Below are 144,179 nucleotides of genomic sequence, written 5' to 3' on the forward strand. Positions count from 1 at the left end.
TGTGTTAAAAGCTCGAAAACATGATAATCCATCCTTAGAAAGTTGTTTCATGTCACATATGCACTCATTTCACACAGAATCAATGTTCCTTGTCAGACGTTTGCTTTATGCACTGAATAGGCGTTGGAAACAGGCTGAAGGCGCTCCTGCTGAAGGAAAGCTGGTTTGATGCACTCAGTGGCACACAGTGTGTTTTCCCACTCTGAACAAGTGCATAATCACAGTATTATTTTGAAAACTCGTTTCAGACGTGTTTTGACAGTTAAAATGAGCAATGTGATGAAAGTGTGTTAAAAGCTCGAAAACCTGATAATCCATCCTTAGAAAGTTGTTTCATGTCACATATGCTCGAATGCACTCATTTCACACAGAATCAATGTTCCTTGTCAGACGTTTGTTTTATGCACTTAAAAGGCGTTAGAAACAGGCTGATGGCGCTCCCGCTGAAGGAAAGCTGGTTTTCATGCACTCAGTGTGTTTTCCCACTCTGAACAAGTGCCTATCACAATACGATGTTGAATACTCGTTTCAGACGTGCTTTTACAGTTAAAATGACGAAAATGTGTTAAAAGCTCGAAAACATGATAATCCATCCTTAGAAAGTTGTTTCATGTCACATATGCACTCATTTCACACAGAATCAATGTTCCTTGTCAGACGTTTGCTTTATGCACTGAATAGGCGTTGGAAACAGGCTGAAGGCGCTCCTGCTGAAGGAAAGCTGGTTTGATGCACTCAGTGACACACAGTGTGTTTTCCCACTCTGAACAAGTGCATAATCACAGTATTATGTTGAAAACTCGTTTCAGACGTGCTTTGACAGTTAAAATGAGCAATGTGATGAAAGTGTGTTAAAAGCTCGAAAACCTGATAATCCATCCTTAGAAAGTTGTTTCATGTCACCATATGCTCGAATGCACTCATTTCACACAGAATCAATGTTCCTTGTCAGACTTTTGTTTTATGCACTTAAAAGGCGTTAGAAACAGGCTGATGGCGCTCCCGCTGAAGGAAAGCTGGTTTTCATGCACTCAGTGTGTTTTCCCACTCTGAACAAGTGCCTATCACAATACGATGTTGAATACTCGTTTCAGACGTGCTTTTACAGTTAAAATGACGAAAATGTGTTAAAAGCTCGAAAACATGATAATCCATCCTTAGAAAGTTGTTTCATGTCACATATGCACTCATTTCACACAGAATCAATGTTCCTTGTCAGACGTTTGCTTTATGCACTGAATAGGCGTTGGAAACAGGCTGAAGGCGCTCCTGCTGAAGGAAAGCTGGTTTGATGCACTCAGTGACACACAGTGTGTTTTCCCACTCTGAACAAGTGCATAATCACAGTATTATGTTGAAAACTCGTTTCAGACGTGCTTTTACAGTTAAAATGACCAATGTGATGAAAATGTTTTAAAAGCTAGAAAACATGAAAATCCAGGCTTAGAAAGTTGTTTCATGTCATATATGCTCGAATGCACTCATTTCCCACAGAGTCAATGCTCCTTAGACGTTTGCTTTAGGCACTGAAAAGGCGTTAGAAACAGGCTGAAGGCGCTCCTGCTGAAGGAAAGCTGGTTTCAGGCACTCAGTGACGCAAAGTGTTTTTCCACTCGAAACAAGGGCATAATCACAGTATTATGTTGAATACTCGTTTCAGACGTGCTTTGACAGTTAAAATGAGCAATGTGATGAAAGTGTGTTAAAAGCTCGAAAACCTGATAATCCATCCTTAGAAAGTTGTTTCATGTCACATATGCTCGAATGCACTCATTTCACACAGAATCAATGTTCCTTGTCAGACGTTTGTTTTATGCACTTAAAAGGCGTTAGAAACAGGCTGATGGCGCTCCCGCTGAAGGAAAGCTGGTTTTCATGCACTCAGTGTGTTTTCCCACTCTGAACAAGTGCCTATCACAATACGATGTTGAATACTCGTTTCAGACGTGCTTTTACAGTTAAAATGACGAAAATGTGTTAAAAGCTCGAAAACATGATAATCCATCCTTAGAAAGTTGTTTCATGTCACATATGCACTCATTTCACACAGAATCAATGTTCCTTGTCAGACGTTTGCTTTATGCACTGAATAGGCGTTGGAAACAGGCTGAAGGCGCTCCTGCTGAAGGAAAGCTGGTTTGATGCACTCAGTGACACAGTGTGTTTTCCCACTCTGAACAAGTGCATAATCACAGTATTATGTTGAAAACTCGTTTCAGACGTGCTTTGACAGTTAAAATGAGCAATGTGATGAAAGTGTGTTAAAAGCTCGAAAACCTGATAATCCATCCTTAGAAAGTTGTTTCATGTCACCATATGCTCGAATGCACTCATTTCACACAGAATCAATGTTCCTTGTCAGACTTTTGTTTTATGCACTTAAAAGGCGTTAGAAACAGGCTGATGGCGCTCCCGCTGAAGGAAAGCTGGTTTTCATGCACTCAGTGTGTTTTCCCACTCTGAACAAGTGCCTATCACAATACGATGTTGAATACTCGTTTCAGACGTGCTTTTACAGTTAAAATGACGAAAATGTGTTAAAAGCTCGAAAACATGATAATCCATCCTTAGAAAGTTGTTTCATGTCACATATGCACTCATTTCACACAGAATCAATGTTCCTTGTCAGACGTTTGCTTTATGCACTGAATAGGCGTTGGAAACAGGCTGAAGGCGCTCCTGCTGAAGGAAAGCTGGTTTGATGCACTCAGTGACACACAGTGTGTTTTCCCACTCTGAACAAGTGCATAATCACAGTATTATGTTGAAAACTCGTTTCAGACGTGCTTTTACAGTTAAAATGACCAATGTGATGAAAATGTTTTAAAAGCTAGAAAACATGAAAATCCAGGCTTAGAAAGTTGTTTCATGTCACATATGCTCGAATGCACTCATTTCCCACAGAGTCAATGCTCCTTAGACGTTTGCTTTAGGCACTGAAAAGGCGTTAGAAACAGGCTGAAGGCGCTCCTGCTGAAGGAAAGCTGGTTTCAGGCACTCAGTGACGCAAAGTGTTTTTCCACTCGAAACAAGGGCATAATCACAGTATTATGTTGAATACTCGTTTCAGACGTGCTTTGACAGTTAAAATGAGCAATGTGATGAAAGTGTGTTAAAAGCTCGAAAACCTGATAATCCATCCTTAGAAAGTTGTTTCATGTCACATATGCTCGAATGCACTCATTTCACACAGAATCAATGTTCCTTGTCAGACGTTTGTTTTATGCACTTAAAAGGCGTTAGAAACAGGCTGATGGCGCTCCCGCTGAAGGAAAGCTGGTTTTCATGCACTCAGTGTGTTTTCCCACTCTGAACAAGTGCCTATCACAATACGATGTTGAATACTCGTTTCAGACGTGCTTTTACAGTTAAAATGACGAAAATGTGTTAAAAGCTCGAAAACATGATAATCCATCCTTAGAAAGTTGTTTCATGTCACATATGCACTCATTTCACACAGAATCAATGTTCCTTGTCAGACGTTTGCTTTATGCACTGAATAGGCGTTGGAAACAGGCTGAAGGCGCTCCTGCTGAAGGAAAGCTGGTTTGATGCACTCAGTGACACACAGTGTGTTTTCCCACTCTGAACAAGTGCATAATCACAGTATTATGTTGAAAACTCGTTTCAGACGTGCTTTGACAGTTAAAATGAGCAATGTGATGAAAGTGTGTTAAAAGCTCGAAAACCTGATAATCCATCCTTAGAAAGTTGTTTCATGTCACCATATGCTCGAATGCACTCATTTCACACAGAATCAATGTTCCTTGTCAGACGTTTGTTTTATGCACTTAAAAGGCGTTAGAAACAGGCTGATGGCGCTCCCGCTGAAGGAAAGCTGGTTTTCATGCACTCAGTGTGTTTTCCCACTCTGAACAAGTGCCTATCACAATACGATGTTGAATACTCGTTTCAGACGTGCTTTTACAGTTAAAATGACGAAAATGTGTTAAAAGCTCGAAAACATGATAATCCATCCTTAGAAAGTTGTTTCATGTCACATATGCACTCATTTCACACAGAATCAATGTTCCTTGTCAGACGTTTGCTTTATGCACTGAATAGGCGTTGGAAACAGGCTGAAGGCGCTCCTGCTGAAGGAAAGCTGGTTTGATGCACTCAGTGACACAGTGTGTTTTCCCACTCTGAACAAGTGCATAATCACAGTATTATGTTGAAAACTCGTTTCAGACGTGCTTTGACAGTTAAAATGAGCAATGTGATGAAAGTGTGTTAAAAGCTCGAAAACCTGATAATCCATCCTTAGAAAGTTGTTTCATGTCACCATATGCTCGAATGCACTCATTTCACACAGAATCAATGTTCCTTGTCAGACGTTTGTTTTATGCACTTAAAAGGCGTTAGAAACAGGCTGATGGCGCTCCCGCTGAAGGAAAGCTGGTTTTCATGCACTCAGTGTGTTTTCCCACTCTGAACAAGTGCCTATCACAATACGATGTTGAATACTCGTTTCAGACGTGCTTTTACAGTTAAAATGACGAAAATGTGTTAAAAGCTCGAAAACATGATAATCCATCCTTAGAAAGTTGTTTCATGTCACATATGCACTCATTTCACACAGAATCAATGTTCCTTGTCAGACGTTTGCTTTATGCACTGAATAGGCGTTGGAAACAGGCTGAAGGCGCTCCTGCTGAAGGAAAGCTGGTTTGATGCACTCAGTGACACACAGTGTGTTTTCCCACTCTGAACAAGTGCATAATCACAGTATTATGTTGAAAACTCGTTTCAGACGTGCTTTGACAGTTAAAATGAGCAATGTGATGAAAGTGTGTTAAAAGCTCGAAAACCTGATAATCCATCCTTAGAAAGTTGTTTCATGTCACCATATGCTCGAATGCACTCATTTCACACAGAATCAATGTTCCTTGTCAGACTTTTGTTTTATGCACTTAAAAGGCGTTAGAAACAGGCTGATGGCGCTCCCGCTGAAGGAAAGCTGGTTTTCATGCACTCAGTGTGTTTTCCCACTCTGAACAAGTGCCTATCACAATACGATGTTGAATACTCGTTTCAGACGTGCTTTTACAGTTAAAATGACGAAAATGTGTTAAAAGCTCGAAAACATGATAATCCATCCTTAGAAAGTTGTTTCATGTCACATATGCACTCATTTCACACAGAATCAATGTTCCTTGTCAGACGTTTGCTTTATGCACTGAATAGGCGTTGGAAACAGGCTGAAGGCGCTCCTGCTGAAGGAAAGCTGGTTTGATGCACTCAGTGACACACAGTGTGTTTTCCCACTCTGAACAAGTGCATAATCACAGTATTATGTTGAAAACTCGTTTCAGACGTGCTTTTACAGTTAAAATGACCAATGTGATGAAAATGTTTTAAAAGCTAGAAAACATGAAAATCCAGGCTTAGAAAGTTGTTTCATGTCACATATGCTCGAATGCACTCATTTCCCACAGAGTCAATGCTCCTTAGACGTTTGCTTTAGGCACTGAAAAGGCGTTAGAAACAGGCTGAAGGCGCTCCTGCTGAAGGAAAGCTGGTTTCAGGCACTCAGTGACGCAAAGTGTTTTTCCACTCGAAACAAGGGCATAATCACAGTATTATGTTGAATACTCGTTTCAGACGTGCTTTGACAGTTAAAATGAGCAATGTGATGAAAGTGTGTTAAAAGCTCGAAAACCTGATAATCCATCCTTAGAAAGTTGTTTCATGTCACATATGCTCGAATGCACTCATTTCACACAGAATCAATGTTCCTTGTCAGACGTTTGTTTTATGCACTTAAAAGGCGTTAGAAACAGGCTGATGGCGCTCCCGCTGAAGGAAAGCTGGTTTTCATGCACTCAGTGTGTTTTCCCACTCTGAACAAGTGCCTATCACAATACGATGTTGAATACTCGTTTCAGACGTGCTTTTACAGTTAAAATGACGAAAATGTGTTAAAAGCTCGAAAACATGATAATCCATCCTTAGAAAGTTGTTTCATGTCACATATGCACTCATTTCACACAGAATCAATGTTCCTTGTCAGACGTTTGCTTTATGCACTGAATAGGCGTTGGAAACAGGCTGAAGGCGCTCCTGCTGAAGGAAAGCTGGTTTGATGCACTCAGTGACACAGTGTGTTTTCCCACTCTGAACAAGTGCATAATCACAGTATTATGTTGAAAACTCGTTTCAGACGTGCTTTGACAGTTAAAATGAGCAATGTGATGAAAGTGTGTTAAAAGCTCGAAAACCTGATAATCCATCCTTAGAAAGTTGTTTCATGTCACCATATGCTCGAATGCACTCATTTCACACAGAATCAATGTTCCTTGTCAGACGTTTGTTTTATGCACTTAAAAGGCGTTAGAAACAGGCTGATGGCGCTCCCGCTGAAGGAAAGCTGGTTTTCATGCACTCAGTGTGTTTTCCCACTCTGAACAAGTGCCTATCACAATACGATGTTGAATACTCGTTTCAGACGTGCTTTTACAGTTAAAATGACGAAAATGTGTTAAAAGCTCGAAAACATGATAATCCATCCTTAGAAAGTTGTTTCATGTCACATATGCACTCATTTCACACAGAATCAATGTTCCTTGTCAGACGTTTGCTTTATGCACTGAATAGGCGTTGGAAACAGGCTGAAGGCGCTCCTGCTGAAGGAAAGCTGGTTTGATGCACTCAGTGACACACAGTGTGTTTTCCCACTCTGAACAAGTGCATAATCACAGTATTATGTTGAAAACTCGTTTCAGACGTGCTTTTACAGTTAAAATGACCAATGTGATGAAAATGTTTTAAAAGCTAGAAAACATGAAAATCCAGGCTTAGAAAGTTGTTTCATGTCACATATGCTCGAATGCACTCATTTCCCACAGAGTCAATGTTCCTTAGACGTTTGCTTTAGGCACTGAAAAGGCGTTAGAAACAGGCTGAAGGCGCTCCTGCTGAAGGAAAGCTGGTTTCAGGCACTCAGTGACGCAAAGTGTTTTTCCACTCGAAACAAGGGCATATCACAGTATTATGTTGAATACTCGTTTCAGACGTGCTTTGACAGTTAAAATGAGCAATGTGATGAAAGTGTGTTAAAAGCTCGAAAACCTGATAATCCATCCTTAGAAAGTTGTTTCATGTCACCATATGCCCGAATGCACTCATTTCACACAGAATCAATGTTCCTTGTCAGACGTTTGTTTTATGCACTTAAAAGGCGTTAGAAACAGGCTGATGGCGCTCCCGCTGAAGGAAAGCTGGTTTTCATGCACTCAGTGTGTTTTCCCACTCTGAACAAGTGCCTATCACAATACGATGTTGAATACTCGTTTCAGACGTGCTTTTACAGTTAAAATGACGAAAATGTGTTAAAAGCTCGAAAACATGATAATCCATCCTTAGAAAGTTGTTTCATGTCACATATGCACTCATTTCACACAGAATCAATGTTCCTTGTCAGACGTTTGCTTTATGCACTGAATAGGCGTTGGAAACAGGCTGAAGGCGCTCCTGCTGAAGGAAAGCTGGTTTGATGCACTCAGTGGCACACAGTGTGTTTTCCCACTCTGAACAAGTGCATAATCACAGTATTATTTTGAAAACTCGTTTCAGACGTGTTTTGACAGTTAAAATGAGCAATGTGATGAAAGTGTGTTAAAAGCTCGAAAACCTGATAATCCATCCTTAGAAAGTTGTTTCATGTCACATATGCTCGAATGCACTCATTTCACACAGAATCAATGTTCCTTGTCAGACGTTTGTTTTATGCACTTAAAAGGCGTTAGAAACAGGCTGATGGCGCTCCCGCTGAAGGAAAGCTGGTTTTCATGCACTCAGTGTGTTTTCCCACTCTGAACAAGTGCCTATCACAATACGATGTTGAATACTCGTTTCAGACGTGCTTTTACAGTTAAAATGACGAAAATGTGTTAAAAGCTCGAAAACATGATAATCCATCCTTAGAAAGTTGTTTCATGTCACATATGCACTCATTTCACACAGAATCAATGTTCCTTGTCAGACGTTTGCTTTATGCACTGAATAGGCGTTGGAAACAGGCTGAAGGCGCTCCTGCTGAAGGAAAGCTGGTTTGATGCACTCAGTGACACACAGTGTGTTTTCCCACTCTGAACAAGTGCATAATCACAGTATTATGTTGAAAACTCGTTTCAGACGTGCTTTGACAGTTAAAATGAGCAATGTGATGAAAGTGTGTTAAAAGCTCGAAAACCTGATAATCCATCCTTAGAAAGTTGTTTCATGTCACCATATGCTCGAATGCACTCATTTCACACAGAATCAATGTTCCTTGTCAGACTTTTGTTTTATGCACTTAAAAGGCGTTAGAAACAGGCTGATGGCGCTCCCGCTGAAGGAAAGCTGGTTTTCATGCACTCAGTGTGTTTTCCCACTCTGAACAAGTGCCTATCACAATACGATGTTGAATACTCGTTTCAGACGTGCTTTTACAGTTAAAATGACGAAAATGTGTTAAAAGCTCGAAAACATGATAATCCATCCTTAGAAAGTTGTTTCATGTCACATATGCACTCATTTCACACAGAATCAATGTTCCTTGTCAGACGTTTGCTTTATGCACTGAATAGGCGTTGGAAACAGGCTGAAGGCGCTCCTGCTGAAGGAAAGCTGGTTTGATGCACTCAGTGACACACAGTGTGTTTTCCCACTCTGAACAAGTGCATAATCACAGTATTATGTTGAAAACTCGTTTCAGACGTGCTTTTACAGTTAAAATGACCAATGTGATGAAAATGTTTTAAAAGCTAGAAAACATGAAAATCCAGGCTTAGAAAGTTGTTTCATGTCACATATGCTCGAATGCACTCATTTCCCACAGAGTCAATGCTCCTTAGACGTTTGCTTTAGGCACTGAAAAGGCGTTAGAAACAGGCTGAAGGCGCTCCTGCTGAAGGAAAGCTGGTTTCAGGCACTCAGTGACGCAAAGTGTTTTTCCACTCGAAACAAGGGCATAATCACAGTATTATGTTGAATACTCGTTTCAGACGTGCTTTGACAGTTAAAATGAGCAATGTGATGAAAGTGTGTTAAAAGCTCGAAAACCTGATAATCCATCCTTAGAAAGTTGTTTCATGTCACATATGCTCGAATGCACTCATTTCACACAGAATCAATGTTCCTTGTCAGACGTTTGTTTTATGCACTTAAAAGGCGTTAGAAACAGGCTGATGGCGCTCCCGCTGAAGGAAAGCTGGTTTTCATGCACTCAGTGTGTTTTCCCACTCTGAACAAGTGCCTATCACAATACGATGTTGAATACTCGTTTCAGACGTGCTTTTACAGTTAAAATGACGAAAATGTGTTAAAAGCTCGAAAACATGATAATCCATCCTTAGAAAGTTGTTTCATGTCACATATGCACTCATTTCACACAGAATCAATGTTCCTTGTCAGACGTTTGCTTTATGCACTGAATAGGCGTTGGAAACAGGCTGAAGGCGCTCCTGCTGAAGGAAAGCTGGTTTGATGCACTCAGTGACACAGTGTGTTTTCCCACTCTGAACAAGTGCATAATCACAGTATTATGTTGAAAACTCGTTTCAGACGTGCTTTGACAGTTAAAATGAGCAATGTGATGAAAGTGTGTTAAAAGCTCGAAAACCTGATAATCCATCCTTAGAAAGTTGTTTCATGTCACCATATGCTCGAATGCACTCATTTCACACAGAATCAATGTTCCTTGTCAGACTTTTGTTTTATGCACTTAAAAGGCGTTAGAAACAGGCTGATGGCGCTCCCGCTGAAGGAAAGCTGGTTTTCATGCACTCAGTGTGTTTTCCCACTCTGAACAAGTGCCTATCACAATACGATGTTGAATACTCGTTTCAGACGTGCTTTTACAGTTAAAATGACGAAAATGTGTTAAAAGCTCGAAAACATGATAATCCATCCTTAGAAAGTTGTTTCATGTCACATATGCACTCATTTCACACAGAATCAATGTTCCTTGTCAGACGTTTGCTTTATGCACTGAATAGGCGTTGGAAACAGGCTGAAGGCGCTCCTGCTGAAGGAAAGCTGGTTTGATGCACTCAGTGACACACAGTGTGTTTTCCCACTCTGAACAAGTGCATAATCACAGTATTATGTTGAAAACTCGTTTCAGACGTGCTTTTACAGTTAAAATGACCAATGTGATGAAAATGTTTTAAAAGCTAGAAAACATGAAAATCCAGGCTTAGAAAGTTGTTTCATGTCACATATGCTCGAATGCACTCATTTCCCACAGAGTCAATGCTCCTTAGACGTTTGCTTTAGGCACTGAAAAGGCGTTAGAAACAGGCTGAAGGCGCTCCTGCTGAAGGAAAGCTGGTTTCAGGCACTCAGTGACGCAAAGTGTTTTTCCACTCGAAACAAGGGCATAATCACAGTATTATGTTGAATACTCGTTTCAGACGTGCTTTGACAGTTAAAATGAGCAATGTGATGAAAGTGTGTTAAAAGCTCGAAAACCTGATAATCCATCCTTAGAAAGTTGTTTCATGTCACATATGCTCGAATGCACTCATTTCACACAGAATCAATGTTCCTTGTCAGACGTTTGTTTTATGCACTTAAAAGGCGTTAGAAACAGGCTGATGGCGCTCCCGCTGAAGGAAAGCTGGTTTTCATGCACTCAGTGTGTTTTCCCACTCTGAACAAGTGCCTATCACAATACGATGTTGAATACTCGTTTCAGACGTGCTTTTACAGTTAAAATGACGAAAATGTGTTAAAAGCTCGAAAACATGATAATCCATCCTTAGAAAGTTGTTTCATGTCACATATGCACTCATTTCACACAGAATCAATGTTCCTTGTCAGACGTTTGCTTTATGCACTGAATAGGCGTTGGAAACAGGCTGAAGGCGCTCCTGCTGAAGGAAAGCTGGTTTGATGCACTCAGTGACACAGTGTGTTTTCCCACTCTGAACAAGTGCATAATCACAGTATTATGTTGAAAACTCGTTTCAGACGTGCTTTGACAGTTAAAATGAGCAATGTGATGAAAGTGTGTTAAAAGCTCGAAAACCTGATAATCCATCCTTAGAAAGTTGTTTCATGTCACCATATGCTCGAATGCACTCATTTCACACAGAATCAATGTTCCTTGTCAGACGTTTGTTTTATGCACTTAAAAGGCGTTAGAAACAGGCTGATGGCGCTCCCGCTGAAGGAAAGCTGGTTTTCATGCACTCAGTGTGTTTTCCCACTCTGAACAAGTGCCTATCACAATACGATGTTGAATACTCGTTTCAGACGTGCTTTTACAGTTAAAATGACGAAAATGTGTTAAAAGCTCGAAAACATGATAATCCATCCTTAGAAAGTTGTTTCATGTCACATATGCACTCATTTCACACAGAATCAATGTTCCTTGTCAGACGTTTGCTTTATGCACTGAATAGGCGTTGGAAACAGGCTGAAGGCGCTCCTGCTGAAGGAAAGCTGGTTTGATGCACTCAGTGACACACAGTGTGTTTTCCCACTCTGAACAAGTGCATAATCACAGTATTATGTTGAAAACTCGTTTCAGACGTGCTTTGACAGTTAAAATGAGCAATGTGATGAAAGTGTGTTAAAAGCTCGAAAACCTGATAATCCATCCTTAGAAAGTTGTTTCATGTCACCATATGCTCGAATGCACTCATTTCACACAGAATCAATGTTCCTTGTCAGACTTTTGTTTTATGCACTTAAAAGGCGTTAGAAACAGGCTGATGGCGCTCCCGCTGAAGGAAAGCTGGTTTTCATGCACTCAGTGTGTTTTCCCACTCTGAACAAGTGCCTATCACAATACGATGTTGAATACTCGTTTCAGACGTGCTTTTACAGTTAAAATGACGAAAATGTGTTAAAAGCTCGAAAACATGATAATCCATCCTTAGAAAGTTGTTTCATGTCACATATGCACTCATTTCACACAGAATCAATGTTCCTTGTCAGACGTTTGCTTTATGCACTGAATAGGCGTTGGAAACAGGCTGAAGGCGCTCCTGCTGAAGGAAAGCTGGTTTGATGCACTCAGTGACACACAGTGTGTTTTCCCACTCTGAACAAGTGCATAATCACAGTATTATGTTGAAAACTCGTTTCAGACGTGCTTTTACAGTTAAAATGACCAATGTGATGAAAATGTTTTAAAAGCTAGAAAACATGAAAATCCAGGCTTAGAAAGTTGTTTCATGTCACATATGCTCGAATGCACTCATTTCCCACAGAGTCAATGCTCCTTAGACGTTTGCTTTAGGCACTGAAAAGGCGTTAGAAACAGGCTGAAGGCGCTCCTGCTGAAGGAAAGCTGGTTTCAGGCACTCAGTGACGCAAAGTGTTTTTCCACTCGAAACAAGGGCATAATCACAGTATTATGTTGAATACTCGTTTCAGACGTGCTTTGACAGTTAAAATGAGCAATGTGATGAAAGTGTGTTAAAAGCTCGAAAACCTGATAATCCATCCTTAGAAAGTTGTTTCATGTCACATATGCTCGAATGCACTCATTTCACACAGAATCAATGTTCCTTGTCAGACGTTTGTTTTATGCACTTAAAAGGCGTTAGAAACAGGCTGATGGCGCTCCCGCTGAAGGAAAGCTGGTTTTCATGCACTCAGTGTGTTTTCCCACTCTGAACAAGTGCCTATCACAATACGATGTTGAATACTCGTTTCAGACGTGCTTTTACAGTTAAAATGACGAAAATGTGTTAAAAGCTCGAAAACATGATAATCCATCCTTAGAAAGTTGTTTCATGTCACATATGCACTCATTTCACACAGAATCAATGTTCCTTGTCAGACGTTTGCTTTATGCACTGAATAGGCGTTGGAAACAGGCTGAAGGCGCTCCTGCTGAAGGAAAGCTGGTTTGATGCACTCAGTGACACACAGTGTGTTTTCCCACTCTGAACAAGTGCATAATCACAGTATTATGTTGAAAACTCGTTTCAGACGTGCTTTTACAGTTAAAATGACCAATGTGATGAAAATGTTTTAAAAGCTAGAAAACATGAAAATCCAGGCTTAGAAAGTTGTTTCATGTCACATATGCTCGAATGCACTCATTTCCCACAGAGTCAATGCTCCTTAGACGTTTGCTTTAGGCACTGAAAAGGCGTTAGAAACAGGCTGAAGGCGCTCCTGCTGAAGGAAAGCTGGTTTCAGGCACTCAGTGACGCAAAGTGTTTTTCCACTCGAAACAAGGGCATAATCACAGTATTATGTTGAATACTCGTTTCAGACGTGCTTTGACAGTTAAAATGACGAAAATGTGTTAAAAGCTCGAAAACATGATAATCCATCCTTAGAAAGTTGTTTCATGTCACATATGCACTCATTTCACACAGAATCAATGTTCCTTGTCAGACGTTTGCTTTATGCACTGAATAGGCGTTGGAAACAGGCTGAAGGCGCTCCTGCTGAAGGAAAGCTGGTTTGATGCACTCAGTGACACAGTGTGTTTTCCCACTCTGAACAAGTGCATAATCACAGTATTATGTTGAAAACTCGTTTCAGACGTGCTTTGACAGTTAAAATGAGCAATGTGATGAAAGTGTGTTAAAAGCTCGAAAACCTGATAATCCATCCTTAGAAAGTTGTTTCATGTCACCATATGCTCGAATGCACTCATTTCACACAGAATCAATGTTCCTTGTCAGACGTTTGTTTTATGCACTTAAAAGGCGTTAGAAACAGGCTGATGGCGCTCCCGCTGAAGGAAAGCTGGTTTTCATGCACTCAGTGTGTTTTCCCACTCTGAACAAGTGCCTATCACAATACGATGTTGAATACTCGTTTCAGACGTGCTTTTACAGTTAAAATGACGAAAATGTGTTAAAAGCTCGAAAACATGATAATCCATCCTTAGAAAGTTGTTTCATGTCACATATGCACTCATTTCACACAGAATCAATGTTCCTTGTCAGACGTTTGCTTTATGCACTGAATAGGCGTTGGAAACAGGCTGAAGGCGCTCCTGCTGAAGGAAAGCTGGTTTGATGCACTCAGTGACACACAGTGTGTTTTCCCACTCTGAACAAGTGCATAATCACAGTATTATGTTGAAAACTCGTTTCAGACGTGCTTTTACAGTTAAAATGACCAATGTGATGAAAATGTTTTAAAAGCTAGAAAACATGAAAATCCAGGCTTAGAAAGTTGTTTCATGTCACATATGCTCGAATGCACTCATTTCCCACAGAGTCAATGTTCCTTAGACGTTTGCTTTAGGCACTGAAAAGGCGTTAGAAACAGGCTGAAGGCGCTCCTGCTGAAGGAAAGCTGGTTTCAGGCACTCAGTGACGCAAAGTGTTTTTCCACTCGAAACAAGGGCATATCACAGTATTATGTTGAATACTCGTTTCAGACGTGCTTTGACAGTTAAAATGAGCAATGTGATGAAAGTGTGTTAAAAGCTCGAAAACCTGATAATCCATCCTTAGAAAGTTGTTTCATGTCACCATATGCCCGAATGCACTCATTTCACACAGAATCAATGTTCCTTGTCAGACGTTTGTTTTATGCACTTAAAAGGCGTTAGAAACAGGCTGATGGCGCTCCCGCTGAAGGAAAGCTGGTTTTCATGCACTCAGTGTGTTTTCCCACTCTGAACAAGTGCCTATCACAATACGATGTTGAATACTCGTTTCAGACGTGCTTTTACAGTTAAAATGACGAAAATGTGTTAAAAGCTCGAAAACATGATAATCCATCCTTAGAAAGTTGTTTCATGTCACATATGCACTCATTTCACACAGAATCAATGTTCCTTGTCAGACGTTTGCTTTATGCACTGAATAGGCGTTGGAAACAGGCTGAAGGCGCTCCTGCTGAAGGAAAGCTGGTTTGATGCACTCAGTGGCACACAGTGTGTTTTCCCACTCTGAACAAGTGCATAATCACAGTATTATTTTGAAAACTCGTTTCAGACGTGTTTTGACAGTTAAAATGAGCAATGTGATGAAAGTGTGTTAAAAGCTCGAAAACCTGATAATCCATCCTTAGAAAGTTGTTTCATGTCACATATGCTCGAATGCACTCATTTCACACAGAATCAATGTTCCTTGTCAGACGTTTGTTTTATGCACTTAAAAGGCGTTAGAAACAGGCTGATGGCGCTCCCGCTGAAGGAAAGCTGGTTTTCATGCACTCAGTGTGTTTTCCCACTCTGAACAAGTGCCTATCACAATACGATGTTGAATACTCGTTTCAGACGTGCTTTTACAGTTAAAATGACGAAAATGTGTTAAAAGCTCGAAAACATGATAATCCATCCTTAGAAAGTTGTTTCATGTCACATATGCACTCATTTCACACAGAATCAATGTTCCTTGTCAGACGTTTGCTTTATGCACTGAATAGGCGTTGGAAACAGGCTGAAGGCGCTCCTGCTGAAGGAAAGCTGGTTTGATGCACTCAGTGACACACAGTGTGTTTTCCCACTCTGAACAAGTGCATAATCACAGTATTATGTTGAAAACTCGTTTCAGACGTGCTTTGACAGTTAAAATGAGCAATGTGATGAAAGTGTGTTAAAAGCTCGAAAACCTGATAATCCATCCTTAGAAAGTTGTTTCATGTCACCATATGCTCGAATGCACTCATTTCACACAGAATCAATGTTCCTTGTCAGACTTTTGTTTTATGCACTTAAAAGGCGTTAGAAACAGGCTGATGGCGCTCCCGCTGAAGGAAAGCTGGTTTTCATGCACTCAGTGTGTTTTCCCACTCTGAACAAGTGCCTATCACAATACGATGTTGAATACTCGTTTCAGACGTGCTTTTACAGTTAAAATGACGAAAATGTGTTAAAAGCTCGAAAACATGATAATCCATCCTTAGAAAGTTGTTTCATGTCACATATGCACTCATTTCACACAGAATCAATGTTCCTTGTCAGACGTTTGCTTTATGCACTGAATAGGCGTTGGAAACAGGCTGAAGGCGCTCCTGCTGAAGGAAAGCTGGTTTGATGCACTCAGTGACACACAGTGTGTTTTCCCACTCTGAACAAGTGCATAATCACAGTATTATGTTGAAAACTCGTTTCAGACGTGCTTTTACAGTTAAAATGACCAATGTGATGAAAATGTTTTAAAAGCTAGAAAACATGAAAATCCAGGCTTAGAAAGTTGTTTCATGTCACATATGCTCGAATGCACTCATTTCCCACAGAGTCAATGCTCCTTAGACGTTTGCTTTAGGCACTGAAAAGGCGTTAGAAACAGGCTGAAGGCGCTCCTGCTGAAGGAAAGCTGGTTTCAGGCACTCAGTGACGCAAAGTGTTTTTCCACTCGAAACAAGGGCATAATCACAGTATTATGTTGAATACTCGTTTCAGACGTGCTTTGACAGTTAAAATGAGCAATGTGATGAAAGTGTGTTAAAAGCTCGAAAACCTGATAATCCATCCTTAGAAAGTTGTTTCATGTCACATATGCTCGAATGCACTCATTTCACACAGAATCAATGTTCCTTGTCAGACGTTTGTTTTATGCACTTAAAAGGCGTTAGAAACAGGCTGATGGCGCTCCCGCTGAAGGAAAGCTGGTTTTCATGCACTCAGTGTGTTTTCCCACTCTGAACAAGTGCCTATCACAATACGATGTTGAATACTCGTTTCAGACGTGCTTTTACAGTTAAAATGACGAAAATGTGTTAAAAGCTCGAAAACATGATAATCCATCCTTAGAAAGTTGTTTCATGTCACATATGCACTCATTTCACACAGAATCAATGTTCCTTGTCAGACGTTTGCTTTATGCACTGAATAGGCGTTGGAAACAGGCTGAAGGCGCTCCTGCTGAAGGAAAGCTGGTTTGATGCACTCAGTGACACAGTGTGTTTTCCCACTCTGAACAAGTGCATAATCACAGTATTATGTTGAAAACTCGTTTCAGACGTGCTTTGACAGTTAAAATGAGCAATGTGATGAAAGTGTGTTAAAAGCTCGAAAACCTGATAATCCATCCTTAGAAAGTTGTTTCATGTCACCATATGCTCGAATGCACTCATTTCACACAGAATCAATGTTCCTTGTCAGACTTTTGTTTTATGCACTTAAAAGGCGTTAGAAACAGGCTGATGGCGCTCCCGCTGAAGGAAAGCTGGTTTTCATGCACTCAGTGTGTTTTCCCACTCTGAACAAGTGCCTATCACAATACGATGTTGAATACTCGTTTCAGACGTGCTTTTACAGTTAAAATGACGAAAATGTGTTAAAAGCTCGAAAACATGATAATCCATCCTTAGAAAGTTGTTTCATGTCACATATGCACTCATTTCACACAGAATCAATGTTCCTTGTCAGACGTTTGCTTTATGCACTGAATAGGCGTTGGAAACAGGCTGAAGGCGCTCCTGCTGAAGGAAAGCTGGTTTGATGCACTCAGTGACACACAGTGTGTTTTCCCACTCTGAACAAGTGCATAATCACAGTATTATGTTGAAAACTCGTTTCAGACGTGCTTTTACAGTTAAAATGACCAATGTGATGAAAATGTTTTAAAAGCTAGAAAACATGAAAATCCAGGCTTAGAAAGTTGTTTCATGTCACATATGCTCGAATGCACTCATTTCCCACAGAGTCAATGTTCCTTAGACGTTTGCTTTAGGCACTGAAAAGGCGTTAGAAACAGGCTGAAGGCGCTCCTGCTGAAGGAAAGCTGGTTTCAGGCACTCAGTGACGCAAAGTGTTTTTCCACTCGAAACAAGGGCATAATCACAGTATTATGTTGAATACTCGTTTCAGACGTGCTTTGTCAGTTAAAATGAGCAATGTGATGAAAGTGTGTTAAAAGCTCGAAAACCTGATAATCCATCCTTAGAAAGTTGTTTCATGTCACATATGCTCGAATGCACTCATTTCACACAGAATCAATGTTCCTTGTCAGACGTTTGTTTTATGCACTTAAAAGGCGTTAGAAACAGGCTGATGGCGCTCCCGCTGAAGGAAAGCTGGTTTTCATGCACTCAGTGTGTTTTCCCACTCTGAACAAGTGCCTATCACAATACGATGTTGAATACTCGTTTCAGACGTGCTTTTACAGTTAAAATGACGAAAATGTGTTAAAAGCTCGAAAACATGATAATCCATCCTTAGAAAGTTGTTTCATGTCACATATGCACTCATTTCACACAGAATCAATGTTCCTTGTCAGACGTTTGCTTTATGCACTGAATAGGCGTTGGAAACAGGCTGAAGGCGCTCCTGCTGAAGGAAAGCTGGTTTGATGCACTCAGTGACACAGTGTGTTTTCCCACTCTGAACAAGTGCATAATCACAGTATTATGTTGAAAACTCGTTTCAGACGTGCTTTGACAGTTAAAATGAGCAATGTGATGAAAGTGTGTTAAAAGCTCGAAAACCTGATAATCCATCCTTAGAAAGTTGTTTCATGTCACCATATGCTCGAATGCACTCATTTCACACAGAATCAATGTTCCTTGTCAGACGTTTGTTTTATGCACTTAAAAGGCGTTAGAAACAGGCTGATGGCGCTCCCGCTGAAGGAAAGCTGGTTTTCATGCACTCAGTGTGTTTTCCCACTCTGAACAAGTGCCTATCACAATACGATGTTGAATACTCGTTTCAGACGTGCTTTTACAGTTAAAATGACGAAAATGTGTTAAAAGCTCGAAAACATGATAATCCATCCTTAGAAAGTTGTTTCATGTCACATATGCACTCATTTCACACAGAATCAATGTTCCTTGTCAGACGTTTGCTTTATGCACTGAATAGGCGTTGGAAACAGGCTGAAGGCGCTCCTGCTGAAGGAAAGCTGGTTTGATGCACTCAGTGACACACAGTGTGTTTTCCCACTCTGAACAAGTGCATAATCACAGTATTATGTTGAAAACTCGTTTCAGACGTGCTTTTACAGTTAAAATGACCAATGTGATGAAAATGTTTTAAAAGCTAGAAAACATGAAAATCCAGGCTTAGAAAGTTGTTTCATGTCACATATGCTCGAATGCACTCATTTCCCACAGAGTCAATGTTCCTTAGACGTTTGCTTTAGGCACTGAAAAGGCGTTAGAAACAGGCTGAAGGCGCTCCTGCTGAAGGAAAGCTGGTTTCAGGCACTCAGTGACGCAAAGTGTTTTTCCACTCGAAACAAGGGCATATCACAGTATTATGTTGAATACTCGTTTCAGACGTGCTTTGACAGTTAAAATGAGCAATGTGATGAAAGTGTGTTAAAAGCTCGAAAACCTGATAATCCATCCTTAGAAAGTTGTTTCATGTCACCATATGCTCGAATGCACTCATTTCACACAGAATCAATGTTCCTTGTCAGACGTTTGCTTTAGGCACTGAAAAGGCGTTAGAAACAGGCTGAAGGCGCTCCTGCTGAAGGAAAGCTGGTTTCAGGCACTCAGTGACGCAAAGTGTTTTTCCACTCGAAACAAGGGCATATCACAGTATTATGTTGAATACTCGTTTCAGACGTGCTTTGACAGTTAAAATGAGCAATGTGATGAAAGTGTGTTAAAAGCTCGAAAACCTGATAATCCATCCTTAGAAAGTTGTTTCATGTCACCATATGCCCGAATGCACTCATTTCACACAGAATCAATGTTCCTTGTCAGACGTTTGTTTTATGCACTTAAAAGGCGTTAGAAACAGGCTGATGGCGCTCCCGCTGAAGGAAAGCTGGTTTTCATGCACTCAGTGTGTTTTCCCACTCTGAACAAGTGCCTATCACAATACGATGTTGAATACTCGTTTCAGACGTGCTTTTACAGTTAAAATGACGAAAATGTGTTAAAAGCTCGAAAACATGATAATCCATCCTTAGAAAGTTGTTTCATGTCACATATGCACTCATTTCACACAGAATCAATGTTCCTTGTCAGACGTTTGCTTTATGCACTGAATAGGCGTTGGAAACAGGCTGAAGGCGCTCCTGCTGAAGGAAAGCTGGTTTGATGCACTCAGTGGCACACAGTGTGTTTTCCCACTCTGAACAAGTGCATAATCACAGTATTATTTTGAAAACTCGTTTCAGACGTGTTTTGACAGTTAAAATGAGCAATGTGATGAAAGTGTGTTAAAAGCTCGAAAACCTGATAATCCATCCTTAGAAAGTTGTTTCATGTCACATATGCTCGAATGCACTCATTTCACACAGAATCAATGTTCCTTGTCAGACGTTTGTTTTATGCACTTAAAAGGCGTTAGAAACAGGCTGAAGGCGCTCCTGCTGAAGGAAAGCTGGTTTCAGGCACTCAGTGACGCAAAGTGTTTTTCCACTCGAAACAAGGGCATATCACAGTATTATGTTGAATACTCGTTTCAGACGTGCTTTGACAGTTAAAATGAGCAATGTGATGAAAGTGTGTTAAAAGCTCGAAAACCTGATAATCCATCCTTAGAAAGTTGTTTCATGTCACCATATGCCCGAATGCACTCATTTCACACAGAATCAATGTTCCTTGTCAGACGTTTGTTTTATGCACTTAAAAGGCGTTAGAAACAGGCTGATGGCGCTCCCGCTGAAGGAAAGCTGGTTTTCATGCACTCAGTGTGTTTTCCCACTCTGAACAAGTGCCTATCACAATACGATGTTGAATACTCGTTTCAGACGTGCTTTTACAGTTAAAATGACGAAAATGTGTTAAAAGCTCGAAAACATGATAATCCATCCTTAGAAAGTTGTTTCATGTCACATATGCACTCATTTCACACAGAATCAATGTTCCTTGTCAGACGTTTGCTTTATGCACTGAATAGGCGTTGGAAACAGGCTGAAGGCGCTCCTGCTGAAGGAAAGCTGGTTTGATGCACTCAGTGGCACACAGTGTGTTTTCCCACTCTGAACAAGTGCATAATCACAGTATTATTTTGAAAACTCGTTTCAGACGTGTTTTGACAGTTAAAATGAGCAATGTGATGAAAGTGTGTTAAAAGCTCGAAAACCTGATAATCCATCCTTAGAAAGTTGTTTCATGTCACATATGCTCGAATGCACTCATTTCACACAGAATCAATGTTCCTTGTCAGACGTTTGTTTTATGCACTTAAAAGGCGTTAGAAACAGGCTGATGGCGCTCCCGCTGAAGGAAAGCTGGTTTTCATGCACTCAGTGTGTTTTCCCACTCTGAACAAGTGCCTATCACAATACGATGTTGAATACTCGTTTCAGACGTGCTTTTACAGTTAAAATGACGAAAATGTGTTAAAAGCTCGAAAACATGATAATCCATCCTTAGAAAGTTGTTTCATGTCACATATGCACTCATTTCACACAGAATCAATGTTCCTTGTCAGACGTTTGCTTTATGCACTGAATAGGCGTTGGAAACAGGCTGAAGGCGCTCCTGCTGAAGGAAAGCTGGTTTGATGCACTCAGTGACACACAGTGTGTTTTCCCACTCTGAACAAGTGCATAATCACAGTATTATGTTGAAAACTCGTTTCAGACGTGCTTTGACAGTTAAAATGAGCAACGTGATGAAAGTGTGTTAAAAGCTCGAAAACCTGATAATCCATCCTTAGAAAGTTGTTTCATGTCACCATATGCTCGAATGCACTCATTTCACACAGAATCAATGTTCCTTGTCAGACTTTTGTTTTATGCACTTAAAAGGCGTTAGAAACAGGCTGATGGCGCTCCCGCTGAAGGAAAGCTGGTTTTCATGCACTCAGTGTGTTTTCCCACTCTGAACAAGTGCCTATCACAATACGATGTTGAATACTCGTTTCAGACGTGCTTTTACAGTTAAAATGACGAAAATGTGTTAAAAGCTCGAAAACATGATAATCCATCCTTAGAAAGTTGTTTCATGTCACATATGCACTCATTTCACACAGAATCAATGTTCCTTGTCAGACGTTTGCTTTATGCACTGAATAGGCGTTGGAAACAGGCTGAAGGCGCTCCTGCTGAAGGAAAGCTGGTTTGATGCACTCAGTGACACACAGTGTGTTTTCCCACTCTGAACAAGTGCATAATCACAGTATTATGTTGAAAACTCGTTTCAGACGTGCTTTTACAGTTAAAATGACCAATGTGATGAAAATGTTTTAAAAGCTAGAAAACATGAAAATCCAGGCTTAGAAAGTTGTTTCATGTCACATATGCTCGAATGCACTCATTTCCCACAGAGTCAATGTTCCTTAGACGTTTGCTTTAGGCACTGAAAAGGCGTTAGAAACAGGCTGAAGGCGCTCCTGCTGAAGGAAAGCTGGTTTCAGGCACTCAGTGACGCAAAGTGTTTTTCCACTCGAAACAAGGGCATATCACAGTATTATGTTGAATACTCGTTTCAGACGTGCTTTGACAGTTAAAATGAGCAATGTGATGAAAGTGTGTTAAAAGCTCGAAAACCTGATAATCCATCCTTAGAAAGTTGTTTCATGTCACCATATGCTCGAATGCACTCATTTCACACAGAATCAATGTTCCTTGTCAGACGTTTGCTTTAGGCACTGAAAAGGCGTTAGAAACAGGCTGAAGGCGCTCCTGCTGAAGGAAAGCTGGTTTCAGGCACTCAGTGACGCAAAGTGTTTTTCCACTCGAAACAAGGGCATATCACAGTATTATGTTGAATACTCGTTTCAGACGTGCTTTGACAGTTAAAATGAGCAATGTGATGAAAGTGTGTTAAAAGCTCGAAAACCTGATAATCCATCCTTAGAAAGTTGTTTCATGTCACCATATGCCCGAATGCACTCATTTCACACAGAATCAATGTTCCTTGTCAGACGTTTGTTTTATGCACTTAAAAGGCGTTAGAAACAGGCTGATGGCGCTCCCGCTGAAGGAAAGCTGGTTTTCATGCACTCAGTGTGTTTTCCCACTCTGAACAAGTGCCTATCACAATACGATGTTGAATACTCGTTTCAGACGTGCTTTTACAGTTAAAATGACGAAAATGTGTTAAAAGCTCGAAAACATGATAATCCATCCTTAGAAAGTTGTTTCATGTCACATATGCACTCATTTCACACAGAATCAATGTTCCTTGTCAGACGTTTGCTTTATGCACTGAATAGGCGTTGGAAACAGGCTGAAGGCGCTCCTGCTGAAGGAAAGCTGGTTTGATGCACTCAGTGGCACACAGTGTGTTTTCCCACTCTGAACAAGTGCATAATCACAGTATTATTTTGAAAACTCGTTTCAGACGTGTTTTGACAGTTAAAATGAGCAATGTGATGAAAGTGTGTTAAAAGCTCGAAAACCTGATAATCCATCCTTAGAAAGTTGTTTCATGTCACATATGCTCGAATGCACTCATTTCACACAGAATCAATGTTCCTTGTCAGACGTTTGTTTTATGCACTTAAAAGGCGTTAGAAACAGGCTGAAGGCGCTCCTGCTGAAGGAAAGCTGGTTTCAGGCACTCAGTGACGCAAAGTGTTTTTCCACTCGAAACAAGGGCATATCACAGTATTATGTTGAATACTCGTTTCAGACGTGCTTTGACAGTTAAAATGAGCAATGTGATGAAAGTGTGTTAAAAGCTCGAAAACCTGATAATCCATCCTTAGAAAGTTGTTTCATGTCACCATATGCCCGAATGCACTCATTTCACACAGAATCAATGTTCCTTGTCAGACGTTTGTTTTATGCACTTAAAAGGCGTTAGAAACAGGCTGATGGCGCTCCCGCTGAAGGAAAGCTGGTTTTCATGCACTCAGTGTGTTTTCCCACTCTGAACAAGTGCCTATCACAATACGATGTTGAATACTCGTTTCAGACGTGCTTTTACAGTTAAAATGACGAAAATGTGTTAAAAGCTCGAAAACATGATAATCCATCCTTAGAAAGTTGTTTCATGTCACATATGCACTCATTTCACACAGAATCAATGTTCCTTGTCAGACGTTTGCTTTATGCACTGAATAGGCGTTGGAAACAGGCTGAAGGCGCTCCTGCTGAAGGAAAGCTGGTTTGATGCACTCAGTGGCACACAGTGTGTTTTCCCACTCTGAACAAGTGCATAATCACAGTATTATTTTGAAAACTCGTTTCAGACGTGTTTTGACAGTTAAAATGAGCAATGTGATGAAAGTGTGTTAAAAGCTCGAAAACCTGATAATCCATCCTTAGAAAGTTGTTTCATGTCACATATGCTCGAATGCACTCATTTCACACAGAATCAATGTTCCTTGTCAGACGTTTGTTTTATGCACTTAAAAGGCGTTAGAAACAGGCTGATGGCGCTCCCGCTGAAGGAAAGCTGGTTTTCATGCACTCAGTGTGTTTTCCCACTCTGAACAAGTGCCTATCACAATACGATGTTGAATACTCGTTTCAGACGTGCTTTTACAGTTAAAATGACGAAAATGTGTTAAAAGCTCGAAAACATGATAATCCATCCTTAGAAAGTTGTTTCATGTCACATATGCACTCATTTCACACAGAATCAATGTTCCTTGTCAGACGTTTGCTTTATGCACTGAATAGGCGTTGGAAACAGGCTGAAGGCGCTCCTGCTGAAGGAAAGCTGGTTTGATGCACTCAGTGACACACAGTGTGTTTTCCCACTCTGAACAAGTGCATAATCACAGTATTATGTTGAAAACTCGTTTCAGACGTGCTTTGACAGTTAAAATGAGCAACGTGATGAAAGTGTGTTAAAAGCTCGAAAACCTGATAATCCATCCTTAGAAAGTTGTTTCATGTCACCATATGCTCGAATGCACTCATTTCACACAGAATCAATGTTCCTTGTCAGACTTTTGTTTTATGCACTTAAAAGGCGTTAGAAACAGGCTGATGGCGCTCCCGCTGAAGGAAAGCTGGTTTTCATGCACTCAGTGTGTTTTCCCACTCTGAACAAGTGCCTATCACAATACGATGTTGAATACTCGTTTCAGACGTGCTTTTACAGTTAAAATGACGAAAATGTGTTAAAAGCTCGAAAACATGATAATCCATCCTTAGAAAGTTGTTTCATGTCACATATGCACTCATTTCACACAGAATCAATGTTCCTTGTCAGACGTTTGCTTTATGCACTGAATAGGCGTTGGAAACAGGCTGAAGGCGCTCCTGCTGAAGGAAAGCTGGTTTGATGCACTCAGTGACACACAGTGTGTTTTCCCACTCTGAACAAGTGCATAATCACAGTATTATGTTGAAAACTCGTTTCAGACGTGCTTTGACAGTTAAAATGAGCAATGTGATGAAAGTGTGTTAAAAGCTCGAAAACCTGATAATCCATCCTTAGAAAGTTGTTTCATGTCACCATATGCTCGAATGCACTCATTTCACACAGAATCAATGTTCCTTGTCAGACTTTTGTTTTATGCACTTAAAAGGCGTTAGAAACAGGCTGATGGCGCTCCCGCTGAAGGAAAGCTGGTTTTCATGCACTCAGTGTGTTTTCCCACTCTGAACAAGTGCCTATCACAATACGATGTTGAATACTCGTTTCAGACGTGCTTTTACAGTTAAAATGACGAAAATGTGTTAAAAGCTCGAAAACATGATAATCCATCCTTAGAAAGTTGTTTCATGTCACATATGCACTCATTTCACACAGAATCAATGTTCCTTGTCAGACGTTTGCTTTATGCACTGAATAGGCGTTGGAAACAGGCTGAAGGCGCTCCTGCTGAAGGAAAGCTGGTTTGATGCACTCAGTGACACACAGTGTGTTTTCCCACTCTGAACAAGTGCATAATCACAGTATTATGTTGAAAACTCGTTTCAGACGTGCTTTTACAGTTAAAATGACCAATGTGATGAAAATGTTTTAAAAGCTAGAAAACATGAAAATCCAGGCTTAGAAAGTTGTTTCATGTCACATATGCTCGAATGCACTCATTTCCCACAGAGTCAATGCTCCTTAGACGTTTGCTTTAGGCACTGAAAAGGCGTTAGAAACAGGCTGAAGGCGCTCCTGCTGAAGGAAAGCTGGTTTCAGGCACTCAGTGACGCAAAGTGTTTTTCCACTCGAAACAAGGGCATAATCACAGTATTATGTTGAATACTCGTTTCAGACGTGCTTTGACAGTTAAAATGAGCAATGTGATGAAAGTGTGTTAAAAGCTCGAAAACCTGATAATCCATCCTTAGAAAGTTGTTTCATGTCACATATGCTCGAATGCACTCATTTCACACAGAATCAATGTTCCTTGTCAGACGTTTGTTTTATGCACTTAAAAGGCGTTAGAAACAGGCTGATGGCGCTCCCGCTGAAGGAAAGCTGGTTTTCATGCACTCAGTGTGTTTTCCCACTCTGAACAAGTGCCTATCACAATACGATGTTGAATACTCGTTTCAGACGTGCTTTTACAGTTAAAATGACGAAAATGTGTTAAAAGCTCGAAAACATGATAATCCATCCTTAGAAAGTTGTTTCATGTCACATATGCACTCATTTCACACAGAATCAATGTTCCTTGTCAGACGTTTGCTTTATGCACTGAATAGGCGTTGGAAACAGGCTGAAGGCGCTCCTGCTGAAGGAAAGCTGGTTTGATGCACTCAGTGACAGTGTGTTTTCCCACTCTGAACAAGTGCATAATCACAGTATTATGTTGAAAACTCGTTTCAGACGTGCTTTGACAGTTAAAATGAGCAATGTGATGAAAGTGTGTTAAAAGCTCGAAAACCTGATAATCCATCCTTAGAAAGTTGTTTCATGTCACCATATGCTCGAATGCACTCATTTCACACAGAATCAATGTTCCTTGTCAGACGTTTGTTTTATGCACTTAAAAGGCGTTAGAAACAGGCTGATGGCGCTCCCGCTGAAGGAAAGCTGGTTTTCATGCACTCAGTGTGTTTTCCCACTCTGAACAAGTGCCTATCACAATACGATGTTGAATACTCGTTTCAGACGTGCTTTTACAGTTAAAATGACGAAAATGTGTTAAAAGCTCGAAAACATGATAATCCATCCTTAGAAAGTTGTTTCATGTCACATATGCACTCATTTCACACAGAATCAATGTTCCTTGTCAGACGTTTGCTTTATGCACTGAATAGGCGTTGGAAACAGGCTGAAGGCGCTCCTGCTGAAGGAAAGCTGGTTTGATGCACTCAGTGACACACAGTGTGTTTTCCCACTCTGAACAAGTGCATAATCACAGTATTATGTTGAAAACTCGTTTCAGACGTGCTTTTACAGTTAAAATGACCAATGTGATGAAAATGTTTTAAAAGCTAGAAAACATGAAAATCCAGGCTTAGAAAGTTGTTTCATGTCACATATGCTCGAATGCACTCATTTCCCACAGAGTCAATGTTCCTTAGACGTTTGCTTTAGGCACTGAAAAGGCGTTAGAAACAGGCTGAAGGCGCTCCTGCTGAAGGAAAGCTGGTTTCAGGCACTCAGTGACGCAAAGTGTTTTTCCACTCGAAACAAGGGCATATCACAGTATTATGTTGAATACTCGTTTCAGACGTGCTTTGACAGTTAAAATGAGCAATGTGATGAAAGTGTGTTAAAAGCTCGAAAACCTGATAATCCATCCTTAGAAAGTTGTTTCATGTCACCATATGCTCGAATGCACTCATTTCACACAGAATCAATGTTCCTTGTCAGACGTTTGCTTTAGGCACTGAAAAGGCGTTAGAAACAGGCTGAAGGCGCTCCTGCTGAAGGAAAGCTGGTTTCAGGCACTCAGTGACGCAAAGTGTTTTTCCACTCGAAACAAGGGCATATCACAGTATTATGTTGAATACTCGTTTCAGACGTGCTTTGACAGTTAAAATGAGCAATGTGATGAAAGTGTGTTAAAAGCTCGAAAACCTGATAATCCATCCTTAGAAAGTTGTTTCATGTCACCATATGCCCGAATGCACTCATTTCACACAGAATCAATGTTCCTTGTCAGACGTTTGCTTTAGGCACTGAAAAGGCGTTAGAAACAGGCTGAAGGCGCTCCTGCTGAAGGAAAGCTGGTTTCAGGCACTCAGTGACGCAAAGTGTTTTTCCACTCGAAACAAGGGCATATCACAGTATTATGTTGAATACTCGTTTCAGACGTGCTTTGACAGTTAAAATGAGCAATGTGATGAAAGTGTGTTAAAAGCTCGAAAACCTGATAATCCATCCTTAGAAAGTTGTTTCATGTCACCATATGCCCGAATGCACTCATTTCACACAGAATCAATGTTCCTTGTCAGACGTTTGTTTTATGCACTTAAAAGGCGTTAGAAACAGGCTGATGGCGCTCCCGCTGAAGGAAAGCTGGTTTTCATGCACTCAGTGTGTTTTCCCACTCTGAACAAGTGCCTATCACAATACGATGTTGAATACTCGTTTCAGACGTGCTTTTACAGTTAAAATGACGAAAATGTGTTAAAAGCTCGAAAACATGATAATCCATCCTTAGAAAGTTGTTTCATGTCACATATGCACTCATTTCACACAAAATCAATGTTCCTTGTCAGACGTTTGCTTTATGCACTGAATAGGCGTTGGAAACAGGCTGAAGGCGCTCCTGCTGAAGGAAAGCTGGTTTGATGCACTCAGTGACACACAGTGTGTTTTCCCACTCTGAACAAGTGCATAATCACAGTATTATGTTGAAAACTCGTTTCAGACGTGCTTTGACAGTTAAAATGAGCAATGTGATGAAAGTGTGTTAAAAGCTCGAAAACCTGATAATCCATCCTTAGAAAGTTGTTTCATGTCACCATATGCTCGAATGCACTCATTTCACACAGAATCAATGTTCCTTGTCAGACGTTTGTTTTATGCACTTAAAAGGCGTTAGAAACAGGCTGATGGCGCTCCCGCTGAAGGAAAGCTGGTTTTCATGCACTCAGTGTGTTTTCCCACTCTGAACAAGTGCCTATCACAATACGATGTTGAATACTCGTTTCAGACGTGCTTTTACAGTTAAAATGACGAAAATGTGTTAAAAGCTCGAAAACATGATAATCCATCCTTAGAAAGTTGTTTCATGTCACATATGCACTCATTTCACACAGAATCAATGTTCCTTGTCAGACGTTTGCTTTATGCACTGAATAGGCGTTGGAAACAGGCTGAAGGCGCTCCTGCTGAAGGAAAGCTGGTTTGATGCACTCAGTGACACACAGTGTGTTTTCCCACTCTGAACAAGTGCATAATCACAGTATTATGTTGAAAACTCGTTTCAGACGTGCTTTGACAGTTAAAATGAGCAATGTGATGAAAGTGTGTTAAAAGCTCGAAAACCTGATAATCCATCCTTAGAAAGTTGTTTCATGTCACCATATGCTCGAATGCACTCATTTCACACAGAATCAATGTTCCTTGTCAGACTTTTGTTTTATGCACTTAAAAGGCGTTAGAAACAGGCTGATGGCGCTCCCGCTGAAGGAAAGCTGGTTTTCATGCACTCAGTGTGTTTTCCCACTCTGAACAAGTGCCTATCACAATACGATGTTGAATACTCGTTTCAGACGTGCTTTTACAGTTAAAATGACGAAAATGTGTTAAAAGCTCGAAAACATGATAATCCATCCTTAGAAAGTTGTTTCATGTCACATATGCACTCATTTCACACAGAATCAATGTTCCTTGTCAGACGTTTGCTTTATGCACTGAATAGGCGTTGGAAACAGGCTGAAGGCGCTCCTGCTGAAGGAAAGCTGGTTTGATGCACTCAGTGACACACAGTGTGTTTTCCCACTCTGAACAAGTGCATAATCACAGTATTATGTTGAAAACTCGTTTCAGACGTGCTTTTACAGTTAAAATGACCAATGTGATGAAAATGTTTTAAAAGCTAGAAAACATGAAAATCCAGGCTTAGAAAGTTGTTTCATGTCACATATGCTCGAATGCACTCATTTCCCACAGAGTCAATGCTCCTTAGACGTTTGCTTTAGGCACTGAAAAGGCGTTAGAAACAGGCTGAAGGCGCTCCTGCTGAAGGAAAGCTGGTTTCAGGCACTCAGTGACGCAAAGTGTTTTTCCACTCGAAACAAGGGCATAATCACAGTATTATGTTGAATACTCGTTTCAGACGTGCTTTGACAGTTAAAATGAGCAATGTGATGAAAGTGTGTTAAAAGCTCGAAAACCTGATAATCCATCCTTAGAAAGTTGTTTCATGTCACATATGCTCGAATGCACTCATTTCACACAGAATCAATGTTCCTTGTCAGACGTTTGTTTTATGCACTTAAAAGGCGTTAGAAACAGGCTGATGGCGCTCCCGCTGAAGGAAAGCTGGTTTTCATGCACTCAGTGTGTTTTCCCACTCTGAACAAGTGCCTATCACAATACGATGTTGAATACTCGTTTCAGACGTGCTTTTACAGTTAAAATGACGAAAATGTGTTAAAAGCTCGAAAACATGATAATCCATCCTTAGAAAGTTGTTTCATGTCACATATGCACTCATTTCACACAGAATCAATGTTCCTTGTCAGACGTTTGCTTTATGCACTGAATAGGCGTTGGAAACAGGCTGAAGGCGCTCCTGCTGAAGGAAAGCTGGTTTGATGCACTCAGTGACAGTGTGTTTTCCCACTCTGAACAAGTGCATAATCACAGTATTATGTTGAAAACTCGTTTCAGACGTGCTTTGACAGTTAAAATGAGCAATGTGATGAAAGTGTGTTAAAAGCTCGAAAACCTGATAATCCATCCTTAGAAAGTTGTTTCATGTCACCATATGCTCGAATGCACTCATTTCACACAGAATCAATGTTCCTTGTCAGACGTTTGTTTTATGCACTTAAAAGGCGTTAGAAACAGGCTGATGGCGCTCCCGCTGAAGGAAAGCTGGTTTTCATGCACTCAGTGTGTTTTCCCACTCTGAACAAGTGCCTATCACAATACGATGTTGAATACTCGTTTCAGACGTGCTTTTACAGTTAAAATGACGAAAATGTGTTAAAAGCTCGAAAACATGATAATCCATCCTTAGAAAGTTGTTTCATGTCACATATGCACTCATTTCACACAGAATCAATGTTCCTTGTCAGACGTTTGCTTTATGCACTGAATAGGCGTTGGAAACAGGCTGAAGGCGCTCCTGCTGAAGGAAAGCTGGTTTGATGCACTCAGTGACACACAGTGTGTTTTCCCACTCTGAACAAGTGCATAATCACAGTATTATGTTGAAAACTCGTTTCAGACGTGCTTTTACAGTTAAAATGACCAATGTGATGAAAATGTTTTAAAAGCTAGAAAACATGAAAATCCAGGCTTAGAAAGTTGTTTCATGTCACATATGCTCGAATGCACTCATTTCCCACAGAGTCAATGTTCCTTAGACGTTTGCTTTAGGCACTGAAAAGGCGTTAGAAACAGGCTGAAGGCGCTCCTGCTGAAGGAAAGCTGGTTTCAGGCACTCAGTGACGCAAAGTGTTTTTCCACTCGAAACAAGGGCATATCACAGTATTATGTTGAATACTCGTTTCAGACGTGCTTTGACAGTTAAAATGAGCAATGTGATGAAAGTGTGTTAAAAGCTCGAAAACCTGATAATCCATCCTTAGAAAGTTGTTTCATGTCACCATATGCTCGAATGCACTCATTTCACACAGAATCAATGTTCCTTGTCAGACGTTTGCTTTAGGCACTGAAAAGGCGTTAGAAACAGGCCGAAGGCGCTCCTGCTGAAGGAAAGCTGGTTTCAGGCACTCAGTGACGCAAAGTGTTTTTCCACTCGAAACAAGGGCATATCACAGTATTATGTTGAATACTCGTTTCAGACGTGCTTTGACAGTTAAAATGAGCAATGTGATGAAAGTGTGTTAAAAGCTCGAAAACCTGATAATCCATCCTTAGAAAGTTGTTTCATGTCACCATATGCCCGAATGCACTCATTTCACACAGAATCAATGTTCCTTGTCAGACGTTTGTTTTATGCACTTAAAAGGCGTTAGAAACAGGCTGATGGCGCTCCCGCTGAAGGAAAGCTGGTTTTCATGCACTCAGTGTGTTTTCCCACTCTGAACAAGTGCCTATCACAATACGATGTTGAATACTCGTTTCAGACGTGCTTTTACAGTTAAAATGACGAAAATGTGTTAAAAGCTCGAAAACATGATAATCCATCCTTAGAAAGTTGTTTCATGTCACATATGCACTCATTTCACACAGAATCAATGTTCCTTGTCAGACGTTTGCTTTATGCACTGAATAGGCGTTGGAAACAGGCTGAAGGCGCTCCTGCTGAAGGAAAGCTGGTTTGATGCACTCAGTGGCACACAGTGTGTTTTCCCACTCTGAACAAGTGCATAATCACAGTATTATTTTGAAAACTCGTTTCAGACGTGTTTTGACAGTTAAAATGAGCAATGTGATGAAAGTGTGTTAAAAGCTCGAAAACCTGATAATCCATCCTTAGAAAGTTGTTTCATGTCACATATGCTCGAATGCACTCATTTCACACAGAATCAATGTTCCTTGTCAGACGTTTGTTTTATGCACTTAAAAGGCGTTAGAAACAGGCTGATGGCGCTCCCGCTGAAGGAAAGCTGGTTTTCATGCACTCAGTGTGTTTTCCCACTCTGAACAAGTGCCTATCACAATACGATGTTGAATACTCGTTTCAGACGTGTTTTGACAGTTAAAATGAGCAATGTGATGAAAGTGTGTTAAAAGCTCGAAAACATGATAATCCATCCTTAGAAAGTTGTTTCATGTCACATATGCACTCATTTCACACAGAATCAATGTTCCTTGTCAGACGTTTGCTTTATGCACTGAATAGGCGTTGGAAACAGGCTGAAGGCGCTCCTGCTGAAGGAAAGCTGGTTTGATGCACTCAGTGACACACAGTGTGTTTTCCCACTCTGAACAAGTGCATAATCACAGTATTATGTTGAAAACTCGTTTCAGACGTGCTTTGACAGTTAAAATGAGCAATGTGATGAAAGTGTGTTAAAAGCTCGAAAACCTGATAATCCATCCTTAGAAAGTTGTTTCATGTCACCATATGCTCGAATGCACTCATTTCACACAGAATCAATGTTCCTTGTCAGACTTTTGTTTTATGCACTTAAAAGGCGTTAGAAACAGGCTGATGGCGCTCCCGCTGAAGGAAAGCTGGTTTTCATGCACTCAGTGTGTTTTCCCACTCTGAACAAGTGCCTATCACAATACGATGTTGAATACTCGTTTCAGACGTGCTTTTACAGTTAAAATGACGAAAATGTGTTAAAAGCTCGAAAACATGATAATCCATCCTTAGAAAGTTGTTTCATGTCACATATGCACTCATTTCACACAGAATCAATGTTCCTTGTCAGACGTTTGCTTTATGCACTGAATAGGCGTTGGAAACAGGCTGAAGGCGCTCCTGCTGAAGGAAAGCTGGTTTGATGCACTCAGTGACACACAGTGTGTTTTCCCACTCTGAACAAGTGCATAATCACAGTATTATGTTGAAAACTCGTTTCAGACGTGCTTTTACAGTTAAAATGACCAATGTGATGAAAATGTTTTAAAAGCTAGAAAACATGAAAATCCAGGCTTAGAAAGTTGTTTCATGTCACATATGCTCGAATGCACTCATTTCCCACAGAGTCAATGCTCCTTAGACGTTTGCTTTAGGCACTGAAAAGGCGTTAGAAACAGGCTGAAGGCGCTCCTGCTGAAGGAAAGCTGGTTTCAGGCACTCAGTGACGCAAAGTGTTTTTCCACTCGAAACAAGGGCATAATCACAGTATTATGTTGAATACTCGTTTCAGACGTGCTTTGACAGTTAAAATGAGCAATGTGATGAAAGTGTGTTAAAAGCTCGAAAACCTGATAATCCATCCTTAGAAAGTTGTTTCATGTCACATATGCTCGAATGCACTCATTTCACACAGAATCAATGTTCCTTGTCAGACGTTTGTTTTATGCACTTAAAAGGCGTTAGAAACAGGCTGATGGCGCTCCCGCTGAAGGAAAGCTGGTTTTCATGCACTCAGTGTGTTTTCCCACTCTGAACAAGTGCCTATCACAATACGATGTTGAATACTCGTTTCAGACGTGCTTTTACAGTTAAAATGACGAAAATGTGTTAAAAGCTCGAAAACATGATAATCCATCCTTAGAAAGTTGTTTCATGTCACATATGCACTCATTTCACACAGAATCAATGTTCCTTGTCAGACGTTTGCTTTATGCACTGAATAGGCGTTGGAAACAGGCTGAAGGCGCTCCTGCTGAAGGAAAGCTGGTTTGATGCACTCAGTGACACACAGTGTGTTTTCCCACTCTGAACAAGTGCATAATCACAGTATTATGTTGAAAACTCGTTTCAGACGTGCTTTGACAGTTAAAATGAGCAATGTGATGAAAGTGTGTTAAAAGCTCGAAAACCTGATAATCCATCCTTAGAAAGTTGTTTCATGTCACCATATGCTCGAATGCACTCATTTCACACAGAATCAATGTTCCTTGTCAGACGTTTGTTTTATGCACTTAAAAGGCGTTAGAAACAGGCTGATGGCGCTCCCGCTGAAGGAAAGCTGGTTTTCATGCACTCAGTGTGTTTTCCCACTCTGAACAAGTGCCTATCACAATACGATGTTGAATACTCGTTTCAGACGTGCTTTTACAGTTAAAATGACGAAAATGTGTTAAAAGCTCGAAAACATGATAATCCATCCTTAGAAAGTTGTTTCATGTCACATATGCACTCATTTCACACAGAATCAATGTTCCTTGTCAGACGTTTGCTTTATGCACTGAATAGGCGTTGGAAACAGGCTGAAGGCGCTCCTGCTGAAGGAAAGCTGGTTTGATGCACTCAGTGACACACAGTGTGTTTTCCCACTCTGAACAAGTGCATAATCACAGTATTATGTTGAAAACTCGTTTCAGACGTGCTTTTACAGTTAAAATGACCAATGTGATGAAAATGTTTTAAAAGCTAGAAAACATGAAAATCCAGGCTTAGAAAGTTGTTTCATGTCACATATGCTCGAATGCACTCATTTCCCACAGAGTCAATGCTCCTTAGACGTTTGCTTTAGGCACTGAAAAGGCGTTAGAAACAGGCTGAAGGCGCTCCTGCTGAAGGAAAGCTGGTTTCAGGCACTCAGTGACGCAAAGTGTTTTTCCACTCGAAACAAGGGCATAATCACAGTATTATGTTGAATACTCGTTTCAGACGTGCTTTGACAGTTAAAATGAGCAATGTGATGAAAGTGTGTTAAAAGCTCGAAAACCTGATAATCCATCCTTAGAAAGTTGTTTCATGTCACATATGCTCGAATGCACTCATTTCACACAGAATCAATGTTCCTTGTCAGACGTTTGTTTTATGCACTTAAAAGGCGTTAGAAACAGGCTGATGGCGCTCCCGCTGAAGGAAAGCTGGTTTTCATGCACTCAGTGTGTTTTCCCACTCTGAACAAGTGCCTATCACAATACGATGTTGAATACTCGTTTCAGACGTGCTTTTACAGTTAAAATGACGAAAATGTGTTAAAAGCTCGAAAACATGATAATCCATCCTTAGAAAGTTGTTTCATGTCACATATGCACTCATTTCACACAGAATCAATGTTCCTTGTCAGACGTTTGCTTTATGCACTGAATAGGCGTTGGAAACAGGCTGAAGGCGCTCCTGCTGAAGGAAAGCTGGTTTGATGCACTCAGTGACACACAGTGTGTTTTCCCACTCTGAACAAGTGCATAATCACAGTATTATGTTGAAAACTCGTTTCAGACGTGCTTTTACAGTTAAAATGACCAATGTGATGAAAATGTTTTAAAAGCTAGAAAACATGAAAATCCAGGCTTAGAAAGTTGTTTCATGTCACATATGCTCGAATGCACTCATTTCCCACAGAGTCAATGTTCCTTAGACGTTTGCTTTAGGCACTGAAAAGGCGTTAGAAACAGGCTGAAGGCGCTCCTGCTGAAGGAAAGCTGGTTTCAGGCACTCAGTGACGCAAAGTGTTTTTCCACTCGAAACAAGGGCATATCACAGTATTATGTTGAATACTCGTTTCAGACGTGCTTTGACAGTTAAAATGAGCAATGTGATGAAAGTGTGTTAAAAGCTCGAAAACCTGATAATCCATCCTTAGAAAGTTGTTTCATGTCACCATATGCTCGAATGCACTCATTTCACACAGAATCAATGTTCCTTGTCAGACGTTTGCTTTAGGCACTGAAAAGGCGTTAGAAACAGGCCGAAGGCGCTCCTGCTGAAGGAAAGCTGGTTTCAGGCACTCAGTGACGCAAAGTGTTTTTCCACTCGAAACAAGGGCATATCACAGTATTATGTTGAATACTCGTTTCAGACGTGCTTTGACAGTTAAAATGAGCAATGTGATGAAAGTGTGTTAAAAGCTCGAAAACCTGATAATCCATCCTTAGAAAGTTGTTTCATGTCACCATATGCCCGAATGCACTCATTTCACACAGAATCAATGTTCCTTGTCAGACGTTTGTTTTATGCACTTAAAAGGCGTTAGAAACAGGCTGATGGCGCTCCCGCTGAAGGAAAGCTGGTTTTCATGCACTCAGTGTGTTTTCCCACTCTGAACAAGTGCCTATCACAATACGATGTTGAATACTCGTTTCAGACGTGCTTTTACAGTTAAAATGACGAAAATGTGTTAAAAGCTCGAAAACATGATAATCCATCCTTAGAAAGTTGTTTCATGTCACATATGCACTCATTTCACACAGAATCAATGTTCCTTGTCAGACGTTTGCTTTATGCACTGAATAGGCGTTGGAAACAGGCTGAAGGCGCTCCTGCTGAAGGAAAGCTGGTTTGATGCACTCAGTGGCACACAGTGTGTTTTCCCACTCTGAACAAGTGCATAATCACAGTATTATTTTGAAAACTCGTTTCAGACGTGTTTTGACAGTTAAAATGAGCAATGTGATGAAAGTGTGTTAAAAGCTCGAAAACCTGATAATCCATCCTTAGAAAGTTGTTTCATGTCACATATGCTCGAATGCACTCATTTCACACAGAATCAATGTTCCTTGTCAGACGTTTGTTTTATGCACTTAAAAGGCGTTAGAAACAGGCTGATGGCGCTCCCGCTGAAGGAAAGCTGGTTTTCATGCACTCAGTGTGTTTTCCCACTCTGAACAAGTGCCTATCACAATACGATGTTGAATACTCGTTTCAGACGTGCTTTTACAGTTAAAATGACGAAAATGTGTTAAAAGCTCGAAAACATGATAATCCATCCTTAGAAAGTTGTTTCATGTCACATATGCACTCATTTCACACAGAATCAATGTTCCTTGTCAGACGTTTGCTTTATGCACTGAATAGGCGTTGGAAACAGGCTGAAGGCGCTCCTGCTGAAGGAAAGCTGGTTTGATGCACTCAGTGACACACAGTGTGTTTTCCCACTCTGAACAAGTGCATAATCACAGTATTATGTTGAAAACTCGTTTCAGACGTGCTTTGACAGTTAAAATGAGCAATGTGATGAAAGTGTGTTAAAAGCTCGAAAACCTGATAATCCATCCTTAGAAAGTTGTTTCATGTCACCATATGCTCGAATGCACTCATTTCACACAGAATCAATGTTCCTTGTCAGACTTTTGTTTTATGCACTTAAAAGGCGTTAGAAACAGGCTGATGGCGCTCCCGCTGAAGGAAAGCTGGTTTTCATGCACTCAGTGTGTTTTCCCACTCTGAACAAGTGCCTATCACAATACGATGTTGAATACTCGTTTCAGACGTGCTTTTACAGTTAAAATGACGAAAATGTGTTAAAAGCTCGAAAACATGATAATCCATCCTTAGAAAGTTGTTTCATGTCACATATGCACTCATTTCACACAGAATCAATGTTCCTTGTCAGACGTTTGCTTTATGCACTGAATAGGCGTTGGAAACAGGCTGAAGGCGCTCCTGCTGAAGGAAAGCTGGTTTGATGCACTCAGTGACACACAGTGTGTTTTCCCACTCTGAACAAGTGCATAATCACAGTATTATGTTGAAAACTCGTTTCAGACGTGCTTTTACAGTTAAAATGACCAATGTGATGAAAATGTTTTAAAAGCTAGAAAACATGAAAATCCAGGCTTAGAAAGTTGTTTCATGTCACATATGCTCGAATGCACTCATTTCCCACAGAGTCAATGCTCCTTAGACGTTTGCTTTAGGCACTGAAAAGGCGTTAGAAACAGGCTGAAGGCGCTCCTGCTGAAGGAAAGCTGGTTTCAGGCACTCAGTGACGCAAAGTGTTTTTCCACTCGAAACAAGGGCATAATCACAGTATTATGTTGAATACTCGTTTCAGACGTGCTTTGACAGTTAAAATGAGCAATGTGATGAAAGTGTGTTAAAAGCTCGAAAACCTGATAATCCATCCTTAGAAAGTTGTTTCATGTCACATATGCTCGAATGCACTCATTTCACACAGAATCAATGTTCCTTGTCAGACGTTTGTTTTATGCACTTAAAAGGCGTTAGAAACAGGCTGATGGCGCTCCCGCTGAAGGAAAGCTGGTTTTCATGCACTCAGTGTGTTTTCCCACTCTGAACAAGTGCCTATCACAATACGATGTTGAATACTCGTTTCAGACGTGCTTTTACAGTTAAAATGACGAAAATGTGTTAAAAGCTCGAAAACATGATAATCCATCCTTAGAAAGTTGTTTCATGTCACATATGCACTCATTTCACACAGAATCAATGTTCCTTGTCAGACGTTTGCTTTATGCACTGAATAGGCGTTGGAAACAGGCTGAAGGCGCTCCTGCTGAAGGAAAGCTGGTTTGATGCACTCAGTGACACAGTGTGTTTTCCCACTCTGAACAAGTGCATAATCACAGTATTATGTTGAAAACTCGTTTCAGACGTGCTTTGACAGTTAAAATGAGCAATGTGATGAAAGTGTGTTAAAAGCTCGAAAACCTGATAATCCATCCTTAGAAAGTTGTTTCATGTCACCATATGCTCGAATGCACTCATTTCACACAGAATCAATGTTCCTTGTCAGACGTTTGTTTTATGCACTTAAAAGGCGTTAGAAACAGGCTGATGGCGCTCCCGCTGAAGGAAAGCTGGTTTTCATGCACTCAGTGTGTTTTCCCACTCTGAACAAGTGCCTATCACAATACGATGTTGAATACTCGTTTCAGACGTGCTTTTACAGTTAAAATGACGAAAATGTGTTAAAAGCTCGAAAACATGATAATCCATCCTTAGAAAGTTGTTTCATGTCACATATGCACTCATTTCACACAGAATCAATGTTCCTTGTCAGACGTTTGCTTTATGCACTGAATAGGCGTTGGAAACAGGCTGAAGGCGCTCCTGCTGAAGGAAAGCTGGTTTGATGCACTCAGTGACACACAGTGTGTTTTCCCACTCTGAACAAGTGCATAATCACAGTATTATGTTGAAAACTCGTTTCAGACGTGCTTTTACAGTTAAAATGACCAATGTGATGAAAATGTTTTAAAAGCTAGAAAACATGAAAATCCAGGCTTAGAAAGTTGTTTCATGTCACATATGCTCGAATGCACTCATTTCCCACAGAGTCAATGCTCCTTAGACGTTTGCTTTAGGCACTGAAAAGGCGTTAGAAACAGGCTGAAGGCGCTCCTGCTGAAGGAAAGCTGGTTTCAGGCACTCAGTGACGCAAAGTGTTTTTCCACTCGAAACAAGGGCATAATCACAGTATTATGTTGAATACTCGTTTCAGACGTGCTTTGACAGTTAAAATGAGCAATGTGATGAAAGTGTGTTAAAAGCTCGAAAACCTGATAATCCATCCTTAGAAAGTTGTTTCATGTCACATATGCTCGAATGCACTCATTTCACACAGAATCAATGTTCCTTGTCAGACGTTTGTTTTATGCACTTAAAAGGCGTTAGAAACAGGCTGATGGCGCTCCCGCTGAAGGAAAGCTGGTTTTCATGCACTCAGTGTGTTTTCCCACTCTGAACAAGTGCCTATCACAATACGATGTTGAATACTCGTTTCAGACGTGCTTTTACAGTTAAAATGACGAAAATGTGTTAAAAGCTCGAAAACATGATAATCCATCCTTAGAAAGTTGTTTCATGTCACATATGCACTCATTTCACACAGAATCAATGTTCCTTGTCAGACGTTTGCTTTATGCACTGAATAGGCGTTGGAAACAGGCTGAAGGCGCTCCTGCTGAAGGAAAGCTGGTTTGATGCACTCAGTGACACACAGTGTGTTTTCCCACTCTGAACAAGTGCATAATCACAGTATTATGTTGAAAACTCGTTTCAGACGTGCTTTGACAGTTAAAATGAGCAATGTGATGAAAGTGTGTTAAAAGCTCGAAAACCTGATAATCCATCCTTAGAAAGTTGTTTCATGTCACCATATGCTCGAATGCACTCATTTCACACAGAATCAATGTTCCTTGTCAGACGTTTGTTTTATGCACTTAAAAGGCGTTAGAAACAGGCTGATGGCGCTCCCGCTGAAGGAAAGCTGGTTTTCATGCACTCAGTGTGTTTTCCCACTCTGAACAAGTGCCTATCACAATACGATGTTGAATACTCGTTTCAGACGTGCTTTTACAGTTAAAATGACGAAAATGTGTTAAAAGCTCGAAAACATGATAATCCATCCTTAGAAAGTTGTTTCATGTCACATATGCACTCATTTCACACAGAATCAATGTTCCTTGTCAGACGTTTGCTTTATGCACTGAATAGGCGTTGGAAACAGGCTGAAGGCGCTCCTGCTGAAGGAAAGCTGGTTTGATGCACTCAGTGACACAGTGTGTTTTCCCACTCTGAACAAGTGCATAATCACAGTATTATGTTGAAAACTCGTTTCAGACGTGCTTTGACAGTTAAAATGAGCAATGTGATGAAAGTGTGTTAAAAGCTCGAAAACCTGATAATCCATCCTTAGAAAGTTGTTTCATGTCACCATATGCTCGAATGCACTCATTTCACACAGAATCAATGTTCCTTGTCAGACGTTTGTTTTATGCACTTAAAAGGCGTTAGAAACAGGCTGATGGCGCTCCCGCTGAAGGAAAGCTGGTTTTCATGCACTCAGTGTGTTTTCCCACTCTGAACAAGTGCCTATCACAATACGATGTTGAATACTCGTTTCAGACGTGCTTTTACAGTTAAAATGACGAAAATGTGTTAAAAGCTCGAAAACATGATAATCCATCCTTAGAAAGTTGTTTCATGTCACATATGCACTCATTTCACACAGAATCAATGTTCCTTGTCAGACGTTTGCTTTATGCACTGAATAGGCGTTGGAAACAGGCTGAAGGCGCTCCTGCTGAAGGAAAGCTGGTTTGATGCACTCAGTGACACACAGTGTGTTTTCCCACTCTGAACAAGTGCATAATCACAGTATTATGTTGAAAACTCGTTTCAGACGTGCTTTGACAGTTAAAATGAGCAATGTGATGAAAGTGTGTTAAAAGCTCGAAAACCTGATAATCCATCCTTAGAAAGTTGTTTCATGTCACCATATGCTCGAATGCACTCATTTCACACAGAATCAATGTTCCTTGTCAGACTTTTGTTTTATGCACTTAAAAGGCGTTAGAAACAGGCTGATGGCGCTCCCGCTGAAGGAAAGCTGGTTTTCATGCACTCAGTGTGTTTTCCCACTCTGAACAAGTGCCTATCACAATACGATGTTGAATACTCGTTTCAGACGTGCTTTTACAGTTAAAATGACGAAAATGTGTTAAAAGCTCGAAAACATGATAATCCATCCTTAGAAAGTTGTTTCATGTCACATATGCACTCATTTCACACAGAATCAATGTTCCTTGTCAGACGTTTGCTTTATGCACTGAATAGGCGTTGGAAACAGGCTGAAGGCGCTCCTGCTGAAGGAAAGCTGGTTTGATGCACTCAGTGACACACAGTGTGTTTTCCCACTCTGAACAAGTGCATAATCACAGTATTATGTTGAAAACTCGTTTCAGACGTGCTTTTACAGTTAAAATGACCAATGTGATGAAAATGTTTTAAAAGCTAGAAAACATGAAAATCCAGGCTTAGAAAGTTGTTTCATGTCACATATGCTCGAATGCACTCATTTCCCACAGAGTCAATGCTCCTTAGACGTTTGCTTTAGGCACTGAAAAGGCGTTAGAAACAGGCTGAAGGCGCTCCTGCTGAAGGAAAGCTGGTTTCAGGCACTCAGTGACGCAAAGTGTTTTTCCACTCGAAACAAGGGCATAATCACAGTATTATGTTGAATACTCGTTTCAGACGTGCTTTGACAGTTAAAATGAGCAATGTGATGAAAGTGTGTTAAAAGCTCGAAAACCTGATAATCCATCCTTAGAAAGTTGTTTCATGTCACATATGCTCGAATGCACTCATTTCACACAGAATCAATGTTCCTTGTCAGACGTTTGTTTTATGCACTTAAAAGGCGTTAGAAACAGGCTGATGGCGCTCCCGCTGAAGGAAAGCTGGTTTTCATGCACTCAGTGTGTTTTCCCACTCTGAACAAGTGCCTATCACAATACGATGTTGAATACTCGTTTCAGACGTGCTTTTACAGTTAAAATGACGAAAATGTGTTAAAAGCTCGAAAACATGATAATCCATCCTTAGAAAGTTGTTTCATGTCACATATGCACTCATTTCACACAGAATCAATGTTCCTTGTCAGACGTTTGCTTTATGCACTGAATAGGCGTTGGAAACAGGCTGAAGGCGCTCCTGCTGAAGGAAAGCTGGTTTGATGCACTCAGTGACACACAGTGTGTTTTCCCACTCTGAACAAGTGCATAATCACAGTATTATGTTGAAAACTCGTTTCAGACGTGCTTTTACAGTTAAAATGACCAATGTGATGAAAATGTTTTAAAAGCTAGAAAACATGAAAATCCAGGCTTAGAAAGTTGTTTCATGTCACATATGCTCGAATGCACTCATTTCCCACAGAGTCAATGCTCCTTAGACGTTTGCTTTAGGCACTGAAAAGGCGTTAGAAACAGGCTGAAGGCGCTCCTGCTGAAGGAAAGCTGGTTTCAGGCACTCAGTGACGCAAAGTGTTTTTCCACTCGAAACAAGGGCATAATCACAGTATTATGTTGAATACTCGTTTCAGACGTGCTTTGACAGTTAAAATGAGCAATGTGATGAAAGTGTGTTAAAAGCTCGAAAACCTGATAATCCATCCTTAGAAAGTTGTTTCATGTCACATATGCTCGAATGCACTCATTTCACACAGAATCAATGTTCCTTGTCAGACGTTTGTTTTATGCACTTAAAAGGCGTTAGAAACAGGCTGATGGCGCTCCCGCTGAAGGAAAGCTGGTTTTCATGCACTCAGTGTGTTTTCCCACTCTGAACAAGTGCCTATCACAATACGATGTTGAATACTCGTTTCAGACGTGCTTTTACAGTTAAAATGACGAAAATGTGTTAAAAGCTCGAAAACATGATAATCCATCCTTAGAAAGTTGTTTCATGTCACATATGCACTCATTTCACACAGAATCAATGTTCCTTGTCAGACGTTTGCTTTATGCACTGAATAGGCGTTGGAAACAGGCTGAAGGCGCTCCTGCTGAAGGAAAGCTGGTTTGATGCACTCAGTGACACACAGTGTGTTTTCCCACTCTGAACAAGTGCATAATCACAGTATTATGTTGAATACTCGTTTCAGACGTGCTTTGACAGTTAAAATGAGCAATGTGATGAAAGTGTGTTAAAAGCTCGAAAACCTGATAATCCATCCTTAGAAAGTTGTTTCATGTCACCATATGCTCGAATGCACTCATTTCACACAGAATCAATGTTCCTTGTCAGACGTTTGCTTTAGGCACTGAAAAGGCGTTAGAAACAGGCCGAAGGCGCTCCTGCTGAAGGAAAGCTGGTTTCAGGCACTCAGTGACGCAAAGTGTTTTTCCACTCGAAACAAGGGCATATCACAGTATTATGTTGAATACTCGTTTCAGACGTGCTTTGACAGTTAAAATGAGCAATGTGATGAAAGTGTGTTAAAAGCTCGAAAACCTGATAATCCATCCTTAGAAAGTTGTTTCATGTCACCATATGCCCGAATGCACTCATTTCACACAGAATCAATGTTCCTTGTCAGACGTTTGTTTTATGCACTTAAAAGGCGTTAGAAACAGGCTGATGGCGCTCCCGCTGAAGGAAAGCTGGTTTTCATGCACTCAGTGTGTTTTCCCACTCTGAACAAGTGCCTATCACAATACGATGTTGAATACTCGTTTCAGACGTGCTTTTACAGTTAAAATGACGAAAATGTGTTAAAAGCTCGAAAACATGATAATCCATCCTTAGAAAGTTGTTTCATGTCACATATGCACTCATTTCACACAGAATCAATGTTCCTTGTCAGACGTTTGCTTTATGCACTGAATAGGCGTTGGAAACAGGCTGAAGGCGCTCCTGCTGAAGGAAAGCTGGTTTGATGCACTCAGTGGCACACAGTGTGTTTTCCCACTCTGAACAAGTGCATAATCACAGTATTATTTTGAAAACTCGTTTCAGACGTGTTTTGACAGTTAAAATGAGCAATGTGATGAAAGTGTGTTAAAAGCTCGAAAACCTGATAATCCATCCTTAGAAAGTTGTTTCATGTCACATATGCTCGAATGCACTCATTTCACACAGAATCAATGTTCCTTGTCAGACGTTTGTTTTATGCACTTAAAAGGCGTTAGAAACAGGCTGATGGCGCTCCCGCTGAAGGAAAGCTGGTTTTCATGCACTCAGTGTGTTTTCCCACTCTGAACAAGTGCCTATCACAATACGATGTTGAATACTCGTTTCAGACGTGCTTTTACAGTTAAAATGACGAAAATGTGTTAAAAGCTCGAAAACATGATAATCCATCCTTAGAAAGTTGTTTCATGTCACATATGCACTCATTTCACACAGAATCAATGTTCCTTGTCAGACGTTTGCTTTATGCACTGAATAGGCGTTGGAAACAGGCTGAAGGCGCTCCTGCTGAAGGAAAGCTGGTTTGATGCACTCAGTGACACACAGTGTGTTTTCCCACTCTGAACAAGTGCATAATCACAGTATTATGTTGAAAACTCGTTTCAGACGTGCTTTGACAGTTAAAATGAGCAATGTGATGAAAGTGTGTTAAAAGCTCGAAAACCTGATAATCCATCCTTAGAAAGTTGTTTCATGTCACCATATGCTCGAATGCACTCATTTCACACAGAATCAATGTTCCTTGTCAGACTTTTGTTTTATGCACTTAAAAGGCGTTAGAAACAGGCTGATGGCGCTCCCGCTGAAGGAAAGCTGGTTTTCATGCACTCAGTGTGTTTTCCCACTCTGAACAAGTGCCTATCACAATACGATGTTGAATACTCGTTTCAGACGTGCTTTTACAGTTAAAATGACGAAAATGTGTTAAAAGCTCGAAAACATGATAATCCATCCTTAGAAAGTTGTTTCATGTCACATATGCACTCATTTCACACAGAATCAATGTTCCTTGTCAGACGTTTGCTTTATGCACTGAATAGGCGTTGGAAACAGGCTGAAGGCGCTCCTGCTGAAGGAAAGCTGGTTTGATGCACTCAGTGACACACAGTGTGTTTTCCCACTCTGAACAAGTGCATAATCACAGTATTATGTTGAAAACTCGTTTCAGACGTGCTTTTACAGTTAAAATGACCAATGTGATGAAAATGTTTTAAAAGCTAGAAAACATGAAAATCCAGGCTTAGAAAGTTGTTTCATGTCACATATGCTCGAATGCACTCATTTCCCACAGAGTCAATGCTCCTTAGACGTTTGATTTAGGCACTGAAAAGGCGTTAGAAACAGGCTGAAGGCGCTCCTGCTGAAGGAAAGCTGGTTTCAGGCACTCAGTGACGCAAAGTGTTTTTCCACTCGAAACAAGGGCATAATCACAGTATTATGTTGAATACTCGTTTCAGACGTGCTTTGACAGTTAAAATGAGCAATGTGATGAAAGTGTGTTAAAAGCTCGAAAACCTGATAATCCATCCTTAGAAAGTTGTTTCATGTCACATATGCTCGAATGCACTCATTTCACACAGAATCAATGTTCCTTGTCAGACGTTTGTTTTATGCACTTAAAAGGCGTTAGAAACAGGCTGATGGCGCTCCCGCTGAAGGAAAGCTGGTTTTCATGCACTCAGTGTGTTTTCCCACTCTGAACAAGTGCCTATCACAATACGATGTTGAATACTCGTTTCAGACGTGCTTTTACAGTTAAAATGACGAAAATGTGTTAAAAGCTCGAAAACATGATAATCCATCCTTAGAAAGTTGTTTCATGTCACATATGCACTCATTTCACACAGAATCAATGTTCCTTGTCAGACGTTTGCTTTATGCACTGAATAGGCGTTGGAAACAGGCTGAAGGCGCTCCTGCTGAAGGAAAGCTGGTTTGATGCACTCAGTGACACAGTGTGTTTTCCCACTCTGAACAAGTGCATAATCACAGTATTATGTTGAAAACTCGTTTCAGACGTGCTTTGACAGTTAAAATGAGCAATGTGATGAAAGTGTGTTAAAAGCTCGAAAACCTGATAATCCATCCTTAGAAAGTTGTTTCATGTCACCATATGCTCGAATGCACTCATTTCACACAGAATCAATGTTCCTTGTCAGACGTTTGTTTTATGCACTTAAAAGGCGTTAGAAACAGGCTGATGGCGCTCCCGCTGAAGGAAAGCTGGTTTTCATGCACTCAGTGTGTTTTCCCACTCTGAACAAGTGCCTATCACAATACGATGTTGAATACTCGTTTCAGACGTGCTTTTACAGTTAAAATGACGAAAATGTGTTAAAAGCTCGAAAACATGATAATCCATCCTTAGAAAGTTGTTTCATGTCACATATGCACTCATTTCACACAGAATCAATGTTCCTTGTCAGACGTTTGCTTTATGCACTGAATAGGCGTTGGAAACAGGCTGAAGGCGCTCCTGCTGAAGGAAAGCTGGTTTGATGCACTCAGTGACACACAGTGTGTTTTCCCACTCTGAACAAGTGCATAATCACAGTATTATGTTGAAAACTCGTTTCAGACGTGCTTTTACAGTTAAAATGACCAATGTGATGAAAATGTTTTAAAAGCTAGAAAACATGAAAATCCAGGCTTAGAAAGTTGTTTCATGTCACATATGCTCGAATGCACTCATTTCCCACAGAGTCAATGCTCCTTAGACGTTTGCTTTAGGCACTGAAAAGGCGTTAGAAACAGGCTGAAGGCGCTCCTGCTGAAGGAAAGCTGGTTTCAGGCACTCAGTGACGCAAAGTGTTTTTCCACTCGAAACAAGGGCATAATCACAGTATTATGTTGAATACTCGTTTCAGACGTGCTTTGACAGTTAAAATGAGCAATGTGATGAAAGTGTGTTAAAAGCTCGAAAACCTGATAATCCATCCTTAGAAAGTTGTTTCATGTCACATATGCTCGAATGCACTCATTTCACACAGAATCAATGTTCCTTGTCAGACGTTTGTTTTATGCACTTAAAAGGCGTTAGAAACAGGCTGATGGCGCTCCCGCTGAAGGAAAGCTGGTTTTCATGCACTCAGTGTGTTTTCCCACTCTGAACAAGTGCCTATCACAATACGATGTTGAATACTCGTTTCAGACGTGCTTTTACAGTTAAAATGACGAAAATGTGTTAAAAGCTCGAAAACATGATAATCCATCCTTAGAAAGTTGTTTCATGTCACATATGCACTCATTTCACACAGAATCAATGTTCCTTGTCAGACGTTTGCTTTATGCACTGAATAGGCGTTGGAAACAGGCTGAAGGCGCTCCTGCTGAAGGAAAGCTGGTTTGATGCACTCAGTGACACACAGTGTGTTTTCCCACTCTGAACAAGTGCATAATCACAGTATTATGTTGAAAACTCGTTTCAGACGTGCTTTGACAGTTAAAATGAGCAATGTGATGAAAGTGTGTTAAAAGCTCGAAAACCTGATAATCCATCCTTAGAAAGTTGTTTCATGTCACCATATGCTCGAATGCACTCATTTCACACAGAATCAATGTTCCTTGTCAGACGTTTGTTTTATGCACTTAAAAGGCGTTAGAAACAGGCTGATGGCGCTCCCGCTGAAGGAAAGCTGGTTTTCATGCACTCAGTGTGTTTTCCCACTCTGAACAAGTGCCTATCACAATACGATGTTGAATACTCGTTTCAGACGTGCTTTTACAGTTAAAATGACGAAAATGTGTTAAAAGCTCGAAAACATGATAATCCATCCTTAGAAAGTTGTTTCATGTCACATATGCACTCATTTCACACAGAATCAATGTTCCTTGTCAGACGTTTGCTTTATGCACTGAATAGGCGTTGGAAACAGGCTGAAGGCGCTCCTGCTGAAGGAAAGCTGGTTTGATGCACTCAGTGACACAGTGTGTTTTCCCACTCTGAACAAGTGCATAATCACAGTATTATGTTGAAAACTCGTTTCAGACGTGCTTTGACAGTTAAAATGAGCAATGTGATGAAAGTGTGTTAAAAGCTCGAAAACCTGATAATCCATCCTTAGAAAGTTGTTTCATGTCACCATATGCTCGAATGCACTCATTTCACACAGAATCAATGTTCCTTGTCAGACGTTTGTTTTATGCACTTAAAAGGCGTTAGAAACAGGCTGATGGCGCTCCCGCTGAAGGAAAGCTGGTTTTCATGCACTCAGTGTGTTTTCCCACTCTGAACAAGTGCCTATCACAATACGATGTTGAATACTCGTTTCAGACGTGCTTTTACAGTTAAAATGACGAAAATGTGTTAAAAGCTCGAAAACATGATAATCCATCCTTAGAAAGTTGTTTCATGTCACATATGCACTCATTTCACACAGAATCAATGTTCCTTGTCAGACGTTTGCTTTATGCACTGAATAGGCGTTGGAAACAGGCTGAAGGCGCTCCTGCTGAAGGAAAGCTGGTTTGATGCACTCAGTGACACACAGTGTGTTTTCCCACTCTGAACAAGTGCATAATCACAGTATTATGTTGAAAACTCGTTTCAGACGTGCTTTGACAGTTAAAATGAGCAATGTGATGAAAGTGTGTTAAAAGCTCGAAAACCTGATAATCCATCCTTAGAAAGTTGTTTCATGTCACCATATGCTCGAATGCACTCATTTCACACAGAATCAATGTTCCTTGTCAGACTTTTGTTTTATGCACTTAAAAGGCGTTAGAAACAGGCTGATGGCGCTCCCGCTGAAGGAAAGCTGGTTTTCATGCACTCAGTGTGTTTTCCCACTCTGAACAAGTGCCTATCACAATACGATGTTGAATACTCGTTTCAGACGTGCTTTTACAGTTAAAATGACGAAAATGTGTTAAAAGCTCGAAAACATGATAATCCATCCTTAGAAAGTTGTTTCATGTCACATATGCACTCATTTCACACAGAATCAATGTTCCTTGTCAGACGTTTGCTTTATGCACTGAATAGGCGTTGGAAACAGGCTGAAGGCGCTCCTGCTGAAGGAAAGCTGGTTTGATGCACTCAGTGACACACAGTGTGTTTTCCCACTCTGAACAAGTGCATAATCACAGTATTATGTTGAAAACTCGTTTCAGACGTGCTTTTACAGTTAAAATGACCAATGTGATGAAAATGTTTTAAAAGCTAGAAAACATGAAAATCCAGGCTTAGAAAGTTGTTTCATGTCACATATGCTCGAATGCACTCATTTCCCACAGAGTCAATGCTCCTTAGACGTTTGCTTTAGGCACTGAAAAGGCGTTAGAAACAGGCTGAAGGCGCTCCTGCTGAAGGAAAGCTGGTTTCAGGCACTCAGTGACGCAAAGTGTTTTTCCACTCGAAACAAGGGCATAATCACAGTATTATGTTGAATACTCGTTTCAGACGTGCTTTGACAGTTAAAATGAGCAATGTGATGAAAGTGTGTTAAAAGCTCGAAAACCTGATAATCCATCCTTAGAAAGTTGTTTCATGTCACATATGCTCGAATGCACTCATTTCACACAGAATCAATGTTCCTTGTCAGACGTTTGTTTTATGCACTTAAAAGGCGTTAGAAACAGGCTGATGGCGCTCCCGCTGAAGGAAAGCTGGTTTTCATGCACTCAGTGTGTTTTCCCACTCTGAACAAGTGCCTATCACAATACGATGTTGAATACTCGTTTCAGACGTGCTTTTACAGTTAAAATGACGAAAATGTGTTAAAAGCTCGAAAACATGATAATCCATCCTTAGAAAGTTGTTTCATGTCACATATGCACTCATTTCACACAGAATCAATGTTCCTTGTCAGACGTTTGCTTTATGCACTGAATAGGCGTTGGAAACAGGCTGAAGGCGCTCCTGCTGAAGGAAAGCTGGTTTGATGCACTCAGTGACACACAGTGTGTTTTCCCACTCTGAACAAGTGCATAATCACAGTATTATGTTGAAAACTCGTTTCAGACGTGCTTTTACAGTTAAAATGACCAATGTGATGAAAATGTTTTAAAAGCTAGAAAACATGAAAATCCAGGCTTAGAAAGTTGTTTCATGTCACATATGCTCGAATGCACTCATTTCCCACAGAGTCAATGCTCCTTAGACGTTTGCTTTAGGCACTGAAAAGGCGTTAGAAACAGGCTGAAGGCGCTCCTGCTGAAGGAAAGCTGGTTTCAGGCACTCAGTGACGCAAAGTGTTTTTCCACTCGAAACAAGGGCATAATCACAGTATTATGTTGAATACTCGTTTCAGACGTGCTTTGACAGTTAAAATGAGCAATGTGATGAAAGTGTGTTAAAAGCTCGAAAACCTGATAATCCATCCTTAGAAAGTTGTTTCATGTCACATATGCTCGAATGCACTCATTTCACACAGAATCAATGTTCCTTGTCAGACGTTTGTTTTATGCACTTAAAAGGCGTTAGAAACAGGCTGATGGCGCTCCCGCTGAAGGAAAGCTGGTTTTCATGCACTCAGTGTGTTTTCCCACTCTGAACAAGTGCCTATCACAATACGATGTTGAATACTCGTTTCAGACGTGCTTTTACAGTTAAAATGACGAAAATGTGTTAAAAGCTCGAAAACATGATAATCCATCCTTAGAAAGTTGTTTCATGTCACATATGCACTCATTTCACACAGAATCAATGTTCCTTGTCAGACGTTTGCTTTATGCACTGAATAGGCGTTGGAAACAGGCTGAAGGCGCTCCTGCTGAAGGAAAGCTGGTTTGATGCACTCAGTGACACACAGTGTGTTTTCCCACTCTGAACAAGTGCATAATCACAGTATTATGTTGAATACTCGTTTCAGACGTGCTTTGACAGTTAAAATGAGCAATGTGATGAAAGTGTGTTAAAAGCTCGAAAACCTGATAATCCATCCTTAGAAAGTTGTTTCATGTCACCATATGCTCGAATGCACTCATTTCACACAGAATCAATGTTCCTTGTCAGACGTTTGCTTTAGGCACTGAAAAGGCGTTAGAAACAGGCCGAAGGCGCTCCTGCTGAAGGAAAGCTGGTTTCAGGCACTCAGTGACGCAAAGTGTTTTTCCACTCGAAACAAGGGCATATCACAGTATTATGTTGAATACTCGTTTCAGACGTGCTTTGACAGTTAAAATGAGCAATGTGATGAAAGTGTGTTAAAAGCTCGAAAACCTGATAATCCATCCTTAGAAAGTTGTTTCATGTCACCATATGCCCGAATGCACTCATTTCACACAGAATCAATGTTCCTTGTCAGACGTTTGTTTTATGCACTTAAAAGGCGTTAGAAACAGGCTGATGGCGCTCCCGCTGAAGGAAAGCTGGTTTTCATGCACTCAGTGTGTTTTCCCACTCTGAACAAGTGCCTATCACAATACGATGTTGAATACTCGTTTCAGACGTGCTTTTACAGTTAAAATGACGAAAATGTGTTAAAAGCTCGAAAACATGATAATCCATCCTTAGAAAGTTGTTTCATGTCACATATGCACTCATTTCACACAGAATCAATGTTCCTTGTCAGACGTTTGCTTTATGCACTGAATAGGCGTTGGAAACAGGCTGAAGGCGCTCCTGCTGAAGGAAAGCTGGTTTGATGCACTCAGTGGCACACAGTGTGTTTTCCCACTCTGAACAAGTGCATAATCACAGTATTATTTTGAAAACTCGTTTCAGACGTGTTTTGACAGTTAAAATGAGCAATGTGATGAAAGTGTGTTAAAAGCTCGAAAACCTGATAATCCATCCTTAGAAAGTTGTTTCATGTCACATATGCTCGAATGCACTCATTTCACACAGAATCAATGTTCCTTGTCAGACGTTTGTTTTATGCACTTAAAAGGCGTTAGAAACAGGCTGATGGCGCTCCCGCTGAAGGAAAGCTGGTTTTCATGCACTCAGTGTGTTTTCCCACTCTGAACAAGTGCCTATCACAATACGATGTTGAATACTCGTTTCAGACGTGCTTTTACAGTTAAAATGACGAAAATGTGTTAAAAGCTCGAAAACATGATAATCCATCCTTAGAAAGTTGTTTCATGTCACATATGCACTCATTTCACACAGAATCAATGTTCCTTGTCAGACGTTTGCTTTATGCACTGAATAGGCGTTGGAAACAGGCTGAAGGCGCTCCTGCTGAAGGAAAGCTGGTTTGATGCACTCAGTGACACACAGTGTGTTTTCCCACTCTGAACAAGTGCATAATCACAGTATTATGTTGAAAACTCGTTTCAGACGTGCTTTGACAGTTAAAATGAGCAATGTGATGAAAGTGTGTTAAAAGCTCGAAAACCTGATAATCCATCCTTAGAAAGTTGTTTCATGTCACCATATGCTCGAATGCACTCATTTCACACAGAATCAATGTTCCTTGTCAGACTTTTGTTTTATGCACTTAAAAGGCGTTAGAAACAGGCTGATGGCGCTCCCGCTGAAGGAAAGCTGGTTTTCATGCACTCAGTGTGTTTTCCCACTCTGAACAAGTGCCTATCACAATACGATGTTGAATACTCGTTTCAGACGTGCTTTTACAGTTAAAATGACGAAAATGTGTTAAAAGCTCGAAAACATGATAATCCATCCTTAGAAAGTTGTTTCATGTCACATATGCACTCATTTCACACAGAATCAATGTTCCTTGTCAGACGTTTGCTTTATGCACTGAATAGGCGTTGGAAACAGGCTGAAGGCGCTCCTGCTGAAGGAAAGCTGGTTTGATGCACTCAGTGACACACAGTGTGTTTTCCCACTCTGAACAAGTGCATAATCACAGTATTATGTTGAAAACTCGTTTCAGACGTGCTTTTACAGTTAAAATGACCAATGTGATGAAAATGTTTTAAAAGCTAGAAAACATGAAAATCCAGGCTTAGAAAGTTGTTTCATGTCACATATGCTCGAATGCACTCATTTCCCACAGAGTCAATGCTCCTTAGACGTTTGCTTTAGGCACTGAAAAGGCGTTAGAAACAGGCTGAAGGCGCTCCTGCTGAAGGAAAGCTGGTTTCAGGCACTCAGTGACGCAAAGTGTTTTTCCACTCGAAACAAGGGCATAATCACAGTATTATGTTGAATACTCGTTTCAGACGTGCTTTGACAGTTAAAATGAGCAATGTGATGAAAGTGTGTTAAAAGCTCGAAAACCTGATAATCCATCCTTAGAAAGTTGTTTCATGTCACCATATGCTCGAATGCACTCATTTCACACAGAATCAATGTTCCTTGTCAGACGTTTGTTTTATGCACTTAAAAGGCGTTAGAAACAGGCTGATGGCGCTCCCGCTGAAGGAAAGCTGGTTTTCATGCACTCAGTGTGTTTTCCCACTCTGAACAAGTGCCTATCACAATACGATGTTGAATACTCGTTTCAGACGTGCTTTTACAGTTAAAATGACGAAAATGTGTTAAAAGCTCGAAAACATGATAATCCATCCTTAGAAAGTTGTTTCATGTCACATATGCACTCATTTCACACAGAATCAATGTTCCTTGTCAGACGTTTGCTTTATGCACTGAATAGGCGTTGGAAACAGGCTGAAGGCGCTCCTGCTGAAGGAAAGCTGGTTTGATGCACTCAGTGACACACAGTGTGTTTTCCCACTCTGAACAAGTGCATAATCACAGTATTATGTTGAAAACTCGTTTCAGACGTGCTTTGACAGTTAAAATGAGCAATGTGATGAAAGTGTGTTAAAAGCTCGAAAACCTGATAATCCATCCTTAGAAAGTTGTTTCATGTCACCATATGCTCGAATGCACTCATTTCACACAGAATCAATGTTCCTTGTCAGACTTTTGTTTTATGCACTTAAAAGGCGTTAGAAACAGGCTGATGGCGCTCCCGCTGAAGGAAAGCTGGTTTTCATGCACTCAGTGTGTTTTCCCACTCTGAACAAGTGCCTATCACAATACGATGTTGAATACTCGTTTCAGACGTGCTTTTACAGTTAAAATGACGAAAATGTGTTAAAAGCTCGAAAACATGATAATCCATCCTTAGAAAGTTGTTTCATGTCACATATGCACTCATTTCACACAGAATCAATGTTCCTTGTCAGACGTTTGCTTTATGCACTGAATAGGCGTTGGAAACAGGCTGAAGGCGCTCCTGCTGAAGGAAAGCTGGTTTGATGCACTCAGTGACACACAGTGTGTTTTCCCACTCTGAACAAGTGCATAATCACAGTATTATGTTGAAAACTCGTTTCAGACGTGCTTTTACAGTTAAAATGACCAATGTGATGAAAATGTTTTAAAAGCTAGAAAACATGAAAATCCAGGCTTAGAAAGTTGTTTCATGTCACATATGCTCGAATGCACTCATTTCCCACAGAGTCAATGCTCCTTAGACGTTTGCTTTAGGCACTGAAAAGGCGTTAGAAACAGGCTGAAGGCGCTCCTGCTGAAGGAAAGCTGGTTTCAGGCACTCAGTGACGCAAAGTGTTTTTCCACTCGAAACAAGGGCATAATCACAGTATTATGTTGAATACTCGTTTCAGACGTGCTTTGACAGTTAAAATGAGCAATGTGATGAAAGTGTGTTAAAAGCTCGAAAACCTGATAATCCATCCTTAGAAAGTTGTTTCATGTCACATATGCTCGAATGCACTCATTTCACACAGAATCAATGTTCCTTGTCAGACGTTTGTTTTATGCACTTAAAAGGCGTTAGAAACAGGCTGATGGCGCTCCCGCTGAAGGAAAGCTGGTTTTCATGCACTCAGTGTGTTTTCCCACTCTGAACAAGTGCCTATCACAATACGATGTTGAATACTCGTTTCAGACGTGCTTTTACAGTTAAAATGACGAAAATGTGTTAAAAGCTCGAAAACATGATAATCCATCCTTAGAAAGTTGTTTCATGTCACATATGCACTCATTTCACACAGAATCAATGTTCCTTGTCAGACGTTTGCTTTATGCACTGAATAGGCGTTGGAAACAGGCTGAAGGCGCTCCTGCTGAAGGAAAGCTGGTTTGATGCACTCAGTGACACACAGTGTGTTTTCCCACTCTGAACAAGTGCATAATCACAGTATTATGTTGAAAACTCGTTTCAGACGTGCTTTGACAGTTAAAATGAGCAATGTGATGAAAGTGTGTTAAAAGCTCGAAAACCTGATAATCCATCCTTAGAAAGTTGTTTCATGTCACCATATGCTCGAATGCACTCATTTCACACAGAATCAATGTTCCTTGTCAGACGTTTGTTTTATGCACTTAAAAGGCGTTAGAAACAGGCTGATGGCGCTCCCGCTGAAGGAAAGCTGGTTTTCATGCACTCAGTGTGTTTTCCCACTCTGAACAAGTGCCTATCACAATACGATGTTGAATACTCGTTTCAGACGTGCTTTTACAGTTAAAATGACGAAAATGTGTTAAAAGCTCGAAAACATGATAATCCATCCTTAGAAAGTTGTTTCATGTCACATATGCACTCATTTCACACAGAATCAATGTTCCTTGTCAGACGTTTGCTTTATGCACTGAATAGGCGTTGGAAACAGGCTGAAGGCGCTCCTGCTGAAGGAAAGCTGGTTTGATGCACTCAGTGACACACAGTGTGTTTTCCCACTCTGAACAAGTGCATAATCACAGTATTATGTTGAAAACTCGTTTCAGACGTGCTTTTACAGTTAAAATGACCAATGTGATGAAAATGTTTTAAAAGCTAGAAAACATGAAAATCCAGGCTTAGAAAGTTGTTTCATGTCACATATGCTCGAATGCACTCATTTCCCACAGAGTCAATGCTCCTTAGACGTTTGCTTTAGGCACTGAAAAGGCGTTAGAAACAGGCTGAAGGCGCTCCTGCTGAAGGAAAGCTGGTTTCAGGCACTCAGTGACGCAAAGTGTTTTTCCACTCGAAACAAGGGCATAATCACAGTATTATGTTGAATACTCGTTTCAGACGTGCTTTGACAGTTAAAATGAGCAATGTGATGAAAGTGTGTTAAAAGCTCGAAAACCTGATAATCCATCCTTAGAAAGTTGTTTCATGTCACATATGCTCGAATGCACTCATTTCACACAGAATCAATGTTCCTTGTCAGACGTTTGTTTTATGCACTTAAAAGGCGTTAGAAACAGGCTGATGGCGCTCCCGCTGAAGGAAAGCTGGTTTTCATGCACTCAGTGTGTTTTCCCACTCTGAACAAGTGCCTATCACAATACGATGTTGAATACTCGTTTCAGACGTGCTTTTACAGTTAAAATGACGAAAATGTGTTAAAAGCTCGAAAACATGATAATCCATCCTTAGAAAGTTGTTTCATGTCACATATGCACTCATTTCACACAGAATCAATGTTCCTTGTCAGACGTTTGCTTTATGCACTGAATAGGCGTTGGAAACAGGCTGAAGGCGCTCCTGCTGAAGGAAAGCTGGTTTGATGCACTCAGTGACACACAGTGTGTTTTCCCACTCTGAACAAGTGCATAATCACAGTATTATGTTGAAAACTCGTTTCAGACGTGCTTTGACAGTTAAAATGAGCAATGTGATGAAAGTGTGTTAAAAGCTCGAAAACCTGATAATCCATCCTTAGAAAGTTGTTTCATGTCACCATATGCTCGAATGCACTCATTTCACACAGAATCAATGTTCCTTGTCAGACTTTTGTTTTATGCACTTAAAAGGCGTTAGAAACAGGCTGATGGCGCTCCCGCTGAAGGAAAGCTGGTTTTCATGCACTCAGTGTGTTTTCCCACTCTGAACAAGTGCCTATCACAATACGATGTTGAATACTCGTTTCAGACGTGCTTTTACAGTTAAAATGACGAAAATGTGTTAAAAGCTCGAAAACATGATAATCCATCCTTAGAAAGTTGTTTCATGTCACATATGCACTCATTTCACACAGAATCAATGTTCCTTGTCAGACGTTTGCTTTATGCACTGAATAGGCGTTGGAAACAGGCTGAAGGCGCTCCTGCTGAAGGAAAGCTGGTTTGATGCACTCAGTGACACACAGTGTGTTTTCCCACTCTGAACAAGTGCATAATCACAGTATTATGTTGAAAACTCGTTTCAGACGTGCTTTTACAGTTAAAATGACCAATGTGATGAAAATGTTTTAAAAGCTAGAAAACATGAAAATCCAGGCTTAGAAAGTTGTTTCATGTCACATATGCTCGAATGCACTCATTTCCCACAGAGTCAATGCTCCTTAGACGTTTGCTTTAGGCACTGAAAAGGCGTTAGAAACAGGCTGAAGGCGCTCCTGCTGAAGGAAAGCTGGTTTCAGGCACTCAGTGACGCAAAGTGTTTTTCCACTCGAAACAAGGGCATAATCACAGTATTATGTTGAATACTCGTTTCAGACGTGCTTTGACAGTTAAAATGAGCAATGTGATGAAAGTGTGTTAAAAGCTCGAAAACCTGATAATCCATCCTTAGAAAGTTGTTTCATGTCACATATGCTCGAATGCACTCATTTCACACAGAATCAATGTTCCTTGTCAGACGTTTGTTTTATGCACTTAAAAGGCGTTAGAAACAGGCTGATGGCGCTCCCGCTGAAGGAAAGCTGGTTTTCATGCACTCAGTGTGTTTTCCCACTCTGAACAAGTGCCTATCACAATACGATGTTGAATACTCGTTTCAGACGTGCTTTTACAGTTAAAATGACGAAAATGTGTTAAAAGCTCGAAAACATGATAATCCATCCTTAGAAAGTTGTTTCATGTCACATATGCACTCATTTCACACAGAATCAATGTTCCTTGTCAGACGTTTGCTTTATGCACTGAATAGGCGTTGGAAACAGGCTGAAGGCGCTCCTGCTGAAGGAAAGCTGGTTTGATGCACTCAGTGACACACAGTGTGTTTTCCCACTCTGAACAAGTGCATAATCACAGTATTATGTTGAAAACTCGTTTCAGACGTGCTTTGACAGTTAAAATGAGCAATGTGATGAAAGTGTGTTAAAAGCTCGAAAACCTGATAATCCATCCTTAGAAAGTTGTTTCATGTCACCATATGCTCGAATGCACTCATTTCACACAGAATCAATGTTCCTTGTCAGACTTTTGTTTTATGCACTTAAAAGGCGTTAGAAACAGGCTGATGGCGCTCCCGCTGAAGGAAAGCTGGTTTTCATGCACTCAGTGTGTTTTCCCACTCTGAACAAGTGCCTATCACAATACGATGTTGAATACTCGTTTCAGACGTGCTTTTACAGTTAAAATGACGAAAATGTGTTAAAAGCTCGAAAACATGATAATCCATCCTTAGAAAGTTGTTTCATGTCACATATGCACTCATTTCACACAGAATCAATGTTCCTTGTCAGACGTTTGCTTTATGCACTGAATAGGCGTTGGAAACAGGCTGAAGGCGCTCCTGCTGAAGGAAAGCTGGTTTGATGCACTCAGTGACACACAGTGTGTTTTCCCACTCTGAACAAGTGCATAATCACAGTATTATGTTGAAAACTCGTTTCAGACGTGCTTTTACAGTTAAAATGACCAATGTGATGAAAATGTTTTAAAAGCTAGAAAACATGAAAATCCAGGCTTAGAAAGTTGTTTCATGTCACATATGCTCGAATGCACTCATTTCCCACAGAGTCAATGCTCCTTAGACGTTTGCTTTAGGCACTGAAAAGGCGTTAGAAACAGGCTGAAGGCGCTCCTGCTGAAGGAAAGCTGGTTTCAGGCACTCAGTGACGCAAAGTGTTTTTCCACTCGAAACAAGGGCATAATCACAGTATTATGTTGAATACTCGTTTCAGACGTGCTTTGACAGTTAAAATGAGCAATGTGATGAAAGTGTGTTAAAAGCTCGAAAACCTGATAATCCATCCTTAGAAAGTTGTTTCATGTCACATATGCTCGAATGCACTCATTTCACACAGAATCAATGTTCCTTGTCAGACGTTTGTTTTATGCACTTAAAAGGCGTTAGAAACAGGCTGATGGCGCTCCCGCTGAAGGAAAGCTGGTTTTCATGCACTCAGTGTGTTTTCCCACTCTGAACAAGTGCCTATCACAATACGATGTTGAATACTCGTTTCAGACGTGCTTTTACAGTTAAAATGACGAAAATGTGTTAAAAGCTCGAAAACATGATAATCCATCCTTAGAAAGTTGTTTCATGTCACATATGCACTCATTTCACACAGAATCAATGTTCCTTGTCAGACGTTTGCTTTATGCACTGAATAGGCGTTGGAAACAGGCTGAAGGCGCTCCTGCTGAAGGAAAGCTGGTTTGATGCACTCAGTGACACACAGTGTGTTTTCCCACTCTGAACAAGTGCATAATCACAGTATTATGTTGAAAACTCGTTTCAGACGTGCTTTGACAGTTAAAATGAGCAATGTGATGAAAGTGTGTTAAAAGCTCGAAAACCTGATAATCCATCCTTAGAAAGTTGTTTCATGTCACCATATGCTCGAATGCACTCATTTCACACAGAATCAATGTTCCTTGTCAGACGTTTGTTTTATGCACTTAAAAGGCGTTAGAAACAGGCTGATGGCGCTCCCGCTGAAGGAAAGCTGGTTTTCATGCACTCAGTGTGTTTTCCCACTCTGAACAAGTGCCTATCACAATACGATGTTGAATACTCGTTTCAGACGTGCTTTTACAGTTAAAATGACGAAAATGTGTTAAAAGCTCGAAAACATGATAATCCATCCTTAGAAAGTTGTTTCATGTCACATATGCACTCATTTCACACAGAATCAATGTTCCTTGTCAGACGTTTGCTTTATGCACTGAATAGGCGTTGGAAACAGGCTGAAGGCGCTCCTGCTGAAGGAAAGCTGGTTTGATGCACTCAGTGACACACAGTGTGTTTTCCCACTCTGAACAAGTGCATAATCACAGTATTATGTTGAAAACTCGTTTCAGACGTGCTTTTACAGTTAAAATGACCAATGTGATGAAAATGTTTTAAAAGCTAGAAAACATGAAAATCCAGGCTTAGAAAGTTGTTTCATGTCACATATGCTCGAATGCACTCATTTCCCACAGAGTCAATGCTCCTTAGACGTTTGCTTTAGGCACTGAAAAGGCGTTAGAAACAGGCTGAAGGCGCTCCTGCTGAAGGAAAGCTGGTTTCAGGCACTCAGTGACGCAAAGTGTTTTTCCACTCGAAACAAGGGCATAATCACAGTATTATGTTGAATACTCGTTTCAGACGTGCTTTGACAGTTAAAATGAGCAATGTGATGAAAGTGTGTTAAAAGCTCGAAAACCTGATAATCCATCCTTAGAAAGTTGTTTCATGTCACATATGCTCGAATGCACTCATTTCACACAGAATCAATGTTCCTTGTCAGACGTTTGTTTTATGCACTTAAAAGGCGTTAGAAACAGGCTGATGGCGCTCCCGCTGAAGGAAAGCTGGTTTTCATGCACTCAGTGTGTTTTCCCACTCTGAACAAGTGCCTATCACAATACGATGTTGAATACTCGTTTCAGACGTGCTTTTACAGTTAAAATGACGAAAATGTGTTAAAAGCTCGAAAACATGATAATCCATCCTTAGAAAGTTGTTTCATGTCACATATGCACTCATTTCACACAGAATCAATGTTCCTTGTCAGACGTTTGCTTTATGCACTGAATAGGCGTTGGAAACAGGCTGAAGGCGCTCCTGCTGAAGGAAAGCTGGTTTGATGCACTCAGTGACACACAGTGTGTTTTCCCACTCTGAACAAGTGCATAATCACAGTATTATGTTGAAAACTCGTTTCAGACGTGCTTTGACAGTTAAAATGAGCAATGTGATGAAAGTGTGTTAAAAGCTCGAAAACCTGATAATCCATCCTTAGAAAGTTGTTTCATGTCACCATATGCTCGAATGCACTCATTTCACACAGAATCAATGTTCCTTGTCAGACGTTTGTTTTATGCACTTAAAAGGCGTTAGAAACAGGCTGATGGCGCTCCCGCTGAAGGAAAGCTGGTTTTCATGCACTCAGTGTGTTTTCCCACTCTGAACAAGTGCCTATCACAATACGATGTTGAATACTCGTTTCAGACGTGCTTTTACAGTTAAAATGACGAAAATGTGTTAAAAGCTCGAAAACATGATAATCCATCCTTAGAAAGTTGTTTCATGTCACATATGCACTCATTTCACACAGAATCAATGTTCCTTGTCAGACGTTTGCTTTATGCACTGAATAGGCGTTGGAAACAGGCTGAAGGCGCTCCTGCTGAAGGAAAGCTGGTTTGATGCACTCAGTGACACACAGTGTGTTTTCCCACTCTGAACAAGTGCATAATCACAGTATTATGTTGAAAACTCGTTTCAGACGTGCTTTTACAGTTAAAATGACCAATGTGATGAAAATGTTTTAAAAGCTAGAAAACATGAAAATCCAGGCTTAGAAAGTTGTTTCATGTCACATATGCTCGAATGCACTCATTTCCCACAGAGTCAATGCTCCTTAGACGTTTGCTTTAGGCACTGAAAAGGCGTTAGAAACAGGCTGAAGGCGCTCCTGCTGAAGGAAAGCTGGTTTCAGGCACTCAGTGACGCAAAGTGTTTTTCCACTCGAAACAAGGGCATAATCACAGTATTATGTTGAATACTCGTTTCAGACGTGCTTTGACAGTTAAAATGAGCAATGTGATGAAAGTGTGTTAAAAGCTCGAAAACCTGATAATCCATCCTTAGAAAGTTGTTTCATGTCACATATGCTCGAATGCACTCATTTCACACAGAATCAATGTTCCTTGTCAGACGTTTGTTTTATGCACTTAAAAGGCGTTAGAAACAGGCTGATGGCGCTCCCGCTGAAGGAAAGCTGGTTTTCATGCACTCAGTGTGTTTTCCCACTCTGAACAAGTGCCTATCACAATACGATGTTGAATACTCGTTTCAGACGTGCTTTTACAGTTAAAATGACGAAAATGTGTTAAAAGCTCGAAAACATGATAATCCATCCTTAGAAAGTTGTTTCATGTCACATATGCACTCATTTCACACAGAATCAATGTTCCTTGTCAGACGTTTGCTTTATGCACTGAATAGGCGTTGGAAACAGGCTGAAGGCGCTCCTGCTGAAGGAAAGCTGGTTTGATGCACTCAGTGACACACAGTGTGTTTTCCCACTCTGAACAAGTGCATAATCACAGTATTATGTTGAAAACTCGTTTCAGACGTGCTTTGACAGTTAAAATGAGCAATGTGATGAAAGTGTGTTAAAAGCTCGAAAACCTGATAATCCATCCTTAGAAAGTTGTTTCATGTCACCATATGCTCGAATGCACTCATTTCACACAGAATCAATGTTCCTTGTCAGACGTTTGTTTTATGCACTTAAAAGGCGTTAGAAACAGGCTGATGGCGCTCCCGCTGAAGGAAAGCTGGTTTTCATGCACTCAGTGTGTTTTCCCACTCTGAACAAGTGCCTATCACAATACGATGTTGAATACTCGTTTCAGACGTGCTTTTACAGTTAAAATGACGAAAATGTGTTAAAAGCTCGAAAACATGATAATCCATCCTTAGAAAGTTGTTTCATGTCACATATGCACTCATTTCACACAGAATCAATGTTCCTTGTCAGACGTTTGCTTTATGCACTGAATAGGCGTTGGAAACAGGCTGAAGGCGCTCCTGCTGAAGGAAAGCTGGTTTGATGCACTCAGTGACACAGTGTGTTTTCCCACTCTGAACAAGTGCATAATCACAGTATTATGTTGAAAACTCGTTTCAGACGTGCTTTGACAGTTAAAATGAGCAATGTGATGAAAGTGTGTTAAAAGCTCGAAAACCTGATAATCCATCCTTAGAAAGTTGTTTCATGTCACCATATGCTCGAATGCACTCATTTCACACAGAATCAATGTTCCTTGTCAGACGTTTGTTTTATGCACTTAAAAGGCGTTAGAAACAGGCTGATGGCGCTCCCGCTGAAGGAAAGCTGGTTTTCATGCACTCAGTGTGTTTTCCCACTCTGAACAAGTGCCTATCACAATACGATGTTGAATACTCGTTTCAGACGTGCTTTTACAGTTAAAATGACGAAAATGTGTTAAAAGCTCGAAAACATGATAATCCATCCTTAGAAAGTTGTTTCATGTCACATATGCACTCATTTCACACAGAATCAATGTTCCTTGTCAGACGTTTGCTTTATGCACTGAATAGGCGTTGGAAACAGGCTGAAGGCGCTCCTGCTGAAGGAAAGCTGGTTTGATGCACTCAGTGACACACAGTGTGTTTTCCCACTCTGAACAAGTGCATAATCACAGTATTATGTTGAAAACTCGTTTCAGACGTGCTTTGACAGTTAAAATGAGCAATGTGATGAAAGTGTGTTAAAAGCTCGAAAACCTGATAATCCATCCTTAGAAAGTTGTTTCATGTCACCATATGCTCGAATGCACTCATTTCACACAGAATCAATGTTCCTTGTCAGACTTTTGTTTTATGCACTTAAAAGGCGTTAGAAACAGGCTGATGGCGCTCCCGCTGAAGGAAAGCTGGTTTTCATGCACTCAGTGTGTTTTCCCACTCTGAACAAGTGCCTATCACAATACGATGTTGAATACTCGTTTCAGACGTGCTTTTACAGTTAAAATGACGAAAATGTGTTAAAAGCTCGAAAACATGATAATCCATCCTTAGAAAGTTGTTTCATGTCACATATGCACTCATTTCACACAGAATCAATGTTCCTTGTCAGACGTTTGCTTTATGCACTGAATAGGCGTTGGAAACAGGCTGAAGGCGCTCCTGCTGAAGGAAAGCTGGTTTGATGCACTCAGTGACACACAGTGTGTTTTCCCACTCTGAACAAGTGCATAATCACAGTATTATGTTGAAAACTCGTTTCAGACGTGCTTTTACAGTTAAAATGACCAATGTGATGAAAATGTTTTAAAAGCTAGAAAACATGAAAATCCAGGCTTAGAAAGTTGTTTCATGTCACATATGCTCGAATGCACTCATTTCCCACAGAGTCAATGCTCCTTAGACGTTTGCTTTAGGCACTGAAAAGGCGTTAGAAACAGGCTGAAGGCGCTCCTGCTGAAGGAAAGCTGGTTTCAGGCACTCAGTGACGCAAAGTGTTTTTCCACTCGAAACAAGGGCATAATCACAGTATTATGTTGAATACTCGTTTCAGACGTGCTTTGACAGTTAAAATGAGCAATGTGATGAAAGTGTGTTAAAAGCTCGAAAACCTGATAATCCATCCTTAGAAAGTTGTTTCATGTCACATATGCTCGAATGCACTCATTTCACACAGAATCAATGTTCCTTGTCAGACGTTTGTTTTATGCACTTAAAAGGCGTTAGAAACAGGCTGATGGCGCTCCCGCTGAAGGAAAGCTGGTTTTCATGCACTCAGTGTGTTTTCCCACTCTGAACAAGTGCCTATCACAATACGATGTTGAATACTCGTTTCAGACGTGCTTTTACAGTTAAAATGACGAAAATGTGTTAAAAGCTCGAAAACATGATAATCCATCCTTAGAAAGTTGTTTCATGTCACATATGCACTCATTTCACACAGAATCAATGTTCCTTGTCAGACGTTTGCTTTATGCACTGAATAGGCGTTGGAAACAGGCTGAAGGCGCTCCTGCTGAAGGAAAGCTGGTTTGATGCACTCAGTGACACACAGTGTGTTTTCCCACTCTGAACAAGTGCATAATCACAGTATTATGTTGAAAACTCGTTTCAGACGTGCTTTGACAGTTAAAATGAGCAATGTGATGAAAGTGTGTTAAAAGCTCGAAAACCTGATAATCCATCCTTAGAAAGTTGTTTCATGTCACCATATGCTCGAATGCACTCATTTCACACAGAATCAATGTTCCTTGTCAGACGTTTGTTTTATGCACTTAAAAGGCGTTAGAAACAGGCTGATGGCGCTCCCGCTGAAGGAAAGCTGGTTTTCATGCACTCAGTGTGTTTTCCCACTCTGAACAAGTGCCTATCACAATACGATGTTGAATACTCGTTTCAGACGTGCTTTTACAGTTAAAATGACGAAAATGTGTTAAAAGCTCGAAAACATGATAATCCATCCTTAGAAAGTTGTTTCATGTCACATATGCACTCATTTCACACAGAATCAATGTTCCTTGTCAGACGTTTGCTTTATGCACTGAATAGGCGTTGGAAACAGGCTGAAGGCGCTCCTGCTGAAGGAAAGCTGGTTTGATGCACTCAGTGACACAGTGTGTTTTCCCACTCTGAACAAGTGCATAATCACAGTATTATGTTGAAAACTCGTTTCAGACGTGCTTTGACAGTTAAAATGAGCAATGTGATGAAAGTGTGTTAAAAGCTCGAAAACCTGATAATCCATCCTTAGAAAGTTGTTTCATGTCACCATATGCTCGAATGCACTCATTTCACACAGAATCAATGTTCCTTGTCAGACGTTTGTTTTATGCACTTAAAAGGCGTTAGAAACAGGCTGATGGCGCTCCCGCTGAAGGAAAGCTGGTTTTCATGCACTCAGTGTGTTTTCCCACTCTGAACAAGTGCCTATCACAATACGATGTTGAATACTCGTTTCAGACGTGCTTTTACAGTTAAAATGACGAAAATGTGTTAAAAGCTCGAAAACATGATAATCCATCCTTAGAAAGTTGTTTCATGTCACATATGCACTCATTTCACACAGAATCAATGTTCCTTGTCAGACGTTTGCTTTATGCACTGAATAGGCGTTGGAAACAGGCTGAAGGCGCTCCTGCTGAAGGAAAGCTGGTTTGATGCACTCAGTGACACACAGTGTGTTTTCCCACTCTGAACAAGTGCATAATCACAGTATTATGTTGAAAACTCGTTTCAGACGTGCTTTGACAGTTAAAATGAGCAATGTGATGAAAGTGTGTTAAAAGCTCGAAAACCTGATAATCCATCCTTAGAAAGTTGTTTCATGTCACCATATGCTCGAATGCACTCATTTCACACAGAATCAATGTTCCTTGTCAGACTTTTGTTTTATGCACTTAAAAGGCGTTAGAAACAGGCTGATGGCGCTCCCGCTGAAGGAAAGCTGGTTTTCATGCACTCAGTGTGTTTTCCCACTCTGAACAAGTGCCTATCACAATACGATGTTGAATACTCGTTTCAGACGTGCTTTTACAGTTAAAATGACGAAAATGTGTTAAAAGCTCGAAAACATGATAATCCATCCTTAGAAAGTTGTTTCATGTCACATATGCACTCATTTCACACAGAATCAATGTTCCTTGTCAGACGTTTGCTTTATGCACTGAATAGGCGTTGGAAACAGGCTGAAGGCGCTCCTGCTGAAGGAAAGCTGGTTTGATGCACTCAGTGACACACAGTGTGTTTTCCCACTCTGAACAAGTGCATAATCACAGTATTATGTTGAAAACTCGTTTCAGACGTGCTTTTACAGTTAAAATGACCAATGTGATGAAAATGTTTTAAAAGCTAGAAAACATGAAAATCCAGGCTTAGAAAGTTGTTTCATGTCACATATGCTCGAATGCACTCATTTCCCACAGAGTCAATGCTCCTTAGACGTTTGCTTTAGGCACTGAAAAGGCGTTAGAAACAGGCTGAAGGCGCTCCTGCTGAAGGAAAGCTGGTTTCAGGCACTCAGTGACGCAAAGTGTTTTTCCACTCGAAACAAGGGCATAATCACAGTATTATGTTGAATACTCGTTTCAGACGTGCTTTGACAGTTAAAATGAGCAATGTGATGAAAGTGTGTTAAAAGCTCGAAAACCTGATAATCCATCCTTAGAAAGTTGTTTCATGTCACATATGCTCGAATGCACTCATTTCACACAGAATCAATGTTCCTTGTCAGACGTTTGTTTTATGCACTTAAAAGGCGTTAGAAACAGGCTGATGGCGCTCCCGCTGAAGGAAAGCTGGTTTTCATGCACTCAGTGTGTTTTCCCACTCTGAACAAGTGCCTATCACAATACGATGTTGAATACTCGTTTCAGACGTGCTTTTACAGTTAAAATGACGAAAATGTGTTAAAAGCTCGAAAACATGATAATCCATCCTTAGAAAGTTGTTTCATGTCACATATGCACTCATTTCACACAGAATCAATGTTCCTTGTCAGACGTTTGCTTTATGCACTGAATAGGCGTTGGAAACAGGCTGAAGGCGCTCCTGCTGAAGGAAAGCTGGTTTGATGCACTCAGTGACACACAGTGTGTTTTCCCACTCTGAACAAGTGCATAATCACAGTATTATGTTGAAAACTCGTTTCAGACGTGCTTTGACAGTTAAAATGAGCAATGTGATGAAAGTGTGTTAAAAGCTCGAAAACCTGATAATCCATCCTTAGAAAGTTGTTTCATGTCACCATATGCTCGAATGCACTCATTTCACACAGAATCAATGTTCCTTGTCAGACGTTTGTTTTATGCACTTAAAAGGCGTTAGAAACAGGCTGATGGCGCTCCCGCTGAAGGAAAGCTGGTTTTCATGCACTCAGTGTGTTTTCCCACTCTGAACAAGTGCCTATCACAATACGATGTTGAATACTCGTTTCAGACGTGCTTTTACAGTTAAAATGACGAAAATGTGTTAAAAGCTCGAAAACATGATAATCCATCCTTAGAAAGTTGTTTCATGTCACATATGCACTCATTTCACACAGAATCAATGTTCCTTGTCAGACGTTTGCTTTATGCACTGAATAGGCGTTGGAAACAGGCTGAAGGCGCTCCTGCTGAAGGAAAGCTGGTTTGATGCACTCAGTGACACACAGTGTGTTTTCCCACTCTGAACAAGTGCATAATCACAGTATTATGTTGAAAACTCGTTTCAGACGTGCTTTTACAGTTAAAATGACCAATGTGATGAAAATGTTTTAAAAGCTAGAAAACATGAAAATCCAGGCTTAGAAAGTTGTTTCATGTCACATATGCTCGAATGCACTCATTTCCCACAGAGTCAATGTTCCTTAGACGTTTGCTTTAGGCACTGAAAAGGCGTTAGAAACAGGCTGAAGGCGCTCCTGCTGAAGGAAAGCTGGTTTCAGGCACTCAGTGACGCAAAGTGTTTTTCCACTCGAAACAAGGGCATATCACAGTATTATGTTGAATACTCGTTTCAGACGTGCTTTGACAGTTAAAATGAGCAATGTGATGAAAGTGTGTTAAAAGCTCGAAAACCTGATAATCCATCCTTAGAAAGTTGTTTCATGTCACCATATGCTCGAATGCACTCATTTCACACAGAATCAATGTTCCTTGTCAGACGTTTGCTTTAGGCACTGAAAAGGCGTTAGAAACAGGCTGAAGGCGCTCCTGCTGAAGGAAAGCTGGTTTCAGGCACTCAGTGACGCAAAGTGTTTTTCCACTCGAAACAAGGGCATATCACAGTATTATGTTGAATACTCGTTTCAGACGTGCTTTGACAGTTAAAATGAGCAATGTGATGAAAGTGTGTTAAAAGCTCGAAAACCTGATAATCCATCCTTAGAAAGTTGTTTCATGTCACCATATGCCCGAATGCACTCATTTCACACAGAATCAATGTTCCTTGTCAGACGTTTGTTTTATGCACTTAAAAGGCGTTAGAAACAGGCTGATGGCGCTCCCGCTGAAGGAAAGCTGGTTTTCATGCACTCAGTGTGTTTTCCCACTCTGAACAAGTGCCTATCACAATACGATGTTGAATACTCGTTTCAGACGTGCTTTTACAGTTAAAATGACGAAAATGTGTTAAAAGCTCGAAAACATGATAATCCATCCTTAGAAAGTTGTTTCATGTCACATATGCACTCATTTCACACAGAATCAATGTTCCTTGTCAGACGTTTGCTTTATGCACTGAATAGGCGTTGGAAACAGGCTGAAGGCGCTCCTGCTGAAGGAAAGCTGGTTTGATGCACTCAGTGGCACACAGTGTGTTTTCCCACTCTGAACAAGTGCATAATCACAGTATTATGTTGAAAACTCGTTTCAGACGTGCTTTGACAGTTAAAATGAGCAATGTGATGAAAGTGTGTTAAAAGCTCGAAAACCTGATAATCCATCCTTAGAAAGTTGTTTCATGTCACCATATGCTCGAATGCACTCATTTCACACAGAATCAATGTTCCTTGTCAGACGTTTGTTTTATGCACTTAAAAGGCGTTAGAAACAGGCTGATGGCGCTCCCGCTGAAGGAAAGCTGGTTTTCATGCACTCAGTGTGTTTTCCCACTCTGAACAAGTGCCTATCACAATACGATGTTGAATACTCGTTTCAGACGTGCTTTTACAGTTAAAATGACGAAAATGTGTTAAAAGCTCGAAAACATGATAATCCATCCTTAGAAAGTTGTTTCATGTCACATATGCACTCATTTCACACAGAATCAATGTTCCTTGTCAGACGTTTGCTTTATGCACTGAATAGGCGTTGGAAACAGGCTGAAGGCGCTCCTGCTGAAGGAAAGCTGGTTTGATGCACTCAGTGACACACAGTGTGTTTTCCCACTCTGAACAAGTGCATAATCACAGTATTATGTTGAAAACTCGTTTCAGACGTGCTTTTACAGTTAAAATGACCAATGTGATGAAAATGTTTTAAAAGCTAGAAAACATGAAAATCCAGGCTTAGAAAGTTGTTTCATGTCACATATGCTCGAATGCACTCATTTCCCACAGAGTCAATGTTCCTTAGACGTTTGCTTTAGGCACTGAAAAGGCGTTAGAAACAGGCTGAAGGCGCTCCTGCTGAAGGAAAGCTGGTTTCAGGCACTCAGTGACGCAAAGTGTTTTTCCACTCGAAACAAGGGCATATCACAGTATTATGTTGAATACTCGTTTCAGACGTGCTTTGACAGTTAAAATGAGCAATGTGATGAAAGTGTGTTAAAAGCTCGAAAACCTGATAATCCATCCTTAGAAAGTTGTTTCATGTCACCATATGCTCGAATGCACTCATTTCACACAGAATCAATGTTCCTTGTCAGACGTTTGCTTTAGGCACTGAAAAGGCGTTAGAAACAGGCTGAAGGCGCTCCTGCTGAAGGAAAGCTGGTTTCAGGCACTCAGTGACGCAAAGTGTTTTTCCACTCGAAACAAGGGCATATCACAGTATTATGTTGAATACTCGTTTCAGACGTGCTTTGACAGTTAAAATGAGCAATGTGATGAAAGTGTGTTAAAAGCTCGAAAACCTGATAATCCATCCTTAGAAAGTTGTTTCATGTCACCATATGCCCGAATGCACTCATTTCACACAGAATCAATGTTCCTTGTCAGACGTTTGTTTTATGCACTTAAAAGGCGTTAGAAACAGGCTGATGGCGCTCCCGCTGAAGGAAAGCTGGTTTTCATGCACTCAGTGTGTTTTCCCACTCTGAACAAGTGCCTATCACAATACGATGTTGAATACTCGTTTCAGACGTGCTTTTACAGTTAAAATGACGAAAATGTGTTAAAAGCTCGAAAACATGATAATCCATCCTTAGAAAGTTGTTTCATGTCACATATGCACTCATTTCACACAGAATCAATGTTCCTTGTCAGACGTTTGCTTTATGCACTGAATAGGCGTTGGAAACAGGCTGAAGGCGCTCCTGCTGAAGGAAAGCTGGTTTGATGCACTCAGTGACACACAGTGTGTTTTCCCACTCTGAACAAGTGCATAATCACAGTATTATGTTGAAAACTCGTTTCAGACGTGCTTTGACAGTTAAAATGAGCAATGTGATGAAAGTGTGTTAAAAGCTCGAAAACCTGATAATCCATCCTTAGAAAGTTGTTTCATGTCACCATATGCTCGAATGCACTCATTTCACACAGAATCAATGTTCCTTGTCAGACTTTTGTTTTATGCACTTAAAAGGCGTTAGAAACAGGCTGATGGCGCTCCCGCTGAAGGAAAGCTGGTTTTCATGCACTCAGTGTGTTTTCCCACTCTGAACAAGTGCCTATCACAATACGATGTTGAATACTCGTTTCAGACGTGCTTTTACAGTTAAAATGACGAAAATGTGTTAAAAGCTCGAAAACATGATAACCCATCCTTAGAAAGTTGTTTCATGTCACATATGCACTCATTTCACACAGAATCAATGTTCCTTGTCAGACGTTTGCTTTATGCACTGAATAGGCGTTGGAAACAGGCTGAAGGCGCTCCTGCTGAAGGAAAGCTGGTTTGATGCACTCAGTGACACACAGTGTGTTTTCCCACTCTGAACAAGTGCATAATCACAGTATTATGTTGAAAACTCGTTTCAGACGTGCTTTTACAGTTAAAATGACCAATGTGATGAAAATGTTTTAAAAGCTAGAAAACATGAAAATCCAGGCTTAGAAAGTTGTTTCATGTCACATATGCTCGAATGCACTCATTTCCCACAGAGTCAATGCTCCTTAGACGTTTGCTTTAGGCACTGAAAAGGCGTTAGAAACAGGCTGAAGGCGCTCCTGCTGAAGGAAAGCTGGTTTCAGGCACTCAGTGACGCAAAGTGTTTTTCCACTCGAAACAAGGGCATAATCACAGTATTATGTTGAATACTCGTTTCAGACGTGCTTTGACAGTTAAAATGAGCAATGTGATGAAAGTGTGTTAAAAGCTCGAAAACCTGATAATCCATCCTTAGAAAGTTGTTTCATGTCACATATGCTCGAATGCACTCATTTCACACAGAATCAATGTTCCTTGTCAGACGTTTGTTTTATGCACTTAAAAGGCGTTAGAAACAGGCTGATGGCGCTCCCGCTGAAGGAAAGCTGGTTTTCATGCACTCAGTGTGTTTTCCCACTCTGAACAAGTGCCTATCACAATACGATGTTGAATACTCGTTTCAGACGTGCTTTTACAGTTAAAATGACGAAAATGTGTTAAAAGCTCGAAAACATGATAATCCATCCTTAGAAAGTTGTTTCATGTCACATATGCTCGAATGCACTCATTTCCCACAGAGTCAATGTTCCTTAGACGTTTGCTTTAGGCACTGAAAAGGCGTTAGAAACAGGCTGAAGGCGCTCCTGCTGAAGGAAAGCTGGTTTCAGGCACTCAGTGACGCAAAGTGTTTTTCCACTCGAAACAAGGGCATATCACAGTATTATGTTGAATACTCGTTTCAGACGTGCTTTGACAGTTAAAATGAGCAATGTGATGAAAGTGTGTTAAAAGCTCGAAAACCTGATAATCCATCCTTAGAAAGTTGTTTCATGTCACCATATGCTCGAATGCACTCATTTCACACAGAATCAATGTTCCTTGTCAGACGTTTGCTTTAGGCACTGAAAAGGCGTTAGAAACAGGCTGAAGGCGCTCCTGCTGAAGGAAAGCTGGTTTCAGGCACTCAGTGACGCAAAGTGTTTTTCCACTCGAAACAAGGGCATATCACAGTATTATGTTGAATACTCGTTTCAGACGTGCTTTGACAGTTAAAATGAGCAATGTGATGAAAGTGTGTTAAAAGCTCGAAAACCTGATAATCCATCCTTAGAAAGTTGTTTCATGTCACCATATGCCCGAATGCACTCATTTCACACAGAATCAATGTTCCTTGTCAGACGTTTGTTTTATGCACTTAAAAGGCGTTAGAAACAGGCTGATGGCGCTCCCGCTGAAGGAAAGCTGGTTTTCATGCACTCAGTGTGTTTTCCCACTCTGAACAAGTGCCTATCACAATACGATGTTGAATACTCGTTTCAGACGTGCTTTTACAGTTAAAATGACGAAAATGTGTTAAAAGCTCGAAAACATGATAATCCATCCTTAGAAAGTTGTTTCATGTCACATATGCACTCATTTCACACAGAATCAATGTTCCTTGTCAGACGTTTGCTTTATGCACTGAATAGGCGTTGGAAACAGGCTGAAGGCGCTCCTGCTGAAGGAAAGCTGGTTTGATGCACTCAGTGGCACACAGTGTGTTTTCCCACTCTGAACAAGTGCATAATCACAGTATTATGTTGAAAACTCGTTTCAGACGTGCTTTGACAGTTAAAATGAGCAATGTGATGAAAGTGTGTTAAAAGCTCGAAAACCTGATAATCCATCCTTAGAAAGTTGTTTCATGTCACCATATGCTCGAATGCACTCATTTCACACAGAATCAATGTTCCTTGTCAGACGTTTGTTTTATGCACTTAAAAGGCGTTAGAAACAGGCTGATGGCGCTCCCGCTGAAGGAAAGCTGGTTTTCATGCACTCAGTGTGTTTTCCCACTCTGAACAAGTGCCTATCACAATACGATGTTGAATACTCGTTTCAGACGTGCTTTTACAGTTAAAATGACGAAAATGTGTTAAAAGCTCGAAAACATGATAATCCATCCTTAGAAAGTTGTTTCATGTCACATATGCACTCATTTCACACAGAATCAATGTTCCTTGTCAGACGTTTGCTTTATGCACTGAATAGGCGTTGGAAACAGGCTGAAGGCGCTCCTGCTGAAGGAAAGCTGGTTTGATGCACTCAGTGACACACAGTGTGTTTTCCCACTCTGAACAAGTGCATAATCACAGTATTATGTTGAAAACTCGTTTCAGACGTGCTTTTACAGTTAAAATGACCAATGTGATGAAAATGTTTTAAAAGCTAGAAAACATGAAAATCCAGGCTTAGAAAGTTGTTTCATGTCACATATGCTCGAATGCACTCATTTCCCACAGAGTCAATGTTCCTTAGACGTTTGCTTTAGGCACTGAAAAGGCGTTAGAAACAGGCTGAAGGCGCTCCTGCTGAAGGAAAGCTGGTTTCAGGCACTCAGTGACGCAAAGTGTTTTTCCACTCGAAACAAGGGCATATCACAGTATTATGTTGAATACTCGTTTCAGACGTGCTTTGACAGTTAAAATGAGCAATGTGATGAAAGTGTGTTAAAAGCTCGAAAACCTGATAATCCATCCTTAGAAAGTTGTTTCATGTCACCATATGCTCGAATGCACTCATTTCACACAGAATCAATGTTCCTTGTCAGACGTTTGCTTTAGGCACTGAAAAGGCGTTAGAAACAGGCTGAAGGCGCTCCTGCTGAAGGAAAGCTGGTTTCAGGCACTCAGTGACGCAAAGTGTTTTTCCACTCGAAACAAGGGCATATCACAGTATTATGTTGAATACTCGTTTCAGACGTGCTTTGACAGTTAAAATGAGCAATGTGATGAAAGTGTGTTAAAAGCTCGAAAACCTGATAATCCATCCTTAGAAAGTTGTTTCATGTCACCATATGCCCGAATGCACTCATTTCACACAGAATCAATGTTCCTTGTCAGACGTTTGTTTTATGCACTTAAAAGGCGTTAGAAACAGGCTGATGGCGCTCCCGCTGAAGGAAAGCTGGTTTTCATGCACTCAGTGTGTTTTCCCACTCTGAACAAGTGCCTATCACAATACGATGTTGAATACTCGTTTCAGACGTGCTTTTACAGTTAAAATGACGAAAATGTGTTAAAAGCTCGAAAACATGATAATCCATCCTTAGAAAGTTGTTTCATGTCACATATGCACTCATTTCACACAGAATCAATGTTCCTTGTCAGACGTTTGCTTTATGCACTGAATAGGCGTTGGAAACAGGCTGAAGGCGCTCCTGCTGAAGGAAAGCTGGTTTGATGCACTCAGTGACACACAGTGTGTTTTCCCACTCTGAACAAGTGCATAATCACAGTATTATGTTGAAAACTCGTTTCAGACGTGCTTTGACAGTTAAAATGAGCAATGTGATGAAAGTGTGTTAAAAGCTCGAAAACCTGATAATCCATCCTTAGAAAGTTGTTTCATGTCACCATATGCTCGAATGCACTCATTTCACACAGAATCAATGTTCCTTGTCAGACTTTTGTTTTATGCACTTAAAAGGCGTTAGAAACAGGCTGATGGCGCTCCCGCTGAAGGAAAGCTGGTTTTCATGCACTCAGTGTGTTTTCCCACTCTGAACAAGTGCCTATCACAATACGATGTTGAATACTCGTTTCAGACGTGCTTTTACAGTTAAAATGACGAAAATGTGTTAAAAGCTCGAAAACATGATAATCCATCCTTAGAAAGTTGTTTCATGTCACATATGCACTCATTTCACACAGAATCAATGTTCCTTGTCAGACGTTTGCTTTATGCACTGAATAGGCGTTGGAAACAGGCTGAAGGCGCTCCTGCTGAAGGAAAGCTGGTTTGATGCACTCAGTGACACACAGTGTGTTTTCCCACTCTGAACAAGTGCATAATCACAGTATTATGTTGAAAACTCGTTTCAGACGTGCTTTTACAGTTAAAATGACCAATGTGATGAAAATGTTTTAAAAGCTAGAAAACATGAAAATCCAGGCTTAGAAAGTTGTTTCATGTCACATATGCTCGAATGCACTCATTTCCCACAGAGTCAATGCTCCTTAGACGTTTGCTTTAGGCACTGAAAAGGCGTTAGAAACAGGCTGAAGGCGCTCCTGCTGAAGGAAAGCTGGTTTCAGGCACTCAGTGACGCAAAGTGTTTTTCCACTCGAAACAAGGGCATAATCACAGTATTATGTTGAATACTCGTTTCAGACGTGCTTTGACAGTTAAAATGAGCAATGTGATGAAAGTGTGTTAAAAGCTCGAAAACCTGATAATCCATCCTTAGAAAGTTGTTTCATGTCACATATGCTCGAATGCACTCATTTCACACAGAATCAATGTTCCTTGTCAGACGTTTGTTTTATGCACTTAAAAGGCGTTAGAAACAGGCTGATGGCGCTCCCGCTGAAGGAAAGCTGGTTTTCATGCACTCAGTGTGTTTTCCCACTCTGAACAAGTGCCTATCACAATACGATGTTGAATACTCGTTTCAGACGTGCTTTTACAGTTAAAATGACGAAAATGTGTTAAAAGCTCGAAAACATGATAATCCATCCTTAGAAAGTTGTTTCATGTCACATATGCACTCATTTCACACAGAATCAATGTTCCTTGTCAGACGTTTGCTTTATGCACTGAATAGGCGTTGGAAACAGGCTGAAGGCGCTCCTGCTGAAGGAAAGCTGGTTTGATGCACTCAGTGACACACAGTGTGTTTTCCCACTCTGAACAAGTGCATAATCACAGTATTATGTTGAAAACTCGTTTCAGACGTGCTTTGACAGTTAAAATGAGCAATGTGATGAAAGTGTGTTAAAAGCTCGAAAACCTGATAATCCATCCTTAGAAAGTTGTTTCATGTCACCATATGCTCGAATGCACTCATTTCACACAGAATCAATGTTCCTTGTCAGACGTTTGCTTTAGGCACTGAAAAGGCGTTAGAAACAGGCTGAAGGCGCTCCTGCTGAAGGAAAGCTGGTTTCAGGCACTCAGTGACGCAAAGTGTTTTTCCACTCGAAACAAGGGCATATCACAGTATTATGTTGAATACTCGTTTCAGACGTGCTTTGACAGTTAAAATGAGCAATGTGATGAAAGTGTGTTAAAAGCTCGAAAACCTGATAATCCATCCTTAGAAAGTTGTTTCATGTCACCATATGCCCGAATGCACTCATTTCACACAGAATCAATGTTCCTTGTCAGACGTTTGTTTTATGCACTTAAAAGGCGTTAGAAACAGGCTGATGGCGCTCCCGCTGAAGGAAAGCTGGTTTTCATGCACTCAGTGTGTTTTCCCACTCTGAACAAGTGCCTATCACAATACGATGTTGAATACTCGTTTCAGACGTGCTTTTACAGTTAAAATGACGAAAATGTGTTAAAAGCTCGAAAACATGATAATCCATCCTTAGAAAGTTGTTTCATGTCACATATGCACTCATTTCACACAGAATCAATGTTCCTTGTCAGACGTTTGCTTTATGCACTGAATAGGCGTTGGAAACAGGCTGAAGGCGCTCCTGCTGAAGGAAAGCTGGTTTGATGCACTCAGTGACACACAGTGTGTTTTCCCACTCTGAACAAGTGCATAATCACAGTATTATGTTGAAAACTCGTTTCAGACGTGCTTTGACAGTTAAAATGAGCAATGTGATGAAAGTGTGTTAAAAGCTCGAAAACCTGATAATCCATCCTTAGAAAGTTGTTTCATGTCACCATATGCTCGAATGCACTCATTTCACACAGAATCAATGTTCCTTGTCAGACTTTTGTTTTATGCACTTAAAAGGCGTTAGAAACAGGCTGATGGCGCTCCCGCTGAAGGAAAGCTGGTTTTCATGCACTCAGTGTGTTTTCCCACTCTGAACAAGTGCCTATCACAATACGATGTTGAATACTCGTTTCAGACGTGCTTTTACAGTTAAAATGACGAAAATGTGTTAAAAGCTCGAAAACATGATAACCCATCCTTAGAAAGTTGTTTCATGTCACATATGCACTCATTTCACACAGAATCAATGTTCCTTGTCAGACGTTTGCTTTATGCACTGAATAGGCGTTGGAAACAGGCTGAAGGCGCTCCTGCTGAAGGAAAGCTGGTTTGATGCACTCAGTGACACACAGTGTGTTTTCCCACTCTGAACAAGTGCATAATCACAGTATTATGTTGAAAACTCGTTTCAGACGTGCTTTTACAGTTAAAATGACCAATGTGATGAAAATGTTTTAAAAGCTAGAAAACATGAAAATCCAGGCTTAGAAAGTTGTTTCATGTCACATATGCTCGAATGCACTCATTTCCCACAGAGTCAATGCTCCTTAGACGTTTGCTTTAGGCACTGAAAAGGCGTTAGAAACAGGCTGAAGGCGCTCCTGCTGAAGGAAAGCTGGTTTCAGGCACTCAGTGACGCAAAGTGTTTTTCCACTCGAAACAAGGGCATAATCACAGTATTATGTTGAATACTCGTTTCAGACGTGCTTTGACAGTTAAAATGAGCAATGTGATGAAAGTGTGTTAAAAGCTCGAAAACCTGATAATCCATCCTTAGAAAGTTGTTTCATGTCACATATGCTCGAATGCACTCATTTCACACAGAATCAATGTTCCTTGTCAGACGTTTGTTTTATGCACTTAAAAGGCGTTAGAAACAGGCTGATGGCGCTCCCGCTGAAGGAAAGCTGGTTTTCATGCACTCAGTGTGTTTTCCCACTCTGAACAAGTGCCTATCACAATACGATGTTGAATACTCGTTTCAGACGTGCTTTTACAGTTAAAATGACGAAAATGTGTTAAAAGCTCGAAAACATGATAATCCATCCTTAGAAAGTTGTTTCATGTCACATATGCACTCATTTCACACAGAATCAATGTTCCTTGTCAGACGTTTGCTTTATGCACTGAATAGGCGTTGGAAACAGGCTGAAGGCGCTCCTGCTGAAGGAAAGCTGGTTTGATGCACTCAGTGACACACAGTGTGTTTTCCCACTCTGAACAAGTGCATAATCACAGTATTATGTTGAAAACTCGTTTCAGACGTGCTTTGACAGTTAAAATGAGCAATGTGATGAAAGTGTGTTAAAAGCTCGAAAACCTGATAATCCATCCTTAGAAAGTTGTTTCATGTCACCATATGCTCGAATGCACTCATTTCACACAGAATCAATGTTCCTTGTCAGACGTTTGCTTTAGGCACTGAAAAGGCGTTAGAAACAGGCTGAAGGCGCTCCTGCTGAAGGAAAGCTGGTTTCAGGCACTCAGTGACGCAAAGTGTTTTTCCACTCGAAACAAGGGCATATCACAGTATTATGTTGAATACTCGTTTCAGACGTGCTTTGACAGTTAAAATGAGCAATGTGATGAAAGTGTGTTAAAAGCTCGAAAACCTGATAATCCATCCTTAGAAAGTTGTTTCATGTCACCATATGCCCGAATGCACTCATTTCACACAGAATCAATGTTCCTTGTCAGACGTTTGTTTTATGCACTTAAAAGGCGTTAGAAACAGGCTGATGGCGCTCCCGCTGAAGGAAAGCTGGTTTTCATGCACTCAGTGTGTTTTCCCACTCTGAACAAGTGCCTATCACAATACGATGTTGAATACTCGTTTCAGACGTGCTTTTACAGTTAAAATGACGAAAATGTGTTAAAAGCTCGAAAACATGATAATCCATCCTTAGAAAGTTGTTTCATGTCACATATGCACTCATTTCACACAGAATCAATGTTCCTTGTCAGACGTTTGCTTTATGCACTGAATAGGCGTTGGAAACAGGCTGAAGGCGCTCCTGCTGAAGGAAAGCTGGTTTGATGCACTCAGTGACACACAGTGTGTTTTCCCACTCTGAACAAGTGCATAATCACAGTATTATGTTGAAAACTCGTTTCAGACGTGCTTTGACAGTTAAAATGAGCAATGTGATGAAAGTGTGTTAAAAGCTCGAAAACCTGATAATCCATCCTTAGAAAGTTGTTTCATGTCACCATATGCTCGAATGCACTCATTTCACACAGAATCAATGTTCCTTGTCAGACTTTTGTTTTATGCACTTAAAAGGCGTTAGAAACAGGCTGATGGCGCTCCCGCTGAAGGAAAGCTGGTTTTCATGCACTCAGTGTGTTTTCCCACTCTGAACAAGTGCCTATCACAATACGATGTTGAATACTCGTTTCAGACGTGCTTTTACAGTTAAAATGACGAAAATGTGTTAAAAGCTCGAAAACATGATAACCCATCCTTAGAAAGTTGTTTCATGTCACATATGCACTCATTTCACACAGAATCAATGTTCCTTGTCAGACGTTTGCTTTATGCACTGAATAGGCGTTGGAAACAGGCTGAAGGCGCTCCTGCTGAAGGAAAGCTGGTTTGATGCACTCAGTGACACACAGTGTGTTTTCCCACTCTGAACAAGTGCATAATCACAGTATTATGTTGAAAACTCGTTTCAGACGTGCTTTTACAGTTAAAATGACCAATGTGATGAAAATGTTTTAAAAGCTAGAAAACATGAAAATCCAGGCTTAGAAAGTTGTTTCATGTCACATATGCTCGAATGCACTCATTTCCCACAGAGTCAATGCTCCTTAGACGTTTGCTTTAGGCACTGAAAAGGCGTTAGAAACAGGCTGAAGGCGCTCCTGCTGAAGGAAAGCTGGTTTCAGGCACTCAGTGACGCAAAGTGTTTTTCCACTCGAAACAAGGGCATAATCACAGTATTATGTTGAATACTCGTTTCAGACGTGCTTTGACAGTTAAAATGAGCAATGTGATGAAAGTGTGTTAAAAGCTCGAAAACCTGATAATCCATCCTTAGAAAGTTGTTTCATGTCACATATGCTCGAATGCACTCATTTCACACAGAATCAATGTTCCTTGTCAGACGTTTGTTTTATGCACTTAAAAGGCGTTAGAAACAGGCTGATGGCGCTCCCGCTGAAGGAAAGCTGGTTTTCATGCACTCAGTGTGTTTTCCCACTCTGAACAAGTGCCTATCACAATACGATGTTGAATACTCGTTTCAGACGTGCTTTTACAGTTAAAATGACGAAAATGTGTTAAAAGCTCGAAAACATGATAATCCATCCTTAGAAAGTTGTTTCATGTCACATATGCACTCATTTCACACAGAATCAATGTTCCTTGTCAGACGTTTGCTTTATGCACTGAATAGGCGTTGGAAACAGGCTGAAGGCGCTCCTGCTGAAGGAAAGCTGGTTTGATGCACTCAGTGACACACAGTGTGTTTTCCCACTCTGAACAAGTGCATAATCACAGTATTATGTTGAAAACTCGTTTCAGACGTGCTTTGACAGTTAAAATGAGCAATGTGATGAAAGTGTGTTAAAAGCTCGAAAACCTGATAATCCATCCTTAGAAAGTTGTTTCATGTCACCATATGCTCGAATGCACTCATTTCACACAGAATCAATGTTCCTTGTCAGACGTTTGCTTTAGGCACTGAAAAGGCGTTAGAAACAGGCTGAAGGCGCTCCTGCTGAAGGAAAGCTGGTTTCAGGCACTCAGTGACGCAAAGTGTTTTTCCACTCGAAACAAGGGCATATCACAGTATTATGTTGAATACTCGTTTCAGACGTGCTTTGACAGTTAAAATGAGCAATGTGATGAAAGTGTGTTAAAAGCTCGAAAACCTGATAATCCATCCTTAGAAAGTTGTTTCATGTCACCATATGCCCGAATGCACTCATTTCACACAGAATCAATGTTCCTTGTCAGACGTTTGTTTTATGCACTTAAAAGGCGTTAGAAACAGGCTGATGGCGCTCCCGCTGAAGGAAAGCTGGTTTTCATGCACTCAGTGTGTTTTCCCACTCTGAACAAGTGCCTATCACAATACGATGTTGAATACTCGTTTCAGACGTGCTTTTACAGTTAAAATGACGAAAATGTGTTAAAAGCTCGAAAACATGATAATCCATCCTTAGAAAGTTGTTTCATGTCACATATGCACTCATTTCACACAGAATCAATGTTCCTTGTCAGACGTTTGCTTTATGCACTGAATAGGCGTTGGAAACAGGCTGAAGGCGCTCCTGCTGAAGGAAAGCTGGTTTGATGCACTCAGTGACACACAGTGTGTTTTCCCACTCTGAACAAGTGCATAATCACAGTATTATGTTGAAAACTCGTTTCAGACGTGCTTTGACAGTTAAAATGAGCAATGTGATGAAAGTGTGTTAAAAGCTCGAAAACCTGATAATCCATCCTTAGAAAGTTGTTTCATGTCACCATATGCTCGAATGCACTCATTTCACACAGAATCAATGTTCCTTGTCAGACTTTTGTTTTATGCACTTAAAAGGCGTTAGAAACAGGCTGATGGCGCTCCCGCTGAAGGAAAGCTGGTTTTCATGCACTCAGTGTGTTTTCCCACTCTGAACAAGTGCCTATCACAATACGATGTTGAATACTCGTTTCAGACGTGCTTTTACAGTTAAAATGACGAAAATGTGTTAAAAGCTCGAAAACATGATAACCCATCCTTAGAAAGTTGTTTCATGTCACATATGCACTCATTTCACACAGAATCAATGTTCCTTGTCAGACGTTTGCTTTATGCACTGAATAGGCGTTGGAAACAGGCTGAAGGCGCTCCTGCTGAAGGAAAGCTGGTTTGATGCACTCAGTGACACACAGTGTGTTTTCCCACTCTGAACAAGTGCATAATCACAGTATTATGTTGAAAACTCGTTTCAGACGTGCTTTTACAGTTAAAATGACCAATGTGATGAAAATGTTTTAAAAGCTAGAAAACATGAAAATCCAGGCTTAGAAAGTTGTTTCATGTCACATATGCTCGAATGCACTCATTTCCCACAGAGTCAATGCTCCTTAGACGTTTGCTTTAGGCACTGAAAAGGCGTTAGAAACAGGCTGAAGGCGCTCCTGCTGAAGGAAAGCTGGTTTCAGGCACTCAGTGACGCAAAGTGTTTTTCCACTCGAAACAAGGGCATAATCACAGTATTATGTTGAATACTCGTTTCAGACGTGCTTTGACAGTTAAAATGAGCAATGTGATGAAAGTGTGTTAAAAGCTCGAAAACCTGATAATCCATCCTTAGAAAGTTGTTTCATGTCACATATGCTCGAATGCACTCATTTCACACAGAATCAATGTTCCTTGTCAGACGTTTGTTTTATGCACTTAAAAGGCGTTAGAAACAGGCTGATGGCGCTCCCGCTGAAGGAAAGCTGGTTTTCATGCACTCAGTGTGTTTTCCCACTCTGAACAAGTGCCTATCACAATACGATGTTGAATACTCGTTTCAGACGTGCTTTTACAGTTAAAATGACGAAAATGTGTTAAAAGCTCGAAAACATGATAATCCATCCTTAGAAAGTTGTTTCATGTCACATATGCACTCATTTCACACAGAATCAATGTTCCTTGTCAGACGTTTGCTTTATGCACTGAATAGGCGTTGGAAACAGGCTGAAGGCGCTCCTGCTGAAGGAAAGCTGGTTTGATGCACTCAGTGACACACAGTGTGTTTTCCCACTCTGAACAAGTGCATAATCACAGTATTATGTTGAAAACTCGTTTCAGACGTGCTTTGACAGTTAAAATGAGCAATGTGATGAAAGTGTGTTAAAAGCTCGAAAACCTGATAATCCATCCTTAGAAAGTTGTTTCATGTCACCATATGCTCGAATGCACTCATTTCACACAGAATCAATGTTCCTTGTCAGACGTTTGTTTTATGCACTTAAAAGGCGTTAGAAACAGGCTGATGGCGCTCCCGCTGAAGGAAAGCTGGTTTTCATGCACTCAGTGTGTTTTCCCACTCTGAACAAGTGCCTATCACAATACGATGTTGAATACTCGTTTCAGACGTGCTTTTACAGTTAAAATGACGAAAATGTGTTAAAAGCTCGAAAACATGATAATCCATCCTTAGAAAGTTGTTTCATGTCACATATGCACTCATTTCACACAGAATCAATGTTCCTTGTCAGACGTTTGCTTTATGCACTGAATAGGCGTTGGAAACAGGCTGAAGGCGCTCCTGCTGAAGGAAAGCTGGTTTGATGCACTCAGTGACACACAGTGTGTTTTCCCACTCTGAACAAGTGCATAATCACAGTATTATGTTGAAAACTCGTTTCAGACGTGCTTTTACAGTTAAAATGACCAATGTGATGAAAATGTTTTAAAAGCTAGAAAACATGAAAATCCAGGCTTAGAAAGTTGTTTCATGTCACATATGCTCGAATGCACTCATTTCCCACAGAGTCAATGTTCCTTAGACGTTTGCTTTAGGCACTGAAAAGGCGTTAGAAACAGGCTGAAGGCGCTCCTGCTGAAGGAAAGCTGGTTTCAGGCACTCAGTGACGCAAAGTGTTTTTCCACTCGAAACAAGGGCATATCACAGTATTATGTTGAATACTCGTTTCAGACGTGCTTTGACAGTTAAAATGAGCAATGTGATGAAAGTGTGTTAAAAGCTCGAAAACCTGATAATCCATCCTTAGAAAGTTGTTTCATGTCACCATATGCTCGAATGCACTCATTTCACACAGAATCAATGTTCCTTGTCAGACGTTTGCTTTAGGCACTGAAAAGGCGTTAGAAACAGGCTGAAGGCGCTCCTGCTGAAGGAAAGCTGGTTTCAGGCACTCAGTGACGCAAAGTGTTTTTCCACTCGAAACAAGGGCATATCACAGTATTATGTTGAATACTCGTTTCAGACGTGCTTTGACAGTTAAAATGAGCAATGTGATGAAAGTGTGTTAAAAGCTCGAAAACCTGATAATCCATCCTTAGAAAGTTGTTTCATGTCACCATATGCTCGAATGCACTCATTTCACACAGAATCAATGTTCCTTGTCAGACGTTTGCTTTAGGCACTGAAAAGGCGTTAGAAACAGGCTGAAGGCGCTCCTGCTGAAGGAAAGCTGGTTTCAGGCACTCAGTGACGCAAAGTGTTTTTCCACTCGAAACAAGGGCATATCACAGTATTATGTTGAATACTCGTTTCAGACGTGCTTTGACAGTTAAAATGAGCAATGTGATGAAAGTGTGTTAAAAGCTCGAAAACCTGATAATCCATCCTTAGAAAGTTGTTTCATGTCACCATATGCCCGAATGCACTCATTTCACACAGAATCAATGTTCCTTGTCAGACGTTTGTTTTATGCACTTAAAAGGCGTTAGAAACAGGCTGATGGCGCTCCCGCTGAAGGAAAGCTGGTTTTCATGCACTCAGTGTGTTTTCCCACTCTGAACAAGTGCCTATCACAATACGATGTTGAATACTCGTTTCAGACGTGCTTTTACAGTTAAAATGACGAAAATGTGTTAAAAGCTCGAAAACATGATAATCCATCCTTAGAAAGTTGTTTCATGTCACATATGCACTCATTTCACACAAAATCAATGTTCCTTGTCAGACGTTTGCTTTATGCACTGAATAGGCGTTGGAAACAGGCTGAAGGCGCTCCTGCTGAAGGAAAGCTGGTTTGATGCACTCAGTGACACACAGTGTGTTTTCCCACTCTGAACAAGTGCATAATCACAGTATTATGTTGAAAACTCGTTTCAGACGTGCTTTGACAGTTAAAATGAGCAATGTGATGAAAGTGTGTTAAAAGCTCGAAAACCTGATAATCCATCCTTAGAAAGTTGTTTCATGTCACCATATGCTCGAATGCACTCATTTCACACAGAATCAATGTTCCTTGTCAGACGTTTGTTTTATGCACTTAAAAGGCGTTAGAAACAGGCTGATGGCGCTCCCGCTGAAGGAAAGCTGGTTTTCATGCACTCAGTGTGTTTTCCCACTCTGAACAAGTGCCTATCACAATACGATGTTGAATACTCGTTTCAGACGTGCTTTTACAGTTAAAATGACGAAAACGTGTTAAAAGCTCGAAAACATGATAATCCATCCTTAGAAAGTTGTTTCATGTCACATATGCACTCATTTCACACAGAATCAATGTTCCTTGTCAGACGTTTGCTTTATGCACTGAATAGGCGTTGGAAACAGGCTGAAGGCGCTCCTGCTGAAGGAAAGCTGGTTTGATGCACTCAGTGGCACACAGTGTGTTTTCCCACTCTGAACAAGTGCATAATCACAGTATTATGTTGAAAACTCGTTTCAGACGTGCTTTTACAGTTAAAATGACCAATGTGATGAAAATGTTTTAAAAGCTAGAAAACATGAAAATCCAGGCTTAGAAAGTTGTTTCATGTCACATATGCTCGAATGCACTCATTTCCCACAGAATCAATGTTCCTTAGACGTTTGCTTTAGGCACTGAAAAGGCGTTAGAAACAGGCTGAAGGCGCTCCTGCTGAAGGAAAGCTGGTTTCAGGCACTCAGTGACGCAAAGTGTTTTTCCACTCGAAACAAGGGCATATCACAGTATTATGTTGAATACTCGTTTCAGACGTGCTTTGACAGTTAAAATGAGCAATGTGATGAAAGTGTGTTAAAAGCTCGAAAACCTGATAATCCATCCTTAGAAAGTTGTTTCATGTCACATATGCTCGAATGCACTCATTTCACACAGAATCAATGTTCCTTGTCAGACGTTTGTTTTATGCACTTAAAAGGCGTTAGAAACAGGCTGATGGCGCTCCCGCTGAAGGAAAGCTGGTTTTCATGCACTCAGTGTGTTTTCCCACTCTGAACAAGTGCCTATCACAATACGATGTTGAATACTCGTTTCAGACGTGCTTTTACAGTTAAAATGACGAAAATGTGTTAAAAGCTCGAAAACATGATAATCCATCCTTAGAAAGTTGTTTCATGTCACATATGCACTCATTTCACACAGAATCAATGTTCCTTGTCAGACGTTTGCTTTATGCACTGAATAGGCGTTGGAAACAGGCTGAAGGCGCTCCTGCTGAAGGAAAGCTGGTTTGATGCACTCAGTGACACACAGTGTGTTTTCCCACTCTGAACAAGTGCATAATCACAGTATTATGTTGAAAACTCGTTTCAGACGTGCTTTGACAGTTAAAATGAGCAATGTGATGAAAGTGTGTTAAAAGCTCGAAAACCTGATAATCCATCCTTAGAAAGTTGTTTCATGTCACCATATGCTCGAATGCACTCATTTCACACAGAATCAATGTTCCTTGTCAGACGTTTGTTTTATGCACTTAAAAGGCGTTAGAAACAGGCTGATGGCGCTCCCGCTGAAGGAAAGCTGGTTTTCATGCACTCAGTGTGTTTTCCCACTCTGAACAAGTGCCTATCACAATACGATGTTGAATACTCGTTTCAGACGTGCTTTTACAGTTAAAATGACGAAAATGTGTTAAAAGCTCGAAAACATGATAATCCATCCTTAGAAAGTTGTTTCATGTCACATATGCACTCATTTCACACAGAATCAATGTTCCTTGTCAGACGTTTGCTTTATGCACTGAATAGGCGTTGGAAACAGGCTGAAGGCGCTCCTGCTGAAGGAAAGCTGGTTTGATGCACTCAGTGACACACAGTGTGTTTTCCCACTCTGAACAAGTGCATAATCACAGTATTATGTTGAAAACTCGTTTCAGACGTGCTTTTACAGTTAAAATGACCAATGTGATGAAAATGTTTTAAAAGCTAGAAAACATGAAAATCCAGGCTTAGAAAGTTGTTTCATGTCACATATGCTCGAATGCACTCATTTCCCACAGAGTCAATGTTCCTTAGACGTTTGCTTTAGGCACTGAAAAGGCGTTAGAAACAGGCTGAAGGCGCTCCTGCTGAAGGAAAGCTGGTTTCAGGCACTCAGTGACGCAAAGTGTTTTTCCACTCGAAACAAGGGCATATCACAGTATTATGTTGAATACTCGTTTCAGACGTGCTTTGACAGTTAAAATGAGCAATGTGATGAAAGTGTGTTAAAAGCTCGAAAACCTGATAATCCATCCTTAGAAAGTTGTTTCATGTCACCATATGCTCGAATGCACTCATTTCACACAGAATCAATGTTCCTTGTCAGACATTTGCTTTAGGCACTGAAAAGGCGTTAGAAACAGGCTGAAGGCGCTCCTGCTGAAGGAAAGCTGGTTTCAGGCACTCAGTGACGCAAAGTGTTTTTCCACTCGAAACAAGGGCATATCACAGTATTATGTTGAATACTCGTTTCAGACGTGCTTTGACAGTTAAAATGAGCAATGTGATGAAAGTGTGTTAAAAGCTCGAAAACCTGATAATCCATCCTTAGAAAGTTGTTTCATGTCACCATATGCCCGAATGCACTCATTTCACACAGAATCAATGTTCCTTGTCAGACGTTTGTTTTATGCACTTAAAAGGCGTTAGAAACAGGCTGATGGCGCTCCCGCTGAAGGAAAGCTGGTTTTCATGCACTCAGTGTGTTTTCCCACTCTGAACAAGTGCCTATCACAATACGATGTTGAATACTCGTTTCAGACGTGCTTTTACAGTTAAAATGACGAAAATGTGTTAAAAGCTCGAAAACATGATAATCCATCCTTAGAAAGTTGTTTCATGTCACATATGCACTCATTTCACACAGAATCAATGTTCCTTGTCAGACGTTTGCTTTATGCACTGAATAGGCGTTGGAAACAGGCTGAAGGCGCTCCTGCTGAAGGAAAGCTGGTTTGATGCACTCAGTGACACACAGTGTGTTTTCCCACTCTGAACAAGTGCATAATCACAGTATTATGTTGAAAACTCGTTTCAGACGTGCTTTGACAGTTAAAATGAGCAATGTGATGAAAGTGTGTTAAAAGCTCGAAAACCTGATAATCCATCCTTAGAAAGTTGTTTCATGTCACCATATGCTCGAATGCACTCATTTCACACAGAATCAATGTTCCTTGTCAGACTTTTGTTTTATGCACTTAAAAGGCGTTAGAAACAGGCTGATGGCGCTCCCGCTGAAGGAAAGCTGGTTTTCATGCACTCAGTGTGTTTTCCCACTCTGAACAAGTGCCTATCACAATACGATGTTGAATACTCGTTTCAGACGTGCTTTTACAGTTAAAATGACGAAAATGTGTTAAAAGCTCGAAAACATGATAACCCATCCTTAGAAAGTTGTTTCATGTCACATATGCACTCATTTCACACAGAATCAATGTTCCTTGTCAGACGTTTGCTTTATGCACTGAATAGGCGTTGGAAACAGGCTGAAGGCGCTCCTGCTGAAGGAAAGCTGGTTTGATGCACTCAGTGACACACAGTGTGTTTTCCCACTCTGAACAAGTGCATAATCACAGTATTATGTTGAAAACTCGTTTCAGACGTGCTTTTACAGTTAAAATGACCAATGTGATGAAAATGTTTTAAAAGCTAGAAAACATGAAAATCCAGGCTTAGAAAGTTGTTTCATGTCACATATGCTCGAATGCACTCATTTCCCACAGAGTCAATGCTCCTTAGACGTTTGCTTTAGGCACTGAAAAGGCGTTAGAAACAGGCTGAAGGCGCTCCTGCTGAAGGAAAGCTGGTTTCAGGCACTCAGTGACGCAAAGTGTTTTTCCACTCGAAACAAGGGCATAATCACAGTATTATGTTGAATACTCGTTTCAGACGTGCTTTGACAGTTAAAATGAGCAATGTGATGAAAGTGTGTTAAAAGCTCGAAAACCTGATAATCCATCCTTAGAAAGTTGTTTCATGTCACATATGCTCGAATGCACTCATTTCACACAGAATCAATGTTCCTTGTCAGACGTTTGTTTTATGCACTTAAAAGGCGTTAGAAACAGGCTGATGGCGCTCCCGCTGAAGGAAAGCTGGTTTTCATGCACTCAGTGTGTTTTCCCACTCTGAACAAGTGCCTATCACAATACGATGTTGAATACTCGTTTCAGACGTGCTTTCACAGTTAAAATGACGAAAATGTGTTAAAAGCTCGAAAACATGATAATCCATCCTTAGAAAGTTGTTTCATGTCACATATGCACTCATTTCACACAGAATCAATGTTCCTTGTCAGACGTTTGCTTTATGCACTGAATAGGCGTTGGAAACAGGCTGAAGGCGCTCCTGCTGAAGGAAAGCTGGTTTGATGCACTCAGTGACACACAGTGTGTTTTCCCACTCTGAACAAGTGCATAATCACAGTATTATGTTGAAAACTCGTTTCAGACGTGCTTTGACAGTTAAAATGAGCAATGTGATGAAAGTGTGTTAAAAGCTCGAAAACCTGATAATCCATCCTTAGAAAGTTGTTTCATGTCACCATATGCTCGAATGCACTCATTTCACACAGAATCAATGTTCCTTGTCAGACGTTTGTTTTATGCACTTAAAAGGCGTTAGAAACAGGCTGATGGCGCTCCCGCTGAAGGAAAGCTGGTTTTCATGCACTCAGTGTGTTTTCCCACTCTGAACAAGTGCCTATCACAATACGATGTTGAATACTCGTTTCAGACGTGCTTTTACAGTTAAAATGACGAAAATGTGTTAAAAGCTCGAAAACATGATAATCCATCCTTAGAAAGTTGTTTCATGTCACATATGCACTCATTTCACACAGAATCAATGTTCCTTGTCAGACGTTTGCTTTATGCACTGAATAGGCGTTGGAAACAGGCTGAAGGCGCTCCTGCTGAAGGAAAGCTGGTTTGATGCACTCAGTGACACACAGTGTGTTTTCCCACTCTGAACAAGTGCATAATCACAGTATTATGTTGAAAACTCGTTTCAGACGTGCTTTTACAGTTAAAATGACCAATGTGATGAAAATGTTTTAAAAGCTAGAAAACATGAAAATCCAGGCTTAGAAAGTTGTTTCATGTCACATATGCTCGAATGCACTCATTTCCCACAGAGTCAATGTTCCTTAGACGTTTGCTTTAGGCACTGAAAAGGCGTTAGAAACAGGCTGAAGGCGCTCCTGCTGAAGGAAAGCTGGTTTCAGGCACTCAGTGACGCAAAGTGTTTTTCCACTCGAAACAAGGGCATATCACAGTATTATGTTGAATACTCGTTTCAGACGTGCTTTGACAGTTAAAATGAGCAATGTGATGAAAGTGTGTTAAAAGCTCGAAAACCTGATAATCCATCCTTAGAAAGTTGTTTCATGTCACCATATGCTCGAATGCACTCATTTCACACAGAATCAATGTTCCTTGTCAGACGTTTGCTTTAGGCACTGAAAAGGCGTTAGAAACAGGCTGAAGGCGCTCCTGCTGAAGGAAAGCTGGTTTCAGGCACTCAGTGACGCAAAGTGTTTTTCCACTCGAAACAAGGGCATATCACAGTATTATGTTGAATACTCGTTTCAGACGTGCTTTGACAGTTAAAATGAGCAATGTGATGAAAGTGTGTTAAAAGCTCGAAAACCTGATAATCCATCCTTAGAAAGTTGTTTCATGTCACCATATGCCCGAATGCACTCATTTCACACAGAATCAATGTTCCTTGTCAGACGTTTGTTTTATGCACTTAAAAGGCGTTAGAAACAGGCTGATGGCGCTCCCGCTGAAGGAAAGCTGGTTTTCATGCACTCAGTGTGTTTTCCCACTCTGAACAAGTGCCTATCACAATACGATGTTGAATACTCGTTTCAGACGTGCTTTTACAGTTAAAATGACGAAAATGTGTTAAAAGCTCGAAAACATGATAATCCATCCTTAGAAAGTTGTTTCATGTCACATATGCACTCATTTCACACAGAATCAATGTTCCTTGTCAGACGTTTGCTTTATGCACTGAATAGGCGTTGGAAACAGGCTGAAGGCGCTCCTGCTGAAGGAAAGCTGGTTTGATGCACTCAGTGACACACAGTGTGTTTTCCCACTCTGAACAAGTGCATAATCACAGTATTATGTTGAAAACTCGTTTCAGACGTGCTTTGACAGTTAAAATGAGCAATGTGATGAAAGTGTGTTAAAAGCTCGAAAACCTGATAATCCATCCTTAGAAAGTTGTTTCATGTCACCATATGCTCGAATGCACTCATTTCACACAGAATCAATGTTCCTTGTCAGACTTTTGTTTTATGCACTTAAAAGGCGTTAGAAACAGGCTGATGGCGCTCCCGCTGAAGGAAAGCTGGTTTTCATGCACTCAGTGTGTTTTCCCACTCTGAACAAGTGCCTATCACAATACGATGTTGAATACTCGTTTCAGACGTGCTTTTACAGTTAAAATGACGAAAATGTGTTAAAAGCTCGAAAACATGATAACCCATCCTTAGAAAGTTGTTTCATGTCACATATGCACTCATTTCACACAGAATCAATGTTCCTTGTCAGACGTTTGCTTTATGCACTGAATAGGCGTTGGAAACAGGCTGAAGGCGCTCCTGCTGAAGGAAAGCTGGTTTGATGCACTCAGTGACACACAGTGTGTTTTCCCACTCTGAACAAGTGCATAATCACAGTATTATGTTGAAAACTCGTTTCAGACGTGCTTTTACAGTTAAAATGACCAATGTGATGAAAATGTTTTAAAAGCTAGAAAACATGAAAATCCAGGCTTAGAAAGTTGTTTCATGTCACATATGCTCGAATGCACTCATTTCCCACAGAGTCAATGCTCCTTAGACGTTTGCTTTAGGCACTGAAAAGGCGTTAGAAACAGGCTGAAGGCGCTCCTGCTGAAGGAAAGCTGGTTTCAGGCACTCAGTGACGCAAAGTGTTTTTCCACTCGAAACAAGGGCATAATCACAGTATTATGTTGAATACTCGTTTCAGACGTGCTTTGACAGTTAAAATGAGCAATGTGATGAAAGTGTGTTAAAAGCTCGAAAACCTGATAATCCATCCTTAGAAAGTTGTTTCATGTCACATATGCTCGAATGCACTCATTTCACACAGAATCAATGTTCCTTGTCAGACGTTTGTTTTATGCACTTAAAAGGCGTTAGAAACAGGCTGATGGCGCTCCCGCTGAAGGAAAGCTGGTTTTCATGCACTCAGTGTGTTTTCCCACTCTGAACAAGTGCCTATCACAATACGATGTTGAATACTCGTTTCAGACGTGCTTTTACAGTTAAAATGACGAAAATGTGTTAAAAGCTCGAAAACATGATAATCCATCCTTAGAAAGTTGTTTCATGTCACATATGCACTCATTTCACACAGAATCAATGTTCCTTGTCAGACGTTTGCTTTATGCACTGAATAGGCGTTGGAAACAGGCTGAAGGCGCTCCTGCTGAAGGAAAGCTGGTTTGATGCACTCAGTGACACACAGTGTGTTTTCCCACTCTGAACAAGTGCATAATCACAGTATTATGTTGAAAACTCGTTTCAGACGTGCTTTGACAGTTAAAATGAGCAATGTGATGAAAGTGTGTTAAAAGCTCGAAAACCTGATAATCCATCCTTAGAAAGTTGTTTCATGTCACCATATGCTCGAATGCACTCATTTCACACAGAATCAATGTTCCTTGTCAGACGTTTGTTTTATGCACTTAAAAGGCGTTAGAAACAGGCTGATGGCGCTCCCGCTGAAGGAAAGCTGGTTTTCATGCACTCAGTGTGTTTTCCCACTCTGAACAAGTGCCTATCACAATACGATGTTGAATACTCGTTTCAGACGTGCTTTTACAGTTAAAATGACGAAAATGTGTTAAAAGCTCGAAAACATGATAATCCATCCTTAGAAAGTTGTTTCATGTCACATATGCACTCATTTCACACAGAATCAATGTTCCTTGTCAGACGTTTGCTTTATGCACTGAATAGGCGTTGGAAACAGGCTGAAGGCGCTCCTGCTGAAGGAAAGCTGGTTTGATGCACTCAGTGACACACAGTGTGTTTTCCCACTCTGAACAAGTGCATAATCACAGTATTATGTTGAAAACTCGTTTCAGACGTGCTTTTACAGTTAAAATGACCAATGTGATGAAAATGTTTTAAAAGCTAGAAAACATGAAAATCCAGGCTTAGAAAGTTGTTTCATGTCACATATGCTCGAATGCACTCATTTCCCACAGAGTCAATGTTCCTTAGACGTTTGCTTTAGGCACTGAAAAGGCGTTAGAAACAGGCTGAAGGCGCTCCTGCTGAAGGAAAGCTGGTTTCAGGCACTCAGTGACGCAAAGTGTTTTTCCACTCGAAACAAGGGCATATCACAGTATTATGTTGAATACTCGTTTCAGACGTGCTTTGACAGTTAAAATGAGCAATGTGATGAAAGTGTGTTAAAAGCTCGAAAACCTGATAATCCATCCTTAGAAAGTTGTTTCATGTCACCATATGCTCGAATGCACTCATTTCACACAGAATCAATGTTCCTTGTCAGACGTTTGCTTTAGGCACTGAAAAGGCGTTAGAAACAGGCTGAAGGCGCTCCTGCTGAAGGAAAGCTGGTTTCAGGCACTCAGTGACGCAAAGTGTTTTTCCACTCGAAACAAGGGCATATCACAGTATTATGTTGAATACTCGTTTCAGACGTGCTTTGACAGTTAAAATGAGCAATGTGATGAAAGTGTGTTAAAAGCTCGAAAACCTGATAATCCATCCTTAGAAAGTTGTTTCATGTCACCATATGCCCGAATGCACTCATTTCACACAGAATCAATGTTCCTTGTCAGACGTTTGTTTTATGCACTTAAAAGGCGTTAGAAACAGGCTGATGGCGCTCCCGCTGAAGGAAAGCTGGTTTTCATGCACTCAGTGTGTTTTCCCACTCTGAACAAGTGCCTATCACAATACGATGTTGAATACTCGTTTCAGACGTGCTTTTACAGTTAAAATGACGAAAATGTGTTAAAAGCTCGAAAACATGATAATCCATCCTTAGAAAGTTGTTTCATGTCACATATGCACTCATTTCACACAAAATCAATGTTCCTTGTCAGACGTTTGCTTTATGCACTGAATAGGCGTTGGAAACAGGCTGAAGGCGCTCCTGCTGAAGGAAAGCTGGTTTGATGCACTCAGTGACACACAGTGTGTTTTCCCACTCTGAACAAGTGCATAATCACAGTATTATGTTGAAAACTCGTTTCAGACGTGCTTTGACAGTTAAAATGAGCAATGTGATGAAAGTGTGTTAAAAGCTCGAAAACCTGATAATCCATCCTTAGAAAGTTGTTTCATGTCACCATATGCTCGAATGCACTCATTTCACACAGAATCAATGTTCCTTGTCAGACGGTTGTTTTATGCACTTAAAAGGCGTTAGAAACAGGCTGATGGCGCTCCCGCTGAAGGAAAGCTGGTTTTCATGCACTCAGTGTGTTTTCCCACTCTGAACAAGTGCCTATCACAATACGATGTTGAATACTCGTTTCAGACGTGCTTTTACAGTTAAAATGACGAAAATGTGTTAAAAGCTCGAAAACATGATAATCCATCCTTAGAAAGTTGTTTCATGTCACATATGCACTCATTTCACACAGAATCAATGTTCCTTGTCAGACGTTTGCTTTATGCACTGAATAGGCGTTGGAAACAGGCTGAAGGCGCTCCTGCTGAAGGAAAGCTGGTTTGATGCACTCAGTGACACACAGTGTGTTTTCCCACTCTGAACAAGTGCATAATCACAGTATTATGTTGAAAACTCGTTTCAGACGTGCTTTGACAGTTAAAATGAGCAATGTGATGAAAGTGTGTTAAAAGCTCGAAAACCTGATAATCCATCCTTAGAAAGTTGTTTCATGTCACCATATGCTCGAATGCACTCATTTCACACAGAATCAATGTTCCTTGTCAGACTTTTGTTTTATGCACTTAAAAGGCGTTAGAAACAGGCTGATGGCGCTCCCGCTGAAGGAAAGCTGGTTTTCATGCACTCAGTGTGTTTTCCCACTCTGAACAAGTGCCTATCACAATACGATGTTGAATACTCGTTTCAGACGTGCTTTTACAGTTAAAATGACGAAAATGTGTTAAAAGCTCGAAAACATGATAACCCATCCTTAGAAAGTTGTTTCATGTCACATATGCACTCATTTCACACAGAATCAATGTTCCTTGTCAGACGTTTGCTTTATGCACTGAATAGGCGTTGGAAACAGGCTGAAGGCGCTCCTGCTGAAGGAAAGCTGGTTTGATGCACTCAGTGACACACAGTGTGTTTTCCCACTCTGAACAAGTGCATAATCACAGTATTATGTTGAAAACTCGTTTCAGACGTGCTTTTACAGTTAAAATGACCAATGTGATGAAAATGTTTTAAAAGCTAGAAAACATGAAAATCCAGGCTTAGAAAGTTGTTTCATGTCACATATGCTCGAATGCACTCATTTCCCACAGAGTCAATGCTCCTTAGACGTTTGCTTTAGGCACTGAAAAGGCGTTAGAAACAGGCTGAAGGCGCTCCTGCTGAAGGAAAGCTGGTTTCAGGCACTCAGTGACGCAAAGTGTTTTTCCACTCGAAACAAGGGCATAATCACAGTATTATGTTGAATACTCGTTTCAGACGTGCTTTGACAGTTAAAATGAGCAATGTGATGAAAGTGTGTTAAAAGCTCGAAAACCTGATAATCCATCCTTAGAAAGTTGTTTCATGTCACATATGCTCGAATGCACTCATTTCACACAGAATCAATGTTCCTTGTCAGACGTTTGTTTTATGCACTTAAAAGGCGTTAGAAACAGGCTGATGGCGCTCCCGCTGAAGGAAAGCTGGTTTTCATGCACTCAGTGTGTTTTCCCACTCTGAACAAGTGCCTATCACAATACGATGTTGAATACTCGTTTCAGACGTGCTTTTACAGTTAAAATGACGAAAATGTGTTAAAAGCTCGAAAACATGATAATCCATCCTTAGAAAGTTGTTTCATGTCACATATGCACTCATTTCACACAGAATCAATGTTCCTTGTCAGACGTTTGCTTTATGCACTGAATAGGCGTTGGAAACAGGCTGAAGGCGCTCCTGCTGAAGGAAAGCTGGTTTGATGCACTCAGTGACACACAGTGTGTTTTCCCACTCTGAACAAGTGCATAATCACAGTATTATGTTGAAAACTCGTTTCAGACGTGCTTTGACAGTTAAAATGAGCAATGTGATGAAAGTGTGTTAAAAGCTCGAAAACCTGATAATCCATCCTTAGAAAGTTGTTTCATGTCACCATATGCTCGAATGCACTCATTTCACACAGAATCAATGTTCCTTGTCAGACGTTTGTTTTATGCACTTAAAAGGCGTTAGAAACAGGCTGATGGCGCTCCCGCTGAAGGAAAGCTGGTTTTCATGCACTCAGTGTGTTTTCCCACTCTGAACAAGTGCCTATCACAATACGATGTTGAATACTCGTTTCAGACGTGCTTTTACAGTTAAAATGACGAAAATGTGTTAAAAGCTCGAAAACATGATAATCCATCCTTAGAAAGTTGTTTCATGTCACATATGCACTCATTTCACACAGAATCAATGTTCCTTGTCAGACGTTTGCTTTATGCACTGAATAGGCGTTGGAAACAGGCTGAAGGCGCTCCTGCTGAAGGAAAGCTGGTTTGATGCACTCAGTGACACACAGTGTGTTTTCCCACTCTGAACAAGTGCATAATCACAGTATTATGTTGAAAACTCGTTTCAGACGTGCTTTTACAGTTAAAATGACCAATGTGATGAAAATGTTTTAAAAGCTAGAAAACATGAAAATCCAGGCTTAGAAAGTTGTTTCATGTCACATATGCTCGAATGCACTCATTTCCCACAGAGTCAATGTTCCTTAGACGTTTGCTTTAGGCACTGAAAAGGCGTTAGAAACAGGCTGAAGGCGCTCCTGCTGAAGGAAAGCTGGTTTCAGGCACTCAGTGACGCAAAGTGTTTTTCCACTCGAAACAAGGGCATATCACAGTATTATGTTGAATACTCGTTTCAGACGTGCTTTGACAGTTAAAATGAGCAATGTGATGAAAGTGTGTTAAAAGCTCGAAAACCTGATAATCCATCCTTAGAAAGTTGTTTCATGTCACCATATGCTCGAATGCACTCATTTCACACAGAATCAATGTTCCTTGTCAGACGTTTGCTTTAGGCACTGAAAAGGCGTTAGAAACAGGCTGAAGGCGCTCCTGCTGAAGGAAAGCTGGTTTCAGGCACTCAGTGACGCAAAGTGTTTTTCCACTCGAAACAAGGGCATATCACAGTATTATGTTGAATACTCGTTTCAGACGTGCTTTGACAGTTAAAATGAGCAATGTGATGAAAGTGTGTTAAAAGCTCGAAAACCTGATAATCCATCCTTAGAAAGTTGTTTCATGTCACCATATGCTCGAATGCACTCATTTCACACAGAATCAATGTTCCTTGTCAGACGTTTGCTTTAGGCACTGAAAAGGCGTTAGAAACAGGCTGAAGGCGCTCCTGCTGAAGGAAAGCTGGTTTCAGGCACTCAGTGACGCAAAGTGTTTTTCCACTCGAAACAAGGGCATATCACAGTATTATGTTGAATACTCGTTTCAGACGTGCTTTGACAGTTAAAATGAGCAATGTGATGAAAGTGTGTTAAAAGCTCGAAAACCTGATAATCCATCCTTAGAAAGTTGTTTCATGTCACCATATGCCCGAATGCACTCATTTCACACCGAATCAATGTTCCTTGTCAGACGTTTGTTTTATGCACTTAAAAGGCGTTAGAAACAGGCTGATGGCGCTCCCGCTGAAGGAAAGCTGGTTTTCATGCACTCAGTGTGTTTTCCCACTCTGAACAAGTGCCTATCACAATACGATGTTGAATACTCGTTTCAGACGTGCTTTTACAGTTAAAATGACGAAAATGTGTTAAAAGCTCGAAAACATGATAATCCATCCTTAGAAAGTTGTTTCATGTCACATATGCACTCATTTCACACAAAATCAATGTTCCTTGTCAGACGTTTGCTTTATGCACTGAATAGGCGTTGGAAACAGGCTGAAGGCGCTCCTGCTGAAGGAAAGCTGGTTTGATGCACTCAGTGACACACAGTGTGTTTTCCCACTCTGAACAAGTGCATAATCACAGTATTATGTTGAAAACTCGTTTCAGACGTGCTTTGACAGTTAAAATGAGCAATGTGATGAAAGTGTGTTAAAAGCTCGAAAACCTGATAATCCATCCTTAGAAAGTTGTTTCATGTCACCATATGCTCGAATGCACTCATTTCACACAGAATCAATGTTCCTTGTCAGACGTTTGTTTTATGCACTTAAAAGGCGTTAGAAACAGGCTGATGGCGCTCCCGCTGAAGGAAAGCTGGTTTTCATGCACTCAGTGTGTTTTCCCACTCTGAACAAGTGCCTATCACAATACGATGTTGAATACTCGTTTCAGACGTGCTTTTACAGTTAAAATGACGAAAACGTGTTAAAAGCTCGAAAACATGATAATCCATCCTTAGAAAGTTGTTTCATGTCACATATGCACTCATTTCACACAGAATCAATGTTCCTTGTCAGACGTTTGCTTTATGCACTGAATAGGCGTTGGAAACAGGCTGAAGGCGCTCCTGCTGAAGGAAAGCTGGTTTGATGCACTCAGTGGCACACAGTGTGTTTTCCCACTCTGAACAAGTGCATAATCACAGTATTATGTTGAAAACTCGTTTCAGACGTGCTTTTACAGTTAAAATGACCAATGTGATGAAAATGTTTTAAAAGCTAGAAAACATGAAAATCCAGGCTTAGAAAGTTGTTTCATGTCACATATGCTCGAATGCACTCATTTCCCACAGAATCAATGTTCCTTAGACGTTTGCTTTAGGCACTGAAAAGGCGTTAGAAACAGGCTGAAGGCGCTCCTGCTGAAGGAAAGCTGGTTTCAGGCACTCAGTGACGCAAAGTGTTTTTCCACTCGAAACAAGGGCATATCACAGTATTATGTTGAATACTCGTTTCAGACGTGCTTTGACAGTTAAAATGAGCAATGTGATGAAAGTGTGTTAAAAGCTCGAAAACCTGATAATCCATCCTTAGAAAGTTGTTTCATGTCACATATGCTCGAATGCACTCATTTCACACAGAATCAATGTTCCTTGTCAGACGTTTGTTTTATGCACTTAAAAGGCGTTAGAAACAGGCTGATGGCGCTCCCGCTGAAGGAAAGCTGGTTTTCATGCACTCAGTGTGTTTTCCCACTCTGAACAAGTGCCTATCACAATACGATGTTGAATACTCATTTCAGACGTGCTTTTACAGTTAAAATGACGAAAATGTGTTAAAAGCTCGAAAACATGATAATCCATCCTTAGAAAGTTGTTTCATGTCACATATGCACTCATTTCACACAGAATCAATGTTCCTTGTCAGACGTTTGCTTTATGCACTGAATAGGCGTTGGAAACAGGCTGAAGGCGCTCCTGCTGAAGGAAAGCTGGTTTGATGCACTCAGTGACACACAGTGTGTTTTCCCACTCTGAACAAGTGCATAATCACAGTATTATGTTGAAAACTCGTTTCAGACGTGCTTTGACAGTTAAAATGAGCAATGTGATGAAAGTGTGTTAAAAGCTCGAAAACCTGATAATCCATCCTTAGAAAGTTGTTTCATGTCACCATATGCTCGAATGCACTCATTTCACACAGAATCAATGTTCCTTGTCAGACGTTTGTTTTATGCACTTAAAAGGCGTTAGAAACAGGCTGATGGCGCTCCCGCTGAAGGAAAGCTGGTTTTCATGCACTCAGTGTGTTTTCCCACTCTGAACAAGTGCCTATCACAATACGATGTTGAATACTCGTTTCAGACGTGCTTTTACAGTTAAAATGACGAAAATGTGTTAAAAGCTCGAAAACATGATAATCCATCCTTAGAAAGTTGTTTCATGTCACATATGCACTCATTTCACACAGAATCAATGTTCCTTGTCAGACGTTTGCTTTATGCACTGAATAGGCGTTGGAAACAGGCTGAAGGCGCTCCTGCTGAAGGAAAGCTGGTTTGATGCACTCAGTGACACACAGTGTGTTTTCCCACTCTGAACAAGTGCATAATCACAGTATTATGTTGAAAACTCGTTTCAGACGTGCTTTTACAGTTAAAATGACCAATGTGATGAAAATGTTTTAAAAGCTAGAAAACATGAAAATCCAGGCTTAGAAAGTTGTTTCATGTCACATATGCTCGAATGCACTCATTTCCCACAGAGTCAATGTTCCTTAGACGTTTGCTTTAGGCACTGAAAAGGCGTTAGAAACAGGCTGAAGGCGCTCCTGCTGAAGGAAAGCTGGTTTCAGGCACTCAGTGACGCAAAGTGTTTTTCCACTCGAAACAAGGGCATATCACAGTATTATGTTGAATACTCGTTTCAGACGTGCTTTGACAGTTAAAATGAGCAATGTGATGAAAGTGTGTTAAAAGCTCGAAAACCTGATAATCCATCCTTAGAAAGTTGTTTCATGTCACCATATGCTCGAATGCACTCATTTCACACAGAATCAATGTTCCTTGTCAGACGTTTGCTTTAGGCACTGAAAAGGCGTTAGAAACAGGCTGAAGGCGCTCCTGCTGAAGGAAAGCTGGTTTCAGGCACTCAGTGACGCAAAGTGTTTTTCCACTCGAAACAAGGGCATATCACAGTATTATGTTGAATACTCGTTTCAGACGTGCTTTGACAGTTAAAATGAGCAATGTGATGAAAGTGTGTTAAAAGCTCGAAAACCTGATAATCCATCCTTAGAAAGTTGTTTCATGTCACCATATGCTCGAATGCACTCATTTCACACAGAATCAATGTTCCTTGTCAGACGTTTGCTTTAGGCACTGAAAAGGCGTTAGAAACAGGCTGAAGGCGCTCCTGCTGAAGGAAAGCTGGTTTCAGGCACTCAGTGACGCAAAGTGTTTTTCCACTCGAAACAAGGGCATATCACAGTATTATGTTGAATACTCGTTTCAGACGTGCTTTGACAGTTAAAATGAGCAATGTGATGAAAGTGTGTTAAAAGCTCGAAAACCTGATAATCCATCCTTAGAAAGTTGTTTCATGTCACCATATGCCCGAATGCACTCATTTCACACCGAATCAATGTTCCTTGTCAGACGTTTGTTTTATGCACTTAAAAGGCGTTAGAAACAGGCTGATGGCGCTCCCGCTGAAGGAAAGCTGGTTTTCATGCACTCAGTGTGTTTTCCCACTCTGAACAAGTGCCTATCACAATACGATGTTGAATACTCGTTTCAGACGTGCTTTTACAGTTAAAATGACGAAAATGTGTTAAAAGCTCGAAAACATGATAATCCATCCTTAGAAAGTTGTTTCATGTCACATATGCACTCATTTCACACAAAATCAATGTTCCTTGTCAGACGTTTGCTTTATGCACTGAATAGGCGTTGGAAACAGGCTGAAGGCGCTCCTGCTGAAGGAAAGCTGGTTTGATGCACTCAGTGACACACAGTGTGTTTTCCCACTCTGAACAAGTGCATAATCACAGTATTATGTTGAAAACTCGTTTCAGACGTGCTTTGACAGTTAAAATGAGCAATGTGATGAAAGTGTGTTAAAAGCTCGAAAACCTGATAATCCATCCTTAGAAAGTTGTTTCATGTCACCATATGCTCGAATGCACTCATTTCACACAGAATCAATGTTCCTTGTCAGACGTTTGTTTTATGCACTTAAAAGGCGTTAGAAACAGGCTGATGGCGCTCCCGCTGAAGGAAAGCTGGTTTTCATGCACTCAGTGTGTTTTCCCACTCTGAACAAGTGCCTATCACAATACGATGTTGAATACTCGTTTCAGACGTGCTTTTACAGTTAAAATGACGAAAACGTGTTAAAAGCTCGAAAACATGATAATCCATCCTTAGAAAGTTGTTTCATGTCACATATGCACTCATTTCACACAGAATCAATGTTCCTTGTCAGACGTTTGCTTTATGCACTGAATAGGCGTTGGAAACAGGCTGAAGGCGCTCCTGCTGAAGGAAAGCTGGTTTGATGCACTCAGTGGCACACAGTGTGTTTTCCCACTCTGAACAAGTGCATAATCACAGTATTATGTTGAAAACTCGTTTCAGACGTGCTTTTACAGTTAAAATGACCAATGTGATGAAAATGTTTTAAAAGCTAGAAAACATGAAAATCCAGGCTTAGAAAGTTGTTTCATGTCACATATGCTCGAATGCACTCATTTCCCACAGAATCAATGTTCCTTAGACGTTTGCTTTAGGCACTGAAAAGGCGTTAGAAACAGGCTGAAGGCGCTCCTGCTGAAGGAAAGCTGGTTTCAGGCACTCAGTGACGCAAAGTGTTTTTCCACTCGAAACAAGGGCATATCACAGTATTATGTTGAATACTCGTTTCAGACGTGCTTTGACAGTTAAAATGAGCAATGTGATGAAAGTGTGTTAAAAGCTCGAAAACCTGATAATCCATCCTTAGAAAGTTGTTTCATGTCACATATGCTCGAATGCACTCATTTCACACAGAATCAATGTTCCTTGTCAGACGTTTGTTTTATGCACTTAAAAGGCGTTAGAAACAGGCTGATGGCGCTCCCGCTGAAGGAAAGCTGGTTTTCATGCACTCAGTGTGTTTTCCCACTCTGAACAAGTGCCTATCACAATACGATGTTGAATACTCATTTCAGACGTGCTTTTACAGTTAAAATGACGAAAATGTGTTAAAAGCTCGAAAACATGATAATCCATCCTTAGAAAGTTGTTTCATGTCACATATGCACTCATTTCACACAGAATCAATGTTCCTTGTCAGACGTTTGCTTTATGCACTGAATAGGCGTTGGAAACAGGCTGAAGGCGCTCCTGCTGAAGGAAAGCTGGTTTGATGCACTCAGTGACACACAGTGTGTTTTCCCACTCTGAACAAGTGCATAATCACAGTATTATGTTGAAAACTCGTTTCAGACGTGCTTTGACAGTTAAAATGAGCAATGTGATGAAAGTGTGTTAAAAGCTCGAAAACCTGATAATCCATCCTTAGAAAGTTGTTTCATGTCACCATATGCTCGAATGCACTCATTTCACACAGAATCAATGTTCCTTGTCAGACGTTTGTTTTATGCACTTAAAAGGCGTTAGAAACAGGCTGATGGCGCTCCCGCTGAAGGAAAGCTGGTTTTCATGCACTCAGTGTGTTTTCCCACTCTGAACAAGTGCCTATCACAATACGATGTTGAATACTCGTTTCAGACGTGCTTTTACAGTTAAAATGACGAAAATGTGTTAAAAGCTCGAAAACATGATAATCCATCCTTAGAAAGTTGTTTCATGTCACATATGCACTCATTTCACACAGAATCAATGTTCCTTGTCAGACGTTTGCTTTATGCACTGAATAGGCGTTGGAAACAGGCTGAAGGCGCTCCTGCTGAAGGAAAGCTGGTTTGATGCACTCAGTGACACACAGTGTGTTTTCCCACTCTGAACAAGTGCATAATCACAGTATTATGTTGAAAACTCGTTTCAGACGTGCTTTTACAGTTAAAATGACCAATGTGATGAAAATGTTTTAAAAGCTAGAAAACATGAAAATCCAGGCTTAGAAAGTTGTTTCATGTCACATATGCTCGAATGCACTCATTTCCCACAGAGTCAATGTTCCTTAGACGTTTGCTTTAGGCACTGAAAAGGCGTTAGAAACAGGCTGAAGGCGCTCCTGCTGAAGGAAAGCTGGTTTCAGGCACTCAGTGACGCAAAGTGTTTTTCCACTCGAAACAAGGGCATATCACAGTATTATGTTGAATACTCGTTTCAGACGTGCTTTGACAGTTAAAATGAGCAATGTGATGAAAGTGTGTTAAAAGCTCGAAAACCTGATAATCCATCCTTAGAAAGTTGTTTCATGTCACCATATGCTCGAATGCACTCATTTCACACAGAATCAATGTTCCTTGTCAGACGTTTGCTTTAGGCACTGAAAAGGCGTTAGAAACAGGCTGAAGGCGCTCCTGCTGAAGGAAAGCTGGTTTTCATGCACTCAGTGTGTTTTCCCACTCTGAACAAGTGCCTATCACAATACGATGTTGAATACTCGTTTCAGACGTGCTTTTACAGTTAAAATGACGAAAATGTGTTAAAAGCTCGAAAACATGATAATCCATCCTTAGAAAGTTGTTTCATGTCACATATGCACTCATTTCACACAGAATCAATGTTCCTTGTCAGACGTTTGCTTTATGCACTGAATAGGCGTTGGAAACAGGCTGAAGGCGCTCCTGCTGAAGGAAAGCTGGTTTGATGCACTCAGTGGCACACAGTGTGTTTTCCCACTCTGAACAAGTGCATAATCACAGTATTATTTTGAAAACTCGTTTCAGACGTGTTTTGACAGTTAAAATGAGCAATGTGATGAAAGTGTGTTAAAAGCTCGAAAACCTGATAATCCATCCTTAGAAAGTTGTTTCATGTCACATATGCTCGAATGCACTCATTTCACACAGAATCAATGTTCCTTGTCAGACGTTTGTTTTATGCACTTAAAAGGCGTTAGAAACAGGCTGATGGCGCTCCCGCTGAAGGAAAGCTGGTTTTCATGCACTGAGTGTGTTTTCCCACTCTGAACAAGTGCCTATCACAATACGATGTTGAATACTCGTTTCAGACGTGCTTTTACAGTTAAAATGACGAAAATGTGTTAAAAGCTCGAAAACATGATAATCCATCCTTAGAAAGTTGTTTCATGTCACATATGCACTCATTTCACACAGAATCAATGTTCCTTGTCAGACGTTTGCTTTATGCACTGAATAGGCGTTGGAAACAGGCTGAAGGCGCTCCTGCTGAAGGAAAGCTGGTTTGATGCACTCAGTGACACACAGTGTGTTTTCCCACTCTGAACAAGTGCATAATCACAGTATTATGTTGAAAACTCGTTTCAGACGTGCTTTTACAGTTAAAATGACCAATGTGATGAAAATGTTTTAAAAGCTAGAAAACATGAAAATCCAGGCTTAGAAAGTTGTTTCATGTCACATATGCTCGAATGCACTCATTTCCCACAGAGTCAATGTTCCTTAGACGTTTGCTTTAGGCACTGAAAAGGCGTTAGAAACAGGCTGAAGGCCCTCCTGCTGAAGGAAAGCTGGTTTCAGGCACTCAGTGACGCAAAGTGTTTTTCCACTCGAAACAAGGGCATATCACAGTATTATGTTGAATACTCGTTTCAGACGTGCTTTGACAGTTAAAATGAGCAATGTGATGAAAGTGTGTTAAAAGCTCGAAAACCTGATAATCCATCCTTAGAAAGTTGTTTCATGTCACCATATGCTCGAATGCACTCATTTCACACAGAATCAATGTTCCTTGTCAGACGTTTGCTTTAGGCACTGAAAAGGCGTTAGAAACAGGCTGAAGGCGCTCCTGCTGAAGGAAAGCTGGTTTCAGGCACTCAGTGACGCAAAGTGTTTTTCCACTCGAAACAAGGGCATATCACAGTATTATGTTGAATACTCGTTTCAGACGTGCTTTGACAGTTAAAATGAGCAATGTGATGAAAGTGTGTTAAAAGCTCGAAAACCTGATAATCCATCCTTAGAAAGTTGTTTCATGTCACCATATGCTCGAATGCACTCATTTCACACAGAATCAATGTTCCTTGTCAGACGTTTGCTTTAGGCACTGAAAAGGCGTTAGAAACAGGCTGAAGGCGCTCCTGCTGAAGGAAAGCTGGTTTCAGGCACTCAGTGACGCAAAGTGTTTTTCCACTCGAAACAAGGGCATATCACAGTATTATGTTGAATACTCGTTTCAGACGTGCTTTGACAGTTAAAATGAGCAATGTGATGAAAGTGTGTTAAAAGCTCGAAAACCTGATAATCCATCCTTAGAAAGTTGTTTCATGTCACCATATGCTCGAATGCACTCATTTCACACAGAATCAATGTTCCTTGTCAGACGTTTGCTTTAGGCACTGAAAAGGCGTTAGAAACAGGCTGAAGGCGCTCCTGCTGAAGGAAAGCTGGTTTCAGGCACTCAGTGACGCAAAGTGTTTTTCCACTCGAAACAAGGGCATATCACAGTATTATGTTGAATACTCGTTTCAGACGTGCTTTGACAGTTAAAATGAGCAATGTGATGAAAGTGTGTTAAAAGCTCGAAAACCTGATAATCCATCCTTAGAAAGTTGTTTCATGTCACCATATGCCCGAATGCACTCATTTCACACAGAATCAATGTTCCTTGTCAGACGTTTGTTTTATGCACTTAAAAGGCGTTAGAAACAGGCTGATGGCGCTCCCGCTGAAGGAAAGCTGGTTTTCATGCACTCAGTGTGTTTTCCCACTCTGAACAAGTGCCTATCACAATACGATGTTGAATACTCGTTTCAGACGTGCTTTTACAGTTAAAATGACGAAAATGTGTTAAAAGCTCGAAAACATGATAATCCATCCTTAGAAAGTTGTTTCATGTCACATATGCACTCATTTCACACAAAATCAATGTTCCTTGTCAGACGTTTGCTTTATGCACTGAATAGGCGTTGGAAACAGGCTGAATGCGCTCCTGCTGAAGGAAAGCTGGTTTGATGCACTCAGTGACACACAGTGTGTTTTCCCACTCTGAACAAGTGCATAATCACAGTATTATGTTGAAAACTCGTTTCAGACGTGCTTTGACAGTTAAAATGAGCAATGTGATGAAAGTGTGTTAAAAGCTCGAAAACCTGATAATCCATCCTTAGAAAGTTGTTTCATGTCACCATATGCTCGAATGCACTCATTTCACACAGAATCAATGTTCCTTGTCAGACGTTTGTTTTATGCACTTAAAAGGCGTTAGAAACAGGCTGATGGCGCTCCCGCTGAAGGAAAGCTGGTTTTCATGCACTCAGTGTGTTTTCCCACTCTGAACAAGTGCCTATCACAATACGATGTTGAATACTCGTTTCAGACGTGCTTTTACAGTTAAAATGACGAAAACGTGTTAAAAGCTCGAAAACATGATAATCCATCCTTAGAAAGTTGTTTCATGTCACATATGCACTCATTTCACACAGAATCAATGTTCCTTGTCAGACGTTTGCTTTATGCACTGAATAGGCGTTGGAAACAGGCTGAAGGCGCTCCTGCTGAAGGAAAGCTGGTTTGATGCACTCAGTGGCACACAGTGTGTTTTCCCACTCTGAACAAGTGCATAATCACAGTATTATGTTGAAAACTCGTTTCAGACGTGCTTTTACAGTTAAAATGACCAATGTGATGAAAATGTTTTAAAAGCTAGAAAACATGAAAATCCAGGCTTAGAAAGTTGTTTCATGTCACATATGCTCGAATGCACTCATTTCCCACAGAGTCAATGTTCCTTAGACGTTTGCTTTAGGCACTGAAAAGGCGTTAGAAACAGGCTGAAGGCGCTCCTGCTGAAGGAAAGCTGGTTTCAGGCACTCAGTGACGCAAAGTGTTTTTCCACTCGAAACAAGGGCATATCACAGTATTATGTTGAATACTCGTTTCAGACGTGCTTTGACAGTTAAAATGAGCAATGTGATGAAAGTGTGTTAAAAGCTCGAAAACCTGATAATCCATCCTTAGAAAGTTGTTTCATGTCACCATATGCTCGAATGCACTCATTTCACACAGAATCAATGTTCCTTGTCAGACGTTTGCTTTAGGCACTGAAAAGGCGTTAGAAACAGGCTGAAGGCGCTCCTGCTGAAGGAAAGCTGGTTTCAGGCACTCAGTGACGCAAAGTGTTTTTCCACTCGAAACAAGGGCATATCACAGTATTATGTTGAATACTCGTTTCAGACGTGCTTTGACAGTTAAAATGAGCAATGTGATGAAAGTGTGTTAAAAGCTCGAAAACCTGATAATCCATCCTTAGAAAGTTGTTTCATGTCACCATATGCTCGAATGCACTCATTTCACACAGAATCAATGTTCCTTGTCAGACGTTTGCTTTAGGCACTGAAAAGGCGTTAGAAACAGGCTGAAGGCGCTCCTGCTGAAGGAAAGCTGGTTTCAGGCACTCAGTGACGCAAAGTGTTTTTCCACTCGAAACAAGGGCATATCACAGTATTATGTTGAATACTCGTTTCAGACGTGCTTTGACAGTTAAAATGAGCAATGTGATGAAAGTGTGTTAAAAGCTCGAAAACCTGATAATCCATCCTTAGAAAGTTGTTTCATGTCACCATATGCTCGAATGCACTCATTTCACACAGAATCAATGTTCCTTGTCAGACGTTTGCTTTAGGCACTGAAAAGGCGTTAGAAACAGGCTGAAGGCGCTCCTGCTGAAGGAAAGCTGGTTTCAGGCACTCAGTGACGCAAAGTGTTTTTCCACTCGAAACAAGGGCATATCACAGTATTATGTTGAATACTCGTTTCAGACGTGCTTTGACAGTTAAAATGAGCAATGTGATGAAAGTGTGTTAAAAGCTCGAAAACCTGATAATCCATCCTTAGAAAGTTGTTTCATGTCACCATATGCCCGAATGCACTCATTTCACACAGAATCAATGTTCCTTGTCAGACGTTTGTTTTATGCACTTAAAAGGCGTTAGAAACAGGCTGATGGCGCTCCCGCTGAAGGAAAGCTGGTTTTCATGCACTCAGTGTGTTTTCCCACTCTGAACAAGTGCCTATCACAATACGATGTTGAATACTCGTTTCAGACGTGCTTTTACAGTTAAAATGACGAAAATGTGTTAAAAGCTCGAAAACATGATAATCCATCCTTAGAAAGTTGTTTCATGTCACATATGCACTCATTTCACACAAAATCAATGTTCCTTGTCAGACGTTTGCTTTATGCACTGAATAGGCGTTGGAAACAGGCTGAATGCGCTCCTGCTGAAGGAAAGCTGGTTTGATGCACTCAGTGACACACAGTGTGTTTTCCCACTCTGAACAAGTGCATAATCACAGTATTATGTTGAAAACTCGTTTCAGACGTGCTTTGACAGTTAAAATGAGCAATGTGATGAAAGTGTGTTAAAAGCTCGAAAACCTGATAATCCATCCTTAGAAAGTTGTTTCATGTCACCATATGCTCGAATGCACTCATTTCACACAGAATCAATGTTCCTTGTCAGACGTTTGTTTTATGCACTTAAAAGGCGTTAGAAACAGGCTGATGGCGCTCCCGCTGAAGGAAAGCTGGTTTTCATGCACTCAGTGTGTTTTCCCACTCTGAACAAGTGCCTATCACAATACGATGTTGAATACTCGTTTCAGACGTGCTTTTACAGTTAAAATGACGAAAACGTGTTAAAAGCTCGAAAACATGATAATCCATCCTTAGAAAGTTGTTTCATGTCACATATGCACTCATTTCACACAGAATCAATGTTCCTTGTCAGACGTTTGCTTTATGCACTGAATAGGCGTTGGAAACAGGCTGAAGGCGCTCCTGCTGAAGGAAAGCTGGTTTGATGCACTCAGTGGCACACAGTGTGTTTTCCCACTCTGAACAAGTGCATAATCACAGTATTATGTTGAAAACTCGTTTCAGACGTGCTTTTACAGTTAAAATGACCAATGTGATGAAAATGTTTTAAAAGCTAGAAAACATGAAAATCCAGGCTTAGAAAGTTGTTTCATGTCACATATGCTCGAATGCACTCATTTCCCACAGAGTCAATGTTCCTTAGACGTTTGCTTTAGGCACTGAAAAGGCGTTAGAAACAGGCTGAAGGCGCTCCTGCTGAAGGAAAGCTGGTTTCAGGCACTCAGTGACGCAAAGTGTTTTTCCACTCGAAACAAGGGCATATCACAGTATTATGTTGAATACTCGTTTCAGACGTGCTTTGACAGTTAAAATGAGCAATGTGATGAAAGTGTGTTAAAAGCTCGAAAACCTGATAATCCATCCTTAGAAAGTTGTTTCATGTCACCATATGCTCGAATGCACTCATTTCACACAGAATCAATGTTCCTTGTCAGACGTTTGCTTTAGGCACTGAAAAGGCGTTAGAAACAGGCTGAAGGCGCTCCTGCTGAAGGAAAGCTGGTTTCAGGCACTCAGTGACGCAAAGTGTTTTTCCACTCGAAACAAGGGCATATCACAGTATTATGTTGAATACTCGTTTCAGACGTGCTTTGACAGTTAAAATGAGCAATGTGATGAAAGTGTGTTAAAAGCTCGAAAACCTGATAATCCATCCTTAGAAAGTTGTTTCATGTCACCATATGCTCGAATGCACTCATTTCACACAGAATCAATGTTCCTTGTCAGACGTTTGCTTTAGGCACTGAAAAGGCGTTAGAAACAGGCTGAAGGCGCTCCTGCTGAAGGAAAGCTGGTTTCAGGCACTCAGTGACGCAAAGTGTTTTTCCACTCGAAACAAGGGCATATCACAGTATTATGTTGAATACTCGTTTCAGACGTGCTTTGACAGTTAAAATGAGCAATGTGATGAAAGTGTGTTAAAAGCTCGAAAACCTGATAATCCATCCTTAGAAAGTTGTTTCATGTCACCATATGCCCGAATGCACTCATTTCACACAGAATCAATGTTCCTTGTCAGACGTTTGTTTTATGCACTTAAAAGGCGTTAGAAACAGGCTGATGGCGCTCCCGCTGAAGGAAAGCTGGTTTTCATGCACTCAGTGTGTTTTCCCACTCTGAACAAGTGCCTATCACAATACGATGTTGAATACTCGTTTCAGACGTGCTTTTACAGTTAAAATGACGAAAATGTGTTAAAAGCTCGAAAACATGATAATCCATCCTTAGAAAGTTGTTTCATGTCACATATGCACTCATTTCACACAAAATCAATGTTCCTTGTCAGACGTTTGCTTTATGCACTGAATAGGCGTTGGAAACAGGCTGAAGGCGCTCCTGCTGAAGGAAAGCTGGTTTGATGCACTCAGTGACACACAGTGTGTTTTCCCACTCTGAACAAGTGCATAATCACAGTATTATGTTGAAAACTCGTTTCAGACGTGCTTTGACAGTTAAAATGAGCAATGTGATGAAAGTGTGTTAAAAGCTCGAAAACCTGATAATCCATCCTTAGAAAGTTGTTTCATGTCACCATATGCTCGAATGCACTCATTTCACACAGAATCAATGTTCCTTGTCAGACGTTTGTTTTATGCACTTAAAAGGCGTTAGAAACAGGCTGATGGCGCTCCCGCTGAAGGAAAGCTGGTTTTCATGCACTCAGTGTGTTTTCCCACTCTGAACAAGTGCCTATCACAATACGATGTTGAATACTCGTTTCAGACGTGCTTTTACAGTTAAAATGACGAAAACGTGTTAAAAGCTCGAAAACATGATAATCCATCCTTAGAAAGTTGTTTCATGTCACATATGCACTCATTTCACACAGAATCAATGTTCCTTGTCAGACGTTTGCTTTATGCACTGAATAGGCGTTGGAAACAGGCTGAAGGCGCTCCTGCTGAAGGAAAGCTGGTTTGATGCACTCAGTGGCACACAGTGTGTTTTCCCACTCTGAACAAGTGCATAATCACAGTATTATGTTGAAAACTCGTTTCAGACGTGCTTTTACAGTTAAAATGACCAATGTGATGAAAATGTTTTAAAAGCTAGAAAACATGAAAATCCAGGCTTAGAAAGTTGTTTCATGTCACATATGCTCGAATGCACTCATTTCCCACAGAATCAATGTTCCTTAGACGTTTGCTTTAGGCACTGAAAAGGCGTTAGAAACAGGCTGAAGGCGCTCCTGCTGAAGGAAAGCTGGTTTCAGGCACTCAGTGACGCAAAGTGTTTTTCCACTCGAAACAAGGGCATATCACAGTATTATGTTGAATACTCGTTTCAGACGTGCTTTGACAGTTAAAATGAGCAATGTGATGAAAGTGTGTTAAAAGCTCGAAAACCTGATAATCCATCCTTAGAAAGTTGTTTCATGTCACATATGCTCGAATGCACTCATTTCACACAGAATCAATGTTCCTTGTCAGACGTTTGTTTTATGCACTTAAAAGGCGTTAGAAACAGGCTGATGGCGCTCCCGCTGAAGGAAAGCTGGTTTTCATGCACTCAGTGTGTTTTCCCACTCTGAACAAGTGCCTATCACAATACGATGTTGAATACTCGTTTCAGACGTGCTTTTACAGTTAAAATGACGAAAATGTGTTAAAAGCTCGAAAACATGATAATCCATCCTTAGAAAGTTGTTTCATGTCACATATGCACTCATTTCACACAGAATCAATGTTCCTTGTCAGACGTTTGCTTTATGCACTGAATAGGCGTTGGAAACAGGCTGAAGGCGCTCCTGCTGAAGGAAAGCTGGTTTGATGCACTCAGTGACACACAGTGTGTTTTCCCACTCTGAACAAGTGCATAATCACAGTATTATGTTGAAAACTCGTTTCAGACGTGCTTTGACAGTTAAAATGAGCAATGTGATGAAAGTGTGTTAAAAGCTCGAAAACCTGATAATCCATCCTTAGAAAGTTGTTTCATGTCACCATATGCTCGAATGCACTCATTTCACACAGAATCAATGTTCCTTGTCAGACGTTTGTTTTATGCACTTAAAAGGCGTTAGAAACAGGCTGATGGCGCTCCCGCTGAAGGAAAGCTGGTTTTCATGCACTCAGTGTGTTTTCCCACTCTGAACAAGTGCCTATCACAATACGATGTTGAATACTCGTTTCAGACGTGCTTTTACAGTTAAAATGACGAAAATGTGTTAAAAGCTCGAAAACATGATAATCCATCCTTAGAAAGTTGTTTCATGTCACATATGCACTCATTTCACACAGAATCAATGTTCCTTGTCAGACGTTTGCTTTATGCACTGAATAGGCGTTGGAAACAGGCTGAAGGCGCTCCTGCTGAAGGAAAGCTGGTTTGATGCACTCAGTGACACACAGTGTGTTTTCCCACTCTGAACAAGTGCATAATCACAGTATTATGTTGAAAACTCGTTTCAGACGTGCTTTTACAGTTAAAATGACCAATGTGATGAAAATGTTTTAAAAGCTAGAAAACATGAAAATCCAGGCTTAGAAAGTTGTTTCATGTCACATATGCTCGAATGCACTCATTTCCCACAGAGTCAATGTTCCTTAGACGTTTGCTTTAGGCACTGAAAAGGCGTTAGAAACAGGCTGAAGGCGCTCCTGCTGAAGGAAAGCTGGTTTCAGGCACTCAGTGACGCAAAGTGTTTTTCCACTCGAAACAAGGGCATATCACAGTATTATGTTGAATACTCGTTTCAGACGTGCTTTGACAGTTAAAATGAGCAATGTGATGAAAGTGTGTTAAAAGCTCGAAAACCTGATAATCCATCCTTAGAAAGTTGTTTCATGTCACCATATGCTCGAATGCACTCATTTCACACAGAATCAATGTTCCTTGTCAGACGTTTGCTTTAGGCACTGAAAAGGCGTTAGAAACAGGCTGAAGGCGCTCCTGCTGAAGGAAAGCTGGTTTCAGGCACTCAGTGACGCAAAGTGTTTTTCCACTCGAAACAAGGGCATATCACAGTATTATGTTGAATACTCGTTTCAGACGTGCTTTGACAGTTAAAATGAGCAATGTGATGAAAGTGTGTTAAAAGCTCGAAAACCTGATAATCCATCCTTAGAAAGTTGTTTCATGTCACCATATGCTCGAATGCACTCATTTCACACAGAATCAATGTTCCTTGTCAGACGTTTGCTTTAGGCACTGAAAAGGCGTTAGAAACAGGCTGAAGGCGCTCCTGCTGAAGGAAAGCTGGTTTCAGGCACTCAGTGACGCAAAGTGTTTTTCCACTCGAAACAAGGGCATATCACAGTATTATGTTGAATACTCGTTTCAGACGTGCTTTGACAGTTAAAATGAGCAATGTGATGAAAGTGTGTTAAAAGCTCGAAAACCTGATAATCCATCCTTAGAAAGTTGTTTCATGTCACCATATGCCCGAATGCACTCATTTCACACAGAATCAATGTTCCTTGTCAGACGTTTGTTTTATGCACTTAAAAGGCGTTAGAAACAGGCTGATGGCGCTCCCGCTGAAGGAAAGCTGGTTTTCATGCACTCAGTGTGTTTTCCCACTCTGAACAAGTGCCTATCACAATACGATGTTGAATACTCGTTTCAGACGTGCTTTTACAGTTAAAATGACGAAAATGTGTTAAAAGCTCGAAAACATGATAATCCATCCTTAGAAAGTTGTTTCATGTCACATATGCACTCATTTCACACAAAATCAATGTTCCTTGTCAGACGTTTGCTTTATGCACTGAATAGGCGTTGGAAACAGGCTGAAGGCGCTCCTGCTGAAGGAAAGCTGGTTTGATGCACTCAGTGACACACAGTGTGTTTTCCCACTCTGAACAAGTGCATAATCACAGTATTATGTTGAAAACTCGTTTCAGACGTGCTTTGACAGTTAAAATGAGCAATGTGATGAAAGTGTGTTAAAAGCTCGAAAACCTGATAATCCATCCTTAGAAAGTTGTTTCATGTCACCATATGCTCGAATGCACTCATTTCACACAGAATCAATGTTCCTTGTCAGACGTTTGTTTTATGCACTTAAAAGGCGTTAGAAACAGGCTGATGGCGCTCCCGCTGAAGGAAAGCTGGTTTTCATGCACTCAGTGTGTTTTCCCACTCTGAACAAGTGCCTATCACAATACGATGTTGAATACTCGTTTCAGACGTGCTTTTACAGTTAAAATGACGAAAACGTGTTAAAAGCTCGAAAACATGATAATCCATCCTTAGAAAGTTGTTTCATGTCACATATGCACTCATTTCACACAGAATCAATGTTCCTTGTCAGACGTTTGCTTTATGCACTGAATAGGCGTTGGAAACAGGCTGAAGGCGCTCCTGCTGAAGGAAAGCTGGTTTGATGCACTCAGTGGCACACAGTGTGTTTTCCCACTCTGAACAAGTGCATAATCACAGTATTATGTTGAAAACTCGTTTCAGACGTGCTTTTACAGTTAAAATGACCAATGTGATGAAAATGTTTTAAAAGCTAGAAAACATGAAAATCCAGGCTTAGAAAGTTGTTTCATGTCACATATGCTCGAATGCACTCATTTCCCACAGAATCAATGTTCCTTAGACGTTTGCTTTAGGCACTGAAAAGGCGTTAGAAACAGGCTGAAGGCGCTCCTGCTGAAGGAAAGCTGGTTTCAGGCACTCAGTGACGCAAAGTGTTTTTCCACTCGAAACAAGGGCATATCACAGTATTATGTTGAATACTCGTTTCAGACGTGCTTTGACAGTTAAAATGAGCAATGTGATGAAAGTGTGTTAAAAGCTCGAAAACCTGATAATCCATCCTTAGAAAGTTGTTTCATGTCACATATGCTCGAATGCACTCATTTCACACAGAATCAATGTTCCTTGTCAGACGTTTGTTTTATGCACTTAAAAGGCGTTAGAAACAGGCTGATGGCGCTCCCGCTGAAGGAAAGCTGGTTTTCATGCACTCAGTGTGTTTTCCCACTCTGAACAAGTGCCTATCACAATACGATGTTGAATACTCGTTTCAGACGTGCTTTTACAGTTAAAATGACGAAAATGTGTTAAAAGCTCGAAAACATGATAATCCATCCTTAGAAAGTTGTTTCATGTCACATATGCACTCATTTCACACAGAATCAATGTTCCTTGTCAGACGTTTGCTTTATGCACTGAATAGGCGTTGGAAACAGGCTGAAGGCGCTCCTGCTGAAGGAAAGCTGGTTTGATGCACTCAGTGACACACAGTGTGTTTTCCCACTCTGAACAAGTGCATAATCACAGTATTATGTTGAAAACTCGTTTCAGACGTGCTTTGACAGTTAAAATGAGCAATGTGATGAAAGTGTGTTAAAAGCTCGAAAACCTGATAATCCATCCTTAGAAAGTTGTTTCATGTCACCATATGCTCGAATGCACTCATTTCACACAGAATCAATGTTCCTTGTCAGACGTTTGTTTTATGCACTTAAAAGGCGTTAGAAACAGGCTGATGGCGCTCCCGCTGAAGGAAAGCTGGTTTTCATGCACTCAGTGTGTTTTCCCACTCTGAACAAGTGCCTATCACAATACGATGTTGAATACTCGTTTCAGACGTGCTTTTACAGTTAAAATGACGAAAATGTGTTAAAAGCTCGAAAACATGATAATCCATCCTTAGAAAGTTGTTTCATGTCACATATGCACTCATTTCACACAGAATCAATGTTCCTTGTCAGACGTTTGCTTTATGCACTGAATAGGCGTTGGAAACAGGCTGAAGGCGCTCCTGCTGAAGGAAAGCTGGTTTGATGCACTCAGTGACACACAGTGTGTTTTCCCACTCTGAACAAGTGCATAATCACAGTATTATGTTGAAAACTCGTTTCAGACGTGCTTTTACAGTTAAAATGACCAATGTGATGAAAATGTTTTAAAAGCTAGAAAACATGAAAATCCAGGCTTAGAAAGTTGTTTCATGTCACATATGCTCGAATGCACTCATTTCCCACAGAGTCAATGTTCCTTAGACGTTTGCTTTAGGCACTGAAAAGGCGTTAGAAACAGGCTGAAGGCGCTCCTGCTGAAGGAAAGCTGGTTTCAGGCACTCAGTGACGCAAAGTGTTTTTCCACTCGAAACAAGGGCATATCACAGTATTATGTTGAATACTCGTTTCAGACGTGCTTTGACAGTTAAAATGAGCAATGTGATGAAAGTGTGTTAAAAGCTCGAAAACCTGATAATCCATCCTTAGAAAGTTGTTTCATGTCACCATATGCTCGAATGCACTCATTTCACACAGAATCAATGTTCCTTGTCAGACGTTTCCTTTAGGCACTGAAAAGGCGTTAGAAACAGGCTGAAGGCGCTCCTGCTGAAGGAAAGCTGGTTTCAGGCACTCAGTGACGCAAAGTGTTTTTCCACTCGAAACAAGGGCATATCACAGTATTATGTTGAATACTCGTTTCAGACGTGCTTTGACAGTTAAAATGAGCAATGTGATGAAAGTGTGTTAAAAGCTCGAAAACCTGATAATCCATCCTTAGAAAGTTGTTTCATGTCACCATATGCCCGAATGCACTCATTTCACACAGAATCAATGTTCCTTGTCAGACGTTTGTTTTATGCACTTAAAAGGCGTTAGAAACAGGCTGATGGCGCTCCCGCTGAAGGAAAGCTGGTTTTCATGCACTCAGTGTGTTTTCCCACTCTGAACAAGTGCCTATCACAATACGATGTTGAATACTCGTTTCAGACGTGCTTTTACAGTTAAAATGACGAAAATGTGTTAAAAGCTCGAAAACATGATAATCCATCCTTAGAAAGTTGTTTCATGTCACATATGCACTCATTTCACACAAAATCAATGTTCCTTGTCAGACGTTTGCTTTATGCACTGAATAGGCGTTGGAAACAGGCTGAAGGCGCTCCTGCTGAAGGAAAGCTGGTTTGATGCACTCAGTGACACACAGTGTGTTTTCCCACTCTGAACAAGTGCATAATCACAGTATTATGTTGAAAACTCGTTTCAGACGTGCTTTGACAGTTAAAATGAGCAATGTGATGAAAGTGTGTTAAAAGCTCGAAAACCTGATAATCCATCCTTAGAAAGTTGTTTCATGTCACCATATGCTCGAATGCACTCATTTCACACAGAATCAATGTTCCTTGTCAGACGTTTGTTTTATGCACTTAAAAGGCGTTAGAAACAGGCTGATGGCGCTCCCGCTGAAGGAAAGCTGGTTTTCATGCACTCAGTGTGTTTTCCCACTCTGAACAAGTGCCTATCACAATACGATGTTGAATACTCGTTTCAGACGTGCTTTTACAGTTAAAATGACGAAAACGTGTTAAAAGCTCGAAAACATGATAATCCATCCTTAGAAAGTTGTTTCATGTCACATATGCACTCATTTCACACAGAATCAATGTTCCTTGTCAGACGTTTGCTTTATGCACTGAATAGGCGTTGGAAACAGGCTGAAGGCGCTCCTGCTGAAGGAAAGCTGGTTTGATGCACTCAGTGGCACACAGTGTGTTTTCCCACTCTGAACAAGTGCATAATCACAGTATTATGTTGAAAACTCGTTTCAGACGTGCTTTTACAGTTAAAATGACCAATGTGATGAAAATGTTTTAAAAGCTAGAAAACATGAAAATCCAGGCTTAGAAAGTTGTTTCATGTCACATATGCTCGAATGCACTCATTTCCCACAGAATCAATGTTCCTTAGACGTTTGCTTTAGGCACTGAAAAGGCGTTAGAAACAGGCTGAAGGCGCTCCTGCTGAAGGAAAGCTGGTTTCAGGCACTCAGTGACGCAAAGTGTTTTTCCACTCGAAACAAGGGCATATCACAGTATTATGTTGAATACTCGTTTCAGACGTGCTTTGACAGTTAAAATGAGCAATGTGATGAAAGTGTGTTAAAAGCTCGAAAACCTGATAATCCATCCTTAGAAAGTTGTTTCATGTCACATATGCTCGAATGCACTCATTTCACACAGAATCAATGTTCCTTGTCAGACGTTTGTTTTATGCACTTAAAAGGCGTTAGAAACAGGCTGATGGCGCTCCCGCTGAAGGAAAGCTGGTTTTCATGCACTCAGTGTGTTTTCCCACTCTGAACAAGTGCCTATCACAATACGATGTTGAATACTCGTTTCAGACGTGCTTTTACAGTTAAAATGACGAAAATGTGTTAAAAGCTCGAAAACATGATAATCCATCCTTAGAAAGTTGTTTCATGTCACATATGCACTCATTTCACACAGAATCAATGTTCCTTGTCAGACGTTTGCTTTATGCACTGAATAGGCGTTGGAAACAGGCTGAAGGCGCTCCTGCTGAAGGAAAGCTGGTTTGATGCACTCAGTGACACACAGTGTGTTTTCCCACTCTGAACAAGTGCATAATCACAGTATTATGTTGAAAACTCGTTTCAGACGTGCTTTGACAGTTAAAATGAGCAATGTGATGAAAGTGTGTTAAAAGCTCGAAAACCTGATAATCCATCCTTAGAAAGTTGTTTCATGTCACCATATGCTCGAATGCACTCATTTCACACAGAATCAATGTTCCTTGTCAGACGTTTGTTTTATGCACTTAAAAGGCGTTAGAAACAGGCTGATGGCGCTCCCGCTGAAGGAAAGCTGGTTTTCATGCACTCAGTGTGTTTTCCCACTCTGAACAAGTGCCTATCACAATACGATGTTGAATACTCGTTTCAGACGTGCTTTTACAGTTAAAATGACGAAAACGTGTTAAAAGCTCGAAAACATGATAATCCATCCTTAGAAAGTTGTTTCATGTCACATATGCACTCATTTCACACAGAATCAATGTTCCTTGTCAGACGTTTGCTTTATGCACTGAATAGGCGTTGGAAACAGGCTGAAGGCGCTCCTGCTGAAGGAAAGCTGGTTTGATGCACTCAGTGGCACACAGTGTGTTTTCCCACTCTGAACAAGTGCATAATCACAGTATTATGTTGAAAACTCGTTTCAGACGTGCTTTTACAGTTAAAATGACCAATGTGATGAAAATGTTTTAAAAGCTAGAAAACATGAAAATCCAGGCTTAGAAAGTTGTTTCATGTCACATATGCTCGAATGCACTCATTTCCCACAGAATCAATGTTCCTTAGACGTTTGCTTTAGGCACTGAAAAGGCGTTAGAAACAGGCTGAAGGCGCTCCTGCTGAAGGAAAGCTGGTTTCAGGCACTCAGTGACGCAAAGTGTTTTTCCACTCGAAACAAGGGCATATCACAGTATTATGTTGAATACTCGTTTCAGACGTGCTTTGACAGTTAAAATGAGCAATGTGATGAAAGTGTGTTAAAAGCTCGAAAACCTGATAATCCATCCTTAGAAAGTTGTTTCATGTCACATATGCTCGAATGCACTCATTTCACACAGAATCAATGTTCCTTGTCAGACGTTTGTTTTATGCACTTAAAAGGCGTTAGAAACAGGCTGATGGCGCTCCCGCTGAAGGAAAGCTGGTTTTCATGCACTCAGTGTGTTTTCCCACTCTGAACAAGTGCCTATCACAATACGATGTTGAATACTCGTTTCAGACGTGCTTTTACAGTTAAAATGACGAAAATGTGTTAAAAGCTCGAAAACATGATAATCCATCCTTAGAAAGTTGTTTCATGTCACATATGCACTCATTTCACACAAAATCAATGTTCCTTGTCAGACGTTTGCTTTATGCACTGAATAGGCGTTGGAAACAGGCTGAAGGCGCTCCTGCTGAAGGAAAGCTGGTTTGATGCACTCAGTGACACACAGTGTGTTTTCCCACTCTGAACAAGTGCATAATCACAGTATTATGTTGAAAACTCGTTTCAGACGTGCTTTGACAGTTAAAATGAGCAATGTGATGAAAGTGTGTTAAAAGCTCGAAAACCTGATAATCCATCCTTAGAAAGTTGTTTCATGTCACCATATGCTCGAATGCACTCATTTCACACAGAATCAATGTTCCTTGTCAGACGTTTGTTTTATGCACTTAAAAGGCGTTAGAAACAGGCTGATGGCGCTCCCGCTGAAGGAAAGCTGGTTTTCATGCACTCAGTGTGTTTTCCCACTCTGAACAAGTGCCTATCACAATACGATGTTGAATACTCGTTTCAGACGTGCTTTTACAGTTAAAATGACGAAAACGTGTTAAAAGCTCGAAAACATGATAATCCATCCTTAGAAAGTTGTTTCATGTCACATATGCACTCATTTCACACAGAATCAATGTTCCTTGTCAGACGTTTGCTTTATGCACTGAATAGGCGTTGGAAACAGGCTGAAGGCGCTCCTGCTGAAGGAAAGCTGGTTTGATGCACTCAGTGGCACACAGTGTGTTTTCCCACTCTGAACAAGTGCATAATCACAGTATTATGTTGAAAACTCGTTTCAGACGTGCTTTTACAGTTAAAATGACCAATGTGATGAAAATGTTTTAAAAGCTAGAAAACATGAAAATCCAGGCTTAGAAAGTTGTTTCATGTCACATATGCTCGAATGCACTCATTTCCCACAGAATCAATGTTCCTTAGACGTTTGCTTTAGGCACTGAAAAGGCGTTAGAAACAGGCTGAAGGCGCTCCTGCTGAAGGAAAGCTGGTTTCAGGCACTCAGTGACGCAAAGTGTTTTTCCACTCGAAACAAGGGCATATCACAGTATTATGTTGAATACTCGTTTCAGACGTGCTTTGACAGTTAAAATGAGCAATGTGATGAAAGTGTGTTAAAAGCTCGAAAACCTGATAATCCATCCTTAGAAAGTTGTTTCATGTCACATATGCTCGAATGCACTCATTTCACACAGAATCAATGTTCCTTGTCAGACGTTTGTTTTATGCACTTAAAAGGCGTTAGAAACAGGCTGATGGCGCTCCCGCTGAAGGAAAGCTGGTTTTCATGCACTCAGTGTGTTTTCCCACTCTGAACAAGTGCCTATCACAATACGATGTTGAATACTCGTTTCAGACGTGCTTTTACAGTTAAAATGACGAAAATGTGTTAAAAGCTCGAAAACATGATAATCCATCCTTAGAAAGTTGTTTCATGTCACATATGCACTCATTTCACACAGAATCAATGTTCCTTGTCAGACGTTTGCTTTATGCACTGAATAGGCGTTGGAAACAGGCTGAAGGCGCTCCTGCTGAAGGAAAGCTGGTTTGATGCACTCAGTGACACACAGTGTGTTTTCCCACTCTGAACAAGTGCATAATCACAGTATTATGTTGAAAACTCGTTTCAGACGTGCTTTGACAGTTAAAATGAGCAATGTGATGAAAGTGTGTTAAAAGCTCGAAAACCTGATAATCCATCCTTAGAAAGTTGTTTCATGTCACCATATGCTCGAATGCACTCATTTCACACAGAATCAATGTTCCTTGTCAGACGTTTGTTTTATGCACTTAAAAGGCGTTAGAAACAGGCTGATGGCGCTCCCGCTGAAGGAAAGCTGGTTTTCATGCACTCAGTGTGTTTTCCCACTCTGAACAAGTGCCTATCACAATACGATGTTGAATACTCGTTTCAGACGTGCTTTTACAGTTAAAATGACGAAAATGTGTTAAAAGCTCGAAAACATGATAATCCATCCTTAGAAAGTTGTTTCATGTCACATATGCACTCATTTCACACAGAATCAATGTTCCTTGTCAGACGTTTGCTTTATGCACTGAATAGGCGTTGGAAACAGGCTGAAGGCGCTCCTGCTGAAGGAAAGCTGGTTTGATGCACTCAGTGACACACAGTGTGTTTTCCCACTCTGAACAAGTGCATAATCACAGTATTATGTTGAAAACTCGTTTCAGACGTGCTTTTACAGTTAAAATGACCAATGTGATGAAAATGTTTTAAAAGCTAGAAAACATGAAAATCCAGGCTTAGAAAGTTGTTTCATGTCACATATGCTCGAATGCACTCATTTCCCACAGAGTCAATGTTCCTTAGACGTTTGCTTTAGGCACTGAAAAGGCGTTAGAAACAGGCTGAAGGCGCTCCTGCTGAAGGAAAGCTGGTTTCAGGCACTCAGTGACGCAAAGTGTTTTTCCACTCGAAACAAGGGCATATCACAGTATTATGTTGAATACTCGTTTCAGACGTGCTTTGACAGTTAAAATGAGCAATGTGATGAAAGTGTGTTAAAAGCTCGAAAACCTGATAATCCATCCTTAGAAAGTTGTTTCATGTCACCATATGCTCGAATGCACTCATTTCACACAGAATCAATGTTCCTTGTCAGACGTTTCCTTTAGGCACTGAAAAGGCGTTAGAAACAGGCTGAAGGCGCTCCTGCTGAAGGAAAGCTGGTTTCAGGCACTCAGTGACGCAAAGTGTTTTTCCACTCGAAACAAGGGCATATCACAGTATTATGTTGAATACTCGTTTCAGACGTGCTTTGACAGTTAAAATGAGCAATGTGATGAAAGTGTGTTAAAAGCTCGAAAACCTGATAATCCATCCTTAGAAAGTTGTTTCATGTCACCATATGCCCGAATGCACTCATTTCACACAGAATCAATGTTCCTTGTCAGACGTTTGTTTTATGCACTTAAAAGGCGTTAGAAACAGGCTGATGGCGCTCCCGCTGAAGGAAAGCTGGTTTTCATGCACTCAGTGTGTTTTCCCACTCTGAACAAGTGCCTATCACAATACGATGTTGAATACTCGTTTCAGACGTGCTTTTACAGTTAAAATGACGAAAATGTGTTAAAAGCTCGAAAACATGATAATCCATCCTTAGAAAGTTGTTTCATGTCACATATGCACTCATTTCACACAAAATCAATGTTCCTTGTCAGACGTTTGCTTTATGCACTGAATAGGCGTTGGAAACAGGCTGAAGGCGCTCCTGCTGAAGGAAAGCTGGTTTGATGCACTCAGTGACACACAGTGTGTTTTCCCACTCTGAACAAGTGCATAATCACAGTATTATGTTGAAAACTCGTTTCAGACGTGCTTTGACAGTTAAAATGAGCAATGTGATGAAAGTGTGTTAAAAGCTCGAAAACCTGATAATCCATCCTTAGAAAGTTGTTTCATGTCACCATATGCTCGAATGCACTCATTTCACACAGAATCAATGTTCCTTGTCAGACGTTTGTTTTATGCACTTAAAAGGCGTTAGAAACAGGCTGATGGCGCTCCCGCTGAAGGAAAGCTGGTTTTCATGCACTCAGTGTGTTTTCCCACTCTGAACAAGTGCCTATCACAATACGATGTTGAATACTCGTTTCAGACGTGCTTTTACAGTTAAAATGACGAAAACGTGTTAAAAGCTCGAAAACATGATAATCCATCCTTAGAAAGTTGTTTCATGTCACATATGCACTCATTTCACACAGAATCAATGTTCCTTGTCAGACGTTTGCTTTATGCACTGAATAGGCGTTGGAAACAGGCTGAAGGCGCTCCTGCTGAAGGAAAGCTGGTTTGATGCACTCAGTGGCACACAGTGTGTTTTCCCACTCTGAACAAGTGCATAATCACAGTATTATGTTGAAAACTCGTTTCAGACGTGCTTTTACAGTTAAAATGACCAATGTGATGAAAATGTTTTAAAAGCTAGAAAACATGAAAATCCAGGCTTAGAAAGTTGTTTCATGTCACATATGCTCGAATGCACTCATTTCCCACAGAATCAATGTTCCTTAGACGTTTGCTTTAGGCACTGAAAAGGCGTTAGAAACAGGCTGAAGGCGCTCCTGCTGAAGGAAAGCTGGTTTCAGGCACTCAGTGACGCAAAGTGTTTTTCCACTCGAAACAAGGGCATATCACAGTATTATGTTGAATACTCGTTTCAGACGTGCTTTGACAGTTAAAATGAGCAATGTGATGAAAGTGTGTTAAAAGCTCGAAAACCTGATAATCCATCCTTAGAAAGTTGTTTCATGTCACATATGCTCGAATGCACTCATTTCACACAGAATCAATGTTCCTTGTCAGACGTTTGTTTTATGCACTTAAAAGGCGTTAGAAACAGGCTGATGGCGCTCCCGCTGAAGGAAAGCTGGTTTTCATGCACTCAGTGTGTTTTCCCACTCTGAACAAGTGCCTATCACAATACGATGTTGAATACTCGTTTCAGACGTGCTTTTACAGTTAAAATGACGAAAATGTGTTAAAAGCTCGAAAACATGATAATCCATCCTTAGAAAGTTGTTTCATGTCACATATGCACTCATTTCACACAGAATCAATGTTCCTTGTCAGACGTTTGCTTTATGCACTGAATAGGCGTTGGAAACAGGCTGAAGGCGCTCCTGCTGAAGGAAAGCTGGTTTGATGCACTCAGTGACACACAGTGTGTTTTCCCACTCTGAACAAGTGCATAATCACAGTATTATGTTGAAAACTCGTTTCAGACGTGCTTTGACAGTTAAAATGAGCAATGTGATGAAAGTGTGTTAAAAGCTCGAAAACCTGATAATCCATCCTTAGAAAGTTGTTTCATGTCACCATATGCTCGAATGCACTCATTTCACACAGAATCAATGTTCCTTGTCAGACGTTTGTTTTATGCACTTAAAAGGCGTTAGAAACAGGCTGATGGCGCTCCCGCTGAAGGAAAGCTGGTTTTCATGCACTCAGTGTGTTTTCCCACTCTGAACAAGTGCCTATCACAATACGATGTTGAATACTCGTTTCAGACGTGCTTTTACAGTTAAAATGACGAAAACGTGTTAAAAGCTCGAAAACATGATAATCCATCCTTAGAAAGTTGTTTCATGTCACATATGCACTCATTTCACACAGAATCAATGTTCCTTGTCAGACGTTTGCTTTATGCACTGAATAGGCGTTGGAAACAGGCTGAAGGCGCTCCTGCTGAAGGAAAGCTGGTTTGATGCACTCAGTGGCACACAGTGTGTTTTCCCACTCTGAACAAGTGCATAATCACAGTATTATGTTGAAAACTCGTTTCAGACGTGCTTTTACAGTTAAAATGACCAATGTGATGAAAATGTTTTAAAAGCTAGAAAACATGAAAATCCAGGCTTAGAAAGTTGTTTCATGTCACATATGCTCGAATGCACTCATTTCCCACAGAATCAATGTTCCTTAGACGTTTGCTTTAGGCACTGAAAAGGCGTTAGAAACAGGCTGAAGGCGCTCCTGCTGAAGGAAAGCTGGTTTCAGGCACTCAGTGACGCAAAGTGTTTTTCCACTCGAAACAAGGGCATATCACAGTATTATGTTGAATACTCGTTTCAGACGTGCTTTGACAGTTAAAATGAGCAATGTGATGAAAGTGTGTTAAAAGCTCGAAAACCTGATAATCCATCCTTAGAAAGTTGTTTCATGTCACATATGCTCGAATGCACTCATTTCACACAGAATCAATGTTCCTTGTCAGACGTTTGTTTTATGCACTTAAAAGGCGTTAGAAACAGGCTGATGGCGCTCCCGCTGAAGGAAAGCTGGTTTTCATGCACTCAGTGTGTTTTCCCACTCTGAACAAGTGCCTATCACAATACGATGTTGAATACTCGTTTCAGACGTGCTTTTACAGTTAAAATGACGAAAATGTGTTAAAAGCTCGAAAACATGATAATCCATCCTTAGAAAGTTGTTTCATGTCACATATGCACTCATTTCACACAGAATCAATGTTCCTTGTCAGACGTTTGCTTTATGCACTGAATAGGCGTTGGAAACAGGCTGAAGGCGCTCCTGCTGAAGGAAAGCTGGTTTGATGCACTCAGTGACACACAGTGTGTTTTCCCACTCTGAACAAGTGCATAATCACAGTATTATGTTGAAAACTCGTTTCAGACGTGCTTTGACAGTTAAAATGAGCAATGTGATGAAAGTGTGTTAAAAGCTCGAAAACCTGATAATCCATCCTTAGAAAGTTGTTTCATGTCACCATATGCTCGAATGCACTCATTTCACACAGAATCAATGTTCCTTGTCAGACGTTTGTTTTATGCACTTAAAAGGCGTTAGAAACAGGCTGATGGCGCTCCCGCTGAAGGAAAGCTGGTTTTCATGCACTCAGTGTGTTTTCCCACTCTGAACAAGTGCCTATCACAATACGATGTTGAATACTCGTTTCAGACGTGCTTTTACAGTTAAAATGACGAAAATGTGTTAAAAGCTCGAAAACATGATAATCCATCCTTAGAAAGTTGTTTCATGTCACATATGCACTCATTTCACACAGAATCAATGTTCCTTGTCAGACGTTTGCTTTATGCACTGAATAGGCGTTGGAAACAGGCTGAAGGCGCTCCTGCTGAAGGAAAGCTGGTTTGATGCACTCAGTGACACACAGTGTGTTTTCCCACTCTGAACAAGTGCATAATCACAGTATTATGTTGAAAACTCGTTTCAGACGTGCTTTGACAGTTAAAATGAGCAATGTGATGAAAGTGTGTTAAAAGCTCGAAAACCTGATAATCCATCCTTAGAAAGTTGTTTCATGTCACCATATGCTCGAATGCACTCATTTCACACAGAATCAATGTTCCTTGTCAGACGTTTGTTTTATGCACTTAAAAGGCGTTAGAAACAGGCTGATGGCGCTCCCGCTGAAGGAAAGCTGGTTTTCATGCACTCAGTGTGTTTTCCCACTCTGAACAAGTGCCTATCACAATACGATGTTGAATACTCGTTTCAGACGTGCTTTTACAGTTAAAATGACGAAAATGTGTTAAAAGCTCGAAAACATGATAATCCATCCTTAGAAAGTTGTTTCATGTCACATATGCACTCATTTCACACAGAATCAATGTTCCTTGTCAGACGTTTGCTTTATGCACTGAATAGGCGTTGGAAACAGGCTGAAGGCGCTCCTGCTGAAGGAAAGCTGGTTTGATGCACTCAGTGACACACAGTGTGTTTTCCCACTCTGAACAAGTGCATAATCACAGTATTATGTTGAAAACTCGTTTCAGACGTGCTTTTACAGTTAAAATGACCAATGTGATGAAAATGTTTTAAAAGCTAGAAAACATGAAAATCCAGGCTTAGAAAGTTGTTTCATGTCACATATGCTCGAATGCACTCATTTCCCACAGAGTCAATGTTCCTTAGACGTTTGCTTTAGGCACTGAAAAGGCGTTAGAAACAGGCTGAAGGCGCTCCTGCTGAAGGAAAGCTGGTTTCAGGCACTCAGTGACGCAAAGTGTTTTTCCACTCGAAACAAGGGCATATCACAGTATTATGTTGAATACTCGTTTCAGACGTGCTTTGACAGTTAAAATGAGCAATGTGATGAAAGTGTGTTAAAAGCTCGAAAACCTGATAATCCATCCTTAGAAAGTTGTTTCATGTCACCATATGCTCGAATGCACTCATTTCACACAGAATCAATGTTCCTTGTCAGACGTTTCCTTTAGGCACTGAAAAGGCGTTAGAAACAGGCTGAAGGCGCTCCTGCTGAAGGAAAGCTGGTTTCAGGCACTCAGTGACGCAAAGTGTTTTTCCACTCGAAACAAGGGCATATCACAGTATTATGTTGAATACTCGTTTCAGACGTGCTTTGACAGTTAAAATGAGCAATGTGATGAAAGTGTGTTAAAAGCTCGAAAACCTGATAATCCATCCTTAGAAAGTTGTTTCATGTCACCATATGCCCGAATGCACTCATTTCACACAGAATCAATGTTCCTTGTCAGACGTTTGTTTTATGCACTTAAAAGGCGTTAGAAACAGGCTGATGGCGCTCCCGCTGAAGGAAAGCTGGTTTTCATGCACTCAGTGTGTTTTCCCACTCTGAACAAGTGCCTATCACAATACGATGTTGAATACTCGTTTCAGACGTGCTTTTACAGTTAAAATGACGAAAATGTGTTAAAAGCTCGAAAACATGATAATCCATCCTTAGAAAGTTGTTTCATGTCACATATGCACTCATTTCACACAAAATCAATGTTCCTTGTCAGACGTTTGCTTTATGCACTGAATAGGCGTTGGAAACAGGCTGAAGGCGCTCCTGCTGAAGGAAAGCTGGTTTGATGCACTCAGTGACACACAGTGTGTTTTCCCACTCTGAACAAGTGCATAATCACAGTATTATGTTGAAAACTCGTTTCAGACGTGCTTTGACAGTTAAAATGAGCAATGTGATGAAAGTGTGTTAAAAGCTCGAAAACCTGATAATCCATCCTTAGAAAGTTGTTTCATGTCACCATATGCTCGAATGCACTCATTTCACACAGAATCAATGTTCCTTGTCAGACGTTTGTTTTATGCACTTAAAAGGCGTTAGAAACAGGCTGATGGCGCTCCCGCTGAAGGAAAGCTGGTTTTCATGCACTCAGTGTGTTTTCCCACTCTGAACAAGTGCCTATCACAATACGATGTTGAATACTCGTTTCAGACGTGCTTTTACAGTTAAAATGACGAAAACGTGTTAAAAGCTCGAAAACATGATAATCCATCCTTAGAAAGTTGTTTCATGTCACATATGCACTCATTTCACACAGAATCAATGTTCCTTGTCAGACGTTTGCTTTATGCACTGAATAGGCGTTGGAAACAGGCTGAAGGCGCTCCTGCTGAAGGAAAGCTGGTTTGATGCACTCAGTGGCACACAGTGTGTTTTCCCACTCTGAACAAGTGCATAATCACAGTATTATGTTGAAAACTCGTTTCAGACGTGCTTTTACAGTTAAAATGACCAATGTGATGAAAATGTTTTAAAAGCTAGAAAACATGAAAATCCAGGCTTAGAAAGTTGTTTCATGTCACATATGCTCGAATGCACTCATTTCCCACAGAATCAATGTTCCTTAGACGTTTGCTTTAGGCACTGAAAAGGCGTTAGAAACAGGCTGAAGGCGCTCCTGCTGAAGGAAAGCTGGTTTCAGGCACTCAGTGACGCAAAGTGTTTTTCCACTCGAAACAAGGGCATATCACAGTATTATGTTGAATACTCGTTTCAGACGTGCTTTGACAGTTAAAATGAGCAATGTGATGAAAGTGTGTTAAAAGCTCGAAAACCTGATAATCCATCCTTAGAAAGTTGTTTCATGTCACATATGCTCGAATGCACTCATTTCACACAGAATCAATGTTCCTTGTCAGACGTTTGTTTTATGCACTTAAAAGGCGTTAGAAACAGGCTGATGGCGCTCCCGCTGAAGGAAAGCTGGTTTTCATGCACTCAGTGTGTTTTCCCACTCTGAACAAGTGCCTATCACAATACGATGTTGAATACTCGTTTCAGACGTGCTTTTACAGTTAAAATGACGAAAATGTGTTAAAAGCTCGAAAACATGATAATCCATCCTTAGAAAGTTGTTTCATGTCACATATGCACTCATTTCACACAGAATCAATGTTCCTTGTCAGACGTTTGCTTTATGCACTGAATAGGCGTTGGAAACAGGCTGAAGGCGCTCCTGCTGAAGGAAAGCTGGTTTGATGCACTCAGTGACACACAGTGTGTTTTCCCACTCTGAACAAGTGCATAATCACAGTATTATGTTGAAAACTCGTTTCAGACGTGCTTTGACAGTTAAAATGAGCAATGTGATGAAAGTGTGTTAAAAGCTCGAAAACCTGATAATCCATCCTTAGAAAGTTGTTTCATGTCACCATATGCTCGAATGCACTCATTTCACACAGAATCAATGTTCCTTGTCAGACGTTTGTTTTATGCACTTAAAAGGCGTTAGAAACAGGCTGATGGCGCTCCCGCTGAAGGAAAGCTGGTTTTCATGCACTCAGTGTGTTTTCCCACTCTGAACAAGTGCCTATCACAATACGATGTTGAATACTCGTTTCAGACGTGCTTTTACAGTTAAAATGACGAAAATGTGTTAAAAGCTCGAAAACATGATAATCCATCCTTAGAAAGTTGTTTCATGTCACATATGCACTCATTTCACACAGAATCAATGTTCCTTGTCAGACGTTTGCTTTATGCACTGAATAGGCGTTGGAAACAGGCTGAAGGCGCTCCTGCTGAAGGAAAGCTGGTTTGATGCACTCAGTGACACACAGTGTGTTTTCCCACTCTGAACAAGTGCATAATCACAGTATTATGTTGAAAACTCGTTTCAGACGTGCTTTTACAGTTAAAATGACCAATGTGATGAAAATGTTTTAAAAGCTAGAAAACATGAAAATCCAGGCTTAGAAAGTTGTTTCATGTCACATATGCTCGAATGCACTCATTTCCCACAGAGTCAATGTTCCTTAGACGTTTGCTTTAGGCACTGAAAAGGCGTTAGAAACAGGCTGAAGGCGCTCCTGCTGAAGGAAAGCTGGTTTCAGGCACTCAGTGACGCAAAGTGTTTTTCCACTCGAAACAAGGGCATATCACAGTATTATGTTGAATACTCGTTTCAGACGTGCTTTGACAGTTAAAATGAGCAATGTGATGAAAGTGTGTTAAAAGCTCGAAAACCTGATAATCCATCCTTAGAAAGTTGTTTCATGTCACCATATGCTCGAATGCACTCATTTCACACAGAATCAATGTTCCTTGTCAGACGTTTCCTTTAGGCACTGAAAAGGCGTTAGAAACAGGCTGAAGGCGCTCCTGCTGAAGGAAAGCTGGTTTCAGGCACTCAGTGACGCAAAGTGTTTTTCCACTCGAAACAAGGGCATATCACAGTATTATGTTGAATACTCGTTTCAGACGTGCTTTGACAGTTAAAATGAGCAATGTGATGAAAGTGTGTTAAAAGCTCGAAAACCTGATAATCCATCCTTAGAAAGTTGTTTCATGTCACCATATGCCCGAATGCACTCATTTCACACAGAATCAATGTTCCTTGTCAGACGTTTGCTTTATGCACTGAATAGGCGTTGGAAACAGGCTGAAGGCGCTCCTGCTGAAGGAAAGCTGGTTTGATGCACTCAGTGGCACACAGTGTGTTTTCCCACTCTGAACAAGTGCATAATCACAGTATTATGTTGAAAACTCGTTTCAGACGTGCTTTTACAGTTAAAATGACCAATGTGATGAAAATGTTTTAAAAGCTAGAAAACATGAAAATCCAGGCTTAGAAAGTTGTTTCATGTCACATATGCTCGAATGCACTCATTTCCCACAGAGTCAATGTTCCTTAGACGTTTGCTTTAGGCACTGAAAAGGCGTTAGAAACAGGCTGAAGGCGCTCCTGCTGAAGGAAAGCTGGTTTCAGGCACTCAGTGACGCAAAGTGTTTTTCCACTCGAAACAAGGGCATATCACAGTATTATGTTGAATACTCGTTTCAGACGTGCTTTGACAGTTAAAATGAGCAATGTGATGAAAGTGTGTTAAAAGCTCGAAAACCTGATAATCCATCCTTAGAAAGTTGTTTCATGTCACCATATGCTCGAATGCACTCATTTCACACAGAATCAATGTTCCTTGTCAGACGTTTGCTTTAGGCACTGAAAAGGCGTTAGAAACAGGCTGAAGGCGCTCCTGCTGAAGGAAAGCTGGTTTCAGGCACTCAGTGACGCAAAGTGTTTTTCCACTCGAAACAAGGGCATATCACAGTATTATGTTGAATACTCGTTTCAGACGTGCTTTGACAGTTAAAATGAGCAATGTGATGAAAGTGTGTTAAAAGCTCGAAAACCTGATAATCCATCCTTAGAAAGTTGTTTCATGTCACCATATGCTCGAATGCACTCATTTCACACAGAATCAATGTTCCTTGTCAGACGTTTGCTTTAGGCACTGAAAAGGCGTTAGAAACAGGCTGAAGGCGCTCCTGCTGAAGGAAAGCTGGTTTCAGGCACTCAGTGACGCAAAGTGTTTTTCCACTCGAAACAAGGGCATATCACAGTATTATGTTGAAAACTCGGTTCAGACGTGCTTTTACAGTTAAAATGACCAATGTGATGAAAATGTTTTAAAAGCTAGAAAACATGAAAATCCAGGCTTAGAAAGTTGTTTCATGTCACATATGCTCGAATGCACTCATTTCCCACAGAGTCAATGTTCCTTAGACGTTTGCTTTAGGCACTGAAAAGGCGTTAGAAACAGGCTGAAGGCGCTCCTGCTGAAGGAAAGCTGGTTTCAGGCACTCAGTGACGCAAAGTGTTTTTCCACTCGAAACAAGGGCATATCACAGTATTATGTTGAATACTCGTTTCAGACGTGCTTTGACAGTTAAAATGAGCAATGTGATGAAAGTGTGTTAAAAGCTCGAAAACCTGATAATCCATCCTTAGAAAGTTGTTTCATGTCACCATATGCTCGAATGCACTCATTTCACACAGAATCAATGTTCCTTGTCAGACGTTTGTTTTATGCACTTAAAAGGCGTTAGAAACAGGCTGATGGCGCTCCCGCTGAAGGAAAGCTGGTTTTCATGCACTCAGTGTGTTTTCCCACTCTGAACAAGTGCCTATCACAATACGATGTTGAATACTCGTTTCAGACGTGCTTTTACAGTTAAAATGACGAAAACGTGTTAAAAGCTCGAAAACCTGATAATCCATCCTTAGAAAGTTGTTTCATGTCACCATATGCTCGAATGCACTCATTTCACACAGAATCAATGTTCCTTGTCAGACGTTTCCTTTAGGCACTGAAAAGGCGTTAGAAACAGGCTGAAGGCGCTCCTGCTGAAGGAAAGCTGGTTTCAGGCACTCAGTGACGCAAAGTGTTTTTCCACTCGAAACAAGGGCATATCACAGTATTATGTTGAATACTCGTTTCAGACGTGCTTTGACAGTTAAAATGAGCAATGTGATGAAAGTGTGTTAAAAGCTCGAAAACCTGATAATCCATCCTTAGAAAGTTGTTTCATGTCACCATATGCCCGAATGCACTCATTTCACACAGAATCAATGTTCCTTGTCAGACGTTTGTTTTATGCACTTAAAAGGCGTTAGAAACAGGCTGATGGCGCTCCCGCTGAAGGAAAGCTGGTTTTCATGCACTCAGTGTGTTTTCCCACTCTGAACAAGTGCCTATCACAATACGATGTTGAATACTCGTTTCAGACGTGCTTTTACAGTTAAAATGACGAAAATGTGTTAAAAGCTCGAAAACATGATAATCCATCCTTAGAAAGTTGTTTCATGTCACATATGCACTCATTTCACACAAAATCAATGTTCCTTGTCAGACGTTTGCTTTATGCACTGAATAGGCGTTGGAAACAGGCTGAAGGCGCTCCTGCTGAAGGAAAGCTGGTTTGATGCACTCAGTGACACACAGTGTGTTTTCCCACTCTGAACAAGTGCATAATCACAGTATTATGTTGAAAACTCGTTTCAGACGTGCTTTGACAGTTAAAATGAGCAATGTGATGAAAGTGTGTTAAAAGCTCGAAAACCTGATAATCCATCCTTAGAAAGTTGTTTCATGTCACCATATGCTCGAATGCACTCATTTCACACAGAATCAATGTTCCTTGTCAGACGGTTGTTTTATGCACTTAAAAGGCGTTAGAAACAGGCTGATGGCGCTCCCGCTGAAGGAAAGCTGGTTTTCATGCACTCAGTGTGTTTTCCCACTCTGAACAAGTGCCTATCACAATACGATGTTGAATACTCGTTTCAGACGTGCTTTTACAGTTAAAATGACGAAAACGTGTTAAAAGCTCGAAAACATGATAATCCATCCTTAGAAAGTTGTTTCATGTCACATATGCACTCATTTCACACAGAATCAATGTTCCTTGTCAGACGTTTGCTTTATGCACTGAATAGGCGTTGGAAACAGGCTGAAGGCGCTCCTGCTGAAGGAAAGCTGGTTTGATGCACTCAGTGGCACACAGTGTGTTTTCCCACTCTGAACAAGTGCATAATCACAGTATTATGTTGAAAACTCGTTTCAGACGTGCTTTTACAGTTAAAATGACCAATGTGATGAAAATGTTTTAAAAGCTAGAAAACATGAAAATCCAGGCTTAGAAAGTTGTTTCATGTCACATATGCTCGAATGCACTCATTTCCCACAGAATCAATGTTCCTTAGACGTTTGCTTTAGGCACTGAAAAGGCGTTAGAAACAGGCTGAAGGCGCTCCTGCTGAAGGAAAGCTGGTTTCAGGCACTCAGTGACGCAAAGTGTTTTTCCACTCGAAACAAGGGCATATCACAGTATTATGTTGAATACTCGTTTCAGACGTGCTTTGACAGTTAAAATGAGCAATGTGATGAAAGTGTGTTAAAAGCTCGAAAACCTGATAATCCATCCTTAGAAAGTTGTTTCATGTCACATATGCTCGAATGCACTCATTTCACACAGAATCAATGTTCCTTGTCAGACGTTTGTTTTATGCACTTAAAAGGCGTTAGAAACAGGCTGATGGCGCTCCCGCTGAAGGAAAGCTGGTTTTCATGCACTCAGTGTGTTTTCCCACTCTGAACAAGTGCCTATCACAATACGATGTTGAATACTCGTTTCAGACGTGCTTTTACAGTTAAAATGACGAAAATGTGTTAAAAGCTCGAAAACATGATAATCCATCCTTAGAAAGTTGTTTCATGTCACATATGCACTCATTTCACACAGAATCAATGTTCCTTGTCAGACGTTTGCTTTATGCACTGAATAGGCGTTGGAAACAGGCTGAAGGCGCTCCTGCTGAAGGAAAGCTGGTTTGATGCACTCAGTGACACACAGTGTGTTTTCCCACTCTGAACAAGTGCATAATCACAGTATTATGTTGAAAACTCGTTTCAGACGTGCTTTGACAGTTAAAATGAGCAATGTGATGAAAGTGTGTTAAAAGCTCGAAAACCTGATAATCCATCCTTAGAAAGTTGTTTCATGTCACCATATGCTCGAATGCACTCATTTCACACAGAATCAATGTTCCTTGTCAGACGTTTGTTTTATGCACTTAAAAGGCGTTAGAAACAGGCTGATGGCGCTCCCGCTGAAGGAAAGCTGGTTTTCATGCACTCAGTGTGTTTTCCCACTCTGAACAAGTGCCTATCACAATACGATGTTGAATACTCGTTTCAGACGTGCTTTTACAGTTAAAATGACGAAAATGTGTTAAAAGCTCGAAAACATGATAATCCATCCTTAGAAAGTTGTTTCATGTCACATATGCACTCATTTCACACAGAATCAATGTTCCTTGTCAGACGTTTGCTTTATGCACTGAATAGGCGTTGGAAACAGGCTGAAGGCGCTCCTGCTGAAGGAAAGCTGGTTTGATGCACTCAGTGACACACAGTGTGTTTTCCCACTCTGAACAAGTGCATAATCACAGTATTATGTTGAAAACTCGTTTCAGACGTGCTTTTACAGTTAAAATGACCAATGTGATGAAAATGTTTTAAAAGCTAGAAAACATGAAAATCCAGGCTTAGAAAGTTGTTTCATGTCACATATGCTCGAATGCACTCATTTCCCACAGAGTCAATGTTCCTTAGACGTTTGCTTTAGGCACTGAAAAGGCGTTAGAAACAGGCTGAAGGCGCTCCTGCTGAAGGAAAGCTGGTTTCAGGCACTCAGTGACGCAAAGTGTTTTTCCACTCGAAACAAGGGCATATCACAGTATTATGTTGAATACTCGTTTCAGACGTGCTTTGACAGTTAAAATGAGCAATGTGATGAAAGTGTGTTAAAAGCTCGAAAACCTGATAATCCATCCTTAGAAAGTTGTTTCATGTCACCATATGCTCGAATGCACTCATTTCACACAGAATCAATGTTCCTTGTCAGACGTTTCCTTTAGGCACTGAAAAGGCGTTAGAAACAGGCTGAAGGCGCTCCTGCTGAAGGAAAGCTGGTTTCAGGCACTCAGTGACGCAAAGTGTTTTTCCACTCGAAACAAGGGCATATCACAGTATTATGTTGAATACTCGTTTCAGACGTGCTTTGACAGTTAAAATGAGCAATGTGATGAAAGTGTGTTAAAAGCTCGAAAACCTGATAATCCATCCTTAGAAAGTTGTTTCATGTCACCATATGCCCGAATGCACTCATTTCACACAGAATCAATGTTCCTTGTCAGACGTTTGCTTTATGCACTGAATAGGCGTTGGAAACAGGCTGAAGGCGCTCCTGCTGAAGGAAAGCTGGTTTGATGCACTCAGTGGCACACAGTGTGTTTTCCCACTCTGAACAAGTGCATAATCACAGTATTATGTTGAAAACTCGTTTCAGACGTGCTTTTACAGTTAAAATGACCAATGTGATGAAAATGTTTTAAAAGCTAGAAAACATGAAAATCCAGGCTTAGAAAGTTGTTTCATGTCACATATGCTCGAATGCACTCATTTCCCACAGAGTCAATGTTCCTTAGACGTTTGCTTTAGGCACTGAAAAGGCGTTAGAAACAGGCTGAAGGCGCTCCTGCTGAAGGAAAGCTGGTTTCAGGCACTCAGTGACGCAAAGTGTTTTTCCACTCGAAACAAGGGCATATCACAGTATTATGTTGAATACTCGTTTCAGACGTGCTTTGACAGTTAAAATGAGCAATGTGATGAAAGTGTGTTAAAAGCTCGAAAACCTGATAATCCATCCTTAGAAAGTTGTTTCATGTCACCATATGCTCGAATGCACTCATTTCACACAGAATCAATGTTCCTTGTCAGACGTTTGCTTTAGGCACTGAAAAGGCGTTAGAAACAGGCTGAAGGCGCTCCTGCTGAAGGAAAGCTGGTTTCAGGCACTCAGTGACGCAAAGTGTTTTTCCACTCGAAACAAGGGCATATCACAGTATTATGTTGAATACTCGTTTCAGACGTGCTTTGACAGTTAAAATGAGCAATGTGATGAAAGTGTGTTAAAAGCTCGAAAACCTGATAATCCATCCTTAGAAAGTTGTTTCATGTCACCATATGCTCGAATGCACTCATTTCACACAGAATCAATGTTCCTTGTCAGACGTTTGCTTTAGGCACTGAAAAGGCGTTAGAAACAGGCTGAAGGCGCTCCTGCTGAAGGAAAGCTGGTTTCAGGCACTCAGTGACGCAAAGTGTTTTTCCACTCGAAACAAGGGCATATCACAGTATTATGTTGAAAACTCGGTTCAGACGTGCTTTTACAGTTAAAATGACCAATGTGATGAAAATGTTTTAAAAGCTAGAAAACATGAAAATCCAGGCTTAGAAAGTTGTTTCATGTCACATATGCTCGAATGCACTCATTTCCCACAGAGTCAATGCTCCTTAGACGTTTGCTTTAGGCACTGAAAAGGCGTTAGAAACAGGCTGAAGGCGCTCCTGCTGAAGGAAAGCTGGTTTCAGGCACTCAGTGACGCAAAGTGTTTTTCCACTCGAAACAAGGGCATAATCACAGTATTATGTTGAATACTCGTTTCAGACGTGCTTTGACAGTTAAAATGAGCAATGTGATGAAAGTGTGTTAAAAGCTCGAAAACCTGATAATCCATCCTTAGAAAGTTGTTTCATGTCACATATGCTCGAATGCACTCATTTCACACAGAATCAATGTTCCTTGTCAGACGTTTGTTTTATGCACTTAAAAGGCGTTAGAAACAGGCTGATGGCGCTCCCGCTGAAGGAAAGCTGGTTTTCATGCACTCAGTGTGTTTTCCCACTCTGAACAAGTGCCTATCACAATACGATGTTGAATACTCGTTTCAGACGTGCTTTTACAGTTAAAATGACGAAAATGTGTTAAAAGCTCGAAAACATGATAATCCATCCTTAGAAAGTTGTTTCATGTCACATATGCACTCATTTCACACAGAATCAATGTTCCTTGTCAGACGTTTGCTTTATGCACTGAATAGGCGTTGGAAACAGGCTGAAGGCGCTCCTGCTGAAGGAAAGCTGGTTTGATGCACTCAGTGACACACAGTGTGTTTTCCCACTCTGAACAAGTGCATAATCACAGTATTATGTTGAAAACTCGTTTCAGACGTGCTTTGACAGTTAAAATGAGCAATGTGATGAAAGTGTGTTAAAAGCTCGAAAACCTGATAATCCATCCTTAGAAAGTTGTTTCATGTCACCATATGCTCGAATGCACTCATTTCACACAGAATCAATGTTCCTTGTCAGACGTTTGTTTTATGCACTTAAAAGGCGTTAGAAACAGGCTGATGGCGCTCCCGCTGAAGGAAAGCTGGTTTTCATGCACTCAGTGTGTTTTCCCACTCTGAACAAGTGCCTATCACAATACGATGTTGAATACTCGTTTCAGACGTGCTTTTACAGTTAAAATGACGAAAACGTGTTAAAAGCTCGAAAACATGATAATCCATCCTTAGAAAGTTGTTTCATGTCACATATGCACTCATTTCACACAGAATCAATGTTCCTTGTCAGACGTTTGCTTTATGCACTGAATAGGCGTTGGAAACAGGCTGAAGGCGCTCCTGCTGAAGGAAAGCTGGTTTGATGCACTCAGTGGCACACAGTGTGTTTTCCCACTCTGAACAAGTGCATAATCACAGTATTATGTTGAAAACTCGTTTCAGACGTGCTTTTACAGTTAAAATGACCAATGTGATGAAAATGTTTTAAAAGCTAGAAAACATGAAAATCCAGGCTTAGAAAGTTGTTTCATGTCACATATGCTCGAATGCACTCATTTCCCACAGAGTCAATGTTCCTTAGACGTTTGCTTTAGGCACTGAAAAGGCGTTAGAAACAGGCTGAAGGCGCTCCTGCTGAAGGAAAGCTGGTTTCAGGCACTCAGTGACGCAAAGTGTTTTTCCACTCGAAACAAGGGCATATCACAGTATTATGTTGAATACTCGTTTCAGACGTGCTTTGACAGTTAAAATGAGCAATGTGATGAAAGTGTGTTAAAAGCTCGAAAACCTGATAATCCATCCTTAGAAAGTTGTTTCATGTCACCATATGCTCGAATGCACTCATTTCACACAGAATCAATGTTCCTTGTCAGACGTTTGTTTTATGCACTTAAAAGGCGTTAGAAACAGGCTGATGGCGCTCCCGCTGAAGGAAAGCTGGTTTTCATGCACTCAGTGTGTTTTCCCACTCTGAACAAGTGCCTATCACAATACGATGTTGAATACTCGTTTCAGACGTGCTTTTACAGTTAAAATGACGAAAACGTGTTAAAAGCTCGAAAACATGATAATCCATCCTTAGAAAGTTGTTTCATGTCACATATGCACTCATTTCACACAGAATCAATGTTCCTTGTCAGACGTTTGCTTTATGCACTGAATAGGCGTTGGAAACAGGCTGAAGGCGCTCCTGCTGAAGGAAAGCTGGTTTGATGCACTCAGTGACACACAGTGTGTTTTCCCACTCTGAACAAGTGCATAATCACAGTATTATGTTGAAAACTCGTTTCAGACGTGCTTTTACAGTTAAAATGACCAATGTGATGAAAATGTTTTAAAAGCTAGAAAACACGAAAATCCAGGCTTAGAAAGTTGTTTCATGTCACATATGCTCGAATGCACTCATTTCCCACAGAGTCAATGTTCCTTAGACGTTTGCTTTAGGCACTGAAAAGGCGTTAGAAACAGGCTGAAGGCGCTCCTGCTGAAGGAAAGCTGGTTTCAGGCACTCAGTGACGCAAAGTGTTTTTCCACTCGAAACAAGGGCATATCACAGTATTATGTTGAATACTCGTTTCAGACGTGCTTTGACAGTTAAAATGAGCAATGTGATGAAAGTGTGTTAAAAGCTCGAAAACCTGATAATCCATCCTTAGAAAGTTGTTTCATGTCACCATATGCTCGAATGCACTCATTTCACACAGAATCAATGTTCCTTGTCAGACGTTTGCTTTAGGCACTGAAAAGGCGTTAGAAACAGGCTGAAGGCGCTCCTGCTGAAGGAAAGCTGGTTTCAGGCACTCAGTGACGCAAAGTGTTTTTCCACTCGAAACAAGGGCATATCACAGTATTATGTTGAATACTCGTTTCAGACGTGCTTTGACAGTTAAAATGAGCAATGTGATGAAAGTGTGTTAAAAGCTCGAAAACCTGATAATCCATCCTTAGAAAGTTGTTTCATGTCACCATATGCCCGAATGCACTCATTTCACACAGAATCAATGTTCCTTGTCAGACGTTTGTTTTATGCACATAAAAGGCGTTAGAAACAGGCTGATGGCGCTCCCGCTGAAGGAAAGCTGGTTTTCATGCACTCAGTGTGTTTTCCCACTCTGAACAAGTGCCTATCACAATACGATGTTGAATACTCGTTTCAGACGTGCTTTTACAGTTAAAATGACGAAAATGTGTTAAAAGCTCGAAAACATGATAATCCATCCTTAGAAAGTTGTTTCATGTCACATATGCACTCATTTCACACAGAATCAATGTTCCTTGTCAGACGTTTGCTTTATGCACTGAATAGGCGTTGGAAACAGGCTGAAGGCGCTCCTGCTGAAGGAAAGCTGGTTTGATGCACTCAGTGGCACACAGTGTGTTTTCCCACTCTGAACAAGTGCATAATCACAGTATTATTTTGAAAACTCGTTTCAGACGTGTTTTGACAGTTAAAATGAGCAATGTGATGAAAGTGTGTTAAAAGCTCGAAAACCTGATAATCCATCCTTAGAAAGTTGTTTCATGTCACATATGCTCGAATGCACTCATTTCACACAGAATCAATGTTCCTTGTCAGACGTTTGTTTTATGCACTTAAAAGGCGTTAGAAACAGGCTGATGGCGCTCCCGCTGAAGGAAAGCTGGTTTTCATGCACTGAGTGTGTTTTCCCACTCTGAACAAGTGCCTATCACAATACGATGTTGAATACTCGTTTCAGACGTGCTTTTACAGTTAAAATGACGAAAATGTGTCAAAAGCTCGAAAACATGATAATCCATCCTTAGAAAGTTGTTTCATGTCACATATGCACTCATTTCACACAGAATCAATGTTCCTTGTCAGACGTTTGCTTTATGCACTGAATAGGCGTTGGAAACAGGCTGAAGGCGCTCCTGCTGAAGGAAAGCTGGTTTGATGCACTCAGTGACACACAGTGTGTTTTCCCACTCTGAACAAGTGCATAATCACAGTATTATGTTGAAAACTCGTTTCAGACGTGCTTTTACAGTTAAAATGACCAATGTGATGAAAATGTTTTAAAAGCTAGAAAACATGAAAATCCAGGCTTAGAAAGTTGTTTCATGTCACATATGCTCGAATGCACTCATTTCCCACAGAGTCAATGTTCCTTAGACGTTTGCTTTAGGCACTGAAAAGGCGTTAGAAACAGGCTGAAGGCGCTCCTGCTGAAGGAAAGCTGGTTTCAGGCACTCAGTGACGCAAAGTGTTTTTCCACTCGAAACAAGGGCATATCACAGTATTATGTTGAATACTCGTTTCAGACGTGCTTTGACAGTTAAAATGAGCAATGTGATGAAAGTGTGTTAAAAGCTCGAAAACCTGATAATCCATCCTTAGAAAGTTGTTTCATGTCACCATATGCTCGAATGCACTCATTTCACACAGAATCAATGTTCCTTGTCAGACGTTTGCTTTAGGCACTGAAAAGGCGTTAGAAACAGGCTGAAGGCGCTCCTGCTGAAGGAAAGCTGGTTTCAGGCACTCAGTGACGCAAAGTGTTTTTCCACTCGAAACAAGGGCATATCACAGTATTATGTTGAATACTCGTTTCAGACGTGCTTTGACAGTTAAAATGAGCAATGTGATGAAAGTGTGTTAAAAGCTCGAAAACCTGATAATCCATCCTTAGAAAGTTGTTTCATGTCACCATATGCTCGAATGCACTCATTTCACACAGAATCAATGTTCCTTGTCAGACGTTTGCTTTAGGCACTGAAAAGGCGTTAGAAACAGGCTGAAGGCGCTCCTGCTGAAGGAAAGCTGGTTTCAGGCACTCAGTGACGCAAAGTGTTTTTCCACTCGAAACAAGGGCATATCACAGTATTATGTTGAATACTCGTTTCAGACGTGCTTTGACAGTTAAAATGAGCAATGTGATGAAAGTGTGTTAAAAGCTCGAAAACCTGATAATCCATCCTTAGAAAGTTGTTTCATGTCACATATGCTCGAATGCACTCATTTCACACAGAATCAATGTTCCTTGTCAGACGTTTGTTTTATGCACTTAAAAGGCGTTAGAAACAGGCTGATGGCGCTCCCGCTGAAGGAAAGCTGGTTTTCATGCACTCAGTGTGTTTTCCCACTCTGAACAAGTGCCTATCACAATACGATGTTGAATACTCGTTTCAGACGTGCTTTTACAGTTAAAATGACGAAAATGTGTTAAAAGCTCGAAAACATGATAATCCATCCTTAGAAAGTTGTTTCATGTCACATATGCACTCATTTCACACAGAATCAATGTTCCTTGTCAGACGTTTGCTTTATGCACTGAATAGGCGTTGGAAACAGGCTGAAGGCGCTCCTGCTGAAGGAAAGCTGGTTTGATGCACTCAGTGACACACAGTGTGTTTTCCCACTCTGAACAAGTGCATAATCACAGTATTATGTTGAAAACTCGTTTCAGACGTGCTTTGACAGTTAAAATGAGCAATGTGATGAAAGTGTGTTAAAAGCTCGAAAACCTGATAATCCATCCTTAGAAAGTTGTTTCATGTCACCATATGCTCGAATGCACTCATTTCACACAGAATCAATGTTCCTTGTCAGACGTTTGTTTTATGCACTTAAAAGGCGTTAGAAACAGGCTGATGGCGCTCCCGCTGAAGGAAAGCTGGTTTTCATGCACTCAGTGTGTTTTCCCACTCTGAACAAGTGCCTATCACAATACGATGTTGAATACTCGTTTCAGACGTGCTTTTACAGTTAAAATGACGAAAACGTGTTAAAAGCTCGAAAACATGATAATCCATCCTTAGAAAGTTGTTTCATGTCACATATGCACTCATTTCACACAGAATCAATGTTCCTTGTCAGACGTTTGCTTTATGCACTGAATAGGCGTTGGAAACAGGCTGAAGGCGCTCCTGCTGAAGGAAAGCTGGTTTGATGCACTCAGTGACACACAGTGTGTTTTCCCACTCTGAACAAGTGCATAATCACAGTATTATGTTGAAAACTCGTTTCAGACGTGCTTTGACAGTTAAAATGAGCAATGTGATGAAAGTGTGTTAAAAGCTCGAAAACCTGATAATCCATCCTTAGAAAGTTGTTTCATGTCACCATATGCTCGAATGCACTCATTTCACACAGAATCAATGTTCCTTGTCAGACGTTTGTTTTATGCACTTAAAAGGCGTTAGAAACAGGCTGATGGCGCTCCCGCTGAAGGAAAGCTGGTTTTCATGCACTCAGTGTGTTTTCCCACTCTGAACAAGTGCCTATCACAATACGATGTTGAATACTCGTTTCAGACGTGCTTTTACAGTTAAAATGACGAAAATGTGTTAAAAGCTCGAAAACATGATAATCCATCCTTAGAAAGTTGTTTCATGTCACATATGCACTCATTTCACACAGAATCAATGTTCCTTGTCAGACGTTTGCTTTATGCACTGAATAGGCGTTGGAAACAGGCTGAAGGCGCTCCTGCTGAAGGAAAGCTGGTTTGATGCACTCAGTGACACACAGTGTGTTTTCCCACTCTGAACAAGTGCATAATCACAGTATTATGTTGAAAACTCGTTTCAGACGTGCTTTTACAGTTAAAATGACCAATGTGATGAAAATGTTTTAAAAGCTAGAAAACATGAAAATCCAGGCTTAGAAAGTTGTTTCATGTCA

Source organism: Neoarius graeffei, chromosome 14 (assembly GCF_027579695.1).
Source record: "Neoarius graeffei isolate fNeoGra1 chromosome 14, fNeoGra1.pri, whole genome shotgun sequence".
NCBI lineage: Eukaryota > Metazoa > Chordata > Actinopteri > Siluriformes > Ariidae > Neoarius > Neoarius graeffei.